This window comes from Aedes aegypti, chromosome 2 (genome assembly GCF_002204515.2).
Source record: "Aedes aegypti strain LVP_AGWG chromosome 2, AaegL5.0 Primary Assembly, whole genome shotgun sequence".
Lineage (NCBI taxonomy): Eukaryota > Metazoa > Arthropoda > Insecta > Diptera > Culicidae > Aedes > Aedes aegypti.
The window spans coordinates 35,201,622-35,345,800 of NC_035108.1; the positions used below are offsets into that span (position 1 = coordinate 35,201,622).

Genomic DNA, 144,179 nt, shown 5'->3' on the forward strand with positions numbered 1-144,179 from the left:
GTCTTTTTAGATTCTGAATCCAGGGAGTCATTCTACATAACATTCTTGAAAAATCTCAGATAGAATTCCTGAGAAATATCTGAAGATCTTGATCCTGAGAAATATGAGAAGATCTTGCAAGAATCGTAATAAGATCTTTTCATGTGGTACCTGGACTGGATTAATTCCTAGAATGATCTGAGAAGCCAAATTTGCAAAAATAAAAAAGAAAATTGCTGAATAGTTTCAAATTATCTGAAGATTTTCGGAAATATGCTTGAAGAAGCCCAATCAGCATCCCTGTAAAAAAAATTAAATCCACTCAAGGCAAATTACTGTATAAATCTTCGGACTATTTTTCAACGAATCTCTGTCTAAGATACTGCTTGGAGATGTTTTCAGTGGAATTCCTGGTTTGGTGCAAATTTTGTATTATTTCCAGAAGTAAAATATAATTTCTGAAAGGGTTTCTAAAATAGCTCTTGAAGGAGTTCTCATAGGTTTCTCAGAACAATTTGTTTGGTTAGTCACAGGTTGCATTTCATCCAGGAGTTCCAGAGAAAATTCTATAAAATGGATATGAAGAATTGTTTTGAGTCATTCAAATTCCGAGATAAGTGTCAATTTATGGAAAAATATCTTTGATGATTACCGAAAAATTCTAAACATTTGAAGATCTTGTGACGATTCCTTAGAAAAAATATAATTTCTTAGGCGTATTTATATACGTTATATATATTTGGAAGTGTCTTTGGAATTGGTTCTTCGAGAAATAATTTTAGAAAATTTTATACATATACTCGGATGAAACCAAGTATAAACTTCTAAAAAAATATGAGAGACAGATAAATATTTTTAGATGTTGCTAAGGACGCGATGAAGAAATTCGAATTAATCCCAAGAATGATTATCGGAATGATTAATGCAGAGAATCTTTGATCAAATCAAAGAATGATATAAAGTGGCAAATAAAAAGGAATTCCAGCAGGAATCCATGGCTAATATTTAAATCATATCGGATTCCTTGACAAATTATTTGAATACCTCCAAGAAAAATTTATTTTAACTCAACTTAAAAGATGCGTCGCAATAATCTTTTGAGTTTCATTTAAGAGTTTTGGAAGATTCCTCTTAAGATCCATTGTGAACTCTTGCTAAAATCTTCAAATGGTGTTTGATAAGATCTTTGGCAGATGTTTGATTTTTAAACGAATCCCAATAGTTATTCAAATAGTTGGTCATATCGCAATTTGACGTAAACATGAATTCTTAAGACCATCTTTAAATATTCAAACAATTCCCCTTTGTAGCAAACCGGACGATATTGTTTGTTTTTCGTCGCATGGAAGGGGGGGAGGCGACAATGTCTTAAGTATAAAAATAAGCTAATAAACGATTCAAGTATAAACATTAGTTAAATAGTGGTCAAAACTAAAATATAGTACATTGAAAAACTTTCTAACCATGAAAATAAAACCCAGATACTGATCTAAACCGAGAAAATTTTTATGTGTTCGGTTTTTACAATCTGTTGGTTCAAAACTGTCATAGTAACTTGACAATAGGGGCGCAATTCCGGTGACATGTTGACTAGTGAATGGGATCATAGGGGCAAAATTTTAATAAGTGATTAAAACTTTTGAGTATATGATTTTTTTTTTTCATATTTAGTGAACCAAATGGGCACAATTTTCATTACATGATATAATTCAATCAGAGTAGTGGGCGAAAAAACTAATTTATTATTCCTCCTGGGAAGTGCCATGAAGATGTCATAGTTTGACCCAAAGGAACGAAATGAAAATTATATGATATTACTCAACAAGAAAGTGGGCGAAAAATATCCAAAATTCCTGGATTATATGGGAGCAATTTTTTTAAATGATAATGACATTTTGAGCAGTCGATGAAAAAACAATAATCACTAAACCATTCTCCATATTATGAAAGAACCGTATTGAGTAGAGGATGAAAAACAATGTAAAATCTATGAATCGTAAGGGCGCAATTTTCTTTATATTATATTATTCTTCAAGGTTATAGGCGGAAAATGTTGCATGAACCTTGACGCGCAACATACACTACATGATTTTTCTCATGTTGAAGATTGACGGAAACATCAAGAGGGTGCTTTTTGCATTACATTATTCCTAAAGGTTGTTCGTGGAAGTTGTACAAATCAATTTTTTCATAGTTGACATAGACTCAAGTGTCATACAAATATTTTGACCCACCCTCTAAGGCGGTAAACAGTCTAATCACCCGAAACATTGATGATCATGATCCAACTGAGATTATTACTCTTCAAGAAGGTAGGCGGTTTTTTTCATTATTCCCTAATCACAAGGGCGCAGTTTTCATTCAATGATTTTACTTTATTCCGAGGCGGGCGGAACAAAATGTCTAACCATTTTCCAGAATTATAGGAGTACAATGTGCATTAGATGATGTTAATCTTTCAAGAATATGGTGAAAGAGATTGCCATAATTTCTGAATCATTGGAGCGTGATTTTCATTCAATGTTCTTTGAGCTTTTTTCTAATAATTCTCAAATCATAGATAAGAACTCAGTTTTCAATACATGGAAGTTTTGCCTACTCATATGAGCATACTTCTCATTACAGTATGTTACTTCTCTAGGTTAGTGCATGAAAAAAATAAACCACAAAAGTAGAAACTATGCAACTTCTGGATGTGATCCTACTATCCTGCTGCGCTACTTTCATCAATTAAATCAAGATTCTTTTGCAAATTCTGTTTTTTACTCTGTGGAGCTGATTACTCAGTGAGTAACTTGGAGTAGGGCGAGTGGTGTCAAAATAAACAGGGGTAGTAAAATGAACACCGTGCCTTTTACGGAGAAAAAACAAATTTCAATAGATTTTTATCACGCACGGACGATTTGGAGCATAAATCGAAGTTCTGGAGGTCAATTGAAGTGAATATATCAACCAAAAATAATATTTTAGAAAACCACGTTTGAAAATTAGTACTGATGTAACTTACATTTACGCTTTTCACAAACAAATAAAAATATATAATTACACTGGAAACACACGATCATATGAAACAAAACATTTTATGATCTCATGACTTTTTGGTCATGAATTCGGCAACGATTGGTTTCTGTGTATCTTGGAAGTGAATCATAAGAACATTAGTAAAGCATTTTCAACTGAACATTGGGTCACTCCATGAGTCCACATCAATCCATAAAGCATAATTTGTTTCGCATGCAAATAAATCAACCAATTTATTCCAATAACCATGAACCGTTGATACGTGCGCTCATGCTGTAAAAGAAATTTATTCCCATTTTTTTCTGTGAATGATTGCCAACCAAATCGGAGCCACCAATTTTGGTCATTGAAGTTGAAAAATATATAGCTAGGTACTTAGCTCCAGTGGCAGTAAATCAGCGCTTTGCAAATAAGTACTTCGCCCTGTGATTTACGGACCAAAAGTGCGATACAATCGGTGATTTCTAGCGCCCCGCTAACGAATCGTTCAATTCTTGGCGAAGTTTGGTATGCCAAAACGGCAGCATCCACTGACTGTGTGCCGCCGTTAGTCGCATGGAAAAGGGCCGTAAATTAAATTTGTGCTCCATTTGGCTAGTTGGGCTATACACTATCACGGTCAACCAATTAATTCAAGGCATTTCGCCTTGTTAACGGACCCAACCAACCAACGGCCGTCCTATGGCAGCGCAATGAATCTCTCTAGGGCCTTACAAATTGTCATCAGCCATCGGCAGCTGCCCGATCTCATTAGATCAGGGTATCCCAACCGGTGGTAAAAGTTGGTGCCAAACACTGTCGAATGCTTTTTCTATGTCTAGAAGAGCAATATCAGTAGAATAGCCTTCAGATTTGTTGGAACGAATCACATTTGTTACACGTAACAGTTGATGAGTTGTCGAATGTCCATGTCGGAATCCGAACTGTTCATTTGCAAAAAAATGAATTATCGTTTATGTGGACCATCATTCTGTTTAAAATGACCTTTTCAAAATGTGTACTGATGGAGGAAACCAAGCTGATCAAACGATAGCTTGAATCTTCTGCATTGATGCATCCAAGCCATTTTTTTTTTTCATTTATCAGGAGAATATTCCAACTGAAAACATTTATTAAATATATCATCCAAGAATAATGAGCTACTACTCTCTAGAAGTTTCTTGATGAGGAAGTAAAGATTCTATCATCGCTAGGGGCTTTCAACTTTTTTTTTCAGTAATAGTTCTTACTTCTTCTAAATCAGTCCCACAAGAATTGTCGAAAAACTTCTGTTGATAGAGAATGCTTTCAAAATTCTGAGTAACTTGATTTTCAATTGGACTTGTGGGTACTTTCAAACTACATGACAAATTTTTGAGCTTTTTCGCAATTTGTTAGTAATGATTCGTTTTTCTCTTTGGATGTTAAAATTGTCTTTCAGAAATTTTTATTCTAAACTTTAAATAACTTCTAAAAGGAATAAGAGCCATAATTCACTTGATAAATTTTATTTACAGCTTCTAAAAGGTTGATAACCACTACATCAGATGGTGGCATTTTGTCGGAGCCCTTACCGACTCGAAGTCATCTCCGCACTCCAGTTCTCCTTTGTGGGGGGAACCGGACGTTAGTTATGTGTTTACCGCTTACTGGAAGCAGTAGCCGTTTGTTGTTGGTTGTCGTTGATAGGGCAAATATTTGCGCTCTTCTGGTCAATATGCACATTACCAGTCGTCCGGCACAGAACAAAAGTCTCACGACGACGATGGAACGGGTTCAGGTTCATGCTTATCGCACAGACAGGGACACACGCAGCAAATTGGCAAATTCTTCTCAAAACAGCACTGACTGTACAGAATAGGGCGTCTCAAAGTTACACTTTGTCAGAAGGGGGCTCAACTTACAAATGATAGCTAAGGATGTTACAAACAAACTTCTGAATGGGAGAACTCTGAAAAATGGTATTCAAGGTTTTTTTTGTTGAAATATTTCCGAGAGAAGGCCAACTTTAATTATTAACCCCTCTACCGGCAGCTTCATATTTTACCACTACAAAAATATTCACGATAACTTTTTTTTGTTTCTCGAAATTTTTGCACCATTTTTACACAAGCCCTCAAAAAACTCTTCTAGTTTAAGAATATGTGTCGATATTGATCCAGGTAACCAGGATCCGGGGATATTCCGAAATTCCTTGGGAGACCGACGGGTAGCCATAACCCACGTTAATATCTCAGGCTACAGAATTTTTATAGTATACGGATATTCACTCCACGGAACGATACATTGATGCGAGTATGTTGTGAAAAAATGAAGTAATTTAGTGCAGTCATTTTTGAGTAATGAGCATTTATGTTTCTGGTACCACCCTGGACAAATAAAGATCTTGAAAACTCTAAAAAACCTTATATCGTAATTTTTTTTTATTTCTCCAAGAATACTGAACCGATTTGCATGATTTTTTTTGGGGTAGCTCCTTATTACTTGATTTTTTTGATAAATTGGTCGGCGTTAAGTCAGAGTGAACCAAGTGACATTTTTCATATTTTGAGAAAATTGGGTTTAAAGTCTAAGGCTCTGTAATTTTTGAACTCGTTTAAAATTTGGTTCAATATTTCTACACGTCTTTGTGTTGCTTTCAAACAATATAATGTGATGTGGTAATCATGAAAAATCATAATCCAAACCTCTGATAGAACGATTTTCTGATGGACTATGTGTACTTGGTCCACTCTGACTGAACTAAAGACCACCGTTCAGTGAGTTGGTTCACTCTGACTAAACAATTTCTAGGAAAATAACAATCATTCAATGCTTGCATGGTAAAACTTGGTGAACATCTCTAAGATAAAACAGATTATAAAGACCCTTCGACACCAGTGTCGTAAATTCTTCAATAATCCATATCGTCAATACCGAAATCAGTGGCATTACGATAGCTTGAAAATTAAGGTTTTGCAGGGTCAGAGTATTAAAAGTCAGAAATATTCAAATATGTGTTCAGTCAGAGTGGACCAAGTGAAAACCCAGACAACCAAAATGTACGTATAACCAAATCACCTTTTGCTTTATGCGATGTTTATATGTGCAAAGTTTCACGCATAAGATGTCGCGAAAAGGCCTTATGCGTACAAAAGTGGAGGCGATTTACGTACATATTTTATATGATGAAACATAACATGCAAAGCGAGTGTGTAGATTTTCTTGCGAATTGGTCTATACTCTTATGCGACTGTATTTATGATAACAAAGTTTATTTGACAGCTGCTACGGATTGATCCGACTTACTTTGTAAAACTATGCGGAACGAAACGAAATGTACATATGAACTCATAAAATAGCGTTTTATGCGAGGAAACTCATCGATCAAACGATTTCACCCACCATTTAGTGCGGGAGTGATGCAGTTTGTACAAATAAATGACTTTCGTCGTATACTGCTATGCGACTTCTGGTTGTCTGGGAATCTTGAGTACCGACCAAAATATGCTGGTCCAATAAGCGGGTTCTAGCACATTCCATACATACACCATAGAACTACCACAAACTTCTATCGGACTCTGAAATTGACTCAAGAAATGCAATAATCAATCAGTTTATTGCTTTTCAACACTTGGTCCACTCTGTCTGCATAGAAATTGTTGCAATTTCTGAACACCCATCGAAATATGGTAAATGGTCAAAAATCAAATTCAAATGCATTGAATTAAGTAGTATTTATAAATTTCTATTGATGGATAAGTAGAAGAATCATTCGATGTCGAGAAATCTGACAAATCTCTTGAAATGTTTTTCATTTTCTCGGACTCCTCAGTGCGCTGATCATTTTCGCTGATATGATAATAAGCACTTGGTCCACTCTAACTGCACACTTTTATCGATTTTTATTGATCATCCAAAGTCAATTTGTTACATACCTCTCACAGTTTACAGGATTCTTTAAATCTGATCAAAGTGAAACGGAGGTAAGGTAATTTCGCATCTAATGAGAGAATAATCCAATTTTTCCAAATGTTGTACTTGGTGGACTTGGTTAACCAAAAACAAAATGGCGTCCAAAACCATTTTACATGGGGAATGTCGGTCCCCCAAGAAACATCGGAATATCTTAAAAACTAGATCATCAATGATTATTATCGACACGGATTCTTAAATTAGAAGAGTTTTTTGATATCTTGTGAAAAAATGGTGTAAAATTATCGAGAAATTTTGATGACATAAATAGTAAAATTCAAAATGAGTTTGTAGTCAACATTCCATAACTCGATATTGAAGGGGCCCTCGAGTTAAGGAGAAATAGAGCTACAGAACACAACACAAGTGCAGATGTGATTCTAGGGACCATTTTGGTAGCCATGAAAACCAACTTCGACTATGGTTCTCTAACTCGATATCGATTCTGAATTTAGGTCCAAACTTCGAAGGGTATATAAATAAATATGGAATGGTGTTTGTATGTTACGAAATGTCTTGAAAACGTGTTATCGGATTTTGAATTTTCTTCCAAATTATGTTCTTAAAGTGTTCGGATGTTATTGTGTATATGTTATGGATATGGAACGGGAAAGCCGAAAAAACGGAAGTAAACGGAACTGTCATTTTATACGGGACGTTTCATGACGTTTTTCAGTAGCCTACTTTATAACAAGAAAAAGTTTGCCACGACCACTAGTTTAAGATTTTTCAGAATCGAAATGATGGGGAAAATGTAAGCAACCTTATTAAAAAACTTTAGAAAATCAATGAAAAATTGAATTAATTGACATAATGTTTCACCTGTTCAGCTTGCGGACAAATGCATGAAAATGCAAAAAATATCAAGTTGTAAAAAAGCTCTGAGGTTATTTCTGTGGAAGTTCTTGTGAAATAAATCTATAACAAAACATAGACTAAAGGTCAAACGACAAACCATCGAATGAACAAAAGGTAGAAGAAAAAAAAAGAAGGGAAAAATGTCGAACATATTTTTTAAGAATGAGGAATTTCCCTCGAAGCAAATCATTTTCGAACATTTGTCTTTTGTCCTTCTGTGTTTCGGCCTTTTGTTCTTTAGATATTTTGTCGTTCATTCATTTTCCCATAAACTTTGTAAAATACCAAGCTGAGGAGCACTATTCTGGTTGGAGCGTGCCGCGAGAATGAAACGGTACTAATTGAACTTAAACACTTCACTTCACTTTTGCAAAAGAAAAAATAAAATATTAAACACCACTAGTAAGGCGAGTAAATACCTTTAAACTCTAATATGTTGCTAACATGTAGGCATTTTTCGTCTGCGACTTGTAACGTGTCACTTTTTTTTTTTTGGTTTTAAAATATAAATAATAAATAAAAGAAATGAATAACGAGATTTTTTTATAGCGCTCGATAAAATAAATTTGCTTGCGTTCGTAAACCACGACAATCCATGTAGCGTACGCTTATGTGGATTGCGTTTGCCATAAGAAAGGGTGAAAGCTTCATGTTATAACAAAGCGCCATATACACATTTTTGGTGGAATACAGGCGTAATTCAGATTTGTCGCCATATCTACCACGCGCCATGCAAAATCAGTTGGCGTGATTTACTATAATAGTTTCTTCTTGTTGGAAAAGTTGAACGATTAGAAGAGGCAGTTTCTTGGCGCAAGAGTTTCTTCAACACGATCATTTCGCTACGAAGTTGGCTGGAAAGCAGAGGTGGACGAGTTAACCCGTATAGGCCTGAGTGAAGGAAAAACAACTAAAATTCTCACCGCTCAGTGAATACCTAACGGATTTCAAAATTTTTTTATCAGCATGTTGGCACATATATCTAGTTAAGAAAAGTAGCCAGAGGATCTCGGGAATGTTCCTCTGGCCGGAGTTAATCCGGTGGGTCACTGGATCAGGTTAGGTGAAAAGGGTCACGAGGAGGAACAAATATATTGGGGAGTTACTTATGCATACCCCATTTTGGTATCATACCAAAATTAGGTATTGATCAGGTGTCAATACCTCAATTTGGTATTATTATGGTATTGAAAAAAAATTAAAACAATTAAAAATACTTCATTGAGGTATTGAACAGCTATTGAGGTCTGCTGGAGGTATTGAACTACTATTGAAAAATTTCACTTTTATATGAAAATCCATCAAGTATTATTGAGGTATTACAATATCATCAGTTTGGTGTTCGTAGAATATGCTTGAGATATTATTTGAGGTATTTTACCTCTTATGCAGGGCTCATTCATACCTAATTCAGGTTGTAAGTATTGGAAATTATCTGGTATGGAATTTCCGGAAACTTGTAAACTTTTTGAGAAACGATTGATTTGGAGAACCATGTTTATTGCATCCGAATGATCCTACAAATGTCCATTGTACGGTCCCGGGACACCTCAAATTTATGATAAAATGGCCAATTTGTATGTAAACATCTGTGCCAAGCTTATGGGAACGTATTTTAGTGAACTACACCTACCCTATGAAGAGTGATTAAATATATTTTAAAATAATTTTGTATGGAAAATATCGTCAAAATATATGTAAAATATTGAATTATTCAAACAGCCCTAACTTGAAAATAAGCAAATTTCTGCAAAAAATTCAATATTTGTAAGATTTAAGGATGATTTTTGATGTGCAATATTCGAAATGGCAGCGACATGACGCGACAAGAATTGTTTTTCATGTTCAAAATCATTCATCAAAATTACTAAAGTTCAATATTCAACAGTAATAAAACTTCAACCAAATATTTTTTGCCATCGTCATGCTTGATAAAAGTGTTGAACTATAAGCTTTCAGATAGTGCATAACTTTAGGGAAATTTTGCATTCCTTAAATATAAATTTTGAATTTTATATCATTGTTACATTTTTAAATTTTTGACTTTAGCCAGTTTGACGTTATGAAAGTCAAATAAATTTAAATTTTAGTTCAATTCCAATTAAGGATCATCATAACATAATATATATTATAAAATTAAAAAAAAAAAACATAAAAATCCCAAAAAAGTTTTTGGTAATTTTGGCCGCTCCTTTATATGGAGCCCGACCATAGTGCAGCCCCTCTAGCACGATGTAGTTGCGCCAACGAACGATAAGCCCGATGACATGAAATATGTATGAGTTCTATGAGAGCCTGGATAAGGCCTACGGAGTGTGCCCAAAACAAGATGTCAAGATAGTCATCGGCGACGCAAATGCGCAGATCGGGAAAGAAGATTTCTTCCGACCCGTCATCGGAACGGAAAGCCTCCATTTCATTACCAATGATAATGGCCTGAGGCTAGTAACCTTCGCTGCTGCTAGAGGGCTGGCAATCAGCAGTACCTACGAAAGAATATCCGCAAACACACCTGGCGACATCCGAGTGGGGATGCCTGCTCTCAAATAGACCACGTGCTGGTTGATGGCGACATTTCTCAGATGTCATGGATGTCAGCACCTTCCGAGGCCCCAATATCGACTCCACGAAGCTGTGACAGGGGCCTTCCTTAGCCGAGTGGTTAGAGTCCGCGGCTACAAAGCAAAGCCATGCTGAAGGTGTCTTGGTTCGAATCCCGGTCGGTCCAGGATCTTTTCGTATTGGAAATTTCCTTGACTTCCCAGGGCATAGAATATCATCGTACCTGCCACTCGATATACGAATGCAAAAATGGCAACTAAGGCAAAGAAAGCTCTCAGTTTATAACTGTGGAAGTGCTCGTAAGAACACTAAGCTGAGTAGCCGGCTCTGTCCTAGTGGGGACGTAGTGCCAAGAAGAAGAAGAAGAAGCTGTGACAACAACGGCGTACTGGTTAACGACGAAGACGAAACGACTGGTTTGATGAAAAGTGCCAGAGAATGACAGACATGAAGAATATCGCCAGAAGCCGTATGCTTGTGGCCGGTACTCGACAAAACAGAGAGCGGTACAGGGCAGTGAGAGCCGAAGAAAACCGAATCCTCCGCAGAGAGGAAAGGCAGCACAAAGAAAGTGTGGTAGCTGAAGCTCAAGAAAGCATGAACCGGAATGATATGCGGAAATTCTATGCAACGGTCAATGGTGCATGTCAATGTCATGTGCAATGATTGAGAAGGGAATTTGCTGTCCGATAAAACGGCGGTGACTGCCAGGTGGAAGGAGCACTTACAGGTATTGTTGAACAGTGAAAATGGAAATGTAGGAACAGAATGGACATTGATGATGAAGATCAAGCTATGGACCCACTGACCATAGGAAAGATTAAAAAGGCTATCAGTGAGCTGAAGAACTATAAGGCTGCTGGGAAGGACGAGATCCCGGTCGAGCTTCTCAAGCACGGAAGTGAGCAGCTTTACCAGTCGATCCACCGAGTACCTCTGAAGGTATGGGAGGACGAAGAATTGCCTACCGGCTGGTTGGATGGCCTCCTACGCCCAATCTTCAAGAAAGAGTACAAACTGGAGTGTGCCAATTACAGAGGAATTACCCTGCTGAGTGTGCCAATTACAGAGGAATTACCCTGCTGAATGCGGCGTACAAAATTCTGTCGCGCATCCTGTTTAACAGACTGAGACCGTTGAGGAGTCTTTCGTCGGCGAATACCAAGCTGGTTTTCGTGAGGGCAGTTCGTCAACGGACAAGATGTTTAGTTTGCGAATGATTCTAGATAAATTCCAGGAGTATAACTTGCAGACTCACCATCTGTTTATTGATTTCAAAGCGGCGTACGACACAGTGAAAAGAAATGAGCTTTGGCAGAGAAACGGAAACAAAATTCTCCTTGTATAAAACATTGATTCTTCCGGTGGCTCTCTACGGCTACGAAGCGTGGACGTTGAAAGAGGCAGACCGGAAAGCTCAAGGTGTTTTCGAGCGGAGAAAACTCGAAAATGGTGTGTGGCGCAGACGCATGAATTTCGAGTTGTATCAAGTGTACAAAGATGCGAATATTATCAAGCGTGTAAAATACGGCAGACTTCAGTGGGCTGGTCACTTAGTGCGAGTGTTGGAATGAAAGAATTGCGAAAATAATATTCAGCAGGGAACCAAGCGTATGTCGGCGGCTTCGGGGAAGACCACGAATACGCTGGATGTACGCAGTGGAAGAGGAACTGTCGACCCTAAACTTTCAGGGCAACTGGAGAAGTTTCGCCCAAGACCGACGAAGATGGAGCTCTACAATACGCCCGGCAATGGCGTGATGCTACGCTATAGCCATCAAGGTATCAAGGTAGGTAATGTTCAAACTGATGAGCTAATCCATCAACATGAATTCTATTGATAGCTGCTGTCATTTTCATAGAGAATCACCCTTCTTTTGAACATATGTCGTTCTTCCAAATTACACCGGCAAAAAAGTTCTGGCGTGAAGGCTGCTGATATAAATCAACAGAAATGTTGTATTCTCTCAAACAAAGGTTATTCTGTTGAGTCATTTTAACCTGATTGGTCATCACTTCTCTTGGTAATTTTGTAAGGCTTGTGCTGCTTCATCTAACTCCTTCTCCACCTTTAAAGCAAGACATAATTAGGTATCATCTCTTTTTTCTTTCTGTTATGAGGTTCCAACTGCTACAGCCTACTCCTCGGTTCATGAGTACTCCCAAAGTGACTAAATGAGTTTGGCTAATTGAAATAGGAACTTTATGTCTTGAAAAGTAAAATAATTTTCCAACACATAAAGATTCTCGACGAGCAAGTTTGGGTCCTGTGACCTTTAGCTGCGGTATTGTTGAGTAATTGCGCGTTAATCGCTACTAATATTTGGGCTTCTTTCTAAAATAAAACTATCGAATGTAAACCATTTAGTACTGACATAGGGTAAATTATGTATTTTGGACAGGCTAAGGATATGTCTGGAAACGGCGATTGATTAACTGCATTATATACTAATATTGTATTACCTAATGTTACCTACATGCTTAATGTCCCATTGTACTTTGAGTTCCTGGGGAGCAAAAGCTTACAAACTGTAGTATTAGCTTCCAAAATAGCGTTTTTTGGCGACCTGTCTGTTATACATTTCGGACACCAAATATACATTTTGGACACCCTCATGTGAATATAATTTGGACAGGGGCGTTATCTCAATATCCATGCAATGGTTTCTTAAAAAAGACGATCATATCATAAAATTTAAGGAGTTTACATGTGACTTATGCATTTTTTCGCTTATCGAATGTGTATATTAGTGATAATCAATAATTTCATGTAATGCAAGCAAATATCATCAGATCCACGAAAAACGCCTGCAAGTATGCATGCATGTAACATTCCAGTGTGTTTCATCAGATGGCTAAATTATATCAACTGAACAAAAACCATAATAAATTTTGGACATCACCTGATTTATGCCTTACATACTCATGTTAAGATTTTAGATGAACTTATCTTCAATTTTAGACATATTTTATCATGTTACCACTTTTAAAGTTTTTATGAATGCCAATTCTGAGCGCTATTATTGCATTTAATGTATGTTCATGAAATGTACATCCTCTTGCATTCGTAGGTTTCACAGATGTTCTGTTGATACAATTTACAATTTCGATATTTATGAAGCCAATTTGTAATTGTTATGGGAATGGTCATCATTAATAAGCAGCATAATGTATTAATAATGCAATACATGATTTCCCGTACATATATTCCTCACCATCTAATTGAAAATGAGCATACAACGACTAGCCTGTCCAAATTATATGCATGTCCAAGTTATATACGTTACCCTACTCACCGCAAGAAAACCGCATGGGTTTATTTTTGGTGCTCTTCGGGAAATGGGTTTCCGGAAAATGGCATTCAGGAAATGTTTCCCAGGAAATATCATAGAATCGTTCTTTTTGATATCATTTGCTTCTTATAAGATGAACCAGCTTAGGGCTTTTGTTTTTTTTTACTAGGGGGAAATCTGCAAACAGATCCCCTGAGATCCCCAACGACGAACCGCTAAAACCAGCCTATGCACTGTGCTTGAGCATTTCTTTTAGAATTTCCTTGACTTCATTTCCTTGACTTCATCCATTCCTCAACTATGGACCAATGCACGAGTTCACTAATTTGACGTTTGAGCGGTGCCGAATTCACTCGTTGCCATGATCACGTAAATAACACGGCACCGCTCAAAAGTCAGATAGTGAACTCGTGCATCGGTCCATGGAAATAGAGTGCAGCAGCCAACTTTACTTCCTCCATCGATTCACCATAGACCACTAGGGTAATATCGTCGGCGAAGCCAACAATCTTAACACCCGTCGGAAGGGGCAGCCTCAGTAGCCTAGGGCTGATAATCTCAATAATACAGAAAGATAAAAAAAAATATTCTTCTATTTGACATGACATTCCAACTGAGAGAGCCCACTTATCTGCTTAATGTTTATATGAGCAGTGGTAAACTGAAAGGATTCTTAACCAATTGACAATGAAACACCATGTCCTGGAAAGTAGAAGAATTTTCCAAGCCAAAAAAAATCCTCGACTAATAGTATATAAGTACTCTTTTTAATAAGTGTTATTATTTTATTAGTTCTGACATCTACACCGCAAAAAAAAAACTAAATCTGCGTATGTTTATTTTTGATGCATTTCAAGAAATGTCATAGTATCGTCCAATAGTTTCGAAAATATAAATTGAAGAACGTAACCTAAACCATGGGTGTCTGTCAAATTTGCTATCACGGGGGGTAATCCGACTGGCATGAAAAATGAGTTTTGTATTTTTCATGTTCATTAACATTTGACCAAAGTTTGGTTGAAATCGGGAATCATGGATTTCACGTGCTGTGGACACTTGGTATGGAATGATCTCTACATATGCAAAACTAGAAAGACAAACAGCAAATGTTTTTTCTCAGGCTAATGGATATCACAAACTTTCGCAAAACAAGAAATATTCTTTTGATATAAGTCACATAAATCGACCTTTTTCCAAAAATCTCTGCAAAGCAACCTACAAATGTTATTTTTCAGCGTTCTCCCCTACAAAATTTGTTTTGTAACAGTCTTGTTTAAACATTTGGAGATAGAGTGTTGCCTGACAAAGATCAATTTTGGGCCACCCTAGTACACAATCGTGTCTTAGAGTTCAAGTTCAGCATTTTAGGAAAGTCGATAGTGCAAATGCTGAGAAAATGAACAAAAGAGTACACAACTGGACGTCTAGGGACTTTCAATGGACACACTTGGAAGTTTTTGTGCGAAGGCGACGACGACGACGACGATAGGGACTCATTGCAGTTTTTTACGCCTCGGTGGGTTCAAGTGTGTTTATATTTTCCTATTGCTAGATGGGCCCCAGAGAATGGAACTTCTCTAGTGACTCGAACTATTTCATGGGAGAGAAATAAAAGGACAAATTGAGACAACTGTGGCTTCTCATGACAACGTTTTGGATCTTTTTTGTAGTGGCTTCATTTCATGCTTCTTTTTGGGCAGACAATCTTTATAAAAGGCAGTGTATTTTTCAGGCTAGCATCATCAGTTCACTTGGAGCAATCTGATTGTTTTTGTGCATAGAATATAAAGATGACGAAAATATATATTTTTGTGTATATTGTAATATTATAAATGATTGGTAGTGGTAACTGTATTTTAAGACTGTAAAAAATATATGTTATATACAGCAAAAAAAACCTTAAATTTACATGGCACGTAAACTTCTATGACAATCATGTTAAACGAGTTATAACTGAATACCGTTTTGATTCATATTACGGACAGCTTCAAATTCCGGACACTCTACTTTGTATGGGAAACATTTCAATTTTTGCCGTTCAAAAATTCTCACTTTCAAGGCTCGTTTTAATGAGCATTTTCCATAGATATCTATTAAAATGTATGATGCCCAACTTCCTTAGGCATCTATCTAGTGGTTCAACGATTTCATTTGATGATTTTACTTTTCTATTTATGATTTGTTTGACCTGTCCGGAATTCAAATCAAAGTTTCCGGAATATGAGGCAAAAGTAAGGAAGCGTCCGGAATAAGAATCATGTAAAGTCCACACATTTCTATTTATTTAAAATTATTCATGTTTCGGAATCGAAATCTTCACTCACCATTCGAAAGTAAAGGGCTTTGAAGGTTCGATAACGTGGAGGAATCATACGGAGTGATTTATTTTACATGCTTTTTTGTGAGTTATACTTCACCGAGGCCTCAAGTATCCGTAATATGAATCAAAATGGTATTTAACGATAAATAATGTAAACTGTTTCATCGCACTCGAAAATGCTTGCATTTTTGAGTGAAATTGAAACATTTCATGATTTTACATCCAACATTCGCCAATATTGCATGTTTTTTTGCATCTTTAAAGTGAAATTGCAAACAAGAATGCTTGGTTTACGCGATTCTGCGCTTAATATTCTGCCAAAAATAATGCACATGGATGGATCGAAGGCTCGTCATTCCATGTGCATTATTTATGATTGAACTTTCAGCGGGAAAATCTTGTAAAGCGAGCCGTTTTGCATGCAACATTCTTTGAGAGAAGACGTTTCGCGTCAAATATTAAGGAAATGGTAACAATCTTGGATATGTTAGATGTGTTTATAGGTTTTATCATTGAATGATACAAGAGAAACGGCTTTGTATGATTGAAACTAAAATAACGTTACGTGTAAATCTAAGATTTTTTTGGTGTGCACATAAAATTATGAAGGAGACAATCTGATATGTTCTAGGTCAACTGAACGGTTTCGGAATTCAGAACATAAGATCTGGTAAGATAAATAAACAAAGAGAATATATTGAAAACTTGACAGTAAAAACCTAAAAAAGACTTTAAAAAGTTTTGAATAAAGCCTACAAAACTACCTGAGAAATAACTCAAGGAAAAAACAAAGGACTCGAGTGTAGGGATTGAGAGGGGTACTAGAGAAATTTCAAACAAGGAGAAGAACATATTGTTTCAGTAACAATGTTGTTCGCGCCAACGCGAAGTTTCCGAGTTGTGAGTCCTTCCCACCCCTGTCCCATCTAACCTCGAGCCATCGCGAGTAGTTCGGACTCTCATCCCAACCACTAACAACCACCCCAAATAACACACACACACACATACCACGTCGTTAGTTTTGCCTTGCACCCCATCCATTCGAGCGACATGATCGAACATGTCCCTGCACGCAGTCAAGCCGACCAACCATCCATCCCAGTTATGTATTGCGAGTATCGCACTACCACCACCACAACCGACATCAGTGAGCATTGCAGCATCCAGTAGTACATAAGACAGTTGAAATTTCCACCGAAGCTATTCCACTGTGCATGCAATGAATCCTTCTACCTGTAGCCTACTTAAGGAGCTTGCATGCACAGAATTTCATTCAGTATTTCAACCTTTGTACTATTCACTTCGTAAAGAAATACAGTAGTTAAGTTAAAGTTAACAAACCGCTTTTCCCTCCACCAGTGGAAACCAAACAGCCTTTTCCAAGGCTAGAGTTGTTGAGAGCCCCCTACAGTAGGGTTACCAGACGTACTCTTTTTAGAGTACATGTACTCTTTTTTGCCTTTAAAATTTCTGTACTATTCTTTTTTGCTAAAAGGGGTCCAGTGTACTCTTTTCCAAATATTGATCGACAATTGTTAATTTGTCAAAGAAACCAGATAAACCTCCACAGATTTTTGATAAATACTGGCTAAACCGAGTTGGTAAGAAGAGCTCAAAAATTAGTAGAAAGAATTGATGCTCAAATTTATCTCACAAATACAGAAATAAGTGACCTAATGATAATACTATTAATAAACAATTAACATACTATTGATTTTAAGTTAAACATTTTTCAAGTGATTTTGAATTTGAAATCGAAGCCGATTTGTAACAGTTTTAGTTTAAGCACTTTTTTTTTTTTAAATGTAGTTTTCGCGAAACATTCATCGAAAAAAACCGGGGAAATAGTGGGGCTTAATTCTCGAAAACACGAAAGCCAATCAAGCTCAAAAGCAAATCTATCTTTCATAACGGTTTAACGAGTCCTTAGTAAAACTTTAATTACAGACTTATCAAAGATGGTTAGAAGGAAAAAGATAACCGACTCTCGTCTTTTTAAGGCGACATGAAAAGCGCCGCTCTGGTGAGTCAAAAGCCAACTAATACGTAACGTTCTCCTAGCGTCCACCAGATGACTAAGTGTTCGTTTATGACATTCACGCTAAAAAAAGTTACACAGCTAACACGGGGTTGTTCGATATTGTCAATCAGCTCTGAATGCCATAAAATGTTAGGAAAAGAAGAAATCAGTACAGGAGCCATATTTTTAGCATGTGTAATTATAACACAAATTTTGTGTTGGTTCATAAGAGCTCGATTTTGTGTAATTCTGTGTGACTTTTAATTTGTACGATGATTTAAATGTAGCCGAAAGTAATATTTACGCGCTTTTCACTCAACAGATGGCAGTAGTGTTACTTGGATAGTGTGTCGCCGGTAAAATATATGGCAAAGTAAAGAGTCGTTCATCTTTTTCCTTTTAACCATCTTTGGACTTATGCTTGAGCTCCTGCTAAACACATTAAAAAGTTTTTCTGAGCAAACGTTATTTGAAAGACAAAATTATTACAAAAACTCGAACAACTTTTTGTATTATATGCGTTTTATTATAAATGATAACAAAATGATTAAAGGAATCGATTCACTCAGAGTCAATATTTAATAATAGTAAGTAAGCATATTATAGAATCGGAGAATTGAATCAAAGTTAACCTTTTAGGAATAGAGTGGATTAAATATAGGTAATGTGGCAGTGATTAGGATTATGAATTGTTTGCATTAGTTAAGAGAAGATAAGTCGTCCTTTCCATTCTTTTCTTTTCGAAATTTATGTATTGGTTGTCATTAGGTTTAATGAAACCAACGACCTTAGAATTTAAAAACAATGGCCATACATGAATATAAGGACAATCTAAAATTGCATTTTTAATTTTTAAGGGCAGGCGAAGTGTACTCTTTTGTACTCTTTTACAAAGTTGAAAAAATGTACTCTTTCCGGTGAGAGCAAATATGGTAACCCTACCCTACAGTCGTGCTATCGGTCCTGTGCCTTGTTGCACCAATCATCAGGTTAGCGGACGATCAACAGATCGTCCGTTCATGCTCACCAGAGCAAAAACCCCGTTGCACGCCGCAACAAATGTGAAACAAAGAAAACGGGAAGAGACGTCAATCATGTAAAATATTTTGAGCGATGAAGTTGCAAAAGAGGAATGAGGAATGAGGAATGAAGAATGAAGTATATGGAATGAGGAATGAGGAATAAGGAATGAGGAATGAGGAATGAGGAATGAGGAATGAGGAATGAGGAAGGAGGGATGAGGAATGAGGAATGAGGAATGAGGAATGAGGAAGGAGGAATGAGGAATGAGGAATGAGGAATGAGGAATGAGGAATGAGGAATGAGGAATGAGGAATGAGGAATGAGGAATGAGGAATGAGGAATGAGGAATGAGGAATGAGGAATGAGGAATGAGGAATGAGGAAGGAGGAAGGAGGAATGAGGAATGAGGAATGAGGAAGGAGGAATGAGGAATGAGGAATGAGGAATGAGGAATGAGGAAGGAGGAATGAGGAATGAGGAATGAGGAATGAGGAATGAGGAATGAGGAATGAGGAATGAGGAATGAGGAATGAGGAATGAGGAATGAGGAATGAGGAATGAGGAATGAGGAATGAGGAATGAGGAATGAGGAATGAGGAATGAGGAATGAGGAATGAGGAATGAGGAAAGAAGAAAGAGGAAAGAGGAATGAGGAAAGAGGAATGAGGAATGAGGAATGAGGAATGAGGAATGAGGAATGAGGAATGAGGAAAGAGGAATGAGGAATGAGGAATGAGGAATGAGGAATGAGGAATGAGAAATAATGAATGAGGAAAGAGGAATAAGGAATGAGAAATGAGGAATAAGGAATGATGATGATAACATTGACTATAGTTGATTAGAAGGCTTTGGATTAAAATGAATTAAAATTATAATATTGAAAAGAGTAAGAAAAGACCGATGAAAAGATGGGAGAGAACTAGAACAGGTGTAGAATAAGAATTTTAAGGAGGAGCTAAAAAACATTGAACAAATTCGAAAGAGCCTAAGACAGACCTTGAGAATGAAGATCAGATGTGAGGCAACATGCCAAGATAGAGAAAACCTTAGCAACAATTTTTGAACAAAATCTTAAAAAGAATAGTTAAGGACACGAGGACATCCAAAAAGTACAGAGGTCAAAAAGAAAGTTGAAAAGTTCGTAAAGAACTCTCGAAAATCCTTCAGGGGTCACATATGACCTCATAGGCTTGAAAGGGTTAACTAAACAATAGCTTCCCGATTCAAAAGTATCATAAAAACTACATATCGCGGTCGGAATCATTGAGTTCATAATTGAAACGTAATATTTCTCGATTTCCTTTAACCCATCCAATTGCACAAGTGCACATCCTGAATCGTATAAAAACTACGGCTCCAATGATACTCTATCCCCGGATACCAATCATGCTCCCATTCATCCAACAAGTCATTCTTTCATTCATTCATTTATTCCACCGGTCATGTCGTTTCTTCCTCCTGCTCCAACTTCCTGACAGCCCATCGGAAACCAACTATAACTCAAACCAAACGATTATCATCCTTCGACCCCGGTAGCGATGAAGCAACAAAGAGCGGACTCATAAAAATTGATGAATGCTGACCATTTCACCGGTATCAATGGTATCGCAATCGTGATCCTTAAAGGACCGTACAATGGGGTATCTGCAGATAACATTGAGAGTACGAGACCCACAACTTACTGAACCAAATAATTTCTGAAAGACAGTATATTTAAAGTTTTACTGGAATATTAAATAATGATGAGATTTTAGCAGTTTTGAAGCAATCATAATCAGTTTGTTCTAAGATTATTATTTGATGTAGTTTTAGAGAGTTCGTCACTTTTCCTTGCCAGCCGTGTTATAGTAAAACTTGAAGTTGAATCAAACTCTCTTAGCGAAATTATCTCAAAACCAAAAAATATAGATATATTTAAAATGAATCTTTATGCAATATTTTATCTGCGATGACTAAGTTACCAGCACTTGTTTTAAAAATATTTAGTAAAATTGTAGATTCTTACTTATTTTATTTTATTTAACATTATGCTGAAATTTTCAGCATAAGAAACTATCAATGTTACCCTATTTAACAGTCCACCACCATCCCTTCACTGGAAAATAAAAGACGTGACACAATAAAAACCCACATCTTCCGCATGTTGAACTTTTGCCAAGAACATACCGACTTTCTTCGGATACTACGTGTCATTCACTCAAAGTCATATCCCTTTTTACACATGATATGGTGGCGCCTTGTACTTTGGTAGCAGATAGAAGGTCCGGTCCAGTCAGGTCCGATCACTTCCGCTCTGCACTTACAGCCATTGAAAACGGGAGGGAAAAAAAACTCCAAAAAGGCGATAAACGATTCGACAGTAACCAAGGACGATTGATAGTAATGTCGTGTCGGAGAGGTTTTGTCAGTTTGATGTATCAGGCGATAAAAAAGATTATGATAAAATCGTTTTAGCTATTGTCCTGGCCAGATGAAGATGTAGAGGATAAACTGGCTGTTATGTGGATGGAGTCACCTAAAATGTTATTTTTTTATTTGATAGAACGATTATTTTGGAAAAATCAAGATAGGATTCTGGAAAGGGCATGACAGAAAACTTTGATGTAATCTGGAGAGAAGCTGGAACATGGGTTGGAACTATGAAAAGGGCCTGTGAATGTATTCAAAATAAAGAAGTTGAACAAGAACCATTGAAGGCTTATTGAAAAGTATGGAAAGAATCTGGAAAAGACCTGGATTGATATCTTGAAAAATACTTGGGAAGCATCTGAGAATTGTTATTGGTCATTTGGAATCATGAGAAAGAACCAGAAGAGTAATCTGAGTAAACATTTGAAAGAAAATAAGACCAAATGTACCTTAGCAGTGATAAGCAAAAGTATGAAAAAATGAACTGCGAAGGACCCGAACAGGGACTCAGAAAAAAAGATGAAAAAATGATCGTTTGCTCGTTTGTTAAAAACCATGAAGAAGGACCAAAAAAGTAATTTAAATAAAAAAACGATGAAATTTTACAAAAAAGTTTATAAAAAATCTAGTAAATCTGAATAAGTAATTGACAAATGGCTTTTATGAAAACATGAGATATGACAGAGCAAACGTTTAAAAGCATCTACGAAAAATGATAACCCAAAGCAACAAGAAAAACTAGGCCTGAGAAAAATGAAGATAAACCTTCAAAAGAGCGCAAAAAAGTTGATAAATTTGTAAAAAAAGCAACGGAGCCAACCTGAGAAAAATTTATAAAAGGCATTTGAGAAGTTTATAAAAAAACATATGAAATGATTGACAGTTTGTAAATAATCAATTATGCTTTTTGGCTACGCAGTCTTAATTTTTACAACGGCTTATTTATTTGCCCGACGTTTCGACACGGGAATTGTGTCTTCCTCAGGGGGTAAATATTGTTGTCGTTTGTAGTCTTATGTTTTGTTTAACTTTAACTGTCAAAAAACAAAAACATAAGACTACAAACGACAACAATATTTACCCCCTGAGGAAGACACAATTCCCGTGTCGAAACGTCGGGCAAATAAATAAGCCGTTGTAAAAATTAGGACTGCGTAGCCAAAAAAGCATAATTGATTACAACCATACAGTCGATTCCCTACCAGTTTGTAAATAATATGTAAAAATACCTATAACAAATATCAGAATAAGGATCTTAATAATCTGAGCAAAGACCTAAGAAAGGACTTGAGATATGACCTGTAAGTAGCATACATACTACCCGCATCACCTAGTATTGCAACATTCCAGATGAATATTGCAGTACCCCCCAATTTGAAAACTATTATATTTCTGATGTAAAATCTCGGGATCCTTACATTCTACAAGGTTGCAAAGTTGTTCAGAAGCTTTATGGCGTTCATAAGATGAAATTTCTTATGCGAATTTTTTTGCCGCTACGTCGCGCTAGTTTGTATATAATTTTGTCATGTTATAGCAGGCTCTAGCTTATGATCCCGACCACCTAGAAAGTTCGTGTCTTCAGTAAAGTTGTTCAGAAACTTGAGAGCAATTTGAGGCAGAACTGTTTAGTTGGAAATTTCGCCGCTGCGTAGCTCTACCCAGGTAACCATAAGCCGTATATCGGGCCCTTTCAGCCATATACGGCTAATATATTGCTATTTAACGGCTTATTGGCATTATATCAGCCGTAAATTAACATTTTGGCCCAATATACGGCCTATTGGTTACCTGGGTAGTGTGCATGTAAATATGGTCATGTTTTAAAAGGCTCTAGCTCATGATCCTGACCACGTAGAAAGTTCATGTCTTCAGCAAAATTGTTCAGAAGCTTGAAATCCATTTGTTGACGCATAGTATGAAAACGATAAGTTCAGATTTGTTAAAAACATACTGTTATGATATCTTATGCACAATGGCGATGCACTCATGTACTCAGTATTACACAGCACACTTGGCGCCAAATTGTATGGGCGAACAATTACCAAAATTGTGCAACAACATCACCAAAGAAACTCCAGGGAGGCGTGACCCCCATTTGAGGCAGAACTGTTTAGTTAGAAATGTTGCTGTTTCATGGCTCTAGTGGGCATGTTAATATGGTCATGTTTAAGAACGCTCTAGCTAATGATCCTGGCCACCTAGGAGGTTCGTGCCTTCAACAAAGTTGTTTAGAAGCTCTAAAGCAGTTTGAAGCAGCTCTGTTTGGTAAGAAATTTTGCCGCTACGTCGCACCAGTATGCACGTAAATTTGAACATATTCTAGAATGCTGGCTACCCAGAAAGTTCTCGTCTTTAGCAAAGATGTAAAGAAGCGTTGTTTGGTACAAGTCTTCAGCAAAACTTTTCTGAACTACTTTGTTGAAGACACGAACGTTTTAGGTGACCAGGATCATGAGCTAGAGCTTTGTTACGTTTTGTTTTGATTTGTTACCATTTGTAAGTTAGTATATGAGATGTTAACAAGAAAACCATCAAGAAAGCAAATGCCGAACGCACTACGCAAGCCAACATCATTTTGCTCCGTGTATCAATGACCAATTAAACCACGCTCCAACAAAAAGGCCTTTAGCCAAGCGGTACAACTGTAAGCGGCAGAGCACAATCATCCGGATTGGTCTCGTCATCGTAATTCGTAGCAAGAATCAGGTTCTAGAATATTACCAAATTTACATGCACAATAGCGCCACATCACTTCAAATTCCTCTCATGCTTCTGAACAACTTTGTTGAAGACAAGAACTTTATAGGTGGTCAGGATCATGAGCTAGAACCTGCTAGAATATGACAAAATATCATGGACACTAGCGCCACGTAGCGCCACAAATTGCTAACTAAACTGTGCTGCCTCAAATTGCTTTCAAGCTTCTGAACAACTTTTTTGAAGACAAGATTTTTTTTTGGTGGTTAGGATCATAAGGTAGGACGTCTGCTAGAATATGACCTAACCAAACAACGCTGCCTCAAATTCTACTCAAGCTTCTGAACAACTTTACTGAAGACATGAACCTTATAGGTGGCCAGGATCATGCGCTGGAGCCTTCTAAAACATAACCATATCTACATGCACACTAGTGCGACGTAGCGGCAAAATTGCTAGCTCAACAGTGCTACCTCAAATTGCTTTCTGGCTTGTAAACAACTTTGCTAAAGACACGAACTTTCTAGGTGGTCAGGATCATGAGCTAGAGCCTTCTAGAATATGATCAAATTTAAATGCATTGTTAATGGAGTTACAATCAGGCGCAACGGTCAATTGTAAAAAGACAAACAAAAAAAGGAAGTTGACATCATGAAAAAAACCATGCCAATTGACCTAAAAAAATCTGGAACTAACATGAAAAAAGAGCTTTGGTTCGTATAGAATAAGTGACATATCTGAGAAAGGATTCATATTCCTGAAAACATCGGAGAAATGATTTAATCACCAATTACCAATATATCAAAATGAAGCGCACGAGGAAGTATCTTGAAAAATAATTTGAGGTTGAACCTGTGATAGCCCATGAATAAAGTCCTTCAGAAAAAGTAAAATAAAAAAACTTACGCTACTACCTGAGAGATTCAAAACAAATTAAGCAATGGCTTGGGAGAAGATTAAACAAGACTCAGAAAAATGAAACATAAGAATTGACATAACAGAGGACCAAAAAATGGTACAGAGAAAGGACTTAGGAAATTATTAAAAAAATACTCAACAAAGGTTAGAAAAAAAAACTACAAATCTACCAGAGAAAGGGTTTAGGGAACAAATACGAAATAATTTGAAAAGGATTTGACAAAGAAACTAATAGAAAACATTGAAAACAGAAAGAACCTAAGAAGATACTAAAAAGGGAGCCAGAAAAAGAACCTAGACAGAAAAAAATAAGTGTAATGATTTGGAACAAGAACTTGAGAAAGGATCTGATTGAAACAAATCTGAAGACTGGCAAACTTGGGAAAAATACTTAAAAAGAAACTGGGAAGAGATCTAAAGAAGATTGAGCTCAGAAAATCCTCTTTATAGAAAACTTAAAAAATCTGAGAAAGTACTATAAATAATCTGAACAAAATATGTAGAAATATTTTAGAAGAATCTACGAAAAGACTCGGAAGAGGACTCTAAAAATACTTGAGAAATGACAAACAAAAAATCAGAAATATCGTTGGTCGTTTGGAAACAACATGAGAAAGGAACCTGAGTAAGAATAAAGAGAACCAGCTGAAAAAGACCGAAAGCCATTTGAAAGGAACTTGCAAACGGATCGATGAACAGAGACCTTAGTATCTAGGCAACGATCTAAGTGAATACTTTTGAGAAAACCAGAAAAAAATGCGTAAAAGCATTAGTAATGACCTGAAAATCTGGAACGTACCTGAAAATAGACCTTCAGATGGATTTGTTGTTGGGGCCTTCCTTAGAAGTGTGGTTAGAGTCCACGGCTACAAAGCAAAGCCATGCTGAAGGTGTCTGAGTTCGATTTCCGGTTGGTCCAGGATCTTTTCGTAATTGAAATTTCCTTGACTTCCCTGGACATAGAGTATCTTCGTTCCTGCCACACGATATACGAATGCGAAAATGGCAACTTTGGCAAAGAAAGCTCTCAGTTAATAACTGTGGAAGTGCTCATAAGAACACTAATCTGAGGAGCAGGCTCTGTCCCAGTGGGGACGTTAATGCCAAGAAGAAGAAGATGGATTTGTTGTTGAAATTAGTGACAAAGCTCTTAAAAAGGATCTGGGAAAGGATCTGTAAAGACACGCCAGAGGAGAAATCAAGAGAGGACCTGAAAAAGTCCTTGAGAAACAGGGTACCGTAAAATGGGGTGTTAAGGGATGAAAAAAAATTCTACCCAAATTTCGAGCAACTTCAAGTATGTCAAAAATTGAACAAAATACAGTCCTACCATTCTCCCGGCGTGTATATCAAAAGCCAATTACAATGAAGATGATCCTATGGCAGATTTCTGAGATAATCATAAAAATGTGTGATTTTTGACGAAAATGCAAAATGGGGTGTTAAGGAATTTGAGCTTTGTAAATAAAACTATATTTTGCCAACAGCAATAAAAATATTATTTTGGTCAATATCGATGATGTGTTCAATCTAAAGATGACATTACTTCAAAATAATTCAAGTTGGAACTCCTGTAAACGTAACCGTTTTATTTTACCTGCTAAATCTCTCATACATATTGATTCTTTTTTCAACCAAGCTATAAGTGCATCGCACAATTGTCTTGAAAGGATTTGTATACTTATATGCAGTATTCGTATCCTAGAATAGTGCAGAGCAACCTTGTCATGACTTGTAAAAAGAAGGATAATTTCAACAATCTTTCAGTTTGAATTGAGTAAGTGTCCAATTTGCCTTTTAAATAAAGCACCACACCAAATAACGGATTTGCATGTAACACCCAAAGGCATAATCGAAAAAAATCCTAACGAAAAGTTTCAATATAAAGCGGAAATCGCAAACACTATACTACAATGGGGGGAGGGACGTTTCGCATAAAGACGTTTCGCATAAGGACGTTTCGCATAATTTTATGGGTGGACGTTTGGCATGAAGGAAATTATATGCCTTCTTTAAAATGCTACCTGTTCTTATATGAAACTGCTTTATGCGAAACGTCCATTATGCCAAACGTCCATATGCGAAACGTCCTTATGCGAAACGTTTTTATGCGAAATGTGTCACCCCCACTACAATATACTCAATGCTCGACAACACTTAACACATGACCACGAAGCCTTAAAAGTTTTCCAAAAAGAGATCGGAAATAACCTTATATTATTATTGATTATCTAGGACGTAGGTAGTGCTTAGAAGAATCAATAGCTCCAAAATCATCTCATATAAGATAACCATTCCTATTTTCAAACTTTTCACCAATGCGATGGAACGGCTTTTGAAAATACTATCATGAAAACCCCATATTCACATTAATCAGTTTTTATCTTTCAGTCTATTACGCTCAAAACGGATTGTAAGTTTTCATCCGACGATTCGGACATGAAAACTTAAAATCCGTCTTTGAGCATTTGAGTTTTTGACTGAAAGCTATAATCTAGAACAAAATTAACACAGTCGTATCCCCAATTCAGTTTTAATCAACATTTTCCTAACAATTTTACCAAATTTTGAGATAAGTTTTTTTCTGGTGATATTCAGTGGCTTACGAAATAGATCCCTTAGCTTTCCATGCAGGTTAACTTCACGGAACAACCCAAAGCTATATTGAAATACATAATGGCATAAATCAAATGAGTTTAGTAACTTAGAAAAGTTAGAGTGGATAATCCCTCAACACCCCACTTATTTTCAAAACGAGACTTTTTTCATAAAACTTTCTAAAACTCGAAACCCAGATATAATTTTAAGAAGTTTTCGGCTGCACTATGTTCTTAATCAAATTTCCTTTTTTTCTACGTAACTCGCGATTTTTTTGTCAAATTTATTTCATGGTTTTGTAGATGAATGTATTTAGCCCATAAAATTCAAACAAAAATGTTTTGACAAATTTTCAATATCTAGCAACCACAATACTTCATATTAATAGATAGCTCCTATTACATAATGCAGCTCACAATCCTCCGAACAAATCGAGCTTTTCAGATGACTTATATATTGACTTTCCACGTTTCTGTGATTTGTCGGACTTGATTGAGAAGTTCAATCCCTTAAAACCCCACAAGTCCTTAACACCCCATTTTACGGTATTTAATTTGGAAAGAACCTAAATAAATGGTGAATGACCAAACAAAATACCTTACAAAGGTCTGACACAAAAACTTGGAAAAGTTATAACAAGAAACAAAAACAAAAATGGGAAAGCCTGGTGAAAGTAGCTTAATAAGAATCTGAGAAAGAATTTGAGAAATGTTTTGAAAAAGACAAAGCCTGTAAAAAGAGCATGAGAAAGGACTAGAGAAAGAATCTTAGAAAAAAACATTGACTCTTCAAGAACCAAAGAAGCATGAACAGGGAAAGGACTCCATACCTCAGAAAGGAAGAGATCTGAGAGAACCTGTCGATCACTGAAGAGACCTGAGGAAGGATTTGAATAAAGTACCTAAAAGCGATCTTTAAGAGAACTTGAACAGGGATCTAGAAAGCTAGAAAGGAACTGAAAGAAGAAGAGAAGAGTGTGAGGAAGGTCCGAAAATGATTTGACATGGACCTAATGACATGAGAAGACGGCCTTACAGTTGAGGTCGAAATACGCGTATCTGTCAAAGGATACAAACTCTAGTGGAATTAAATGGTATAGTACTAAATTCGGTTTTTTCATCTACTTATGAGTAAAAGGTTATGGAAAAACCATGAAACTAATGTTGGAAAACAAAGCAGGTCGTTAAAAAAGATCCTGCTCAAGCCCTTACGAAAGTTGAATAAAGAGACCCTGCGAAAGACCTGAGAAAAAAATCATTAAAAATTTTGCGAAGAGCCTGAGAAAAGCTTTGCAAGTTATCGTTTTGAATAAAATTGCAAATTACAAATTACAAACAAAAAAAAACGACATGGAAAAAGTCTCAATAAATGACTTGAAAAAGGACACAAAAAAAACGTTGAAGACCTGCAAACGAACCTGTGGTAGACTTGAGAAAAGATCTGTGGAAAATATGCAATCCAAATTGGGATTAAAGCCAAAGCCAAGCTAAAATGAAAATGGCAATGGAATGGCAATAGAATGGCAATGAGATGGCAATGGAATGGCAATGGAAAGGCAATGGAATGACAATGGAAAGGCAATGGAATGGCAATGGAAAAGCAATCTAATGACAATGAAATGGCATTGAAATGGCAATTGAATGGCAATGGAATGGCAATTTTGTTGGTCTATTTAGTAGGTCTATTTAGTATTGGCAAAAGGATGGTAAAAGAATGGCTACGCAATGGCAATTGAATTTCAATGGAAATTGCAGGTTGTAGACTTAGGAAAAGATCAAAAGTAAAAATTAACAATAAAATTAAAATCAAAGCCAAGCCAAAATGAAAATGGCAATGGAATAGTAATGGAATGGCAATGAAATGGCAATGAAATGGCAATGAACTGGCAATGGAATGGTAATGAAGTGGCAATGGAATGGCAATGGAAGAGCAATGGAATGACAATAGAATGGCAATGGAATGGCAGTGGAATGGCAATGAACTGGCAATGGACTGGCAATGGAATGGCAGTTGAATGGCAATGGAATGGCAATGGAATGGCATTGGAATGGCAATAGAATGGCAATGAACTGGCAATGGACTGGCAATGGACTGGCAATGGACTGGCAATAGAATGACAATGAACTGGCAATGAACTGGCAATGGACTGGCAATGGACTGGCAATGGCAATTTAATGGCAAAAGGATAGTAATTTAATTTCAATGAAATGGCAATCTTGATGGTCTATTTAGTATTGAAAATGTTAATATTATGAATTGATTAATCATTATTGAATAACATCAATAAAAATTATTAAACAAGTTAATCGCAAAAATTTCTCATTTGAAAACAGATTAAGTACATAAGCAAACGCTTTCTTGGTCACATCTCAAGTCTCTTCCCACTCATTTTTGCATCTGCCGAGCACCGCCCACTACCCACAACATAATAATTAAGTTAATTGCTGCCATCTCCTGATTAACCCCCGGAGGGAAACAAACCGAGCCCTGCAGGAAATAAATCCGGAAAAAAGAATGTTGATAGCTTTCCGTTCATCCATCCGAGCCAATGCTGTCCTGTCGTCCTTTGGTGTCATCATCGCCTTCGGTTTGTCCTTTCGACCTCTTACCGGTATGAATTTGTCTCGAGACATCCTCTTTTGCTTCCTTGTGTTTGTCATCCGTGGAAAGTGTAGGGTAATCGGATTAATTGTTACCTTGCATTCCTAGGTTGTTTCCTTCATTCACTTCCACGAATTCAACTGGCCAATGTGGCATATAAAAGCACCTACCCTACCAGAACCGATGATGAAATTTTACGGCTCTTCGATAGTGTAACCGACGACCGACTAATATACAGCTCTATAATGTATCCTGCTGTGCCATGGCATGCCATCATCTTTCGCCTCAGCGTAGAGAAACTGATACCGAAGGAAAGTTTCTCTAGCCTTGCACCACCCCGCGCTTGTGGACCACCTCGTCGACATTAGGGTGTAGCTAAAAGTATTCAAAAGTTAAAGTTCGTGTAAAGTTGAATTGGAATCACATGAAAAGATTAACCTCAAAGTTTGAGCCAAAAAAAAGATATAGAGGTTTTGCAAGTGATTTGAAGGTACAGTCGCCTCTCCACATCTCGATATCGAAGGGACCATCGAGATAGGGAGAGATCGAGACCTAGAACAAATTTTTAATGAATACTAGATTGAAAAACACTCCGTTACTAGGAAAATCAAAAACAAACAGATGTCATTTCGTCTTCGCAAATTGTTTTGAATCCCGGAAATCTAGTCTAGTAACCTTTGATAATGGGAATATCGACATACGGAGAGAAAATCGGGAACGATAATCACATCGAGATAGGGAGATATCGAGATAAGGAGGATATCGAGATATGGAGAATGAATATGTATGCAGAATGAAGGGACCGGGAAAATCATCGACATAGGGAGAGATATCGAGATGTAGAACATAGATATGTGGAGAGTCGACTGTAATTTTAAAGTCATGACGTACCTCCAGTGAAGTTTTTGTAACTTCGTTGTTTTTTCAACGAATTTGGATTCTTCTATTCCTTTACGAAATTAAAACTTTGTGAAGCAACTAGTTTGTCTAAAACTTGAACTAGTACAAGTTAGAAGCAGTTTTTTTTTATTTAACTAAAATTATTGAATTAATTTTACCATAACTCATGATTATTCAACCAATAGCAAATCTATTTACATATGAGTCATTTATATTTCCACTAAAATTTGATTTGGTCAATTCATTATTATCAATGGGCTAAATAAATGGAAGCCAATAAAAAAAGGTTTTTTATATTTTTCAACCAAACTTTGTGGTTTCTCTTTTTATGCTATTTGAATTCAGAAGGAAGGTTCTAAGAAGTTTTGAAACATGAGCCGCACCCTAGTCGACATTGGGAGAACCCTGCTCTGAGACAATGGGACAATAATCGTAAAAAATGAATTTGTTGCTCCCAGTGGCATATCCGTCTCGCGTACCCTGCTGAGAATCGATTCCCAACGCTGCATGGCCTATTAGCACTTTGACTCAGTGGTTCCGTTACAGAATGTGTTGGAATAACAGAACAGTATATCATAATTGAAACAAAGATTTAGATTTTCTTAATTACAACAAAATAAGTTGTAACAGTCGGGAATTATTGATTATAACAAAGTTTGTAACGAATAAGATATGTAATTTCAATTGATAAGTTTTATCGCGTGAATTTCTAATTTATATAAGTAGTTCTTATATAACTCTATGATATAATAAGACAATGTTTTCAGACCAATATTTTGTAAAATGTCTTAATATAACAATCATAAATAAAAATGACATTTTTTTTTATTAAAAAAAAGCTATTTTTACTATTATGCACTTACATATGTTCGGGTACGCTCGAGTGCCTACATCTAATGCATTGGATTTCGTCTAACAGCGGACGGTGGAGAAATTTCCAGACACGATAAAAAACGTTCTAGGCTTTTATCCACATTTCTCGCAACATTGATAAAAGCATAAAAACAGCTCTTGCTTATCGCCGAAAGAACTGTTTGGAATCGGAAATCCAGTTGATTAATGGTAAGAGCCAACCTGTCGCCAAGGGCACTAAACCAAAAAAAAAACTAGATAGAGAAAAGCCAAATGACACTACCCCAAATCTCACTCCAGAAACTTTCAATACTACATAGATGTATATAAATCGCGGAGTGACTAGTTGCTAGCAGACACGGAGCAGTCTGCAGAAACCCCCAGATTGTCACATTCCCCACTGGTCTGGCATTTTCAATTCATATACGGTGGGATCAAACGGTGACAACGCATTGCAGCTGTTCTGAAGTAGATGACGATGTGGTAATCTTCTGGTCACGCATTCCTGATTCAATCTCAACTGACTGACTCACTTCGGCAGACTTTGAGGCAGGTTTGAAACGAGGAGCTTAGCCAGCCCCAAGTCGAAGGTTTATTTCTCTATGCTTGAAATTAGATACAGTGACAGTTTCTAAAAAAAGTTTTTCCTCTGCCATTTATAAGTTTTTTTCGGATTTGAATATTTATGACTGTCTGCATTCAATATGCTTATCCATGCCACTAGTTGATAAATATTGTCAAAATAAATTGCTTATGCATTCTGCCGACAAACAACTTTTTATGGGACTTATACTGCCCATAAACGCATCATAACTGTCCCATGTTAATAGGATTTTCATCAAATATGGGACATACATGCGTTTATAGGCAGTATAATATGGAAACGTTGACAGAGCACATCACAAACAAATTTGAAGGGTTTATTGAATAAGGGGGGAAAACATTCCATTATTTAGCTATTAATTTTTTAAGAGTAGTATTTTGCCCAAGGCGAAAAAAATCTATCATTGAAATATGGTTGATTTGTTTATGTTTTTTAGGCGCCCTAATTTTTTTTGGCATTTCACCAAAACTAGAATAAGGTACCGTGGGGCAAGTGGGTAATGGAATTCGCATAGTTGAGATTCTTCCAATTCTAGAGACTTTAAATTGAAACAAATGAGGTTGTGTATATTTTTTAGCTTGACTCCCACCATATATAAGCAGCATGCTGAAATTGATTTTTATGAAAAATTGAAGAAAAAAATACAGAAAAAGTTTTTGAAAAATGTCTCTTTACTTTTCACTTGCCCCAAAAGTGGGGCAAGTGAAAAGTTTACCGTTTTGAACAATAAATTCAAAAACAAACAGTTATATTCAGGATTTCTATTAACTTTACATTTGTTAAGGCTTCCTAATGAACAATAACATGAATAACTTGTAAACAAAGAAAATGTTATTCTTTTCATTTGAATTTTCTTCTGTTCAGTTATGTTAGTTGAAATGATTCGACAACATTATAACTGCAACATTTCCAATGTTAGTTCTTACATTATAGGACAGCAATTGCATTTCTGCTCTGTAGAATTTCCACCGCTCGTTATTTGTTTTTGAGATAGTCGGATATGACGTCGGATAACTCTTCGGGAGAAATCAAACGGAATCCTTCAATAACGTATTTAGAATCTTTTTTATGTGGATAGACCTATACCCCATTTTTATGTTTTGAACTAGCTTTACATAGACATTCCATGAGATTTCCGTGTATTCTCTGATATTGCAACCTTTCTGTCAACGTCTTCCTTCTAATTGGCTGCCCGAAGTATACATAGTAATATTGTAATGTTTGGCAACATCTTTTAGAGAAGTTCCATGATTTCTAATAGCTTTCAACGCTTGAGTATAGTGTTTCTTGAATTATCAGCACGTTATGTTTTTCTATGATAATTGCGAACCATGTTTACTTATGGCTACTTAAAGAGAAAACATAAATTCAATCTCTAATGATAAACTTTTCACTTGCCCCACCTGTTAAGAAAATTGACGGTGTTTAAATTTAGTTATTTTTAGGTCTACGTCGAATTAATTCTAAAACTTTTTTTATTGCAGTTTGAAACTGTCACAGAGGACAACTAAGAAGTGGTGCAGGAAATTATTTTCCGTACCTTTTTTCCACTGAAAATATTAAAATAAGATTGTACGCCGCCAATTTGTTACGGAGTAACAGTTGACAGGTTAACAATTCTTCGCTCTATTATGCAATAATGGCTGAAAAATCTCAGAAATCTCTTGCCTATCGTAATGTTCTCAATGGCCTCAAAGGTTTACGCATGAGTTCAAAACGTTAATTCACATATTCAGTAAAATATATCAATTGTTTTCACTTACCCCATTTACCCACTTGCCCCGCGGTACCTTACAAAAATGATTTGTTGCTATTTCGTTGCTTACTAGCCTACTTTTCATCGATAAAATGAGCAACATAATGGCCTACTTTTCCTAACAAATGAAACACAACTGAAAAATGCTACTTTTCAGCACTGTTTTGGGTGCTGGAAAGTAAAACTTTTCAGTACTGGTTTAAGAATCGCCAATTAAATATCTGAATGGCTTTTACAGCCATTTTTCGAATTTCTTTGTATTTTTCGATGAATAGCTACTTGCTCTACGTAACTCTGGTGAGGGTGCTTGGGCTGCACCGGATTAACTGCTGCACCTCTAGCATCGCCAGCTTTTCCGGGAATCGAACCCTCACCCCATGACACGATGCGCTTAAATGTCTGACGACAATAACCACACGGCCACGAAGCCCACAAGTATGGCTGAACGGTGGTAAATTCGGCGTGACACGCGACTCTGGAAGTGGAGCCATCCTGGGGTTTGTCGGGCGACACTTCTGCACCTTACACCAGACGCAGGCCTTCCCAATTTTCTTCCTCTCCATTCTCAAGTTCGTAATGCTGAAACGCTGCCAGATCTCGTTTACGGCACTTTCTACGTTCCCGTGGGCTACTCGCTGGTGGTAGTACTCTAGCAGCTTCTTCGTCACAGGATGGTAGAATTATCGGGAAGTGCAGCCCGAATGGTAACCCTCGCGCAGCGCTGCCTTCCATCCGCAACACTCCATCGTCGTCCAGGAATGGACGCAGGATGTACAAGCTGCTGGACTTCTCCAGCTGGCGACGTTGCTGTGTTGGAAGCTGTTGATTCTTTTTCAGTGTCCTAATCTCGTCTTTGAAGTACTCGGATTGAGCCGACCTCCAAAGAAACGCCTCCGCTTTTCGGTACTCCGCACGCTTAAATGGTAGAGTAAGGTGGGGCAAAAGTTCGACCTTAGTGGTATAATCAAAGTTTCCAGGAAAACAATCGCAGTTAAAACAAAACAAATACCATACAAGGAACCTTCAACATATTGGCTATAAATTTGCTAAACAAACTTGTGTCAAAATATTTACCCATTTTTAGTTATAACAGTTTCAAAATTGATTGTCTTATTCGAACTTTTGCCCCACCGGTGGGGCAAGAGTTCGAATCTAGTGTGGGGCAAAAGTTCGCTGGCTAAAACACAAAATATCGATCCTTTTATGACAGGCATACTTTACACCAGCCGTAAACTTAAGTTTGACGAAAAATACACACTAAATTTTCATCGAAAAATTGCCCAAAACCGGGTTAATTGTAATATACTCAAAAATAGCAGTTTTTCGCAAAACTAAGTGGAAATGTAAAATTTTGGTAACAATTTTCACACGATCAGACAAATTTAACTAAATTTGAAGATAATATGTGGATTTTAGGCCATTTGAAATTTTTTCCGTGAGTTTATACATGGGTCGAACTTTTGCCCCGCTGATTCGAACTTTTGCCCCACTATGGGCCAAAAATTGTTTTCAAGCATTTATGCAAAAACTAATACACCTCAAAGCAACCTTATGATAGGCCTAGAAACGCCCTTATATAAAATATTGAAAAAGATTTTATCTTCAATTGGTTCAATGCAACGAAAGTTTGACCAAAAATTACAATATTCACGTCGAAAAACAACAAATAGCCATAACTTATCCAAATCTCAATCGATTTTTATGATATTTGGATTGAAAGTCTCTTACTTAAATAGCATTCGACCCACCATGACATTTATACGATTTGTTTTGAATTGAGTTAGAAATTTCAAAAAGAAACTCTTACCCCACTCGAACTTTTGCCCCACTTTACTCTACCGTAAAATCGGGTGTAATTGATCAGAAGGGTGAAATTGATCATCGTATCACACGATTTTATTTATTCGTAATAGAGCACAAATATCAATGTAAGCTGCAGTTAATGAACGTTGCTTGTCGTAACTATTGTCGAATTGTGTGTTGTGAAGTTTTTTGCGTTGAAGAATGTTAATTAATATGAAAATAATGTAAAATTTCAAAATCATGCACGGTGCAGTATTGACAAACACTTATAAACTTATATTTCTAAGCAAGGATTTGAACATAGTATAAACCTGAAAATGTGTGAGGATGCTTGAGATATATCCCCAAACCCGATTTCATCACCAAAACTCGTTCCAATTAGCTCAAATGGTTGAAATTAATGAATTTCTGTTAGATATCATTGAATTCCTTAGGAAATTGCATACATTTAGGCGTTTTCCGCGTAATTCATGAAATTTAACTATTCGTTATTTATATAAATATTGCATTGCTAAAAATTTAACAAGCATATTCGGATTCAGGGAGCTCAAATTTATCATGTAGAGTTGTTTTGAAAACTAACAATAATGACATTGACAAGTGATCAATTTCACCCCGAAATGAGATTCCCTGATTTTTGATTTTAGAGATATTTGTTAATACTAAAATGACATTTGTTAGAAAATTTCGGTATATGAGTCGATGAGGCACACCTTTGTACTTGTTTTCCTACATTTAGTTGTTTAACTTTGTTAACATTATAGAAAACAGACTATAAAAACCGTGAAAAATGATCAATTTCACCCGAAATTACGGTACTACAGTTGAGCGAACATACTTATTCACCACCTCCTTCACTCTCGCCTTTCGCTCACTTGGTCAACGCATCCGTCACGTTGCACTTTGCTGGCACCACTCTACAAGTCTCGTAATCCTGTGGATCTCGCCGATCCTGAACTCCACGTACTGCTTGCATCGACGGTGGTCCAAGTGGATCTTGGCCTTGAAGGAAAGAACGTCGACGACATAATTGGTCAGTTGTGCTCCAAGGACTGCTGCCTGCAGCTCTAATCGGGGGATTGATAGGTGATCTAGCGGGGCCATCTTTGACTTCGACATAACGAGGGAACATAACGACCCGTTTGTCGTCTCGATGCGGACGTTTGCTGCTGCTCCGTATGCAAGCCGGGACATCGACGAAAACGTGAAGCTGAAAGCTGCTGTAGTCTGGGAATCTTCTGATCCAGTTGTTCCACTTCTCTACGTAATCTTCATCAATCGGCTGGTCCCACTCGCAATCGCATCGCCACAGGTCTTGGATCAGCATCTTGCCGTGAAACGTGGAGACGGACAGTAGGCCAAGCGGGTCGAAAAAGCTCATAACGATTCCTTTTGTCCAAAGTCTTCAGATCGTCTCTCAACTGAGTGGATAATGAAAACTCGTCACTCGCTGGGCTCCACACGATCCCCGATACGCGCTCGGTGCCGAACTCCTTGTATTCGCTGAACCGGACGCACTGATCCACTTCCCGTTCTTCCAGCTTTACTAGGAACTCTTCGGAGTTGGAGATCCAGTTGCGGAGCTCGAAGCCGCCTTTGACGTGGACGTGCCAAGCTTCCTTCGCTCGCTTTACTGCTTGGTCGATCGTATCTGCACTATCGAAGTAGTCGTTGACGTAGTGGTTCTCGACGATCGCCTTCGCCGCATCCGAAAACTGGCCGACAAATTCCTTTGCATTAAAATTCTTCACTATTGTTGTGCGGAGCATAGCGAACTCGTGGATTCGAACGTCGCCACGTCCATCACGTACATCTCCAGCTTTTCTGAAGGTTCGTTCCGGAATAAGAATCTCTGCGCTCGCTTGTCTGCTTCTCAGATCCGCAACTGGTGGTACATCTCCTTGATATCTGCACCGAATCCAACCGCTCGCTCTCTACACTAGTAGATTACTGCCGGAAGGGCAGTTAGCATATCCGAACCCTTCAACAGCTTGGAGTTCAGCGACACGCCTTTTACTTCTGCTCTGGCGTCCCACACCAGGTGGAACTTCTTCTTCCTCGGATTATAGATGATGCTCAGCGGCACATACCACACCTTGCTGGAGTCGAACGTCATCAGTTCCGACGGTGTTGCTTTGTGTGCGTACCCTTTGATCAAATACTCGGCAATCATCGAGCGGACTTTGGCGTAGAGATCAGGACCCTTCCTCAGACGGTTCTCCATGCACTTCAGACGCTTGACCACCATCGGGTAGCTATCGAGGAACTCCGGGTCCCGTCCTTCCAAAGCATTCTCGTTTCGAATCGAGCGCCGATCCGCTTCGTCGTCTTCTTCAAAATCTCTTTCGCTCTTCTGTCCTCTTCCGGCTCGGGAACCAAAGCGACGGAAATGCCTGACTTCTCCAGCTCTGACTCCTCTCCTGACTCTTTCTACATTTTCACCACCGATCGGTACATACACCGTCCATCCAAGCTTGAACCTGATCGCTATAGGCTCTTCAGGGCGGCCTATCCGCGACTCAAGTGCTGCCGACAGGTGCACATCGCGCAGCCCGATCAGTATTTGCGGTGCAGCTTGCTGCAAGACAACGATCGGTAGTCCTCGGAGGTGTGCGAACTGCTTAACCACTTTTGAAACGTCGAATGTGTGATGCGGCAGCTTCAAGCTATCGACGATGTGCGCACCCTTGATCAGGATGCGTTGTTCCGATTCTCTGGCGGAGATGAGGAGGCTCACATGCTCCACCATGCTCATTCAGGCACAATTGGTACAGCCTCAACTTGCGTACCGCTTCCCAACGATCACAGGCTGGAACCGTTTGACCTTCTCGCAGTTGCGGTGGTCCACTTTGCCGCAAATCCTGCACGGCATCCTCTGCTTTACCAGTGGACTCGAACTTTGGTTATCGGCCGCACCGTGTGTGCGCATATAGTCTTCGTTCGCTTCGGGATTTTCCCTTCTTCAACGGTAGCTCAGCAAAACATGACGCTTCGTCGTATGACGCTACTTCACTTGCATCCTTCACGATGCTCGAGAGGAAATTAGATAAGGACTGTTCATTTAAGAAAGTGGACACGTGTTTTTCACAGTAAACTGTTTATTTTCGAACAAATTCATGAGTTTACCTAAAATACATGGAAATCAACGTAATTTCGATCAAATTCACATAAATTTGAACATTTATTGAGCATTGCTGGAGAATGCTCTTACTTTTTTTTTTGATACCTCCCATAAAATTCTGCACAACTTTTTTCGGAACTTTTCGAACTGCTTTTTGAACTGCTGACCACATTTTATTGAAAAAATCGATGGAGCTTGCTTCTCTTCCATTCTTCTTAAGATGCCGTTTGATTATTGCCCAATATGTTTCAATGAGGCGTAGTTCTGAGCAATTTGATCGATTCGATCATTTTTCTACAAATTCGACTTATTCCTTCTTGAGCATCTCCAAAGTAGCTGAAGCATAGTGAGCCGATGCTAGGTCTGGCAAAAACAATGGAGGCATGGTATGCTTTCAGTAGATGGGCAGAAGCCATTTTTTAATGCATTCAGTTCTGTGATTTTCGCCGTTGATTGAACCCGTCGTGAAATATGTAGTACTTTCATACCGCAGGAGCAAATTGCTTGCCATACCAAATCATTTTTTCCAAATTTTTCTATTGGGATGTATCGTACGTCGTCAGGAATATCTGTTTTGGCCACAGCGTTGAAAAAATTCAATATGGACACTTCGCGATTTAAGCCAAATCTCGGAACGGCAGTTTTTCTGCACACCATTTGTGCAGAAAAAAAATGAGAGTCGCCATGTCAATTCGACCCATCGTTTAGAATTTATAATTTTTTTATGTCAACTTTTGTCTGCTATCAAAATAAACACTTGAGATCACACTGAAACAAAATTTTATTTGTTTTTATAGAATGTTTACACCAAAATGCTAATATTTAGGTGTCCACTTTCTTAAATGAACAGTCCTTAGTGTCCTCAGGGTCACCAGTTTGCTCTTCCTTCTGTACCGCACCCATTCAAGCTGTGTTCCAACGGGCAGCTTCTCGGTCAACTCCTGGATTAGCATCGGGTTCAACAAATGTGTAGTTAGCCCGGTAGCTTCCAGATAATCGGAAAGCTGCTGAACTAATACACCAAAACTAATGAAACTCGCCAGTCGATCTGCTTTTGGTGGCGCTGCATTGCGGACTTTTGATAGCAGCATGTTTAGCAAACTTTAGCTTTGTCGGGCGTTTCGATAATTTTCGAGACTGATTTCGGCAGGAGCAGCCTACTCTACGTTTCCAGCGCCTCTCCCTTCAGGCACTTTTGTAGTCACACCAGGTTATCCACGTCGGAAAAGCCAAACACCTTCGTCGACGTCTCGTAGTTACTGATGAATATTGGCCACTCCTCCAGGTTGCCGGAAAACGTAGGGAACTTCTTCGACAGGAACTTCCTCGATAATGAACACATCGATATTCATCCGCTTCTCTGCGTTTCCGACGTGACCTCTTTCTACCTTCTTCTACGGAGCTTTCCTCTTCCTCCCGTCAAGACCTTCTTCATCGTAGCTTTTATATTCTCCGGATGACTCTTCTTCTTCTGAACTCTCCGCACTTTCCGATTAGCAACCTTCTACCAGCTTTTGAATCTTCTTACCGGGGTTCTTCTTTCCCTTCTTGGGGATTTCCGGATGTCCAAAGGACGTTTCATTCGCATCGCGACTGATCGGGGAACTTTTCGGCAGACTTGATAGACATCCAACTCCGACTTCTTCGCGAGCTTCTGGACGACTTTCGGCGTCCAATGTTTGCGGTAGGTCTCTATAGGATCACTTGGACTCACTTTTGCCGGATCTGCTTTTCCAGGCTGTATAATTTCCCGATATACGTATCTCGAGCATTTTTCTTGGCTTCATCGTCTTCAGCAACTGCTTCTTCTAACCCGTCGCTTCGTTCTTTCCAACTCCTTTTCACTTCACTCCGCTTCAGCTTCAGTTACTTCAGCATTCTCTCCGTTTCTCGCATTTCACCAAGCTTTTTCTGATGAGCCTGCTCTTCGGCGATCTTCCTCTCCATTTGCGACCTTTCGAACTCCAGTTCCATCTCCCGTTTTTCCTTTTCAGCTCTTCGGGCATTTCGTTCAGCTCCTGTTGCATCTCTACATTTCTCAGAAACAATATACAATATTTCGCAATACCTTCAAATACTCCGAACATCGATCAAGTGTTGGTTATTACAATTCAAATAACTTCTCCACAGCTAAATCAAACTAAATTATTCGCGAACACTAATCTGGTTTCGATTCGCTACTGTTTTGTTAAACCTTTTCTAAACTGACCATTTTGGTTTTCTCCTTCTCCGTAGTTATGTTTTTCTACTTGTCTCCCCCTGCGTCATTGACAGCTATGCTGCGCCTACAAACCAAATTTTTATTGCTGTAAATCAGCTAATTTTTGCTGATTTTTTTGTGCTGTAAATTCAGAACTGATCAGCACTGCAAATTCTCATCCAAATGACAGCTGGGTTACTGACCATTCAGCAAAGCGAATTTTAATTTGCTGATTAATCAGCATTTCCAGCAATTTCAGATCGCCAGCACCCGGTAGATGAAACATTTTAGGTAATATTTGTAAAAGATGTCATAGAAAACAATATAAAATGCGAATGCGTCGTATGTGATAAACATTTATTTAAAAATAAACGCAATTTTCTAGGCTCTGGGGGAAAATGGACACCGTCTACCGTAACGGTAATGTTGCCACCTAGAAATAATCATTTTGATATTTATTGAACCATCAATATCATAGTGAACATTTAGTACTTACCAAATACGATATTACGAAAAATATACATAAATATATGAATGTTCGGGTAAACATTTGTTTTAACTTCATGTTGATATTGTAAATGAAACGAGTGGGAGATTTTTTTTCTTTTTTTTTTAATTTTTCGGGTGACAGATAAAACAGTTTGTTGATACGAGTTCAGCAATAATGTTTGCTGGTTTACAGCAAAATTTCAAATGGATTTCTGGTTATCATCATGTGTCATATAAATTACTGAAAATCAGCAAAGCTGATGGTGATAACAAGTATCCAGCAAGTTAGATTGCTGAATTCCAGTAAGCAATTTCAGAAATGCTGTATATCAGTAAAATAGTGTATTGCTGGATTGGTTTCAGCAAACGATTAATTGAAAATTTGGTGTGTAGGGACTACGCAGCCAGATACGCCGTCGTCGCAGGGTTGTGAGCAGCGGTGCGAACACTTATGAAGGATATCACAGCCTACCTGATTGAAAAGTTTTGAGCCTGCACTACGCATGGATGTCCACGTGAGCTCTTTTGAAATATATGTGTGATCCTTGAAACACTAGTAAGATAGGAAGATTCTTTAGCATTTATCCAACTCGGAAAGTCTTTTTTTATAAGGATCGACTCTGCTGAAAAAAATATCATTTTGCTTCTTGTTGCATATGTTACTATGTCAATGTTGTTTTGTTTTAAATAACACGATTTTTTTCAAGGTCGGAAGGCCTTTTTTAAAGTTATATTTTGGCCATGAAAATGAAATTTTGAACAGTGTTCTTCGAAATTGTTTTCAAACTCAAGCATTTTGCTCAGTTTTGATCTTCCGTACAAATGTTCTTCCAGACAATATTCTTATAACAATCGTCATTTCGGGTGAAATTGATCACTTCTTAGGCAGCGTCCATTTAGTACGTAACGCTAGAATTTAAATTTGTTGACCTCCTCCCCCCTTCGAAATACTTTTTGCATGAGTTACTATTCTGTTGGTTCTTCTCTTTAGGATGCTAACTATTTCAGCACTTCCTCACTGTCCCTCTGGCGTATGTGCCATTTCTGAAACAACAACTATTAATTATTTATTGAATTAATAAAGCCCTTTGAACTCATGCAATGGCACTGCCCTCCAAATAATCCTGCTGAAAACATGCCATCCGAAAATCACAACCTTCGGTATTCAATCACGAGGAACGGTGGACGATGTCACGCGAATTCTTGTATGGTGCAATAGTTTCCCTATCAACAAACAGGGCTCAAGCTCGTATATTTTTGCTCACTTCTTCACGTGCGTTCCTAATTGAATAAAATAACTCGCATAATGCCGGTGCCATAGCGTGCGTGGTCATAATGCCTAAGCAGCTTTCGTGGCTCATAAATGAAAACTTTTCGGTTTTAGGACGATACAGTTCAACCAACATGGTATTGCTCGTTTTTGTGAAAATTGGCTCTTATGGAAATTCCATATGTACAGATTCAGTATAAGCAAAGCTGTAAAAGGCTTATTCTATTATCCATATTACTTAGAGATCGGGACTAAATTTCAGAAAAAAAAGTAGATACATTGAAATGGACAGTGGAGGAGCTAGTGCAACAAGCGTTTTGGTGACTTTATTTGACATGAAGAATATTCATAATATTTTTTATGGCGAAGATGTATTGAAGCCACACATCAAATAACCACGAGCACATTTCTAGACATCCAAACAGTTTCCGAGTTCAAATTATGGTTAGTTGAAGCTGCAAAATTCCCATAGATCAAAATGATTATGAAATACCATTTTATGAGTTAGTTGGTTTTAAAATATTCCATCGGTGAAATTTTGATTCCTTCCACTTTTTGGCTATTTTTTCATGTACAGACAATGAAAATCAATGAAAATCGCGTTTACAAAATGTATGGGAAAAATTTCACCGATATAATATTTTGTAAACTTCCGATTGTTAAATCATAGACCAAATACTGATATATAGCGGAAAAAATCCGAGGCACATTCGATCTTTATAATCTGCTGGTTTAAACATAGCGTGCAACACATTTTTGTGCACATTACTAAAAATTTTAGTCTAAAATCCAACAAAACCGTATACTATTCTCAACGTCAAAATACATTTAGCTACCACACGCAACTCTCGCAGGACTGCAAAAATCGAGAATGAAAGTACTTAGTTTCGATGCGAACGTCGCAATATTACAACAAGAGCCAGAATTACGTATAGGGTTCTTAATTGCACGCAAGCTCCATTGGCACGAATGCCTTCAGCATAGAATGAATAATTATATAATAATCCAACAAATCATTAACAATAAGCAGAGGTGTTAAGTGAATAATTTGCTACCTCATTTTCCAGCAACTAACGAGCTCAACCTTTTTTCACAACTACGTTTATATTAGGATGGATGGAGGTCATGGACTTTGGCCCAGAGACGCATTTTGAACACTCATGTTCTGCGAGCGTTCTAAAATGATCCTTCGATTGCTCTCGTGTTCATGTTCAGCTTCTTGAACACACACACGATGACTAGATTGATCATGGAGTTGTGATCTCCAAAAATTTTGACGAGCGCGAAATTAGGTTTATCGGCCTTAGAGTTCCACCATGCCATTTACCAAGCGTTTTATGCAGCACGGATTTGATGTTTGGGTTACGACCAGTGGCAACTTAAAACTAGGATAAATGATCCGAAATCTCACAATGAAGAGAAAATAATTTCAGAACGCTCAAGTACTTATTTGCCCATAAACTGAGCTTGTGTCATTTGAAGAAACACTGTCAAAAATCGAATGGCAGTCATAGGATGAGCACCGGTGTGGATGAATCGTAGTTTAATTAAAAAGTGAGATGAACATCAATTTCTTTAAAAGGACAAATCAACATTCTTAAACACTATCATTATTTGTATCGCAGCAAATGACGAATAAAATTCTTAGTGAGCACCAAAAAACCGCAATTTTCATATATGTATAACATACGTTTTATTCATAAAATGATTAAAATTTGTCCGTAAGAGATTATAAAACGATTATTGGGGAAGTGGTGGTAAAATGAACAGGGGTGGTAAAATGAACACCGTGCCTTTTACCGAGAAAAATCAAATTTCAATGAATTTTTATCAGGCACGGACGATTTAATCCTTTGGGGCCGGCGCGGTCATATATGACCGCAGTTCAAAAAAGGCTTTAAAAAAAGAATCAATGAACAAATGTATAAACTGTCATCGGCAAAGTTGTCCCAAATATACTCTTTTATCAGAGAAAAATATGAAGTATATGCCTTTATGACCTAATTGACAACCTAGAACATCCTGAACATCCTGAAGTTTGGAAAATTGAACTATAAGTACATACGAAGCGTGAAATGCTGTTTGTGAAAATAAATGATGTTCAGGCTAGATAATACAGAATTACTCTCTTAACGAAAACACTATTTCACTTGCTTTGCTATGTCCTGGGATGTTCTAGGACGTCCAAACTGTCCTGAAGCACACTCTTTGAAATCTACAACCGTAACAGTAATTGTTTGGGTTAAAAACAATAACATTACAAATTCAAATAGAATCTACCAACCTCTGAGACTCTCAAGAGCTATTTCAAGGAACGTTTGGGATATTCCAGGCCCTCCAAATTACCCTGGAGTTCAGAACTTCAGGTCTACACTTGTTTCAGTAGTTATTCTCGCTAAACTGAGTGAAATTATATAATCTACAATGTTTACTGAACCCTGTCACGGATCAAAAGGCTACTTCAAGAAACGTTTGAGGTATTTCAGGCCCTCCAAATTACCCTGGAAATCTGAATTTCATGTCTACATTTATTCCAGTAGTATTTCTTGCTAAACTGGGTGAAGTTATATAATCTACCATGTTCACTGAACTTTCGCACGTATCAAAAGGATGTTTTAAAGAGCGTTTGGAGTATTCCGGGCCCTCCAAATTACCCTGGAGTTCAGAACTTCAGGGCTACACTTATTCCAGAAATTTATCTCGCTAAACTGAGTGAATTTATAAAATCTTTCCTGTTCACTAAACCTTCTCATGCATCAATAGGCTGTTTCAAGGAACGTTTGGGATATTATAGGTGCTCCAAATTACCCTGGAGTTCAGAACTTCAGGTCTACACTTATTCCAGTATGTTTTCTTGCTAAACTGAGTACAGATATATGACATACCAAGTTTACTGAACCTTGTCACGGATCAATAGGCTAATTCAAGGAACGTTTGGGGTATTCTAGGTCCTCCAAATTACCCTAGTGTTCGTAACTTCAGGTTTACATTTGTTTCAGTAGTTTATCTCAGTTTAGAGTGAAGTTATATAATCTGACATGCTCACTAAACCATCTCATGGATCAATGAGCTCTTTCAAGGAACGTTTGGGATATTCCAGGCCCTCCAAATTACTCTGGAGTTCAGAACTTCAGGTCTGCACTTGTTCAAGTAATTTATCTCGCTAAACTGAGTGGAGTTATAAAATCTAACATGTTCACTGAATTTTCTCATGGATCAATTAGCTGTTTCATGGAACGTTTGGGGTATTCCGAGCCACCCAGATTACCCCGGAGTTCAGAAATTCAGATCTACAATTGTTCTAGTAATTTTTCTTACTAAACGATGAAGTTATTTAATGTTCACTGAGCTTTCTCACGAATCAAAAAGATATTTCAAGAAACGTTTGGAGTATTCCAGGCCCTCCAAATTACCCTGGAGTTCAGAACTACAGGTCTTCCCTTGTTCCAGTAATTTTTCTTTCTAAACTGAGTGAAGTTATATAATCTACTATGTTGACTGAACCTTCTCATGGATCAATATGCTGTTTCAAGGAACGATTGAGGTATTTCAGATCCTTCAAAATTTCTCCAGGACTTCAGAACTTCAGGTCTACTATTTTTCCAGTAATATATCCTTCTAAACTGAGTGAAGTTATATAATCTACCATGTTCACTGAACCTTCTCACAGACCAATTGGCTATTTCAAGGAACGTTGGTGATATTCCAGGCCCTCCAATTCACCCTGGAGTTCAGAACTTCAGGTCTACCCTTGTTTCAGTAACTTTTCTCGCTAAAATGATCAAAGTTTTCACTTTGGGCCGGCACGGTCATTTATGACCGCAGTCGGAAAATGGCTGTATAAAAAGAACCAATGCATAAAATTTACTGTCTTCCGAAAAGTCCTTGCAAATAAACTTCCCTGTCAGGGAAAAAAATTTGGTGTATGCCTTAATGTCGGCTATGAGATTCTGCTCAACCTGTGAATCAACCGTTTTTTGCATGTAAACCCATACTTTCATGGACAACGAAACATATGTGAAGGCCAACTTCAAACAGATCCCCGGCAACCTGTTTTTCACGGCCAAGGATAAGTTCAGCGTTCCGGAGCATGTCCGCACTCAGAAGAGGTCCAAATTTGCGAAGAAATTTCTAGTTTGGCAAGCCATCTGCACGTGCGGGAAGCGGAGTGCACCTTTCGTGCACGATGAACGGACAAGTGTACATGAAAGAGTGCCTCCAGAAGCGGCTACTCCCTCTCCTGAAGGCTCACAACGTCCCAACAATCTTCTAGCCGGATTTGGCCTCATGCCACTACTCCAAGGACGTGCTGAAGTGGTATGCGGATAATAAGGTCAATTTCGTGCCGAAAATGTTCAACCCTTCCAACACTCCGGAGCTCCACTCCATCGAGAAGTACTGGGCGATTATGAAGCAGCACCTTCTTACACACTTAAATTATTTTGCCGACCTCAGCAAACGGATTGCCGAGAATCCAACCGCTGAGATTTCGGTAAAAAAATTGCCGAACCTCGGTAAACTTTTTACCGAAATATCGTTAAAATTTTACCGAATCTCGGCAAACCACATTTTTTACCGAGATTTCGGCAAACGTTACCGAGATTCGGTAATGGTTTATCGAAATCTCGGTAAAAGTTTTGCCGAGGTTCAGCAAATATTTTACCGAGATTCGGCTGTTGGATTCTCGGCGATCCGTTTTACCGAAGTCGATTTTGGAAATTAAGTGTGTAAACGACCTAAGGTAGTGAAGACAGTCGAGGAACTGAAGAAAGTATTGGTTCACATGCAAAAAACGGTTAATTCACAGGTTGTGCAGAATCTCATGGCCGGGGTTAAGGCCAAGGTGCGGGCATTTCCGTATGGACTGTTAATAAAATACGAGTAAAATGGTAAAATGAAGTTTAATAGTAATTTCTCAATCCCTGAAAATTTGATGGCAATCGGATGAAAACTCGAATTTTGCGAATCAATTTTGTGTGTGGCAATTTCATCGTGGACACCCTTTATCTTCGTGCCTGCCACACTGTGGAAGTACTCAAAGAACACTAAGCTGAGGAGCAGGCTTTGTCCCAGTGGGGACGTTACGGCAAGAAGAAGAAGAAGAAGAATAATCTACCAGGTTCACTGAACTTTCTGTGTGATCAAATGGTATTGCTAAATACTTTTGAGATACTCAGGGTCATCCGCCTGCAGCAGTCCCTGAAATCTACAGTCGTAGGCTAGTCCGTAACAGCAGTTGTTTTCGCTTACATAACTAATCGAAATCTGTGAACCTGGGGGTCGGCTCTGGTTGCATGGTTTGCTGCTAGGGTTTGATTAACATCAATAAAGAGGAGTAAATATCAATAGAATGATTCGTTTATAAGGATTCAAATTCATCGTTAAACGCATGTACCATGAGCTTCTCAAGAGTGTTACGTCTCTTTGTCTATGACAGTACAGTAGTGACGCCTCTACACGGATAGTTGTGTTGCACGATTGCAAAAAAGAAGTAGAGCTCGAGATTTGTATGACGATTACCGGATCTTTTCGTAAAGGAAAGAGTCTTGACTTCCTTGGGCACAGAGTATGGGCGCATGCCTGCCACACGATATATCCATGCAAAAAGGTCATTAGCTGAGAAAGATCTCAGGTAATAAATGTGGAAGTGCTAAACTAACACTAAGCTGAGAAGCCAGCTTCCTCCCAGTGGGAACGATATGCCAAGAAAAAAGAAGAAGATTCGTCGACAAACACATATATTCAAAACGTGTTTATACTCGTTTACGCATTTAGACTCTACTGACGTTTTCACAAATTGTTCTCAAACAAAAGGTGAAAAGCAGGGGGGTTGAAAATAGTATATTTTTACGTGACATAATTTATGGATGCTTCCCAATAGATGTCGCTAATTATGACTGGAAACTTTGTCGAATACACCATGTTTCGGAAGTGCTTCGTTTCGTGGTTATTAATTTATAACCACTAAATCCTGACTCTCATCGCGTTGTAGATCTTATGTACTGAACATCCCGACAAGTTAGATAATCTAGAACATTCGAAATGACCTGATAATATTTGCTGAACACTCGGAAGGTTCAGAATATACACGCTAAGAAAATATTATACTAGATGGCTTAACTACCATTCTAAAACCATATTCGGCCTATTCACTCATTGCTATGCATTTTAGCGTATTAATCTTGGCTAGTATAAAAGGGTTTTATATTGGTAAACGATTAATCAGATATTATGCATTTAATGCTTAAAATCCTAAAATCCTGTGCTATGAATAAAATAAGCCATTTTTCTTTTATTAAAGTAAACAAAGACCAGAAAAATGGAAGAATGTGAATTTTTGTTTGTATTTATTTCTAGTTTTTTCTGTTTTGTTCCCTATGTCTGCTGCCAGTCTGATCCTGTTCTGCTTTGATCAGAATCCATTTCCAGCATATTTGCCGCAAATCCGTCTTGCTCGCGATGACCGGAATGAATGGAGTCTCCCGGATAATGAACTGGAATAGTGACAAAATGATAGCAAAATTCCGAAATAAATATGATAAACGAACTTACCTCCATTCACCGCTTCATGAGGCAGATTTTTTGTGGAAAAATGTCCTTTAAAGATGCTGTTTCTGATGCGAGCCGAACCGGGAAAATCGCGGAAAGGCCGGCATTGTGGCGGCGAAGGATGATCTATTTCTGACACTTTTTATACACATTTCTGTTTTTCTTTCCAACGAGTTTCACTTGAGTCATAGCCAAATAAACTCGGATTAGCATGACACTTGGAGTAATGTTATTTTAATTGCGGTAAATGCTGAAGAACATTTTGTGATGTTGATACTGACCTAAACAAAATGGTATATTATTCTGAATAAGTCTCAAGAGTAGCGTGATTCACTACATAAGCATGGTGAAAAATAATTCGCGGATAAGCATGATGAGATATAAAATATAATAACTCGGTGAATATTTTTTAAGATTCCCAAAGCATAAAAGAGCATTATATTGAACAAATATTATATCGTACACTAACTAGTATTTTCGTTCTTCTCCGTGTACGGTAGATTACAGTTCATCACCTTGTATGATGAACAATGTTGTTATTACAAGCATAGACTTCAAGTTATGAACTCAAGAGCAGTTTGGAAGACCTAGCACCTCCAAAAAAAAAAATTGTCATCATTTCTTGTTATGTTTAGCATTTTGAGCACCAAAACTATTGAAAGGCGTTCAAAAAACTGTATAATAGTTCTTGGAAAAAATCAGGCCCCAAAGGGTTAAAGCACAATTTGGTGTGTTCGGATTGATACGGAGGTCAATTGAAGTGAAAATTTCAACGAAAACTAAGAATTTAGAAAATCGCGTTTGAAAATTAGAACTGACGTAACTTTTTGCTCGGAGGTCTAGAGGTTTTTCAGTGAGGCAAATATCGTTATGATATGATGCCAATTCTAATATTTTTAAATTTCTTTTTGAATGGGTTACAATCCTTAAAGGATATATTTTCGGATATGCAATGAAAATTTTCAAAAATATTTGTTTCGCTCACGTTTTTTACATGATGTTCATTTTACCACCAACAGATGTTCATTTTACCCACATAGTGCAGGTAAAATGAACATTTGGATCGTTTTTTGCTAACGATAAAAATATGTGAAAATTTAGCTATTTTAGTCTGAATTAGTGTCGCTGCTTTAGATTACATCCTTACCTTTGATGTTGTGCGATAGAACTACAGAAATTCCTCGTTTTTCTATTACAAACAAGATGATATCCTTAAGGTGTTCATTTTACCACCCCTTCCCCTATGTTGCGCCTTGACAGACTGCACTGACTTCAAAACTGCGCATGACATCCCGAAACATTCAGGCTCATACGTCTCAACCATCGCTATTGTTCAACCAGTGATATCGTAAAATATCATTGTCGATCAGGAGGGTTCAGCAATGCGCTTAAAATCATTTAATTAGACATACTCAAAATGTCTCGCAATATTTGGCACTGCATAAAAACATTGAGTTAAATTTTCATAGTTCCTACAAGCTGAAACAGTTCTTCACTTTTCATTAATTGAAACAAATTTGACAAACAGTATTCATCTATTATCCATAATGACACATTCTCCACTGACAGCAACGCGATTCGAATCACTAAAGCGTAATAACGGCTCCATAATTGACACCCTGTTAGACTCAATGGTCCGTACAATGACCACAGCATTAAAAATGTATCGAACCCCGCCATACAAAGCCCCGTCACTATCCGAGGACAATCAATAGACCGCAATCGACTTTAATAAATTATAACTTCCTGGGCAAGCATCGCCACCCCCGTAATGTCGTGAAACGAGCGGCGCTACATACAAAAGCCCAACAAAATACCCATCATGACCATCCGGGGGCTGGAAAAAAAATAATAACAACACTTTACATGATAGAAGCTGTCGTGCACGGTGTCATATCGTCGTAACACGCTCTCCTCCGCGCCATTGATAAAAAGCATTATTTCGCTGACCTGGTGAGTCCTTTGGAAAAAGGCTGGAAAAGCATTGCTGCAGCGTTTCTCACGGCAGGTGAATTGAGGCTCGCCGGTTTAGTGAATGGGACCAAACTTTTACGATTAACAAGATCTTCTTCTTCATGTCATTGTATTCCAAATGCCAAATTTAGAAAAAAAAAATGACACAACCACGGTAAATTTTGGAAAAAACAGTTTCTAACCAAAAACGGGCAAACTTAGACACAGTCTACGATTACCAGGATAACCTTACTAGCTCGCTGCGTCCAACGCCTTCTTGTACCAATCGGATCCATAGTGAACTCCGTCTTTGCAGGGTTACTGTCCGGAATTCTTGTAACATGCCCTGCCCATCGTATCCTTCCAGCTCAGCTTTGGGTACTGGGTTCGCCGTGGAGTTGGGCGAGCACGTGGGACCAACTGGATCGGGTCATCCTTCGCCGCCACACATCTTTTTCCTGCACACCACCAAAGCATCGGACGTTCGAAGTCTCTAAGTGCTTGCAAGTCATCCTCGAGCATCGACCACGTTTCATGGCTGTAGAGGACTACCGGCCGTATGAGCGTTTTGTACATGGTATATTTGGTGCGGGCGTGAATTTTTAACCGCAGTTTCTTGTGGAAGCCATAGAACGCCCGACTTCCACTGATAATGCGCCTCCATATTTCACGGCTAACTTAATTGTCAGCCGTCAGCAAGGTAGAAAAACTCGTCAACGACCTCGAACGAATCGCGATCGGCCCCACCAGCTAGCATGTACTTTGTCTTGGTCGCATTCACCACCAGTCCAACTTTTGCTGCTTTGCGTTTCAAGTGGATGTACAGTAGACAGATGCAAATTTTGAAATTTTTGCTCCCCTATGCTTGAACGGTGTCAATTATGATAAAAATCATTCTCCCAAAATTTGAAGTGATTTGGAAGAAATTTGATTGTGCACACGTCATTTGAAGTTTATATGGAAATTACTATGAAAAAGGCAAAGCTTTTGTATTCAGTCCTCTAACTGCTTGAAATATCAATCTATGGAAAAGTGAAAAAACTTTTCTCATGTGAAATCTTCGCTTTGCCAAAGACCACATTTTGATGGGACGTAAGGATAATTAACTATTCTTGATAACAAAGTCTAAAACCATGCTGAGATGATCATTCACTTACTTTCAGAGCAACACTGTTTTTTTGCTGTAGAACATAGTAGCCTGGATTACTTTGATCTATTGTACCGTTTTGACTCATATTCCGAACACTTAAGGTCAACAGTGACTTCAAATGCATCTGAATGACACAAATTAGCTGATATTTGTGAAAATCAATTTTTCCGCAAAGTCTAACTGTTAATTGTTGGGTGAGTCGATAAAATTGTTTATTTAAACTTGTTTAGTATTGTTTTTAAGTAAAAGTATGGAACAACTTTTTGATTCAAATGCCGAACACTGTGTTATTTTTGTCTCATATTCCGAACACCTTGATTCAAATTCCGAACAGCACGCATAAATCGTATTCCAATGAATAATTTCGCAAATAAATTTATCTGAGCATGTACTACTGGTCTCAAACAAGAGCATCATGGCTACTCCCGCGGTATAAAATATATTGGAGACGTTTAAATTGAATCGCAATCGACTGCCATTTCCTTGTAATTTGTTGACATATTTCAGCGAAACATTTCAACCAAATCGCCATACAAAAACCGAGTGTTCGGAATATGAGTCTGTTCGGAATTTGAGACAAAACGGTACCCACCAGGAGCCCCACTGTTGCGTGCCGGGCAGGTGGTTCAGCATGAAAAATGGATACCCAGTTTATGATTATGAATAGCAATTTATCCTGACGTCCAACCAAAATGTGGTCTTCGGAAAAGTTGTAGCTGATAGAATTTCACATGAGAAGATTGTGTTCACTTTTCCATAAAACATTATGACGGAGATATAGAGGGCTGCACATAAAAGGATGGTGTTTTCCATAGTAATCTCCATATTAACTTCAAATGGCCTGTGCACAGTTGAATTTCTTCCGATTCATTTTAAACATTGGGAGTATGCTATTTACCATAATATACCTAAGTCGTTTAAGCATAGGGGAGCTAAAATTTCAAAATTTGCATCACTCTATTGTACAGGTCTGCCACCAATTCAAATGTTCGGCCGACAATGTCCATATCATCCGCGAAGCAAACAAATTGACTGGATCTGGTAAAACTAGGGCAATATTGAACAATAGGCACAAAAGTCCATCACCTTGTCGTAGTTCTGGGTTATTATTTTATTTAGTTGATGTTACATCAATTAATTTGATAAAACCTCGTTAACGATGTTACGCCAATTTACTCGGTCCATGGCTGTGTCTCTCCAACTTCGATTTTGGCCCACGTTCTCCAGATCTTGTTGCACCTGATCAAGCCACCTCGCTCGCTGTGCTCCTCGCCTTCTTGTGCCAACCGGATTTGACGCGAACACCATCTTTGCAGGATTGTTGTCCGGTAGTCTTGCAACATGCCCAGCGCACCCTTCCGGCTTTCGCAGCCTTCTGGATACTGGGTTCGCCGTAGAGCCTAGCGAGCTCGTGGTTTATTCTCCGCCGCCACACACCGTTTTCCTGTACTCCGCCAAAGATCGTCCTAAGCACCCTTCGTTCGAACACTCCAAGTGCTTGCAGGTCCTCTTCTGGGTTCTGGGTTCGTAGTTCTGGGTTGTTCGCTTGAAATCTTTGTTACCTGGTTTTACGACATTTTTGGAGGATTTGCCGTACTGTAAAGATCTTGTCAATTATCGACCAGCAGTCAACGATACCGGCTTAACTCTCCACGACAGTGATGGAAAGTGGCGATTATTTCTGCTGAACCAGAACATAAATAAAACCATACGCTCCCGATCGTCAGAACGCTGGTTCAGTCACATCTGTCGTGCTCCCGAGTAGCCGGAGCTAAAGTAATTCGTGATCGTGTTCGGAGCTGTTCAGAGTAATATTGTGCTTTTGGGAAAAAAGCTGCTTCCCTACCGAAATTTATGATTTCCAAAGGTTTTTGACTACAAACTAGTAGTTTACTGTCGATTTGATGTTTATATAATAAATGTGTCTGTCAAAACCACATAAATCACATCTTGCTCGGTTACTCGCGAGTAAACGTCCCCGAGCTTGATACTACTTCTTTTGACATGCTCTCCCGAGCAGACGGGTGCGAAATTACTCACACCTCGACAGTTCGCGAGACTGTGATGTTTGTTATGCGTTGGTATACACTCGTGAATTGCTTCGTGATGCGAACTTTTCCAGCACTGCTCCACGATCTTGTTTGCTACAGGTAACAGACGACGGAAGATGATCCTTGATAACACTTTGAAGGCCACATTTAGAATGGTGATCGCTCAGAAGTTCTCACAATCTTATTTGTTGCCCACGGTGTCTTTTTCATGTAACTTTATAACAAAAAAATCGGCATATCTCAAATTTGGACCAATGAAAGGCAAGACCTTCCTCTTTCATTTGCTGCTAAAATGAAAATAATCCATCTAGTGCAATTTTTTTTTTTTTTTGAAATTTTGTTGTTTGTAATATCATTTTAAATGCACTGTTGAAACGGATTTGGATGAAAATGTTGCAAAAATCTAGTGTCAATATCTTGTAGATTATATTCTAGACAGCTCTAGACCTAAAAATTTATATTTTTGAGTTGCCTCTCTTTTGCTTTTATCCATTGTTGAAATTTGCATTGCATTTAAAACTAAGTATGTCAAACAACCTGTTTTCAATTTTTATTTGTAACTCAAGAGCAATATTTATCTTTCTGACTTGGTTTAGGAACAAGCGATCGAAAGACAAAAGGTCGAAAGGACAATAAGTCGAAAGACAGAAGAAAGACAAGACAAATGGTTAAAATGCAAAAATTCCAAAGGACCAAAGGTTGAAAGTGATTTGCATTATGAGAAATCAAATCATTTTTGAAAAAAGATTTTTGACATTTTATCCTCTCTTTGTTCCTCTTCGATCTTTTGCCCTTTCGACCTTTTGTCATACATTCTAGAAAATTGACAAGTTCACAATTTGTGTCAGTGACAGACGCAATATAATATTTCATAAATCCAATATTCCAACTCAATTGCAATAGCAATGCAATGTTTACACTATTGACCATGTGTTTGATGTGAGAATTGACAGAACATTGCTTTTGTTTGCGATGGTAAAACAAACAGAATTGCTGGCAAATATTCTCAGATTAGCAGCCAGTCTAGGGCTGAAAATCTCTTAAACAAAGATAAGAATATTAATAATAATGCTGACGAATATACACTTCCTTTTTAAATTGACGGACTGTTGATGCTAATCTTCCACCAGAAGACGATCGAGTTGGCGCTATAATTGAATTAGAAGAGTCACAGGGATTCAAAATCATGAAGTTTGAGCCGTCGCATGCCTAGTTTTGGTGCCCAAAAGGACCAAAATAACCATCAATTCATTATTTTTGCAAAATACATTCAAACATAATAAATCGTTATGAGTTCGATACAAGTAATTTCATTGAATTGTCCAGATTGGCTTTCTTCCAGCAAAATGTGCTTTATCATTCAGTGTGTACTTTTTCTCACCATCTTAATTCTGCCTGTATGCAAGTGGGCGGGGCAAATTTGTTTGTCTATTCTGAGAGCACGGAGCAGCAGAAAACGTTGCCTGTACATGGCGTAACGCGCAAAGCAAGGCACGTGTCAAGCGTTAAAGCCGAGAATTGAACGAAGGAGAATGATGGGAAAGAATCAGATCGTTCTTTTTCCGGGTACCTTTTTGTCTGATCCAGCACGATCGAATGAACCGACTCTCGCCAACAAAGAGCCACGGATCATTCGCTCTTTTGGGTGATCCGGATCTTTTGAACGGCTCTGATTCTTTTTGCCCATCTCTACCGTGTATCCAAATTCGCGATGACGAAGGCAATTACCACAGTTGACCCTATGCGTGAAGCTCCGATTTCTTTACATGGCAAAGCATAGGAAGTCAATTTTCAAATGATTCTAAAAAATTCAAAACATAATTTAATTAAATTCTCTTATGTGTACGGGGTTAGACTTATGATAAGCTATAGAATCCGCAGAATATTGAGGAAAATATATAAAAATCAAAATAATATGTCTATAATGCAGCCCATCTAAATGTTATCAACATGTATTGAAAATATTTTAAATAGCTATTGTAGTTAATTTTATATAAGCATTTGAAATTTCACTTCCTATAACTATGCCGGGTAAAATTTCCGACGCTTCAGGCATCGAGTAAACTTTTTCCAGATGGCAGGATGGATCGGATTAACCACCGGATTGTGGATACATTTGGACGTGTCTTTCAATCCCCTGCATAAATCTGTTAAAATGTCTCAATTGGTCAAAAAAAATTTCCACGCCTTTTAAGGGTAAAGGAGGAAGTGTCTTTAGCGGAGGAGTATATTAAACTAACTAATCATTGCCATCTACAAAGAAAGGGTAACAATTTGGATTGCAGTAACTTCCGCACAATCTAACTGCCGAGCATAGCATAAAAGATACTCTCTCAGATTATATAGAAGTTTGCAAGAGTTCTTGGTGATAAGTGGGGTAATTCTTCCAAAAGCACTCGTCAGCAAATTCTCGGGAAGAAAAGCGTTTGTGAGTTCTAATGATCAAAAAAGGGGGAAGTGCATTGTAAACCTTGTAGAAAGTCTCGGTTTTCCCAGTTTCCAAAAATGATCCTGACAAGGAAAAAAATGAGTCGTATTCAACAATTTATTTTCTAATCTTTTATTTCTTTAGTGCTCTAGTTTGAAGAAGTAAGGACTAGGGTTCTGATGCATGGACAATATCGGTGTCATTTCTTGACTTTACTAAGGGATCCGATTTTGACTGATAAAGGGGCGTGCCTGTGGCGAGTGCAGTCACCACACTCTTTGAAAGGAATAAACCATTCAATTAGAATCCTTTCCTGATGAAGTTAGGAATTACAACTGTAAGGAAACCGGATACTTTAACACTTCTCGATAGTGGCAAAGTAACATGTAAACAATGGACACTACAATAGGCAGGGCTGGTAGCCAAAATGGGCACCGAAAAAAGTTATTTTAGTGACCAGATTTGAGAAATAAGTGACTAAAAAGTGAATAAAAATGACTTGAAAATCAAGTCATAATCAATTTTATTTCAATTCTAGTATACTGTTTTACGATCAATATCAAATATGATAGGGAATATTCCTTATGATGTTCTGCAGGTAGTATGTCTAGTTGAGTACCATATTTGGACATTTTTATTGTGCTTCCAAAATTGCAAGCTATTGCCTACATTTGTTTTAAACTTCATTGTTAATATTTTCGTACATAATCCTTTTTTAGCAGATTTTCAAACTTTGCAAAATTTTGTGTCTTTTGTATTACCAAAGTATGTTATTTTGTAAATTTTAATAAGAATTTGGAAAATTTGTAAAATTAGAATTTTTGTCATTTCACATTTCCATTTAAACTCCAGCTCTTCTACCTTGTAAAATCAATATTTTTATGCATTAATCAATATTTCAAATAAAATATGATGACAGAAAATCGAATTTGAATGTAATACTGCTTAAAACCGCGTCCTTCAAACGACGACTAAGGAAGAACAAATGGTTGATATAAGCCTGGATGACAATGAAATTGACAATGAAAGTTTAATGGGAGGTACGTGTGGTCGAATTTACATTCTAAGACTTCCTCGTGAAATTAGGACAAGTATCGGCTCGTTTTGCCGTAAATTTCTTATTACTCCAAAGACCTCTTCATGGGTCTGTTATGTGATTTTTACGAACTTTTTATGCAATTCTTCTACACGCAGAGAAAACAATTTTAATATCAAATATATTCTGTATCATTACAACAATATAACTGTATTATTTGCCGGCTTATAATTGCCTTTTATTCTTTCAATAACAACTCCTAATTTATTTCAAAAATAAAAATTGTTGAATTTGACAGCTGCGTTAAACGGGGTACAACAAAATATTTTTTTGTTTCAACTATTTTTCTTTTGAAACAATAAATTTTTGCATTGAAATAAAACCTTCCATTTTTTAAATTAAATTACACTGTTTTTTGATGTGACAATGTTCTTGTTTGAAATAAAAACACTGTTTTGTTGGTCCCAGTCCCTTTATTATTATTTATTTAGTAATTAAACAATAAACAACGAAAACGAAACGTCTACTTTACTTTTATTTAGGAAAGTAAAAGTATTGGAACATGCACCAAAATCCATTTAACTGGAGAATGTTCTTGTTTGTCCGCTTCGCGACAAAGTGACGGAATGACATAATCGGCTCGTGTAAGAGTTGACTGCAATACTGGAGAATGCATTAGTGGAATTAAAATTTTAGAAAAGATGGTTAATACTCACTTGAAATAATTCTGATTCTGGTTTTCATTACTCCAAAACTGATACAAAAATCTATGACCTGAACTTCTCGCACGAACATTTTAACAACGCCATGTGCTTCAATTTAATATAATGTATCGGAAACATTCGCTTTTTCACCGGTTCTACTAAGCACCAAAATGGCGAGACAGTTTTTATGCTACGTGCATAATTATTAGAATCAATAATGATGTAAATTGAAACAAATAAACTTTCATTTGACGTAAAGTTTTTCTTTTGTTGTTTCAAAAACAAATCTTGTTAAAAATGTACCCAGTAAATCCAACAATACTGTTGCTTTATTCTGATAAAAATGATTGCATTATTTGTATTACAACAAATTGAACAAGTTTATTGAGAACAACAAAGTTATTTATTGTTTTGAATAGCTGGTATTTCTCTGCGTGTAAGAATCGTTTAGATACTTTCATGAATTCAATCTGTTTTCATTTTTATACAATTATATCAAAATTTGTTACAAATAACAAATTTTGTTCAATTTTTGTTAGAAGCACTTGGTGATGGAGGAATTATAACACAATTAAAACAAAATCAGTTATAATAACAAAAGCTATTTCAAATTTGCTTCATTTTAAAATTGAATTCTTCCACAATTTGTTTAAAAAAATATAGTAAAGAAAATAACCTATTTTGTTATAATTCAGTAATGAAAAAAAACAAAATTAGTTATATTTTGTTTGATTTAAAACATGATGTGTAATATTATTGCTTAAATTATAACAGATTTTGTATCAATTTTGTTCAGTGTGGAAGGAATTGTATTATAATTTTTTGTTATTTTAACTACTAACCCGCCACAATTATAACATATTTTGTTCGAAAAAATGCGTTAACTGAGTTACAAAATCTGTTACAACCCATTTGCAATCTACTAGTCGGGTTGTCTTCAGGGAAATGTCAAGAAAAAAATTGATATTTATTTGTGAAAAATTTTGAAAAATCCGCGAAGAATTTCTAAAAAAATCCTAGTGTAATTTCTAATGAAACTTGTGTGAGTAATAATGATGAATACCTACGATGATCTCTGAAAGATATTCTTGAAGAATATATTTCTTGATAAATTGTTATGATAATAAAAAATGCTGAAGAAATTTCTAGAGGAATCTAATGATGAATCTCAGATGCCATTAATCAAGGCAGATGCATACCAGCGAAGTAACGTAATTTATTGTATTGGTTGTCAACAATGTGATGCCAAAATCGTTGGTATGACAACCAATAAATTACAAACACGTATATACGGTCATAAATCTGATGTAAACCTCCTGGACAAAGTAATGCAATTAGAAAACACTTCAGACAGGTTACACAAACTGAGCAATCTGAACCACTGTAATTATAATGACCATAGATTTGACCTCCAAAATGCAAAAATTTTAGATAGTAGTTTAAGAGCTAGTAGACTTCCGATATTAGAGATATGCCACATAATGCCAACACAAACTGTAAACAACCGGACAGATGTAGATGGGTTGCATATATGCTACACAGGAATAATGCATACATTGAAAATATTATCACACAAAAACAGACACTGTAGAGATAGAATTGACACTAACACAAACCAAACAGAAGAATTACAAAATGACCTAGACGAATGAACAAAGTTTAAAGACGACTGAAGAGTGAAAGCTAGATAGTGACTATTACCGTGGTGCATCAATACCCGGACGCTTAAGTCGACACAAATGTTCAAATGCTAATATCAAGGTGTTGTTTTAGAAAACCTTCAATGTAATTTTGTTTCAAACCATGTTTCACTCAAGATTTTTACGCTACTGATGAACTTTTTGGTAAAAATCATGATTTCAACATGAAAATCATTCAAATACTTGAGCATGTCTTGTCTATAAATCCGGACAACTGATGCAAACGGTGTCTTTAAATCCGGACACTTATGAATCAAAATCCGGACATCTGTGTATTAGCACATAATATTTGTTTGATTTTAATGAAAATCATATCAATACACAATAAAATAAAGATATTTGAAAAGCTTGATGTCAGCGTTTGCCTTATAATGTCAAAAAGAATAGCACGTTTGTAATATCAGTGGTTTGATTACCTGAGCCGAGGAGCGTGTGGCTTGAACTGCTATCGGTGCGGTCGAACTGTTATTATGAAAGTTTAACACTATTTATTTCACATCGAGTTAAATTTTGAATACTCACAAAGCTTCCAATAGTTATTTTTCAAGTTTTCTCTTAATTTTTCTTGCACAAAACTCACTTACACTAATTAAACCAGGGTCTTTTAGAAGATGTCCGGATTTTAAAACACTGGTTCGTAATCCCGGACAGTCTCTAGAAGCACCGATAAATATGTATTTCCGACTTATTCACCAACAGTGAAGTCGCCAAACTTTTGAAATATTTTTTCTTTAACACTTATGGTTAAAACTTGTATAAAATATAGTTCACAAAATGTTCCTTCAATCAAACGTTGTTCGCGTTATCATCGATCGTTAAACTTGAGTTGGAGTCAAACCACGGCGAAATGACGTTCAACACGAACAAATTATTAGTTTTTATTAATTATTCGACGATGGTTACTAGATTAAAAATAAATGTAAAGTTATAAGCATTACTAAAAATTAACGGAGTGAATAAAAACCAAACATATTGCCATTGATTTTAACTCTAATTGACTAATATAACCAGAGTGTCCGGATATTGGTACCGTCCGGATTTTGATTCACCACGGTATACAGTGAATTGTGGGCGAAAGCTTAGACAAGTGGAGGCGTATAGATGATAGTACTAAAATACCAAACTGTAAGTTCATATTCAGACACAAACCAGACCAAATGATATTTTAAAGACAGTAATTTTCATAGGACATCCCATCTTTTATATTACGACAACAGCACAGGCTAAATATTTTTGGACAGTCGCGAATAATTCTTTGTAAGTTTTCGTTAGATGTTAATTTTTTTTTTTTCTCTTCAAATGATGTAAATGTTCAATGTATTGTCTTTCGTCCAAATAAAATAGATCCCTGAAGAAGATCCAAATTAAGATCGAAACGTTGGAGCCAAGAAAATAAATTCGTGAGCCCTTTATAAGACTGCAAGCCAGAATCGAATTCTTTGAAAGCAAAAACCCAGTCGAATATCATTAGATTAAACTTGCTTAACTAGCTTGAGCAATTCCGCAGAGTAATTGTGGATGAATTTTTGAGAGAATCCTCATAAAAATGCCAGGATTAAATATAAAAAGACGTAGGAATTATTGTAGGGTTTCTTGTAAAAATGTCGATTTTTTTTTAACTCTGCAATAAACCTTTGGGGAAGAACTTCTGTGAGACCTGCGGGAAGAATCCTAGAAGTAATGCTTGGAGAAATCTGTGAAAGAATCAGTGGAAAGACATCTGGAGGAAATACTGAGATTTTTTCTTCAGAGTAATCTCTGTGCAAATTACTGGAAGTAGTAGTGTAGGAATGCTCTAAAATGTTTAGTACCAAATTCAGAAGAAATTCCTCTAAGCTTCTATTTAAAAACTGGTGTCGTTCCTGGTGGAGTTCTTGAAATTATTCCAGAAGGAATTTCTGGATAAATAGTTACGTAATAGTCTCTGAAGGTTTCTCTGGAGCCTCTAGAATGTTGCACCAGAATTCACTGCAAGCAGATTTACTATCTCTTTCCGACGACTTCAATCGACAGTTTCTTTATGAAAAAGCGTTTTTATAAAAAGTAATTCAATAAACAATGTTTCAAAGAGTCTACTTTTTCAAAACCAGTTTGAAATTTTTTGGTTGTCTTGCAACAGTAAATTGATTGATTACCAATAGTTTTATAATTCAAAAAGTTAGTTGACTTTGGAAAGCATAGAATCATAATCTAATAGTATTCCTCTGGTTCGGTTTGCTTCAAGTTCGTCAAAAATTAATGGGCCCTTGAGCTACCATGGGAAAGACAAGGTTAAGGCAAAAAAGTGGCTGTAGATACCATATTGATTATAATATCTTTGGAGACCTTAACTAAAAATAAACACTATTTAGAGATATGCATTGAACTAGTATCTAAGCCTTAAAAAAGATCTGCTTTCCTGAAAATATACTATTTTTCGTACCTGTTGTAAGCTTTAATCTTTTCCTATAAAATAATTTATTTCATATGGAACTGGGAATCGTACTTGCCTTTTCCATTTTTGCAATTCTAAGTCCTACTTCCTTATTCAAACAAGTCTAATTCTGAATAATAAAAATAACTAATAACTAATTGACTGAATATCTCAAGTAGTGCTGTAATAGCGGCGCAGCCGAAAGTTTTTTTTATTGAACAAATTTTGTTTACAAAAAGGACATATTCTGCCATAATAATTACTGGTTCGAAGTAATTTCCCTACATATAGCTGGAATCCGTTGATAATTCCAGGTTGAATAAAATTCTCTGATAATTCCAGGTTTTACCATGTAGTAGACACCCTGCTAACTTAAAACTTAGCTTATATTAAAAAGGCCGATTCATAATGTTCCCCGGAAAATTTAACTCAAAATAGTGGAAAAAAGTGACTTTTTGACGAAAAAAGTGACTTTAGTTGAAATGGCTTCAAAAAAGTGACTTTAAAGTGACTGGCCTCAAAAAAGTGACCAAGTCACTAAAAAGTGACTCGCTACCAGCTTTGACAATAGGGAGTGCAATTACTTTTTTTTACAGTTTAATGATTGTGAGCCATCCTAGTGGCCTTTCTTTTTTCAAAAGACTATGTTTATAAATTGTTGACTATTAGATTGCACAGTCACTCTCCCTTACTCGATATTCCATATCTCGATATCGAATTGGAGAACCTTAGTAAAAGTTGACGATTCACAATTGACATTTGCTACAACCAGACCGAAAACAAATAACCTGTGTAGTTTTGTACGTCTGGTTCGTGTTGGATGAAGTATTAAAAATATTAATTTTGCCAATGGTATGTAATGGATCTGAAACTAGATGTTTAAGTTAAAATTATAACATTAAAGCAAAAGGGAAACTTCAACTAAATCATATTTATTATTAAATATAGCGAAAAATATTGATGAAGTCTGAAAATCAGATATGCGACAACTGCTAATTGAAATTGTTTCTGCTTATGAGCGTGATGTTCGAAACAACTTAAGTTTAGTCTTTAGTCAATAAAATAGGTTTATAGTTTAAATGGTCACCAAAGATTTATTTTATGGAGAATCATTGTCAATATATATATATATATATATATATATATATATATATATATATATATATATATATATATATATATATATATATATATATATATATATATATATATATATATATATATATATATATATATATATATATATATATATATATATATATATATATATATATATATATATATATATATATATATATATATATATATATATATATATATATATATATATATAATCACTTATGATGTGAAAGAAATAGTGCACTTTGAAATTGTATCAGAAAATATTAGACACGGTGTATACGGAAATAATTATAACATAGTTGGGAAATTGAAGGACCAAAGCAAAACTGGCAAGTGTGAGGATGTGTTTAATGAAAATCCATAAAATATCCATAGTTCGATATAAAAAAACATGTTCCGCAACTTCCAAAAGCTTTGGAAACCCCGCAATCATTAAATCCACTGACCGACTGTAACACTTTCCACCCAACCAAACATGCAAGCAGTGGGAAACTCACGGTTTGTTTGTACATGCGCTCTGGCTCTGAGCTCTCCCTGCCGGAGAGGAAGCTGGGACCACTCACTGGAAGGCATGTCCTCGCCGTCGCAGATCCTGTTGAACAACCGACAAACTGACAAGCTTCGAGCTCCCAATCAACGAGCCAACTCTCGAAGTATCGAACAGGACTTTCCCAAAGACGGTTGTGTATTTTCTCGACTCTACAAAGCACAAGGATTATTTTTAGTGATTGTTAAGTGGTCGTTTTCCACCCAAAATAGAGCTGTTTTCCGTGAATTGTGAGAGAAACGTGTTGGTGCTAGATGTCTGTCAGTTTTGATGGGAGATTTTATTGGGCAGATATTGAAGAGTTCAACGAAACAATCCTCACCGAGAATATTCCTTTATTTAACGGAGGAAAAGCGGATACCAAAGAACTAGAGGAACGGAGGAGGGGTTTGACAAATTGGAAAACCAGCGGAAAGGATGTGAGTGCGTGTTTGCTTTACTGAGAGAGCGACGACGACGACAACATCGGCAAGGATTTAATTAGAAAAGTCAATGGTTATAGTCGTTCTGAGGCTCCTCTGGGGAACAGTGATGATGTTGCCTGCGAAGGATACGGTTCATCTACCAGAAGAAGCTCCTCCAAACTGGATGTCTACAGTTTTCGACAACACTTGTTCTCCTGTGTAGTGAACATAAGATGTAGTTCAATGGTGGAGATGCTGCTTGCGGGAATCATGTGATACTGTACAAACATAAGAAGATAAATAGCTTTTTGGGGGCAGTGGATTGCCCTATTTCTCCTACTAGTTGTTGCTCCGACGATCCTTATCTGTGAGTCACAAATAAGATTTCCTCTCGTGCTGTTTGGGCTTCTTGACTACAGTAGACAATCCGACAACCATCTGTGGAATACGCTTTAGTGTTAGTGAATTATGTGCAAATATTGTGAGCTGAAAGCAAAGCAAGTGATGTAATCTAAATAAGCGACAAACTAGCAATATCTACATTCGTAAATCTCGCCGTTAAGTGTAAGCAAGTCGAGAAATATAAAATGGCCTTACAGAAAAAGTTGTCCAATAACGAATTCGAGTTGATCTCGATTAATAAAATGAACAACAATAACAACGGTAGTGCTCCAAACAACGCCACTATGAACAACGACCCCAATGGGAACGGTATTACAGGTATAATCAGCAACGGTGGTAACAACAGCAACAACGGAAACAGCAATAGCAACAGCGGCGCCAAGATGCAGCCCAAGAAGATTCAGTTCAGTACTCCAGAGTTCAGCATTACGCCTATTGAGACGCTGCCCGGGAGCGCTGCACGACCACCGCCAAGTCGAAGAAGGTAAGAAGGAGTTTTTAAATTAATTTGTTTTACAAACAAAGAATTAGTTTAGAATCTTAGAAGTTTCTAAGATTCTTCTATTAAAAGTGGAGCACCATTTACAAAAAATACAGTAACAACTAATTTTGTATAAATGCCCGTTTATTTTGTTCACCAAGAAAGCTCTTTAGAAAACAATTAAAATAATTGTTAAGTGTAGATCTCTTTCAGATTTCATTTCACCACAAGCCTTGATTCAAAAGCTGTACGAGGTTAAAATTGTATAAGCAATATGGAATAACCTGGAATATACAAAATTTGAGCGTAAATTTGATGTTAATCCATAATACTATCACGAAGAACTCCGTCAATTTTCAATCTTTTGCGATTTTATAAAATAATAAATAAATAAATAAATACTTGGTTAGGAATTTGTATAAAAGTACTGTTTGCCAAACACACAAATTCTAATAAATTCAAGCATGTTTCAAAACCAAAAGGCTAGTTCAATTGCCAATAACACACCCTGATATTTTCATGCAGTTTTAAAATTCTGCTAAGAAATTTATTAGGCATAGTTATCATCTTTGTAGCATCTACTTGCGTAAAAAAAACCTAGAATAATGGAAGCAGAAGTAGAGTCAGTGCCGGATTTTGGCTTCGGGGGGCCCGGGTCAGATCTCTTGACGAGGGCCCTTGCTACATAATGAGCTGGAAACGCTAAGCATAGGAAATATTGGTATTATAAAAAAAATCCAGAACAATTAAAAAAACTGTAATATTACTTGAATTTGAAAATCTTTGTGAATGTTGCGCAAAATAAATCAACTGTATCAAATACTTCAAAAGTCGTACATAACAGATTATGGAATTTTGATTGAATCGTTCTCATTGAAGTCCGAAATTTAAAATGTTCCAGTGGAAATCGAGACTTGGATAACAATAGCAATATTAATACATTAATATTTTTTTCTATTTTGATGCAGATATTTCCATTCAATAAACTTGAACGACAGTCATCATTGAAGCAATGAGCAAATCGATTAACTATTTTATTGCGAAGAAACTTATTGATCTCCTACTAAACTTGACTTTCGTAGCGGTAAAGAAACAAACGATTATCTAGCGTTATTTTAATCAAAAATGTAGTCTTTGCAGACAAGGAGTACTTGTGTTCAGCGAATATGAACGGTCAACAAACAACTTCCAGAATAAGCTATATGAGTCTTTCTAAAGTCTCAATCCTCAGAAAATAGTTTGGAAAAACTATGCACGCTTAGACAACTTGCATACTATAGCTTTTGTAAATAGCCCTCGAGGAAATCTTGCCAAGACCATCGTAAAAATTATTTTGTTTATTTATTCAGTAAATTATGGAGAATGGAAAATATAATTTAAAACTATGTAGATTTAGGTCCACATTTTGTTGAATTCTCAGCTTTTAGTAGAAATTGCGAATTTGGGTCAAAATTACAGTCAATACTAAGCTCATAGGAAAAATTGCACTACACCCGATTCTGTTTTTGCACGGATTTTTTTTACACGGCCGTGCAAAAAAAGTTTCCATACATTTTTTTCCGTCAAAACCTTATTTTTGTATGAAACGTCGAGAATTGGTGTTACTTTTTTTGCACGGTTTTTGAAATTTTGAACTGAAAACTTTTTTTGCACGGTACGCATCCCCCGTGCAAAAACAGAATCGGGTGTATTTAGACACAACAATGTAAATATTAATACAAAATTATAAAAAATTGGCACAAATGGAAAAAGAACAGTAGAATATAGAATTATCGAATTTCCGAAAGAATTTCAGATGTGTTTGATAGAATAGTAGTTTTAATATCCTAATAGTAAAGTCAAGAAAATGAATGAATTATCGAGTATCTTCGTCTTGTCAAGATCATTCAAGAACATAGAGCACTGTTATTTTGATGGTTTCTTTCCAGAAAGCTATGGTAGTTTGCTGTATGTTGAACCGAGAAAGTTTTAAAGTGTTTGATATATGCTTTATGATTTTCATTAGCGAATAGAAGGATTTTCATTGAAACTGAAAAATTCAGATAAAATCGTATGGAATTTAGTACTAACTATAAAATAACTCTCATATCATAATATCTTTGTTTGAAATCTTATCGAATTTGTATTTTAAATTTAAAATCATTAATGGTAAAAGTATTTCATTGAATTGTATTTCAACTATTTCACTTCTCGGGGGGCCCCCTTGATCGGGGGGCCCGGGGAATTTGCCCCCTTGGCACCCCCCAAATCCGGGCCTGAGTAGAACAGAATGGAATTCTACTCTAAATCTATTGTTCAAGCCTAAATTTATTGAAAAAAAAAACCTGAAGTTCGTAGACACAAAAGTCAATTTGAACAAATTGAGATCTAAAATTATGAAGAATAAAGGAATCGGTCTGGTGGGTTCGGTGGCCACAAAACGGCTAACAATTCTGCATCGCCGTCAGCCATGCTGAAAACAATGACCTCACGACCGGCGGAATCTAAGAGAGCCGAAGGAGATGTAGAGTTGTGAAGGAGAATGTGGCCTAAATTTAATGCCTCAATTTATTGTTAAATCCTAAATTAATTCTGAAAACCTAGTTTTTTTAATTGGATCAATTAGTGAAATGTGAATGGAATCTGTGTATCAGAAATAAAAGGAGATTAAGCTAACTTATCTAATTTGAAGGTAACTCCATGGAAGTAGCTAGAAGGGATGGGGCTCCAGTGACAATAAACATATCAAAATAAAAATTAAATACAGAAGGTAATCTCCTGTCTCCATCGAGAAAGCACTCATATTAGTAAAATTTTTGGGGCCATGCACAACTTCTTCCAATTTCTTTGAGCCCTTCAACAAATTTGGCAACTTTTAAAAATACAACCAGGTATCTTCATTAAAAAAACATCATGACAAACAAATGCTATACCATGATGTTAAAATAAATTATCAGCATGCTATTGTATGCTACTCATAAGATGATGTTAAAAGGCAACATAAAAAAAAGCATAAATTTTTATGAATACAAACTTCCCAACAACAAACTGAACTATTCATTAAAGAAATAAATAAAAATAAACGTTGTAGAACTCAATGAACTATTGATCGAACTATGTATTCTGTTATATAATCTTCAGTCTCAAAAAATAAAATAGCTCATCGATAACTAAATGTTTTATTATAGCATCTTTTCATTCCCAGTCAACACAGAACCGTATACGACAGCATATATAAGTATAAAAGTGGAGACGATACGTCCGTCATGAGGCTGCTTGCAAAATGTACGTTATCGCCTTCTCTTTTGTATTGTTATAGGGTAGAAGCACCGGTTTTGGTCGTACGCCAGTTGTAGCCATAGTGGATTATACACCGTTTTACATAGCCAATCAGCATGAAACCTTTTGTGTTCAGTAGATCACTTTCACATGATAGAGCTACATCCATTTACACGTCCAAATTGATTCAAAACATAAGAAAAACAATTCATTTTCCTTATAATTTTAACTCCCATACACCTAATTTGGCCTGGGCACTCCTAAATTGGCCACTCGCATGAGAAATCAATGCGATTGGCCAATTTAGAAACCGAATTAAAATCTCTGGCCGAAACTGGTTCCGTTGACCTATATTGACCAACGGGATTTTCAAAGCGAAAAAAATTGTTTTAGCTCAGTTTTGATATTTTACATACATAATATAGATTGAAAGCTAGCATTTGACATTTTTGAAGTATAAATACGGCTTCCAATTTAATTTTTATTGAAATTTTCTCTTAGGCTGGCCAAAACCGGTACTTTTACCCTAATCTATCATGAACGATCGTGTGACTGGGTAATTTCTAGGGTACGTACCAGTTATGAACATAGTGGTTCTCTATTTTGTCATACGTGATTACTTCAATGTCTTCTAATTTAGAAATTTTGTGTGTGTTGTAGTAGTTAGATTTAAGATAAATCTTGATTTTAAAACATTCAAAAAGATTTAAAATGTGAAAGTTATCAAAATTTCACATATGTCCAAATAGGGAACCACTATGGCCATAACTGGTACACTTTCCCTAATTTCTATCCACAATAATAATTTAGAATCACCGCACAGATAACTCATTCTTGTATTTTTGATCAGCAAAAGTAATGAACACAAAAAATGCCTTTATTTTTCTGTATGGGACTTCACCAACTTCATATTTTCCCACAACATTTTCAAACAGAGCATTATAATTCTTGAATGCGTAGTAAAATATAGATTAAAACAAGAGTTTTGAAAACATTTATCGGTTAGGTAATCCATATGGAACGGCTATAGTTTTGACGAGTACCGGTAATACCGGTAAAATACCAGTACTAGAAAAAATTCTTGCAATAAATATAAAGCAGCCAGCATTGAAAAAAAAAACATACAACTATTCAAAATTTGTTAGAATACACAAGTTTGCTGATGGAATTATCAAGCTCATAATCCATTTTTATGAGTTATATCAATTCCCAAATATGGTCTAATAATAATGGGTAATCCGCATTAATTTTTGAACTCGCGATCTTGGCACATCTTCAATTTTGGTTTAACGTGTAAAACTCATTGAAATCTGTCCATTAACGTTCAACGTTTCGTCATCGTACTCATCGAAACTTCAAAAGCAATTTTTCTGTTCAAAACTAAAAATTATTCGATGAAAATGTGTTCACTGTTTTTTTTTATTTTGAACGAAAAAACTGCTTTTGAAAATTCCGAAATCTATGACAGATCCGAATCTATGACATTTGGTCGAAAGACATTTAGTCGAATGACATTTAGTCGAATGACATTTAGTCGAATGACGTTTGGTCAAAAGTACATTTGGTCGAACGGACATTTCGTCGAATAGACATTTGGTCGAAAATTTGGTCAGAAATTGTAAAATAATGGTGAATGCATTTCGATATAATTTCTGATACGCTCAAGTGGTCTTCTACGAAATTGCAAAATAGTAGCTTACGGAACAAGTAGCAAAATGAAGATTTTTACAGCACGAGTCGTAAATTACGGGATAATTACGACGATTGCTGTTAAAATCGAGTTCTGCAACGAGTTACGTACAACATTTTTTTGCAATTTCGTAGAAGACCCTTGAGAGTATCAGAAATAAAACTGGAATGCATTCACCATCATTTTACAATTTCTCAAAAATGGTTGTGTAATGATGCATTACGCAACTCAAAACAGTTGCGTAATGAGAAAGCGTTGCGTATTGAATCAATACAGCACTGGTTTTAGTTGCATTATGACTATTCCCGCACTGCATACTTCAGTGCAGGAAAGTAGGCCGTTTCTTGACAGATTGGAGTGATGAAAATCAGCCTATTACGAGAAATTGCAAAAAATGTTGTACGTAACTCATTGCAGAACTCTATTTTTACAGCACCCGTCGTTATTATCCTACTCGGCAAGCCTCGTTGGATAAATTTACGACTCGTGCTGTAAAACTCATCATTCTGCAACTTGTTCCGCAAATTACTATTAATAAATCGCAGTGCTTTTTCCACAGTTTTCTAGTTTGGCTCTATTTCCTTATATGTCATGCAATTTCGGTCAACTGCAAGCGATATGATCTTCATTTCATCATTCGTCTTAATGTACGGAGATTAACTAGCCACAGTGCTGAAAAAATATAATTATAATAAGCCTTTATGTAATACGTTCCTCGATCGATCAATCAACGAACACTTGGGAACCATTTACTTTGAAGACAAACGATTTTTTGTACTAAACGATACATCAGTACTGAAAGTACCAGTACTCCGTGTACTTTCAATACCGGTGTTGCCAGTACCAAAACCCTAGATGAAATGTGTTCGATAACTGTGTTCTTGCAACATAGTATTTTTGTAGACTTGAAACTAATATGTGAGCAACATAGCACGTTATAAATATGTTAAAGTGAATCCAGAAAAGTTTATAAACAACACCGACCCTACTTGCACCTCCACAAAAAAGTACCTCAAACAGCTCTGGAACAAGATTTTGATCATTTCTAAGACCCCCTTGAACACTATTACACATCTTCTGAACTCATATTCTGGAGTAAGTAAGGGTCATTATGGGACAGAATTTATGTTAGGCCAGAAATGGTTGAAAGTTCTAACGAGTCGTAAGGGATGCCATACAATTTATGTTACGCTAAGTTGGCATTTTTTAAACTCCCTCCGCTTGTCACGCTTTTTGTATGAGAGCTTAAAAAACGTTGTAAGACTTGACCCCTTGCTTGACCCCCTCCCCTCTTAAAGTGTGACGTAATTTGTGCATGACCCCTAAGGCCGAATGGGTTGTTAGGAGTTTGGTCAAAACCTTGAAGCCCTTAATATCCGATGTGAAATGTATCTAGAAAGAACAGTCTTTGTTTAAAGCAAGGAAAAATAACTGCCATTTGAAACAACTGTAAGTATTTTACAACCTAAATATTCAAATGTTATTTCAGCCTAACAGCCTTTTCGAACTAACATACTTTTCGGACTAATGGCGTTCGGCCTAATGGTCTTTGGCCTAATGTTGTTCGGCCTGAAGGCCTGCTCCCATCGCGTGGCTAGCATGATGTTGCTGAAAAGTTGAGCGTTTATCGATACAGCTATTTGGGACCCAGGAAAAAACTGATCTAATACACAAGCTTATCAACTCACTATACCGTAGTGAACCTATTTTTACCGAGTTGATCTTCTAGTCCGTCCCGTAGAACAGTTAAGATATTACTGCATTGCCAATTTCCTTAACTTTCCTGGTACAAAGTTAAAAACGGTCGATTAACAAGGAATGCTCACAGTCAATAACTGCGAAAGTGCTCCCTGAGCTGTGAAACAGGCCCTGTCCTTGAAAATTCTAATCCCTGCCATCAACTCATAATGTAATGCTTTCGAGGTAATGGCGTTCGAAGTAGTGACCCATTATGGGTAATGGCATTCACTTGGACACTGTTATAATTCTATTAAATTTATTGATTTGGTGTAAGAGAAGAGTTAAAATAGGGCATCATTATGTTGTTTCGGAGGGACGATCGATTAAAAAGCCATTCGAAAGAGAATATAAATAGATTAAAATGAAAGTTGCTGAGTATTCCAGAAAAGTATGTAATCTACCCCGCCATTAAATTCGGAATCTAGAGGGGTACGTCGTGTTTTGGAGAAATTAAGGAAAACTAAATTTTAAACCCCAAGACCCCTTTGCATACTGTTCCATTTCTCCTGAAATTAAAAAACCGTTTCCGGCCATTTGGCCGAACGCCGTTTGGCCGAATGTCGTTTGAAAGAACGCCATTTGACCGAATGCAATTTGGCCGAATGGGTCGTTTAGCCAAATACCGTTTGGCCAAATTACGAACAAACAAATATAAATAAATTGCTTCTACGCTGATGAATAGGGTCCATAAGTGTTGCTCAATACCTGATCAGCTAATTATTTTTTGATTTCTATGATGTGGCCAAACGTCATGTTTGTCGCTATATTAGAGCTCCTAGAGAATAATTAAAACGATCCGTTAATTCAGGACAAAGTTGTGAACTTGCGTCAAGACTCTAAGCTAATGATTGGTTCGTCTCTGGGCTACCATCGGTATGCTAGGGTTTAAAGTGATTTTCATCTGAAAATTTTCCTTCTTTCAAACATAGGCTATTCTTTTGATTTGTACTAGTTCCATAATTATTGGCAATAATTAATCTTATTTTAAATTGAGAAGTCATCGGCAATTCTTTGTAGTTATACTGGTATAATAATGATTTGCATTACACTCGCTTAATTTTTTATAAGAGATTTTTCCTTCTTTTGATCATAGACTGTTCTTTCATATTCGTATATTTTTCGTAGTTTATTGGAATTATGGATTATAACCCCTCATAAAGAGTCTTATTAAAAACATATTTTTAGCGCTAGGGTTAACTCTCACTGTTTTCCGTTGTGGAAAGAAGACGCTTAAGGTGAAGATAAATCGAAGCCAAAACTCAAATTTTCAAGAGCACAAATCTGGAGAACCGAGCATCCGGTTGAGCTAAAAACTTAATCGATTGGTCACCTCCAGCTAGTTACATATCGATTAAGTTTTCAGCTCAATTGGATGTCTGGTTCTCCAGATTTGTGCTCGTGAAAATTTTAGGTTTGGCTTCGATTCATTTTCACCTTAAACTCGTGATTGCCGGAACTATGAATTATTTTACTTAGTACGATTTGAAACATCAAAGCAAGCCGATGCTATACCGGGTACCCCCGTTGGTTTGACCACATTTAATCTGAACACTTTTTAATCTGTACCCCGCTAATTTGCACATCGTTCAGATTAAAAATGGTTCAAACGTCATTTAGCTCATGGAACGGAGTGAAGTGAGATGGAACGCTGTGAAACGGAACGCAGAATCAAAACAAAACAGTGAAAGAGGTAACCAGAAACACGTTTCTAGGGTGACTAGATGTTCAAATTAAAAATGAACCCCGATGGTTTGCATGCGGTATCGTTCAAATTAGCGGGGGTACACGGTAGAAGATCTAATAAGTCGTAAACCGTTTTAGTTATTATTCGCACAGCATTGACAGCATGCCAACTGTAGTTCACTATTGTTTTCAATTTCGGCCAAACGGCATTCGGCCAAATGACCCGGAGTCTTAAAAAAACTGATGTAACAGGAGTCATGATTGGGCATGATGATGTCTGGGAGAGAACTTTGCAGAAGTTAATGATTTCAGCAATCGAAATTGCTGTCTTCTTTTAGCTTCGGGATATTTAGACATTCTTCTTATTTTATCAATGTTTCCAGCTACATAAAAAAATCTGCATTGTTTTATGTTGCATTGAATGGCACTTTTGTAAACTATCTTGAAATCCTAATTAATTATCACTAATAGGCTAAATTTAATAACATTAATCTGTCATGAAATGACCTAGTTTCATGTATCGTAAAACGGGGTAACTTTGATAATGCGGGTAACTTTGAAAGTGCGAGACCCACAACATACTGTACGAAATAACGAAGTTTTTGTCAATCAGTTAAGAAAAACGAATGCAAAAGTAAAGAGTATTAGTATGACACTTCATTTTAAAGCTGTTTTCGTTGGAATCAAGTGCATTTGAGGATTTATATGCAAATATTTGAAAATTACAAGATTTTAGCATTTTTGCAACGCTTACAAACAATCTGTTCTACGATCACTATTTGATAAAATCATAATGAGTTCGTCACTTTTCCATGACAGCTAGTTATAGTAGAACATGAATTCGGTCTCAAATCTCTTAGCAAAAACCATTTTTACAAACTGGGTCCATTTTTGTTATCTAAGTCAGAAATTTCCATATAGCGTTAAACGCCTAGAGGTATGCAACGCCCTATAAATGTTCCGTAATTCATTCAATTTTGTTCGATTATCAAAGTTACCCCAAAACAGAAAACCGACTTTCGATTATATGAAAAATAATATATCCATTCAGAATAAATCTTTTGGCAATCTCTCAAGTGCAATCGATAGCTAGGATGTCAGTACTTGTTTTAAAAATTTAAATTTTAATTCTACGAAACAGTTTGCATAAATATTGAAGTTTTCTTCAAAAAAAACTATCAAAGTTACCCCGTTTTACGGTACTAAAATATGCAATTCCATAAGCCATTGCGCCACTAATTTGAATTGCATAAAGGATTATTATACATAATTTTTTACAAATTTGAAAATAATGTTATACGCATCCTGATGTAATTTGCTTAAGTGGACTTTTACGAAATGTTCGACGCAATTCGTATCAGAACTCGATTTTTGCTGATTTCGTCGTATTTTTATACTTGTGCTGTCATGACTTATGACTTGTGATGTCACATTTATTATACTTCAACTTGTTGCACAAACTACTATTTTCAATCGAATCTTCTTACGACCTCTTCGTAAAACGATCGTGAGAAAGGTTCAGAGAGTATCTAATTATTGGACCCATATATAATATGGGTATATGGTTAATCGAACCGCAAGGTTCTGATAATTAAACTTTATATTTTTCTCAGCATCAAATTCAAAAACAGAAGTGATCTAAAGAAACGTGATTAAAATAACAATGTGGAACCAACTTTTTGGATGATATTGTCTTGTCAAATGATAGAGTATGTTCTCTCTTTTATGCGGACTTAATTTTCAACCATATGGATTTGATTTGTAGAAGTTAGAATCGCTGAAAAGGCTGGCATGGGAGCATCTTCAACTTGGTGCGCCTAATTTCACCAAACCGACGAACACAAATACTATTTCAAAACACAAGCTAATGAGATCATTACCGAAATTAAATTTGCCTCATTTTCTGCTAGATTAGCGACTGCTAAAGAAAAGTTTAACTTTGTTCATACCGTACCAGTTGTGGTTATGCCAAACGAGCTTCGGTTCACGCCGGTGGTAGGGTAACGGTCGTATTTTGGACCCCCTAAGGAAGTGATTTTAGTTTTGTGTCCTAATTAATTAATTGCACAGCGTAACCAAGTCAAAGAACATGTCAAAATGTAGAGAAAAACTTCCTCTACGAGATAAAAATGCCCAAACGGTCATGTAGGATCCAAAAAACGTCGAAGATAATTGAATTGTGAAGCACTGTTTTTCAATATTTTGGACACACCAATACATTTTGGACCCTCACAGTATATATTTTGGACCCCCGGCATTTTTTTACCGTTTGGCGATAAAGTCCATGACACTGGATGCATAATATGCTTGCCTATAGTCTAATCAATCGATCGACAATGGAAACCCGAAGAAATTCTACGCTTTTTGTCCAGAAATGTGAAAAAAGTTTTTGTTTACATTTGAAAAATTTCTAGCGGCTCCAATTTCTGTGTGTAACGTGTTGTAACGGTTGCATGAATGCACCGATTAAATTAAATTGATTTCAGATAAAATAAACACATTTTCATTGTACAAACGGTTGATGCAAGTGCGTAATAGTCCTATCTTTCCAAATGGCATGCAATTTGAGTTGGTCTTTCGATTTGAACTGGGAAATTTACAGGAAAATGGCCAAGGGGGTCCAAAATATATAGGGGTCCAAAATATATTGGTTACCCTATAAACTTATGGAGAGGAATTCCTCCGAACAGGTGCCAACGATAATTGAATTTGCTATAAACTTCCAATTCCTTTGTGGCGCCCCCAAACGACCGTGTACCGAGCCAACCCGTGGAAGCCTTTGCTCTGTACTTTGCGGTAATAATTCACGTTTATGGATGCTCCATGTTGCTGCTGGCGATCGGATTTACACACGCGCCAAACAAGTTGCCCTGTTTAGTCACGTTGAAACGAAGATCATGGTTATGGTTGTGGCGATTTATGGCATCTGCAGGACAATAAACGGAACCCTTCGCATCGGAAAGATTCGATGGCATCGATAAAGGTCGGCTTAAGTTGGCTTCCGATGATGTAGGGTTACCATTTGTACTAGTTTTGAGTACGATTTGAAGCGCCCTGAATCTTTTTAATTTGAACTCCGCTAATTTGCACATCGTTCAAATAAAAAAAAATGGTTCAAACGTCATTTAGCTAATGGAGCACAATAAAGTTGTGAAATAGCCAAAGAGTAAGACCAGAAACACGTTTTTTCGTTGTGTGTAGAGTAACTGGAAGTTCAAATTAAAAATAAACCTCGATGGTTTACATGTGGTATTGTTCAAATTAGTGGGGGTGCACGGTGATTGTGAAAAATCATGACATTTTTGTGGAGAAGAATAAGTTCAATGAAATTAAGTAGTATTGCCTAATTTTCAATTTGAACCAATGGTCACCCTACGACGTTGGGCAAATAGCATAGCCATTCGTTTCTCGCAACTCACCATACCATTTCATCAACAGCAATAAAGCAACGATTGATGGCGATGAGTTATGCGCATCACATGTGGACAACTCATTAATCGAGGTCCTCTTCATAGCACCCTGAGCTTTGCGATGGTCGGGAAGAGAAGTGGGAAAAGGATGATTTCCATTAGTATCTACTAGTTGGGTGATTTCGAACCGAACAATATGAGAAATCATCCATCAGCTGGTTCACTTTTGGTAGACGGACAATTTCCCGATACCAGCTGCTACCATCATCAATCGAGCTGAAAAGGGACGGAGTACGCTATGCCTTGCGTGCTCGGGTCCCATTTGAGATGGTATGGCTTACCTATTTTTCGAAGCCTTATCAGCAATGGGCACACCCTGGAATAAGCCATTTGTTGGTTGATTTTTGGTCAAGTTTGTCAAATTTCTGAAGGTAAGGTTCGCTAAAGGATGGCTAGCAATTTGTATCGACGAATTGGATCTAAACCCTTTTTGTCGCAGGATTACAGGATTACAAACTCAGGACTCGATTGGGATTTGACTTTCATGAAAAACTATTCAAAATCTTCGTTGAAATAATTAATTGAAAAAATACTTTTGAAGAATAAAGCGCAGTAAAGTACATCTAGTAAGTGTCTTAAACTATCCAAAACTAGTGCATTGGCATATACATTATAATTCTCACTGAAACATTTTCATTAGAATCAAATTCAAATACATTCAATAAGCTGTACGGTGCTTAACATCGATATATCCTTATGCAGCAAACATCCATTGGCTGTGTCAAAAGAAAAGGAAATTTCATTATGTCAAAAGCAACAATCAATTATCGTAATTGGTTTTAATGAAAAGACCATCGTCAAACGTTGTGATTGCACTTTCGAACTATTAAAATGGGGAAAACTTCTGCTTCGTTCCCTCGCCAAGTTCACGTGATATCGTATTGAAGTCGTCCACACCGTCATAACTTAGCAATGGTTTCTCCGTGGCGCTAGCAAATTCATGAAATTTATGTATAAACTGGTGATGGAACTTTTCTGCTCCGGACCGAAGGAAGAGCACAAACTTTAAGCGAATCAGCTATGCCAACAACAACAGCCCTATAGTGAGTTTGTTTTTGGATGACACCATTATTGGGCTATTTGAACTAACAAACGTTTAACTTTTGAAACCAAAAATAGGAAAACCTGTGGCAAAATAAGAATATTTTATTTATTATTTCCTTTATTAGTATCAATTCAAACATTATATTGATTGTGGAATTCACGGCTAAGCTGTCTTGAAATGATTAAAACGAGTTTTATTTCAGTCGATTGCTCCACAAAAAACATTATATTGATTTTTCATACCTAGGTGTTCTATGTTTGGCATCATCCTAATTTGATATAACTTGTCTAATAGCTTTTCAATATTTTGTGAACAACATTTGGAGGCATACATTCAATTCAATTTATTTATGTGGTTTTACATCAATTAGCTTGATAAAACATCACCAACAACATTTCGTCAACTCACTCGGTTCATGGCGGCTTCTCCCCATCGTCGACTGCGACCCACGCTCTCCAGGTCCTGGTGCACCTGGTCAATCCACCTAGTTCGTTGCGCCCCACGCCTTCTTGTTCCGACCGGATTCATAGCGAACACCATCTTTACAGGGTTGTTGTCCGGCATCCCGACCAGAACCACATAACAAGATTATAACACATTTCTATCAGCAGCAGTTAAAAATAACAGAAGTTGATACAATTTTGTAATCAAGATGGCTTTGTTCTCAACTTGTTATATTTTTAGTAACACATTTATAACAACATTTGTTATATTTGTGACATCGCATTTATAAGTTTGTTGCAAATAACATCCGATGTCATAAACAGTAACATAGTTTGCAATAATTTTGTTATTTTGTAACATCCTTGCAACACATTCTGTAATAATTTTGATACAATTGTAACAGGGTTTGTTATATTTTAGTTTGATTTGGTGCAAATTTTGTTAGAATTTTTGTTATTTTAACTACTAACGGTACATGTTTTATAACAACTGGTGATATAAAAAAATCATATCAGGTGAACACAGTTTGTTATAATCTTGTTTCTTCCGTCTGGTCGGGATTCTTGCAACATGCCCTTCCATCTTTAGCTACCTTCACGATACACGATGGGTTCGCCGTAGAGTTGAGCGAGCTCGTGGTTTATCCTTCGCCGCCACACGCCGTTCTCCTGTACGTCGCCGAAGATCGTCCTTAGCACTCGGCGTTCGAAAACTCCAAGAGCTTGCAAGTCCTCCTCGAGCACAGTCCACGTCTTATGCCCGTAGAGGACTACCGGTCTTATGAGCGTTTTGTACATCGTGAATTTGGTGCGGGGGTGAATCTTTCTTGACCGCAGTTTCTACTGGAGCCCATAGTAGGCACGACTTCCACTGATGATGCGCCTTCGTATTTTCCGACTAACATTGTTGTCAGCCGTCAACAAGGATCCGAGGGAGACGAACTCGTCCATCACCTCGAAGGTATCCCCGTCTATCGTGACACGCTTCCTAGGCGGGCCCTATCGCGCTCAGTTCCGCCAACCAGCATGTATTTTGTTTTCGACGCATTCACCATTAGCCCGGCTCTTGTTGCTTCGCGTTTCAGGCGGGTGAACAAATCTGCCACCGTTTCAAGTTTTCTCCCAATAATATCCATGTCGTCCGCGAAGCAAACAAATTGTCCGGATCTCGTGAAAATCGTGCCTCGACTGTTAAGTCCGGCTCTCCGCATGACACCTTCAAGCGCAATATTGAACAACAGGCACGAAAGTCCGTCGCCCTGTCGTAGTCCCCGCCGAGACTCGAACGAACTGGAGTGTTCGCCCGAGATCTTCACGCAGTTTTGCACACCGTCCAACGTTGCTCTGATCAATCTTGTGAGCTTCCCGGGAAAGCTGTTCTCGTCCATGATTTTCCATAGCTCTATGCGGTCGATACTATCGTATGCCGCCTTGAAATCGATGAACAAATGGTGCGTAGGGACCTGGTACTCACGGCATTTCTGGAGGATTTGCCGCACGGAAAAGATCTGGTCCGTTGTCGAGCGGCCGTCGATGAAACCTGCTTGATAACTTCCCACGAACTCGTTTGCTATAGGTGATAGACGACGGAAGAGAATCTGGGATAGCACTTTATAGGCGGCGTTTAGGATGGTGATTGCACGATAATTTTCACACTCCAGTTTGTCGCCCTTTTTGTAGATAGGGCATATAACGCCTTGCTTCCACTCCTCCGGTAGTTGTTCCGTTTCCCAGATTCTGACTATCAGCCGATGCAGACAAGCGGCCAACCTGTCCGGGCCCATCTTGATGAGTTCAGCTCCGATACCATCCTTGCCAGCGGCTTTGTTGTTCTTGAGCTGTTGAATGGCATCCTTAACTTCACCCATCGTGGGAGCTGGTTGATTTCCGCTGTCCGCTGTGCTGACGTAGCCATCGCCTTCGCTGTCCTGACCTTCTGTGCCTGTGTTCTCTGCGCCATTCAGGTGTTCATCGTAGTGCTGCTTCCACCTCGCGTCCGTCCGTCAAGATGCTCCCATCCTTATCCCGGCACATCTCAGCTCGCGGCACGAAGCCTTTGCTGGATGTGTTGAGCTTCTGATAGAGCTTTCGCTTTTCTTGAGAACGGTACAGCAACTCCATCTCTTGGTATTCCACCTCTATCAGGCGGCACTTTTTGTCCCGGAATAGGCGGGTTTGCTGTTTCCGGTTCAGTCTGTATCGTTCCACGTTTTTCGCGTACCATGCTGCAGAATTACAGCCCGCGCTGCATTGTTCTCCTCTAAATTCTCCTGGCACTCCTCGTCGAACCAATCGTTTCCTAAGTTCCGTCCACATATCCGACAATGCTTTCGGCAGCGTCGTTAAAGGCTGCTTTGACTGTCCTCCAGCAGTCCTCAAGAGGGACCCTATCGAGCTCGCCCTCATCCGGCAACGCTGCCTCAAGATACTGTGCGTACGCATTGGCGACATCCGATTCTTTCAGCCGCTCGAGATTGTTCCGGGGCGGGCGTCGGTACCGTACTTTATTGATGACGGATAGTTTTGGGCGTAGTTTCACCATCACCAGGTAGTGGTCGGAGTCAATGTTAGCGCCATGATAGGTTCTGACGTCGGCTATGTCGGCGAAGTGCCGTCCATCGATCAAAACGTGGTCGATATGCGATTCTGTCTACTGAGGTGTACCAATACGAGAGGCTGTGCTGGAAGTAGGTGCTACGAATGGCCATGTTCTTGGAGGCGGCAAAATCTATCAGCCATTCTCGTTCGTCAGCCGGTGGGCGCTGAACTTTCCAATTGTCGGTCTGAACTCCTCCTCTTGGCCAACCTGAGCGATCAAATCTCCAATGATGATCTTGACGTCATGGCATTCTTTCGTTGATCGGCCACCACCCGATCACGCGCCTTTTCATATTACCCATCACTATAAAATCCGTTCCCAGCTCACGTGTGTTGCCGCAGCTCTGGTAGATGGTATGATTACCTCTTAACGTTCGCACCATTGATCCCCTCCAACACACCTCCTGCCGAAACCGCTGATTTTCAGTACATCGGAAAGTGTGCGTGTGCTTCCGATGAAGTTAAGAGATTTGCAGTTCCACGTACCGAGTTTCCAATCGCTAGTCCATTTCCGTCACTGTGGTCTTTGCCGATTGTTCCGGTCCGTATTCTCTCGTTGACGTTCCTGTGCTGATTTGTTTTTACGGTTGGCTTGCAGGCCCTGACACCAACCCCCTAGATTTTCGGAGGACCATTCTTCCTAAATGTTCGGAGGACCATAGTGCGCAGTTTAGCTTGGAGTCCTTCTCTGGCACTCGGACGATGATCAGCCGCCCCTAACATGAGGAACAGACGCTGTTGTGAGCCGCTCCTAACACGGAGTACAGACGTTCAAGGTTTACAGCAGCAAAAGCTAACCCCCTCTTCCCTGTCAGCATACGACCAAAGTCCCCACGGGGGGTTGGTTACCCGATCTTCGCTAAGGTTACTCGTACCCCGGCCAGTGGGAGGTAGGGATAGGAGTTGCTGAGCAAGAGGCTAAGACCGCACAAAGGGGTCTATTTTATTCCTGCAGGTACGCGAGGTACCAACGGTACGCCATGCCCAACCATTTACCGTGCACTGAGTAGTAATATGAGTTAAGACGATTGAAGTGAAAATCGCTTAGTAATAGCAAATTGTGAGTTGAAATTTGACATCTGAAAGTGATTTTAACTTGATAGAGATAATAGATAAGAGATCTGAAAACGATATCTAAAATTTACTCCTGGAAAACCATTAGCATATCATATTTAGCTTTTGTAAGATCTAACGAATATCAGCGAGCTATTCATTAGATCTATAAACATCAAATTTTGCTATTGCTATAGCAAATAATTTTCAACTGTTGTACAAAGTACAACAGCGCGACAGCCTGAAGGTTAAACTAATTATCAAGGAACTGTACCATGTAGGCCTTCTTTAGCCGAGTGGTCAGAGTACGGGGATACAGAGCAAAGCCATGCCAATGATGTCTGGGTTCGATTCCCGGTTGGTCCACGATCTTTTCGTAAAGGAAATTTTATTGACTTCCGTGGACATAAAGTATCATCTTACCTGCCACACGATATACGAATGCGAAAATGGAGACTTTGGCAAAAAAGCGCTCAGTTAATAACATTGGAAGTAAAAATTGAAAACTTAGCTGAGAAGCAGGCTTCGTCCCAGTGAGGACGTAATGGTAAGGAGAAGGAAGCTCAAACATTACGTCAAAGGCTTCAAAGCGTCAAAGCGTTACGGGAAAAGGGAGGGCGTCAAAAATTTCCAATTTGAGCGTAACGAAATAAATTGATGCTACCCAAAAGACACCTACGTTTCAATGCTTGTACACTTCAGTGTTAGCAGTCAATCTGATTGTCAAGCTATTTTTAGATATCCAAAACGAAACCTTGTAGGTGGAAGAATGGTATACATCCGTACCAATTTTGCATTACGGGAGATTTCTCCGAAGAGAGAAAACTTTTGCTTCCCACACCGGTACCAGAAGGCTTCCTAGTATCGTTACTTTCAGACTTTTCCGGTTGACCCGGTTGACATCTGATGACTTTCCATCGGAAAACAACACTTGTTACTTGGAATCTTTGGGAAGTTTATTTGATTGGATTCGCAAGAACTTCTTTCTTCCACTTAAATGGGATCGATTGTCACCTACACATCCCACTCTGATTGAATCCTTTCGAGGGTATGAATGAACCAACTTTGCCAAAAACTTCCCCCATCATCATCATCATCATCCTTCCAACCTTCTGTATACATAAACATACATATATCTGATCCTGTGCAAACAATATCGCTCATGAATACAAATGAAGGCAAAACAGAATCAACCATTCGTGCCGGGAGAGAGACACCACAAATGTGACCCAGCCGACCGAGATTGGCATGTGATAGATTTTCAGATTTTCAGTGGGTTATTCAAAAACTATGGCACGTTCAACTTGGGAAGAGTAGTGGATGACGTCACATGGCTTTCAAAACAGGACAAGAAGAAAGGTGATTGGAAATCTCTAAATGTTACGTTACATGGTCAATGAATTACGACCTGTCTATAACCTGTCTATACCGTACCAAAAAAAACCCTAGAATGGAGCCACACGTGTACCGAGTAGGGTAGAAGCACCGCTTTTGGCCATACGCCAGTTGTCGCCATAGTGGATTGTACACCGTATTACATAGCCAATCAGCATGAAACCTTTTATGTGCAGTAGATCACATTCATATGATAGAGCTACATTCATTTACTTGTCTATATTGATTCAAAACATAAGAAAAACAATTAATTTTCCTTATAATTGTAACTCCCATACACCTAATTTGGCCTGGCCACTCTCATGAGAAATTAATGCAATTGGCCAATTTAGGAACCGAAGTTAAATCTCTGGCCGAAACTGGTTCCGTTGGCCTATATTGACCAATGGGATTTTCAAAACGAAAAAATGGTTTTGGCTCAGTTTTGATATTTTACACATATAATATGGATTGAAAGCTTGCATTTGACATATATGTTGTATAAATACGACTTCCCATTCAGTTTTTATTGACATTTTCTCTTAGGCTGGCCAAAACCGGTGCTTTTACCCTAGTTAAGAGACTAAATGCATCCAATGTTAGTCCTATTCTGGCCTCACAACGAGTAGAGTGAAGGTGAAATTTTAATTGAATTTCAATATCAAATTTAATACGTTTTGAGGGTGCTTTTATTTCTTCAAATGTGGCAAATTCATCCTGCATCATTTTCTGTCTCGCTCTCACATTGCACTGTAGGCCAGAAATCAAAATTTCGCGACACAAGTCCAAACGCTTTTTAAATGGATTATATTTGAGATGGCTTTCTTGTTTTTGAGAATATGTGTGATCGTTACCGATGATTTAATTAGATTTATTACAATATTTGATAGCACTTCACGGAGTTAAACTTTGTTCAAACTGAAAAAGATGATGATGAAAATCTATTTTAAGATAGTATGGTTGTACCGTGCACCCCCGCTAATTTGAACGGTACCTCATGCAAACCATCGGGGTTCATTTTTAATTTGAACATCTAGTTCCATGAGCTAAATGACGTTTGAATCGTTTTTAATTTGAACGACGTGCAAATTAGCGGGGTACAAATTAAAAAGTGTTCAGATTAAATGTGGTCAAACCAACGGGGGTACCCGGTATATATATTGTGTGCATTAGATTGAATTCTGTACAAAATAATATAATAACTATGACTATATTGTTTTACTCTCATTTACTTGATTGAAACGCTCCAAATAATTAGGAGTTGTAAAATTTGAACAATGAGTACAAGTACTAGTTTGTGAAAAAACGCTACTACATTATTTTGCATGTATTTTTGATTGTTATTCAATTATTTTATCGCAAAATTCTGATTTCTAGCCCATAGTACATTGACGTCAGTTTTTCGGCATGCCTTTGTAGGTTCGATTTCAATCCAATCATGTGTTTTAGAGTAGGTATCCCAAAGCAGAGCACCGGTTTGGTCAGAATTGGTCGGATCAGACCGACGACTAAAGGTTAATTTGTGGCTGTGCACTATGAACTACTTGATAGGATGTCGCTACGTACCATGGGTTGGCTGAAAGCGACTGTGAAAAAGCTGATACTGGAAGATTAATAGTTGTAGGCGTGTTTTTCGTTCCTAACTGGATTCAGATATCAAGACCAACAATTGAAAAGGCCTTAAGTCCAAAATGTAAACAAATCGGGTTTCTGCTGATTTAAGTGTATAAGAGCCTATTCTTACTGTATCATACAATAGTCATGCAAAAATATGCATGAAAGTTGAAAAAATATCATTTTTCTAAAAGGCCCCATCTCATTTCCCGATAATTAGGATATTAATCGCAAATGCGGCCTTTTCCCAAAAAGGCCCCATTTCTATATTTACTTGAAACCGAGTTGAGGCCTATTAAACAAACATCAAAATTGCAACTAAAATTACGAAAAAATGTTTCAAATTTACTAAGCAGATACAAGTTATACTTCAGCCGCTCCGCTCCATGTATTATTGTACACAGCGATAGTCTCAACAGCGAACATAATCAAATTTTTCGTCGGGTTCCTGTGGAGTGATGTATTTTGTATCATACTACCTAATAATACCTGTGTCAGCCTGTCTGTACTTCACGACTTATTGATAACAACACGATTTCGTTGCAATTACATGAAACATAACGTTCAATTGAAATATTACTTCAATTGAGCAAATATTTCCATATAATTGCTCTACGACACTCTCGCTAAGCACATCCATTATGTTTATCGATGACGATGATTGAATAAATCACATATATAATCGACCGCACGAATCTTCTCTTGCTGTAGGGATCTCCAAGTACTTTACTTCACCACTTAACACTCTTCTACACTTAAAATTTCTTATTTTATCATCAATTTTGAATGAATTTCAAAAGGCCACATCAGAAGATGATGAAAAAACAAGCCACAACTAGAAGGCCTCAACACATTTTAGAGTAAACAAAGGCGTCAACTCACAGGCCTCATCAGCGTCGGCCGGCGTCTATGGGCACAAATGAAAAGGGCTGCATAGCTTTTGGTGAAATAAGAGCCTCATTTCCTTTGACTCGTTTTTTTAGCAGGATTTTTTGCTAAAATGATAGTAAAGAATATTCATAGCTATAAATCAGTTTATCCATCGACTTTCTGGACGATAAAATAACATAAAATGCTTAAATTCATAATTTAAATTTGATTTATTGTTTGACAAAACAAGATTGCATTTTTCTCATTGTTTACTTTTTGGAGATGAGGCCTTTTGAATTGTTAGTCTTGATATGTGTGGCTTTGACAGGGGTGGAATGAATGGACTGTCAGTTTTCCGATATCGTTGAGACCGGTTATTCTCTCGATAAGGGAGACATAGAAAACTATAAATTTCAAATGTCGAAGGTTTTGGGAGGTTGAAACTTGAAACAATTAGTGGTCATTTATATAGAGAAGCCTCTGCGTTGGCAAAACATACCAATGGCAAAGCCGAGAAAGAGGTTTCTTGAAAATACTGTATGAACATATAGATGAATTCCTAGAAAAAAATGTCCAAAAGAACCTAATCTACAGAACCTAATCAGCATTGCTCGCTGAGTCGGAAGAGGATCGAAGAGCGATGGAGCTATTGTCCGATGGCAATCAAGCGACTTTCGTGCCTGGAAAATCGTCTGAGGAAGGATACCGAGCTTTGCGCCAAAGTGCGCACCATGGTAGCCAAAATGTACGTATAACGAAATCATCTGGAGGCTTTTCATGTGCAAAATTTCATTTTATAAGATGTCGCGAAAAGGCCTTCTATGTACAAAAGTGTAGGCGATATACGTGGATATATTATGTGATGATTAATAATTTACAATGCGATTGTATAAATTTTTACCGAACTAACCTGTGATCTTATGCGACTTAACTTATGATAACAAATATTGATTTGACAGCTGCTACGGTTTGATTCGACTTACTTTGTAAAAAATGTACAAATGAACTCAGACAAAAAGCGTTTTATGCGAGGAAACTCATCAATCTGACGATTTTATCCAACGTGTGTTGCGGGTTTGATGTAATTTGTATGAATAAACGAGTTATTAGGTGTTTTTAATGCGACTTCTGGTTGTCTGGGTATCGGATGAAAGCGTACGCACACAAAGCGACCTCGTCGGAGCTGATGGCATGCGACTGCACTAAGGTGCGGTATGTGCCGCTGAACATTATATTCAACCCGAGGAAGAAGAAGTTTCGTCTGATGTGGGACGTCAGAGCTACAAAGCAAAGCCATGCTGAAGGTGTCTGGGTTCGATTCCCGGTCGGTCCAGGATCTTTTCGTAAAGGAAATTTCCTTGACTTCCCTGGGCATAAAGTATAATCGTACCTGCCACACGATATACGAATGCAAAAATGGCAACTTTGGCAAAGAAAGCTCTCAGTTAATAACTGTGGAAGTGCTCATAAGAACACTAAGCTGAGAAGCAGGCTCTGTCCCAGTGAGGATGTTAATGCCAAGAAGAAGAAGAAGAAGAAGAAGGGACGTCAGAGCAGAAGTGGAAGGACTTTCACTGAACTCGAAGTTACTAAAGGGTCCGGATATGCTGACTACTCTGCTGGTCAGTTTCGAGAGCGGGCTGCGGATCCGGAAAGCGGGCTACGGATCCGGAAAGTGGAGGCGTTCCTCTGGAGGTTCCTTCGAAGACGAAATAAGGACATTGACGACGAACCAACAGCTCCCAACACATCAATATCACCAGTTGGAGAAGTCCAGCAGCTTGTACAGCCTAAGTCCATTCCCAGACGATGATGGAGTGTTGCGAATGGAAGGCAGAGCGGCGCAAGGATCGTCGTTACCTTTCGAGCTGCGTTTCCCGATCATTCTTCCGAAGCAACATTCTGTGACGAACAAGCTGCTAGAGTACTACCATCAGTGAGTAGCTCACGGGAACGTGGAAACTGCCGTGAACGAGATCCGCCAGCGGTTCAGCATCGCGAACTTGAGAGCAGAGATGAAGCGTATCGGGAAATTCTGCATCTGGTGCAAAGTGAACAAGTGTCACCCGACGAATCCCAGGATGGCTCGACTTCCGGAGTCGCGTGTCACGCTGAACCTACCACCGTTCAGCCATACTGGCGTGGACTACTGCGGACCGGTGACAGTGGCCGTTGGCCGCAGAAACGCTACATCTGGAACCGGGAGCGGAAGAAGCGTTGACGACCAACCACTTCGTTCGTGGTGTCGATGCAATCGAGGTGGAACAAGGCGTTCCACGAACCAGCTAAAGCGAGGCACTTCGGGATCGCTACAAGCGGTCACAGCATCTAGCGGACCAGGTCTGTGCTCTCTGGGTAGCCGAATATCTGCCGACGATCAACCGAAGGACCAAGTGGCACTCGAAGTCGCCGCCATTAGCCTGTGGTGATCTGGGTGTGCATCGCTGACGAAGCCGTGCGGAAGAGCTGGATCCGTGGCATCGTGACCGAGGTGTACCCAGGAGTGGATGCTCGAATCCGGTAAGCCATGATCAAGACAGCGAAGGGTAAGTTCCGACGGCCGGAGACAAAACTAGCGGTGCTGGAGGTACAGCAGTAAATCCGGTGCGGCCCAGAGCTCTCACCAGAGTTACGGCGGCGGCGGCATGACGACTCCGTTTCTGGCTGCGTACCCCTAGGCAAAGCATAGCTGTCAGTTGAATTTGTTGGGTAAAAAAGAAAGAGGTGGAAGTATGTAAAAAAACATAAAAACAAAAACAAGGCGAAAAATTGAAAACGCCTCAAAACCACCATTGAGAATAGATTGGTTCTGAAAATTTAAAAAAAAAATAAATTGAATTCGTAAGTTGAAGTGGGAATAGTTCACTTATGGTAGAAAGGTTTGAAGATTGAAGATTTTCGAAGTAGATAAAGGTGAGAAAGAATGCAAAATCTTTGAATTTGTGCAATATATAATAACGTAACATTTAGAAATACTGGAAAGCGCCGTAGGCCGCCAAACATGAAAGAGGAGAAAATTACTCTGCAAACTATTAAATACAATTAGAAAAAGCATTTTGAAGAAGATAGTTAAATTAATTATGTATTTGTTGATTGTACCCCATTTGGCATAAAGTCGTTTGGCATGAAGTCGTTTGGCATAATAGTCGTTTGGCAAAATGGCCGTTTGACATAATGCTCGTTTGGCATAATGACCGTTTGGCATAATGATTGACTTAGAATGAATATCGGCATTTTCGAAGTTTTTACCACCGAGCCCAAAGCAAACAAATTTCGTAGGTTCTCAATAAGCGTGGTGGTCGTTCAGAGACATCCAAAGCTATGAATGTCAAATATTGTAGTGAAATTAGAGAGCATTACCAAATAAAACTCGTGACGGGTCTGGTGGAAGATCTTTTCGGAATAATAATTTTCTCCACATCCCAGAACATAGAGTATCGTTGAACTTGTTGCGATACACATATTTGAAAATAGTAAATCTGCAAAGAAAGTTCACAGTTATCAATAAAGGGAACACTTATAGAATATTGCGCTGCATATCAAGCTCTGTCCCAGTTTGGACGTAACACTTGAGAAAATTATTTGGTAAAAGAAGAGAAAAATTATTTGCTAAATATTAAAATCTCTTATCCAAAGATCTATTATTACAGCATAATGCAAAAATAGCATAATGCTAAAATAGAGAAGATTATTTATCGTTTAAAATGTTTAAGGCTCTAATGCAAAAAATCTTCTCACAACATGACTCAAATGAACAAGACGTTTTTGAAAGAAAATATTTGTGGCAAAACTTTTGAACGAATCAATATAAATTTTAATTTTGAAAGTGTACATCAAAAACACTGTCTATTATCGGAAGAAGAGAAAATTTGTGATTGAAATAATATTTTTTATCTCGAAAGAACATCTGGTGTTTGCAAAACAAATATGTTGAATATTGGCAGGTTCTGAAGTAATTATCATCCTAACGGCACGGCATGCAAGAATTGATAAAATAGCAAAAAATAAAAAACCAGGTTAACAATTAGCTTAACTAAATTAAAAAAATAAAACAGTATGAATATAAAGAACAGAATATTTTTTAAAATAAGGCAAAATTTATGATTAAACCAATAGAAGATTGGACGCCAAAAATTATTGCGGCATAATAAAACGAAAAGACATCAGAAATTGCGTTGAGAACAATAGAAGAGATTGTGCAACTTTTCCCCGAGTGTCATTTCTCCGAATGTCATTTCCCAGAATGCCAGTTCCCCGAATGACCCTTTTCCTCGAATTCCCCGAAAAGTGGTGCAGTTTAAATAGAAGGAGGTATTCGCAGGTAACAATTTGAAGCTGCTCAAACGCTTTAATAACTACGTCAAATCAGCCTTTGTTTGAACAAAAGCTGTTCATAGCCTCCTCACACTTTTATTCAGCTTTCAAACATCTAATTCTGGCGATTTTATTCAGCCTGAAACTGAATTGAAGCTATATGGAAGGCTGAATAAAGGTCTAGCATGATCTTATTCAAGTTTCTTTCAATAACTTTATTTCTATTTTTAGAACAGATGGCAACCTTCAAAAGCTTAATAATCGCTCATTCATCCATTATTCAACAATAAATCAAAAAAAAGTTGAAATATTTACAGGTTTATATATTTGGGTTTTATCAATGCCGGTAACCATTTCAAACACAGTAGAGATGTGAGCAGGAATTTAAAGACGAAGATTATTAATAATGATCAAAAGAGAATTGAACTCAGATTCACTGATTTATAGTCACTTACCTTGACAACTACTCCATATAAGACTGTGTGAACATCATTCAGAACAAAAAAAAAACTTGCCGACATGTCTGAATAAGGGCTATGTTAAAGGTTGCATAGAGGCTGGAGAAGCGATATCAGTGCTATGCGAAAACATTTCAATTAGCTGTCAATAGTGTGTTGTGTTTTTTGTTTTAAAATAGAATCCTCGATGATGTTTAATCTGTTTGATTGTGATCAACTAATGTTATGATGGTTATAGTGAAAAATCAATTATTTCTACCGCTGCGTTCAGTTAATGAAAAATATCTCCGTGATCGAGTGTAGAATTTCATCTTGTTGTTACCCAAGCTCATCGATGCCGAATTCAGGTGTTTTTTTTTATCGAGAAAAGAAATGCCTTTGCGCGTTTAAAGTGTATCCGCTTCGTGATGGGTAGATTTGTTGTTCAACAAGTTTAATGAAACGATTTTCAAATAAGCAGGACGTACATACATGAACGACCCAAAATTTGGTTAGTGTATTTTTGTTCCCGTAAGATATGACAATCTTTCGACAGTGGATGTTGATTTGATTAAAGCCTCAAATAACCTTTAATCGGTGTAATTAATACTTGCTGAACAAAAGTGAAAACTGTAGATGGAAAAAAAGTTTGTTCAACTTGATATTCAGCTTTGATTGTACTGCTGAATAAGAGTGTTTAATAAGATTTTCTTCAAATTATTGTTCAGCTGTCACGGTGTTCAGCCTTGTACACCATTGTTCAGCCTTGTTGTAGTGAAACGACTTCTTATCAGTTTCAGAGTTTATTCGGGAATGATGTCTAGTCAGTCAAATGTCAGAGAGTATCCTAAGTCATAGACTACTATGATTGGTGTAGCTTAGTATCTAATTATTACATACATATTTATAACATAACATACTACACTTGTACACCATTGTTCAGCCTTGTACACCATTGTTCAGCGTTGTACACCAATGTTCAGCCAATGTTCAGAAATAACTCTTGCTGTTCAGCTTTCATTGTTACTTGGGTTCTGTCATTCTCGACTATACACATGTTGGCAAAAATGCTGAGGACGGTAAAACTCGAAAGAACCGCCAATTAAACAAAGAAGAGTGCATATCAGATGGCCAGTTCGTTTACCACCCTGAAATGCATAAAGTTACGACAATTATGAGTGCCACAATCTTTTCGAGGAAGTGGGCTATTCGGGGAAGCGGGATATTCGGAGAACTGGCATTCGGGGAAAAGTAGCACAACCCATCGAAGTAACTGCAATAATCGATTTCTCTTTTCTCTGATAACTTTAGCAAATCAATGTTATCGATTGCCACCCTTGTGTCAGTTGGAAACAAAAAAATATCTAAAAAAATATAGCTCCAAAGGACAACATTTGTATAAAAGAAGGTGAAATGTATTTAAATTTACATTCAACAGTTTTTATATCATATTGGCAATAACTTTCCTAATATGCTTTAGTTTATTCAAGAGCATATGATTGTTGAATGAAGTGACATTTTGTATCGATTGACTCCACAACAATCCAGTTGTCGTTAGATGGATTCAATAGAAAAGTAAAAATGAATGTCGTCCTAATAAAATCTTGGTTTCAGACTTATTATGCCAAACGACTATTGTTCCAAACGACCATTATGCCAAACGACTTTATTCCAAATGACCTACCACCGTATTTGTTGTCTTAATTCCGATTAATAAATTCAGTTTCAAGCTGTTGCAAAACTACAATCAGCACTGCTTTGAAAATTGGTTTCTCTAGGGTGGTTCAAAAAGGGACACCCTCGATACAACAGAATTATTGTGATGCCCATAACTGTATTTTGTATTTATCCACAATGATCCTGAGAATATAATGGATCATTAAAATAACCAAAACGGCCGCTATGGAAAGCTTAGATAGCGCCACCGTAGCCTTGTTTGTTTGACAGAACAGCAATGCTGTGACGCCTTTGTTTTGATGCGGTGAGCACTTGCAAAAACTACACTCAGAAACACGGGTAGTCACAGAATGACTAAATTTAAGTAATTTATGACTATTTTCTATCAGCCTCTCTTTCATTCTGCAGGGAATTTTATTCCTGTTAGTCAATTCGCCTGGGTTGAAGCATCGCTAAGCTTCAACCCAGGCGAAATGACATTTAGTGTAGAAATTCACAGCAGAATAAAAGAGAGGCAGATAGAAAATAGTCAATAATGCATTAACTTTAGTAATTCTGTGACTATTTTTATTTCTGAGTGTACATTCAATGACCCATTACAAGAAGATATAACACTGCGTGCACTGTGCACTGTGGATACAAGTAACTGACACTGAAGAAGGTTACAAGTAGTATTGAAAATCCGCGTATCTGTCAAAAGAGAAGAGAGCAATAAGAGCTAAACTAAAAGGTACAATACTCAAATCTGCTTTTTTGATTCTATTTTTTAATGTTTCTGATAAGCTAAATTTCAATAAGGCCTTAAGTTTTCGTTTTGCGAACCAAACAAAGAAAACTCATTTCCTTTTTTTCTTGACACAATGCCTGCTTCTCAGTTTAGTGTTCTATGAGCACTTCCATAGTTATAACTGAAAGCTTTCTTTGCAAAAATTGCCATTTTTGGCAATAAATAATAAAATAAGCTCACCTATTTCGGCAGTTTTTTAGCAACAAATGTTTCTGAAATACCTATCCCATCATTCCTAAAAATAGAGAACTATTCAAATGTTATCAACTTCCAAAATTCCATCCAAAGTTAAAGTTTTCAATTCCAAGAAAATAAAACTTCTATTGGCAGTCTATATAGAATACTTGCATAATAGAGACCAATCAACCAATCCCAACAATATGCATATACGGAAGGTCCATATGAAATCTGAACCTCCATTTCAGTATCCATCTAGCTTAGACGAAACGATTCATTATCGTTTCACTGGGTTTTCATAGTACTAAATTTCAATTATGCATGTGCTCCTTGTATCCCGAGACGAATAAAGTCATTGAATGAAATTCATTAAACCGTCATATACCTTTTTACTGCTGCCAGAAACTAGAAGAGCCTTGTGCATTTGAGCTCAGTTACCAACCAAGCCAACTGCAAGGTGCTCTCGTTTCACCTAAACCAAGGACAGAAATGTTGATTTTAATCACACCCATAAATTTTGCACCTCTGCTCATAACTTTGCAGTGAGATGTATCTACTTTGCAGCTCATCGCCCGTCCGTTCGGTCGTTCGTTCTCGAAAGACGCTCCCCGGGAGGAGTAGCATGAAAATCTTAGAGCTTATGATGCTTCTTCAAGTTTCGTCTTTGAAAAGCATTATCCTTCTGCCGGCATGGGAACTCCGAGGGGGAACTAAAGAAGCCGTCTCGGTAGCTTGCGCAACTTTCTCGGAATAGCGAAGCCTTTGTCGTCCTTTGTTTCGGATCTTCCCCGTCGGCACGCAGCAGACCAACGACGCACAGTGGTCGTACTCCATACGAATGTTGGTCAAAAGTACAAATTTGACACAAACATCGTTCAAAAACCCTTTCAATATACATTATATGATTTCTAGGGTAGTAGGTTATTTGGCATAAAGTCGTTTTGTAAAAACTCTTTGGAAACAATCGATTGGCATAAAGGTCAAGTAATGTTCATTTTGTCGTCATTTTCTTGTGATACGGGAGGAAACCTTGATTCGTTTAATGAAGTTTAAAATCTCCAGCCCAAACCCTCCAAATCTTGAACAACTGACCACGATTGGCGACACCCTTTGCTCCCTCACTTGAATCGAAGAGCTTGGGCTAGAGGCTGCTTCGATTTGATGTTCGGGAAATTTGTCTAAAGCATCGAACTGATTGCTCATTTTATAATATTTATAAGTTTTAAAGCTGATATATTGCAAAAAAATGCAAAAATTCAGTTCGATTTAAACGACGGAAACGTCTGTTTGAACTACGGAATCATTCGTTACGTACTGCGGAAAGCAATAATTTGCAAACCTCATTTTATGTTTTACTTCTGGCCAGCTTTGCGCCACTGTGCGCCGGCGACCGTCTCCAAGGATTCCAAGTCTCATGCTTAGTCAAGAGTCGCAGCATGTAAAGTTGTGAAACCGCAGAAGCTCGATGATGTGCGAAACACCGATTGTAATTTGAGTTAACCAGTCGGAGCGCTTTGGTGGTTGCTACTTTTCCGATGATCCGCAAAGTTGTGACATAGTAATTAAACCGTCATCATAGGGATCTGTTCGCAGCTAATAATGAGAGCTTTCCCTCTAGAGTAATTGCTTTTAACTTCTGAGCTATCGAAGGCTTTGGGATGACTTTGAAATACTTGGCGTAAGGAAGTGATTGCCTCAAGATACAATAAATCTGCCATCCAAATGATTTATCCATGTAGAATTGATTATGCCCCAGTTGAATGTCATTTTTCTACGGGTTTCGCTCTGTTATTGCTACATCTATGGTTATCAGTGTCTACAATAGGGCGTATCTGCATGGTGTTCGCCCACGTAAGCCCATTCCATCAGAACGAAAATACATTCAATCCAGCCGGATTAGGAAATGTAGCCACGCGCGTGATATATCAAATCATAATTTTCCTTCTTCATCGGAAAACTTTCTGCAGCCAGTATACATATATCCTGAAGTATTCAATTGGTCGAATTCCCCTTTTTCCTGTCTATTCCCATTTCCCCGCACCTTAGCCAGAAATAGGTCAAAGTTGCTTGGCACTGATGAAAGATAACATGCAAGGAACCTTCACCCGCATTTCCAAACTGTAGTATACCTAAGCGTATCGGGAACGAGAACCAAGAACCACTGAGAAAATGCGTAGATAGTATACTACTCTTTTACATTTTCAGTCACATTTTATGGCATTCGTATCGCCCTGTTTACCGGATATTGTCGGCATCGTTGTCGTCAATGAACCGTGAGGCCACGGGTTTTCCTCAATAAAGGAAAGTTATACGCATACAACACACTAGCAAGTCATTTTTTTCGAACCAGTATGAAAAACCAACGAAAGAAAATCCGAAAAATGCGGCATCTTTAAAGGTTGGAATCTTAATGGATTTATGAAACCATGCCACTGTCGTGAGGTGGTAGCAAAGAATTTCCGTGGAAATTTTTATTGTTCAAACCTTATGCTTCAAATCGGCTTGCGTAAACAATTTTGCGTCTTTAATTTCTTCGTATAATATGGAAAAAAGGGATTCTTGATCCATGGATGAGGATTCTTTTTTATAAATCAGCGAATAAAATGATCACCTTATATTGAAGTTATAAAAAATTGAGTACAATTACATCAAAATAGAGACTGTTGACGCTATCGTCCAATCAGCTGGTGTTCCTCACGGCTGCATTTTGAAACCAATATTCTAAAATATTTTTACATCTGAAGAACCTGAGTTATCTCACTTTATTTGAAACTTTCAAGTAACCATGTGGTCACGATGAGAAGGGTTCAAATAAATTGGTCAGAGGAAGTTAAGTATCTAGGGCTCATGCTAGATAATAATATAATAAATATAACTTTCAAAAATAACATTGAGCGTATTCAAGCCAAATGTAACAAATATATGAAATTTCTTGATCCACCCATTAACAGAAAATCGTAACTTTGTCTTAAAAACAAGCTTTTGCAGGGTCCTGAGTCCTGATATACCCGCAAAACACAACTTTCATGCACACTAGCAATGCCTGGTAGTAGAATTTAACTTAAGTAGTGTTGCCACCTACGACAAAATGTTGAACCTTCCATGAAAAACTGGATTACAGTTGAAGAGTATTGCTATGTTGCTAAGCATTCTATTTTTCTACTCCACTCAAGTTTTATGGTTTTGATCTCTTCTTTATTCTTCTTAAACAGTGTTGCCAACCACATGAACATTTGTGCCTTGGCCGATTGTATGCCACGCAACATTCCTTTCAAGTTTGGTGAACATTCGGTATCGTTACCTTCAAAATTTATTGATATTTACATATCACACCCCATATAATTATCTCCTTTGATAATAATCGAGCAGTGTTGCCATCTATAACCAAACATGAAAACTTGAGCGGCCATTTTGGAAAGTTCTCAACCCATGCTTTAATTTTGCCGAATATCTCGGATCAGTATTTCCACATCTAGACGTTGCATTTTACAAAAACATAATTCTAACCCTGATTTTTTCAAGACCGATTCTTTTTACGACCCCCGATAACGGTCGTAAACAGAGCTTTGAGTGTACCAGAAAGAAAGCACTGCAGAGGATTCAAAATAAAATTTAAAAAATGATTTTGAAGCTAAAATAATTAATAACTTTAGACAAAAATCGTTGCAAACTTCTATTGCCACGATCTATGCGTTATATATTTAGGTAAAGTTAGGTTAAGTAAAGTGTAAGGTGGTTTTTCTCTCTATAAACAGGTGAAATCAACTCATCTGAAACCAAATTCTGAACAGCTACGGCTAATAAAATGTAATATGTTGTTAACAAAATGTTAATAAATGCTTAATTTAATTTGCCAAATTAGGATGATAGTGTTGCCTATTACACAGAGCACGTTTTTTTTAAAAAAAAAGACACCGACACGTTAATGCTTCCAGTGCACAATGGTCGGAAAAAAAAGAAGTTTGGCCAAAACTAGTTTTATCGCCTTAATCGATGAAATATGTATTCTGAATATGTTATTTGGCGTTTTTATTGTTCCAGAAGGGGTTGTTCACATATTACGTAACTTTTTTTAAAAAGTGTTTTTTAATTAGAAATGCAATCAAACTTGGCTGACAGCACAAATTATGTTTGTATTTTAACGAGTTTGATTAAAATATGTATAAAGAGTGGTTAAATATATTTTATATCAACTTTGTATGAAAAATATCGTCAAAATGTATGAAAATATTACATTATTCAAATAGCTCTAACTTGCAAATCAGCAAATTTCTGCAAAAAATTTAAACGTTTCTTGTAAGATCTAAGGATGCATTTTAAAGTGCAATATTCAAAATGGCGGCGACATGACGCGACAAGAGTTGGTTTTCATGTTCAAAATCATCAAAATTACTAAAGTGTAATATTTAAAAGTAATCAAGCTTCAACCAAATATTTTTTTCCATCCTCATGCTCGATAAAAGTGTTGAACTATAAGCTTTCAGATAGTGTAACTTTGGGAAAATATTGTATTCCTTAAATATGAATTTTATACTTTATTTTATTGTTACCTTTTTTCAATTTTTCGACATCAGTCAGTTTGACGTCATAAAAGTCAAAGAAATTTAAAATCTCAAAAAATTGTTTTGGTAGTTTTGGCCGCTCCTTTATATGGAGCCCGACCATTGTGCAGTGGACGATTTGCCCTTTGAAAGAAGCACCAAACTATACAACGGACTAGCATGCAACCGCCCAGTGGCACAGTCGAAATACATTCCTGACGAAAAGTTTCCCGGACTGAAGCGGGAATCGATCCCACGCTCCTTGACTCGATGCGGCTAAATGCTTGGTAACACTAACCACCCGGTACCCCTGGTAACTCTAATCACTCGGCTAAGGAAGGCCCCGGAATAATACTAATAGAAAAAAATTAAAAAAAAATGAAAAACCGGTAGCTAGAAGGACGCTAAATCTATTGTGTCGACGTCGTCAAGAAGGTCGGAGCGGATGAGGCTGGAGCTAGAAGTGCAGATGAAGAAACTTGAAGCAGAACAAACCCTTATGGAAGAAGAGATGAAGAGGAAGCGGGAGTTGTTGGAGAGGAACTTCAGTTTACTGGAGGAAATTGCCGATCCGAAGTGTACGTTCCTGCGTAACTAGTGATCAGTAAAGATTCAGTGGAAAAGGTGTCATCGTGGTTACAGGACCAAGAGACGGATTCAGACGATTCAAGTTCAACAGTCAATACAAGTGAAGATTCGAGCATTGATGACGAGACAAGCGAAGAAGAATCATCTACTGGCTTGCCGGAAGATGGCAGAGAAGAGAATGAAGAACCATTCAAGCCTTGCAAGCAATTGACGCCAAAAGGTTCCTGACGTCCAAAAACAACATCGGTGGTCCAGAGTAAAGCATGTCCTAGTGGCACTGTTACCGGAACAAATAGCTGCCCGGCATGTTGTTCCACGAGATTCACCGAAATTCAGCGGAAACACGGAGGAGTAGCCGATGCTAGTGTCAACCTATGAGAGCACAACGAGGGTGTGCGGCTGGCTATAGAGGTGAAGAAAATATGATTCGGTTAAGGAACTGCCTGAAAGACGAAGCTCTCAACACTGTCCGTAGTTTTCTCATGCTTCCTTCGACGGTACCAAAGGCAATAAGTGCGTTTCGGTCAGCCTCAAGCTATCATAAATAGTTAAGAACAAAGGTACTCGGGATGTCACCGATTAAAGTAGATGCGATGGACAGGCTGATCGAACATGTGTTGGCTGTGCAGAACTTGTGTAGCACAATAGATGCCTGCAGGAGAAAGGAGTACAAGCGAGGAATTACCTTGCTCAATGAGCTTGTTTTTTAAGCTGCCGCTTTCTCTCAAACTTGATTGGGCGAGGTATCGAAGGAAGTTGAAGTAAAAGTTTGATCGCTTGCAGCAAATGGATCTATTCCGTGGCGCAGGATGCTTGTTTGGGCTGTGACACTCAGTCTACTGAACAGCAAGCTCACAGCAAACCAAAAAACAAAGCATTCTTGAATACACATTCTAACTTCCAAAACAGAAACCTGCGTAGCTGCTTTAGCTGCAACCGCTCAGAGTCGGAGAATGTGGTATTTCGACTCTATCACATCTGCGAGTGTAATCTGCGTTCCGATGAAGGACTGCATGATGCAGTGAAGAAATTCTTCAGCCTCGAAGCTCTATTGGAATATCGAAACCAAAGAAGAACTGCGTATCAAGTGAAAACGAACGTGCTCAAACTAAGCTACAGGCATTGACACGCTTCGATGGTGACCGATATGAAATGGATTATTATGGCGCTATGAGAAGATTCGATTACCGGATAACAAGCCGATGGCATTACAGCGGTTCAGCTGCTTGTCTCTCTATCCCACGACTAGAGCTTACAGCTGCTGTAATCGGAACGAGGTTGATCAACAGCATGATGCCAGAGCTGGTGTTGGCAATATCCAAACGTTTCTTTTGGTCGGACTCTAGAAATGTCCTATGTGGACGACGGAACTAAGTGGCAGCGAAAGCCGGATCATAGTGAACCCAGAAGATGGTTTAAAGCTCCGGAATATCTGTGGCAGTCCCAAGAATTCTGGCCTCCACCGTCGTACATAGATAACACTACAGAGGAAGAACTACGACGCAGTGCTCTCTTCTATGCATCAGGATCACTGATTCCAGTAAGCAACTTTTTTAGCTGGAAACGCCTCTTGCAAGTGACATGCTATGTAAAACGCTTCGTAGATGCAGTCGGACTCCACGGTCTACAGTGGGCCAGTATAAGTGCAACATCAATTCCTCCCCCTTCCCCACATTGGTCTGTATTCTGACGTGGCATGCGCCATTGTTGCCTACAAATAGAAGATCACCAGCACTTATACACTGAGGATGTCTGTTAGTCCCAAGCAGTCATTTGGTTGATTCCTTGTGTGAGTGCAGCTGATCTGGTGATACTGGAGTAGCATCCACGGGCGGCCAATCAAGCTCATGCTCAGATTTCGTGCAATAAACCTAGCAATAAATAACTGTTAAAGAAATTCGAGCTAAAGGTAAAACCTTTGGAATTGCATGAATGCCTTGAGACTCATGAGGACTATAATTTAGACCTCAAAGTGCCAGTGAAGACCGCGAAAATTAAGCTTCGACCAACGGAATAACACTGTTCGACAAAAATTTTTTTTTGGATGGATCAGGGACGCGTTTATATGGGTCTTGAAGTGCAAGAAAAGTATAGAAAGAGGCCGTTTTCAAATGATTTGCAGCACCCCTGGATTATTTTTTGATAAAGCTTGAAAATTTGGCATTTTTAATCACAAAAAGTGTAATAAGCAAAATATCAATAACTTTTTAAATTCAATTATACAACCATTGAATTTGTCAAATCAATATTTTTTAGCACTGGATGACTTCAGGGAAACGTGCACCATTTCAGAAGAATATTGGCATCTATTTTGTATATGAATTTGGAATGTTAACGATCATCAAGCAAGTACGTGAGGATGTGCACCATATAAATACTACTTTTTTCTATTTCACACATCTGGTTCATTATATAATAATTATTATAGGTTCAAGAAGAAACTTGATTGGGATTTGATTCTTTGCTCCATTAGATAAAGCAATGAGCAATGGAATCCAGTAACATTTGATTTCAACAAGGATACGACGACTACGGAAAATGTATGTGTTTGTTATATTTATACGGGATGGTTGGTCTAATAAACTCTTAGCAGTAATACAAAATTAGGTTAGACACTGACATGTAAGTGGTCTTACATGAGCTAGTCGGTTTATCACGAACCGATGGCGAAGTCTATGAAAAATGTGACAATATTGTTATTTGCGATTTCCAAAGATTTTGATACGTACTCATTAAAAATAGATTACCTATCGTGAGGTCCATTTGTTATCAGAATATCCCTAGAAATTACAGACTAACGTAAAATAGCAACCAACAATTCAGTAATCAACAATTTCACCTTTGTTGTGACACCACTCGACAGCCACTCAGGCAGGCATGAGCTCTTTTTGTTTCAGTTTGTGCACAATACTAATCATTTGTGAAAACTGGTTAAGTGGTAACATGCCTGCTTCTTACTTGTAAGATGAAAAAAAAATCTGGTTAAACCATTTCCAAATCTTTTTTTTTTGGTTCTACATTTAACATTTTTTCTGCAATTTTAATCAAACTATCAAATGGAGCGTTAGTTTCTTGTTCAATGGGATGTTTTCTTAAAATGGGTTTAGTTGTATGTATATTGGAAACATAAAGAAGTCGACCATTAAAATTAATTTTAATCTCGTTTCCCATATGAGGCCAAACGTGTCCATTTATGAACCCCCATTCCCATATCCTTTAAATGAGTAAAAATGCTTTTCGATAAAGTGAAGAAACAATTTATGATAAACAATTTTGCGAAACTTAAGTAATGTCTGTTTTTCTTTCTTTAAACAGGAAGACATATAAAATAAGTGTTTTTTTATTCATTTAGATTATATCACAATTTTTTGTGAAATTTATTCTAAATCTGAAAACTGAAAGTTTGATTTAAATTGCCGGAAAATATGTTAAATGTAGAATCAAAAAATAAAAAAATATCGGAAATGGTTTAACCAGAAATTGTTTCATCTTTCAAGTAAGAATCAGGCATGTTACCACTAAATCAGTTTTCACAAATGATCAACATTGTGCACAAACTGAATCATAAAGAGCTCATGCCTGCCTGAGCGGCCTTCGCAAAAAAATGTGACAATGTTGATTACTAAATTATTTGTTGCTATTTTCTGTTATTCTGTAATTTTTGTAGGGATATTCTGATGAAAATTAATCTCACGATAAGTAAACTATTTTTGATGAGAACCTATCGAAATATTTATAAATCGCAAATAACAATGTTATCACATTTTTTACAGACATCGTCTCCTGATAAACCAGCTAAAGCATGTAAGACCACTAACATGTCAGTGTCCAACCTATATCAATTTTGTATTTCTGCTGAGAGTTGATTAGACCAACCAGCCCATATAAATATAACAGACACATACATTTTCCGTAGTCGTCGTATCCTTGTTGAAATCAAATGTTACTGGGTTCCATTGCTCATTGCTTTATCTAATGGAGCAAAGAATCAAATCCTAATCAAGCTTCTTCTTGAACCTATAATAATTATTATATAATGAACCAGATGTGTGAAATTGAAAAAAGTAGTATTTATATGGTGCACATCCTCACGTACTTGCTTGATGATCGTTAACATTCCAAATTCATATACAAAATAGATGCCAATATTCTTCTGAAATGGTGCACGTTTCCCTGAAGTCATCCAGTGCTAAAAAATATTGATTTGGCAAATTCAATGGTTGTATAATTGAATTTAAAAATATATTGATATTTTGCTTATTACGCTTTTTGTGATTAAAAATGCCAAATTTTCAAGCTTTATCAAAAAATAATCCAGGGGTGCTGCAAATCATTTTGAAAACGGCCTATTTCTATACTTTTCTTTCACTTCAAGACCCATATAAACACGTCCCTGATCCATCCAAAAAAAATTTTTTGTCGAACAATGTAATCGTTAATGCGAGAGAGAATTGACTAAACATAAGTTATTATCTTTAAGCTAAACTGTGGATTACATCTTTTTGAACATTGCAGGATACTCAAATTTCATCAAAATAAAGGTTGTTTTGAAATCTCGGAGATTCTGTTTTCTCCCTGCTACTGAAGACCACACACATATAATCAACAGACGCTACTCAGGATCAGTAATATCCTCAATATATAAGTATTAGTGCTCTCATTGCTATAATAAACAATAACGACACCGGCTGTGTTTGAATGCAGGTCAATTTGGGGATGGGAAGGAAACTTCCACAAGAGAAAAATGGGAATTGGGATATTGTGCATTTAGACAAAAATTGTCGGGAGGTCGCTGCCAAACTGGCAACTTTGCTTACTTCCGATACTACTTTCAGTTCAAATCATATCATCCCGCAACACTACACCTAGCAAATCAAAACAAAAACATCGTGCAGGATGACACACTAATCACACTAATGGGTGTGAAAAATCTCCTGTGGAACTTTTGCCTTGCCACTTCATGGAATAGGACTGGTTCACGGTGGTAAATGTCCACTAGCCATTCCCTTATTCCACCACTGAGTTTTTTTTCTTACGGATTCCATTTTATTCGTAGGCATGTTGTCGGCGCACTGTATCGGACTTTACTTCCCTTTTCTGCTAGCCAAAATAAGTTCATCCTCATCATTATAACGTAGCTGCCAAATTCAAATGTCAAAAAACTTCGGAAGTAAGTTCGGAAGTCGGAAGTCTGGACTTCCGAACTTCAATTTAGTGCTGGCGACACAATATTAGAAAGGGTTGCTTATTTGCAGGATTCATCTTGATAGTTATATTTTACTCTTTTTTTATGAAGTCTACAGATATTTAAGCCCCGCGCGAGGTACACAGGTATAAATGACTTTTGATTATTTATCAACCAAATTGGGGGTTTAGGCTGTTGGATGATTCCATGAATTAGTAAAAAGTTGTCTGGTTGAATGTCGGAAATTTCTTGAAAATGCGAATAATGCCGATAGTTTTTGAAATCATCTTGCGGGGTTAGCGAATCTGGCAATGTTTTGGATTTTGTTGGACTTTCATGATCACTAGTAATGCTTACGAATATTGATGGTTCCGACTAACAGTGTTTTGAAATTTATTAATTTTTTTGCTGTAGGTAAAAGGTAAAAGCACCGGTTTTGGCCAGCCTAAGAGAAAATGTCAATACAAGTTAAATGGGAAGCCGTATTGATACTATAAATATGTCAAATGCAAGCTTTCAATCCATATTATATGTGTAAAATAACAAAACTGAGCTAAATCCTTTTTTCCGCTTTTAAAATCCCGTTGGTCAATATAGGCCAACGGAACCAGTTTTGGCCAGAGATTTAACTTCGGTTCCTAAATTGGCCAATTGCATTGATTTCTCATGAGAGTGGCCAAATTGGGAGTGCCCTGGCCAAATAAGGTGTATGGGACTTAAAATTATAAGGAAAATGAATTGTTTTTCTTATGTTTTGAATCAATTTGGACGAGTAAATGAATGTAGCTTTATCATATGAATGTGATCTACTGAACACAAAAGGTTTCATGCTGATTGGCTATGTAAAACGGTGTATAATCCACTATGGCTACAACTGGCGTATGGCCAAATCCGGTGCTTCTACCCTATAGTATGGAAACTTATAATGTTGTTTACACCTGTTATAATAATCAGACCGAATATTGCTTGTAAATCTGGTTAACATTGATCATAATTAACCAGTGTAGGCCTGAATGAAAACAAAAATACTAAAACTCTCACCGCTAAGCGAATCCTTCTTCTTCTTCTTTCTGGCGTTACGTCCCCACTAGGACAGAGCCTGCTTCTCAGCTTAGTGTTCTTATGAGCACTTCCACAGTTATTAACTGAGAGCTTACTATGCCAATGACCATTTTTGTATGTGTATATCGTGTGGCAATTTTCAACCCGAAAGGATCCTCGACCGGTGGGATTCGAACCCACGACCCTCAGCTAGGGGCCCAGATGGCCGTAGCGGTAAACGCGCAGCTATTCAGCATGACCATGCTGAGGGTCGTGGGTTCGAATCCCGCTAGTCGAGGATCTTTTCGTGAGGTAAATTTTCTCGATTCCCAGGGCATAGAGTATCTTCGTACCTGCCACACGATATACACATGCAAAAATGGTCAATCGGCATAGAAAGCTCTCAGTTAATAACTGTGGAAGTGCTCATAAGAACACTAATCTGAGAAGCAGGCTTTGTCCCAGTTGGGACGTTACGCCAGAAAGAAGAAGAACCCTCAGCTTGGACTTGCTGAACAGCTGCGCGTTTACCGCTACGGCTATCTGGGCTCCCCTTATCGGATTCAAATGATTTTTTGTCAGTATACTGGCACACATATCTAGTTTCTAGAAGTGGCTAGGTTAGAGGAAGTCGGAAATATTCCTGTGGCCGGAGTTATTCCGGTGGGTTACTGGGTCAAGTCGGGACATTTTCAATGAGTCATGGGTATTTTCCTGTTTTTAGTATCGTTTGATTCTACTTTAGCTTCTTATCGATTTGTTTAGGCAGTGTTGCTCGCTACCTGTTGATTTTGTCATTGAGGATGACAAGATGACACTTAACGCTTATTTACGAACTTATCTCAAAATTTTATTCGGTCATATTGCAGCAGATTTATAGATATCTAACTTTTAATTTAACTTGAGAAATTTCTGATTAATTTATTCCTTCATTTTTTTATATGTATTAACAAGACTTTCAGATTCGAAAATATAATGGACCTCACAGAATCCATTCATACCATCCAAATGTTGTATACAAAAAATCCATAAATCAATTTCACGCTTCGCTCATCTAAGCATCGAAACTTGTTCGCGTTCCACTGACTGGAAAGAGAAACCTGTCACCGTTTTCCCGACTAACTTGTCAATGTTTCGCAATTTGTCATCCTTCGTCAAACCCTCGCCCACCCAACCGTAGACTATCTATGAAAAATGGATGAACCAGCAAATAAATAAACATAATCATATTATTTTCCCAAGTTCACCAACTTTTCCCATTGCTGCTGACCCAATTTCGTTGTATTTTCACTCCCTCTTGTTTGAACTTGCGATGATCATGTAACGTGAACTCCTCCGAGAGCAGAGGTTGTAAGAAGCACTCCATTCTCCGATAATCATTTCAAATTTTATACACTTTTCCGGAGCGAAACCGCACAGTCGAGCGGTTGGACTGTTCTGCTGCATGGTTAGGGTTATGGGCCCATTCTCGTTCAAACCATGGTAACATTTTCAATTAATATATTCATAGAGAAATTCCAAAATTTCTAAAACACTTTCGATAATTGAGAAAACTTTACACATTGCCTCAAACCGCGATACTCCACCCTACGCACAGCAAATCGAATGGAAACATAATTTTCCAGCTTTCCGATTCTATGCGACTGCAATAACAAATGAAGTTCTCAGCGGGCAATGTACAGTACAGATTTTCCTATTGCACTCTAAACGGAAGTGCTGCTTTCTGCTCGAAAGGCAATCAAAAACTCGTTACATTCACAACATCGACGGGGTTTGGTCAGCATGGGAAGAACTGGGCAGAAATTATCGAGGAAAAGTATATTCGCAGAAGCTAAGCATAAATCTTCGGCTAAGTATTTCTCCGGGTAAATAAAAGTGCATTATAGATAGAAAGAAATGCACACTCGTGTCGAAATGGTGAGTGCCTTTTTTGTATTAGAAGAAAATGTTTTGAAACAGTAGAGTGTTAGAGACATTTGGGCGTTCCGAACAGTATTTTTTACAGCAATCGAAATCTACGAACGTAGCAGAAAACAATTTATTGTTTTCTGTTCATGACTGGCTGGCGCCTGTTTTGTTGATACGATAAGGGAACGAGTGGTTGGTTCAAAATGGCAATGGTTCTTGCAATTTAAACCAACACAAATAATTGTGCACCAAGGACGTATACAGCGAACAGGGAAGGCAATTTCAATTAAAAACTTTGGTCACAGAAAGCACTTGAAATTGTTAATTATTTGTTTTCTCGCTGCACTTGGCAGCTTTTCAAGAGAGAAACAGTTAAGTGGTTTAAATTGTTTTGTGTCATTTGACCTCAAATGTAATGGCAACAGTTTCTAATGTATGTGCAAAATGGGTAAACAAGCCATATCATAATGTTTGTCGCAGATAGGCGACACTCATCTTTCATTCAAAATGTTTGCTTTCGTAAGAGGGTAAACGTATCATAATTATTTTCTCAAGAGTTTCGATTTACTAGAGTAAATTTTGGTAAATTATAAGCTCAGAATTTAAATAATTCCATGAAAAAGCCTCGATGTGTAATTATCTGACACTGAAAAATGAACCGAATCTTTAAATCTATTTGAATTGAAGGAAGGTTCAAATGATACACTGCCATGTTCTTTACGACAAAGTAATAGACTTCCAAAGTTTCCTAGCCTCATTTCACGCCTACTCGAACAGATTTTGGTAGCACAAAAATAATCACTTTGCATAATATATAGATGAAATATAGATCCAAAATTTATCTCGACTATCATTTGATAGGTTCAAACTTTTTTAAACGATTTTTTTATAATAATGTAATAATGATAAATGGAACCCCAATAGTGTTGTATGGATGACTTGTAGATTATTGTCTATATTTTTGAATTAAAAACCTGAAATACATCTAATTTGTGACCTACACTGAAAATACTGATTTTCAAAATTTAAAGTCGTTGTAAAACAAATGTTTTTTTTTGAGGCGAAGTAGGCCGTCATTGAAATGTGTATGTGTCGTTAATGATTGTTGCTAATTCATCTCGCGATTTCGAATCAAAGAAAATTAGTTGGTTTTGCACTGACACAGCTGAAAAAGTATCAGGATACTTTATGCATGTTAGCGCGTACAGTGATACTTTTTCAAGTCAATATAAGCTATCAAGACTGAGTTTTATCACTTTGAAATGCAAGCTGAAAAGTCATCATTGTTGCCAAAACGAATGACGGGCTACTTAGCCTTAATGGTAATTTGTCTCAAGATAGGTGATTATGTTTACTACCAACTGTCCATACATCGCGAGGGGGGGGGGGCACTTTTTCCCCGTTTACGCCCAAGCGTCCTATTTTGAAGACAGGTGCCCCTTACTCCCAGCGTTCTCAATTGACTCACCAGGTGGCGCTACAGCACGATCAAATTTATCTTACACTTGCACATTTGACCCCCTGAAAAACTTTGGAACTCCAACTTTGACAATGCATATCTCTGTTGTGTTCGAAGCGATTTCTTTCAGCAGCAATGGAACCGAGCATCATTCAAGATCATCGTCCATTTTGATATTCTTGAAATAAATGCGTCTACCCAAAGTTTTTTAGCAAACGACACTTCCGAACATTATGGAATGTACATTGAACAATAAAACGAAATTCAAAGCAATAACATATAGTTTTTTCGACATGAATATTATTGTAGAAGTGCAGTGAAACCGTTTTAGCAGAAATAGAGTTTTTTAGTTAAACTCAAAACTTATTTTATAAAAAAATTGATAATAAATAAATACTCGTTATTTGAAACTGTTTGCTTATAAAACAAAATCCGAAGCGATGACACGTAGTACCGATAATAAATCTTCGAGCTGTTTAGTAGAATCAAAGGATACAAACTCTAGTGGAATTAAATGGTATAGTACTAAATTCGGTTTTTTCATCTACTTATGTAGTACCGTTTTGATTCATATTACGGACATCTAAGGACTTAGTGAAGTATGACTCATCCAAAAGCATATAAAACAAATCATTCTGTATGAATCCTTCGCGTTATCAAACCTTCAAAACACTAAACTTTTGAATGATGAGCAGTGTTGTAAGCAATCACGGTAGTCGACACGTTTTCGCTGATATTCGGCAGCGCTTCCCTTAAACATGCACAACATAGGCCAGGGGAAGTGGTTCACCTAGAGTGAATTTATGTCAAAGAAAAAGTAGATTTTGTATGAGAATTGACAGAAAAATGAATGACAAGCGATCAAATGAATGTCGAAAAGAAAAATATCAATTGAATGCCACTGACCACGATAACTTCGCTAGGATACATTACGGTTTTGTTTGTTTCTGTTCTGCTTTCATTGTATGTGTGTCACATTCGACATAACAAGCAAGATCAAACTACTCATATTGTATATGATCCGATGTCTGAATTTAATGAAAAACTTATGATTTATGCAAATGTCATCGAGTAAAACGACATTCAATGGATCGATGCACGAGTTCACTAGTTGACTTTTGAGCGGTACCGTGTTATTTACGTGACCATGGCAACGAGTGAATTCGGCACCGCTCAAACGTCAAATTTGAATTACACATAAAACATTTTTTCCTAAAAATTCACGAGAAACCCTAAATTTTCAACCTTTTTGCCTTATAATCAATATATATAACAATGGCATGATTTTCTTTGGCATTAACTTACTTGTAGAAACTCAGTGACCATCTTTGGGGAAGAAATAGTAAATTATGAAAACACTCAAATCTTATTTTACCAAAAATAAACATTGAAAATACTTATATTCTATATTTGTATGCCCATTAATAGAGTTGAAAAGCAAATAATTATTGTACAAGTTTTGAACTTATTAGTCTATGCATCCAAATTCGAAGCGATCACATTTTTTTTTGTATTTCTTTGCTTATTTGGGGTAAAATGAAAAATTAAGATTACACTTAAAATTTATGTTTCTAAAAATTGATAAAAACCTCATTGTTTTACATTACTTGCTAGTAAATCTAAACTTGGAGCGAAAATATATTCAAGCAGCAGAAATAGATATTTTGGGAAACATTCAAAACTCCTTTCACCTAAAACTACTTAGAACCTTTTTTTAACTATTTGCCTGTAAATCAATATTCATGGTATTAACATATATTTTTGTCGACAGCGCATTGAATGTTGAAGTCTAAAAAACGCGTGTGTTTTATTATATGAAGAACATTTACCAAGAACGAGTAAGTTTGTCGTTTATATACGTCATTAACAGTGCACGGTGCACGGTGTGTTTCGTAGAGCAATTTCAAAACAAAAAAATCGCCATGTCTGCAATTTCGACACAAGCGATGATTGTCTTCTTTCATTTGCAAGCAAAACGAAAATAATTGGTCGTGGGGTCTAGAGCAATATATTTTTTCCCATTACGGACTTCGGGATACTACTTTGAAATTAAATTGGAATTACTTTAAATTTTATATGAAACAATGTTGCTGTGCATGCACATTATGTAAATGTGTAAAATATCAATCCAATTAAATGATTAAAAAAATGGTCACGTGTTCTCATGTCCGTGCATTTACTGTCGTCAGGAATATTGTAGCATCGTTTCAAAAAGGGTGAATTCGATTCCCGCTTCAGACCGGTAAGCTTTTCACAAAAAATGTTTTCCGACTGTGTCGCAATATTCGTTACGTAACTAGTTTCAGTTGCGTAATGACTATTACCACACTGCATAACTCAGTGCAGAAGAGTAGGCCGTTTCATGACAGATTATAGGCTTATTGTGATGAGAAATTGCAAAAAACTACATTTCTATTTTTCTTGTGATTTTGGACTAAACTGGTTTTGATTTTCCTTCCAATAAGCGTTGGCGCTTTTATAAGTTTTTGACATAACATAGCTATTGAAAACATAGTAGGATTTGTGTACCAGTTTTGGACATTATGGTTCACCATACGTGATAATATATTTATTTTAAATTTTTAATCGTTCTGAAAATTTATGTTGTTCGATACTAAATATAAATGTTAACATTCAAAAATATTCAAAATGTGGATGTTTTGTAGAATTTACAAATGGTCGAATAAGGAATCACTATAGTCATAAATAGTGGACTTCCCATAGTCCTGGATATAGCAGACAAAGCAGTTTGATTTCACTAAAATTCATCGTTTTCGGCTCCTTTTTATTGTGATAGGAGAGTATTCTTATTTGCCTAAAATATTAGTTCAAGTTTCGTATGTGTCGGTAATTTTCTTTAATATCTCGTGAAAACATGATGTTTCTGAGTAACTTTTTCGAAGCTTGGATTAATTTATGTTTTGTTGAGGGTAAAATCTAACATACATTTAGTTTCATACAATATTATTAGAATTCCATGCAACCCTAGGAAAAACTATCACAAAACTACACAGGCAAAGTATCACCAACACTATTACACGATCAATTACGAGGTAGATTTTCTATGAATGAAACATATCGATATTTGTTTGAATTCATTTGCACTTTTTCTATCGTAAGTTCAACAAGAAAGTGTGTATTCGTCCTGTTCTTTCAGTTCTCACCACCAACAGAGACAATTGCGCCAACATTGCACTACTATGCAGGAAATTGTATTTATCAAATGAAATATTGAAGCTGTCTTTGGTTCAAACGTGAACTTATTTATTATTCTGAAATCTATGACAAAAGGTCGAAAGGACACAAGGTCGAATGACAAAATGTAGAAAGGAAAAAAGGCCACAAAGGACTAAACAATGGAAAAAATCTTCTTTCAAAGATGAAAAAAAAATCTCACCATTCAAACCTTCTTCTTCTTCTTCTTTCTGGCGTTACGTTCAAAGGGGACAAAGCTTGCTTCTCAGATAGTGTTCTTATGAGCACTTCCACAGTTATTGACTGAGAGCTTTCTTTGCCGATTGACCATTTTTGCATGTGTATATCGTGTGGCAGGTACGAAGATGCCTGGGAATCGAGAAAATTTCCTTTACGAAAAGATCCTCGACCAGCGGGATTCGAACCCACGACCCTCAGAATGGTCATGCTAAATAGCTGCGCGTTTACCGCTACGGCTATCTGGGCCCTAAAAATTCAAATCACATTCGATTATTTGTCATTTCGACCTTTTGCCTTCCTACTTTTTGTATTTTCGATCTCTAGTCTTTCAACCCTTTGCCTCTCAACCAAGCCAGAAAGATTAATATTGCTTTTGAATTGCAAATCAACATTTTAAAAAAGAAGGGTTGTTTGACGTGATTAGTTGCTTAGTTCGTAGAAATTTCAACACTGGGTGAAATCAAAGGTGAGGAGGGTAACAAGGACCCATGCCTGTATTTTTTTTTTTTTTTTTACAGCATAATCTACACGATTGCACAATATTCATCTAAATCCTTTTCAACAGTTCACCTCGCCTAAATTCATTAGTTTACGATGCATTTTAAAAACTATAAAAAAAAAAAATTAAAAAAAAAAGTTGCGCTTGGAATATGCTTTGCGAGTGAGTACGAATATTGGAGCACAAAATCCTAAGGACATTATTTCAATCTCTTTATTGATGTTCGATTTTGGGTGCGTTGTAAGTAATGATTAGAATAATTCAAAAACATAACTTTCTTCAATATTATGTGGTTCTAAATTGTCTATTGAATCAGATACGGTAATTTTTGAGCTTAAAATAATGTTCAAGATTCTTCGTTTGGATGCTCATGATAGGTGAAACCGTTTGAATATGCAACTGTTAATAATGTAGTTTTAACTCTGGAAGTGTTTTAACTGCATCCATTTGCCTCTCGAATAACAACAAAACCATGACAAATAGTCGTTTTAGAACTTCCACAAAGTCAAATATTTTGATTATTTACACCATTTTTAAAAACATTATAACCATTAAAACATCAAGTATTGAAAATATTCAAATAAATGATGTTCTGAGGTCCTTTTATAAAACGTCTTTGTATTTCGATATAATGACCAGATTTGGCGAGATTCCGAACTAAATGCTCACCCATCCGAAGACATTAAACACGTTTTAACACGTTATTGAAAAAAGTTCACGATTTTGAGCAATCGGTCCCACTGTGAGCGGGTCTCTGGCACTTTTCATTGAACAAATCGTTTAAAATCTGTAGTTCAATTCCAATTATACTACCCGCAACATTGTGGTCTCAAATTCGGGGACAGAAAACCACGAGTTGTTGACATAACCAAAAAGGTTGATTCCGCGTGTGCCGTAAAATTACTCCAATTTCTTTACTTTTGCCTTACTTATTTGGTCTTCAATAGGCCAGCTAGCCAGGGTTGTGTTACTAAAAGAAGTAGTGCTTTCTTGGAGCTGGCACAGCATTCCTAACGTGATGAGCACGGTCATAACCATCACCTGCTTCCACCATTATCAAGGTTTTCGGCATATTTAGGTCTGGTTTTTAATTTCAAAGCAAAGAGTCTTTAGTTTCAAACTAAAGTAGCCATCTTCATAAATGTAAAACCATAATATCGATCTTGAACTTGACGGCCATATTAAAACAAGTGGTGTTATATTAAATTGTATTATATTATCGTTCGGATCTAACCGCTACGCAGTCTTTACAATCACAAAACGAGGTTTATTACTCGCCCAGCAAGTAATAAACCACGTTTTATTCTTGTAAAGACTGCTTAGCCGTTAAATCAGAACGATAAAATATAACAGTCAAATTTTGAAAATCAATCTTACTAAGTATTATCTACAATCTTACTATCTAAAGTCTTTAGATCTTCAATCGAATCACAATATACTACGTCAAAACCACTAAGCCTCTCTATCATTAATACTTTTCTCCCCCAGGGAAGAAGCCATCGTAATGGCCAACCTCCGCAAACGAGTTGCCGCCGTGGATCTGAACAAGGCCCCGCGCAGAAATACCACCGCCACCAATCTGGATGACATCAGTTTCAACGACACCGGCCAAACGCAGGACCAGCTGGACAATCGCCCGCTTCTGCCAAAGTCACTCGGCCAGTCCACTCCGGACCGTAAGGATCGCCAGAAAAACGGCACCAGCGACGGAGGGGAAGATTCCCCTAAAGTGAAAGTGGTCATGGATAAGGATTTTATCTTTGAATGTTTGTGTTGGCACAACGAGTATCGGATGCGACACGGAGCACCGGCTCTGACTATCTCGTCTGAACTGTGCGAGTACGCGTCGGCTTGGGCGAACCATTTGGCAAGTACCAATGAGCTGTACTACCAAAGCGGAACCACCTATGGACAGAACATATTCTGCTGTCCGGCGAACTCCCTGCTCACGGATCTTTCGGGTAAGTGTGGATTATTTTAGTGTTGTTTGATAAAATATTGAATTGGGTTTCGGTGAATTAGGTCAAGAAGTGGCAACGTACTGGTACAGCACCAGCAGGAGGTACGACTACTTCAAAGAAAGTCACCTGCTGCACACCAACGTCAACACCGGTCACTTCAGCCAGATGGTGTGGCGGGCTAGCAAGTACTTCGGTGTCAGCAAATCCATCTCCAAAACGGGTAAACTGTTTGTGGTGGCGTATTACTACCCGGCCGGCAACGTAATGGGTGAGTTCCGACAGAATGTCCTGCCGCCCATCGTGGCCACCGATGATCCCCACCTGTCGCGACCACCCTCGAGCAAGGATCTGGAAAATTTGAGTGCTTCCCACTGAGTAAATAAGAAACGGTGTTCCATTATGTAACATATAAGATACTTCCTAAGCCGCAGACTAACCGCATGGATTTCATCGTTTTTAAAAAGGCTTGCCCAACCTCGTGTACAGCCGCATAACAATTCTTAGTTGACGTTCGCGCTTAGACAAAAACCGTTACCGTAACGAACAACGAGCTTCAATCATAATCGCTAGGGCATCAACCATAGAACGATACTCGTAACTATAAAACTCTCGCAACCAAAAATTAAACAGGCCAAATAGTAGAAATAATCAATAGTCGAAACAGCTTCCGCTAATCGTCGTTAACCAAGCTTCTACCAACCACACAGTAACAAAGTCATTCCAGCCGCGGAAAACGTTCGCCCCGCACACTCAACTCAACAACTGCATTTAGGGACCTTACGTCTTTCACTCCATTTAGGGAACCACGCAGTCAATCGTTTTCCGTTCGATCGAAAGTATTTAAATAAACAGAACAGTGCAGGTGAAGCGCAACAAACGATTACGAAAATTTATAGGTGTAGTAGCATAAAGTAAATCATGTTAAAACTCATTAGACTGCTTGCCGTTGTGAAAAATAAAAAAGTTGTTGTAAGTGGAACCGCTGAAGAGCAAGCTTGATTCGGGATAGGTTATCTACATAGGTAAGGTGAAAAATCGACGCATACAATCACCGATGTAAGTATTATGAGAAACGATGGCAGACGGTAGTAGGAACAAACGCTATGAGAAATCTTAAAAGCTGTAACAAGATTGGTTTCTGAATTTTTGCTCCTGAATCTATGTATGTACAGGGAAACAGCTGTGAGCAGTGGAAAAGTCTGGTCACAGCAAGAAATAGAATGTTTTGTGAATTTCAGTAACAAGGAGAAAGTAGAATCACAGTTCTACCTTCAAATCGTAGCCGGAATCTTGAGATTCTAAATTTCAGTTACAATTCTGGAAGTAGGCAGAGTCTTCTACACTACATATCGATGTAGCTATGCCCTCTGCCAGCTTGATGTTCTGATTCCACGACATCCGAGAGTTAATCGTAGTGCTGCACCCACCTTTCAATCACCGCTTATTCATCCGTCTAGATTCCCCCGTTCATAGTCCTACACACTTCGGCTCGTGGCACGAATCCTTTGTGGATTTCTGTCTCCACATCTTTTCGTATCGCTCCAAGTTTCGAAGGATTACCATCTGCAGTATCAATACCCGCGCTGCATTCTTGTTGTCTAAAACCGTTAGTCATCCATCGTCAAACTAATCATTCCATAGATTTCTTTTCTTTGATCCAACGGCTTCCACTGTTCAACCGGTTGAACAATAGTTCTCGAGAGCGACTTCGAAGTTCGAACAACGCTCTCTCCTCTCTCATCCACCATTATAGCATAATGCAGCTCACAGACTAACAGACAGTTTGGCCAACAGTTTTTCCAGGAATCCATGGGTTATACTAGGGATTCCACCAGAATTTCTACCTAGGATTTTGCCAGGAATTTTATCAATAATTCCTCTAGAATTGTATTCACATATTCAACCAGAAATTCCTCCGGGGTAAATCCTTCAGACATACCTACAGGAATTCATTCTGGAAATTTATCCATATATTCTCTACAATTTATTCAAGATTTCCTCCTCTGATTCCTTCAACAATAAATTTAAAAAAAAAATCACAATTGATTTCATCAGTGATATTCCAGAGTAAGGCTACCTCCAAGAACTCCTCCAGAGATTGCAATAACAGTTTCTTGAAGGGTTTCTTCAGAAATTCCTCTAATTGTTAGTTCCAACGATTCTATCCAAGAAATTCTAGGTTCACATCAAAAATTCTCTCAGAAACTTCTCCAAGGATTCCTCAAGAAGTTCATCACCAATAGTTCCCCCAGGGATTTCACCAGGAGTTTTGTCAGTGAAACCTCATAGGATTTCTTCTTAAATTCCACCAGGAGTTCCATCAGAAATTTCTCCAGGAATTTCTTCAGCGATTCTTTCTAGTAATTTGTCTAATTTGTGATTTTTTTCAGTGATTCTTACATTTAAAAAAATCAACCAAAAAATCATCCAAAGATATAATTCAGAATTCCTCCTGGAAAACTCCTTATCCTTATCCTTATCAAATTTTTTCGGGATTCCACCAGGAACTCTTCAAGAAATTCTTGAAGAGATTGCTCAAGGATTACTCCTCCAACTCTACATGACTTCCATAAAAAAAATCTACCAGGTATTTCCACCAGGAATTCCTCCGATCAAAAATCTTCCAGTGATTCTTTTAGTATTTCTCTTGGAATTCCTCCACAGATTCCTTCGGAAAATCCTTCAGCAATTAATTCAAACATTCTGCCAGTAATTACGTCAAGAATTCCTTCACATTTTCTCCAGTAATTCTTCAAAAATTTCTACAGAAATAAATGCAGAGATTAACTCAAGGAATTTTAAGTGATTTTACCTAGAATTTCTCCAAGGACTCATCAAGGAATTAACCCAGGGACTCCACTAAGAATTCCTCCAAGGATTCCACCAGAAAACCTACTATAATTCCACAAGAAATATTGCCTAAGTATTCACCAAAACGTCCTCCACAGGATTCCACCAGGAATTTCTCCGGGGATTCTTCTAGGAAATCTTCAATAAATTCTTTTATGAATTCTTTCAGTGTTCCTTCAAAGATTCTTCCTATTATCCCTGAATAGACCCTACTAGGCATTCTTCCTGAGATTTGTTCATGAATTACTTCAATAATCTAGCAGAAACTCCCCTGAGGATTCCTAAAGGAATTTATCCATCGATTTTGTGTGGTACTGAATGAACATTGTCATAGATCTTGTCTTCCAACCCTGTTATGATACCTGACAATCAAAAGCCTATTGAAAGAACTCCGAGAATGTAGCATCGGATCTGACATCAAACGATCCAGTAGGCATGGCACAACATCGACGCCTCACTCCTATAGTAACGTCAGAATGGAATGAAAGGTTCTTTGTGGGGCTCCCGCTTGCCAACAACGATTCTGAGCTCAACAGATTTCTCTCAATATTTTTGCAGATTTTTTTTCTAAGGAATCCACCAAAAATTACCTTGGAGAATCCTTTAGGGACTTCTTCAAAGATTGTTCTAAAAGAACTTCCAAAGATATATTTGGAATTTCTCCAGGTAATTTTCTAGAAATTTCGCCAGACATTGCTTTTGGTAATTCCTCCAAGGATTTCTCAAGAAATTGCTCCATGGATTTTCTCACAAAATTTCTTAAAAGAAAACCAGGTGTCATTTCAAGCTGAAGGCATTCTGAGTAATGCTTTGTTTAATCCTCTGAGTAAAAATATCAGTGGAATCTCTGAAGGATTTTTTTTATTTTGTGGATTCTTCCCGATACCTAGATCAGAGAAAGGAAAAATGTCTAGTTCAATCCTTCGCGGAATTCGTGGTAGATTTTCTCGTGGAAATATTGATAGTTTTTTCAGAAAAAAAAACTTGTCGACTTTTCGAAATATCAATTTTTTACATGAATTTCTGATTACTCTGAATAAGTTTTCAGATGGGAAAACCAAGTAAAATTTTGAAGTATTTTCTGGTAGAACTTCTGACGGGACTCTTGTGTGAATTCCGGCGAAACTCTGGTGGTACTCCAAATGCTAACCCTGGAAGAACCTCTGATGGAATCCTTACAGGGATCCCCGGAGGATTTATATGTGAATCCTTAGAAGAAATCCTAGCAAAATTTACGTGGGTAAATTTTTGAATTTATTTTTAATTTAAAATTTGAGAAATACCTGGAGGATTCATGTGTGAGATTTTTAGCTGGGTTTCCTTTGAGGAAATCCTGAATTTCTGAAGGAACTCCTGGTAGCATTACTGAAGAAATTCTCGGAAGGATACCTGAAGGAATTCCTGATAGAGCCACTGGATGATATATCGGTGGATTGCCTAATTATTGGTGAAATCCTTATAAAAAAAAATTCTGGAAAAATCCCTGGAGGAATAACTCCTAAGAATCCCTGGAGATATTCTGCTAAAAATCTCTTGAAAAATACTGGGAGGAATTCCTCGAGAGAGTCCGGGATTAATTCCTTAAGGAATTTCGGAAAAATTCAAGAAAATTCAGGAATCTTTTCAGGCAATCCTTATAAGAAATTCTTGCTAAAATCTCTGGAGAAATTCCTGATACGAGAATCCTTGGAGATATTCTGGGAGGAATACTGAGAGGAATCCTTTAAGAAAGCTCAAGATTAATTACTAGAAGAATTTCGGGATGCATCCCTTGTTTGATTCCGGGAGAAATACCTTAAGTATTCCGGGATAAATCCCATAAAGAATTCCAGGGGGACTCTCTTGAAGAAACCCCTGAAAGAAAATTCTGGGTGAATTCCTTAATAAATTCTGAGAGGAATCCGTAATAAATAGCCTGATGGAACGATGAATTCCCAAAAGGGCTTTTAGAATAATTCCTGATAGAATCCCTGCAGAACTTCTGAATGAATCCCAGAAAGTGTTCATGATGAAATCCCATGAGGATTTCATAATGAAATCTTGGAAGTATTCCTAAAAGAATCCTTGAAAAAACTTCTCATGGAATTCCTGCAGCAACTCCGAATGAAATCTATAGAAAAACTATTATTGAAATCTTTAGAAAAACTTCTTATGGAATACATGGAAAATCTTCTGACGAAATCCCTGGAGTAATACCCCCTGAAGGGACTCCTGATGGAACCCCTAAAAGAACTTCTGATGAAATTCCCAGAAAAAATCTCGATGGAATCCCTAGAGGGACTCCTGATGGAACTCCTGATGTAATACTTCGTGGAATTCATGATAGAATCTTTAGAAGTACTCCTGATGAAATTGAAATCTCTAGAGAAACTACTGTAGGAACTCCTAATGGAATTCCTGGAGAAAATATTAATGGAGTTCCTGAAATCCTTACTATAACTTTTGAAAGAACTTCCCTGGAGAAACTTTTGAAGGAATCCCTAGAGAAACGGCTTGCTGTACCGTCCGCACTAGCAGATCACCTGCCACAACAGGTACTTCTTTGCGAATTTGTCCATCTTTCTCTTCCGGAACTTTTCCGGAACCTCCATGCGGGACGTACCGACAAAAAAAAACTCGGGGCCAGGGATTTGTTTGGTGTCCGCCTTGATGTATGTCTCGTCGTCCATGACGAATTATAAAACTCAGTCTTGATAACTATAGTGACTTGAAAAAGTATCACTGTACGCGCTTACATAAATAAAGTATGCTGATTCTTTTCCAGATGTGTCAGTGCAAAACCAACTGATTTTCTTTGATTCGAAATCGTGAGATGCATTAGCAACAATCATCAACGACGCGTACAAATTTCAATGACGGCCTACTTCGCCTTGACAGATGGTGATAAAACTTTGCACACATAAACATTACACTCTAAGTTACTATTATTACCCAAAATTTCATTGATTTTTACCCACGCGATAGAAAGTTACACCCAATACAAAGTGTCGCCTTTTCTCCGAATCCAATCTTTATTGCAATTCTATAACCTTTCTTGTTACCAAGTTTTCTCATTCTGAATATTTCCGTTTGCCGAAACGACTGAAAGTAAGAAACTGGACTTTATAAATAAAAATAAAGTCAGTGTTGAAAATACAATCCAAATTTTAGACAAATTTTAAGACTAAAAACATGTTTTTTACGAAAATGTTGAAAATAACAATAAATCAGAAAAACCGAGCAGAAATTAGTGAAAATAGAAATAAATATTATGTTTGAAACCTAAGAAGAAAACTAACCAAAAAAACCCCAAAAAAGAGTATGGCATCGATATTCTGCCACCAATCCTAAAATTAAAGCAACGACGTCATAACATTGACTCATCTACAAACACGAAACTTTCCATCCTCATATGAAGCTCACGGTTAGTTGATTCATTACCCATCATCGGAAGCGTCGATTCTAGTTTAAAGAATTATTCATCCAGAATCACCCCCTGAAACTCTATCCCCAAAACTATGAGAAAGCAATTGGACACCGTTTTCAAACTCCCTGACCCAAAAATGTAGGTACTCGAGAAATGTTGTGAACGCAAAGAAAAAACTTCACATAATCGAATGAAGACACTAGCTGATAAGGCATTGCGAATCGAAAGGACTAAAACGATTTTTTAGTATTCTTAGAGTATACCGACTGTAAGATAAGTAAACGTGAGCCGAATGTTAGACCAGTTCATAGCTGTAAATTGAGTAATTTAAGGTGAATGACGTGAAGAAAGTAATTAATTGATTGCACCAAATTGAACTAATTAGAAACACAGATAAAAATTGCGATGAAGAATGATAGAGAAAGCGAACGCAAAAGTGAGAAAATTGCAATATTGTGGGCATTTTTACGATAAGGTTATTTGAGTTCCTTCTAGGTAATGGCGTAGAACACGAAGTAGTAATTTATAGAAAAGCATACCCGCCCGGAAAGGCTTTCCGTCGGAAAAAATCTTAGCAGCGTAGTCCATTTTTGGTCCGACTCTAATAACGATTTACGGGGGCAATAAAGAAAGGACCTCAATAACGGTGCCTGCAGACGAGACAAGGAGCGCGACTAATTTGCACCACCAGTAGGATCGAAATGGCACCTAATTATTCTGTTAATGGCGAAGTCTAAAAATAGGATTTCTGACGCATTTAATTGCGTTGTTGGTTTTCTCCTCATTACCATGAATTATTTATTTACGAAGGGAGTCTTAGCCTGTCAAAGCTGAAATTAAAAGCTTCGTGGCACGTGACACTTATTGAGAAATTAATTCAATGTTCGTGGAAAGGAAGTTCAATAATTGGAAAAAAAAAGTTGCTGTAATAACTAGAAAGCTAAACAGATATAACGAATTCATTCTTGGGCAATTCATACTGTCAAATCCAGAGTCGAATCATTGAAAGATTCATACGTTCAATCTTAAACTTCTTTCCAGACTTGAAAGCGGAGGAATTTGTAACGGTTGAGTAATATACCTATCAGGGATTGAATTCTGAGGAAATTGAGAGTATCGCTCTCTTTAGCAATAATGATCCGCTACACATCATGCGAGTCTATTTATCGTCTACTGCTACAGCTCTGATTAAATTGGGGGATAATAGTGTATGATAAAACCCTTCTAAACAGTAGAGTAAAACACCCAATGGGCGATAAAAATTGGTTTCATCATGACTTTCTCTTTGGGGTTCTCCTGCGCTGGTTGCTATTTATCAAGCTTGTTACACCTTGCAAAAGATTTCCGATCATGGACCGATACCGATGCGATGTTTTTCTTCGCTTGCTTTGATCGACGTCAATTCAGAACGAGTTCTGCAATACGCGTTGCAAGAAAAAATAATAATGTTGATGCCAGCTAGCGCACATTTTTTCAAAAAGGAGCCACCAACTAGTTCTAACCCCATACGCTACGGGAAACTTTCTGGAAAGTCTTACATAGGGAAAAAAGGTTTGTGGGATGACTGTGTCGAACCACATGTGTGGAGATCCGTTGCTTAAAAACTCCGAAACACATGACCAATGGCTAGCCGTTATGGGTAGTTGTAATTAAGATTAGTGCGCCCAAAAGAATGTGCTGCATTTCACATATCGTTATGTTGAAAATCAGTAATGTCAATGAATTGAATCATACTGAAAACTGCAATGCTTACTGTGGTTCAAATGCTCTATGCGGAGATTGCTTGCTGCGCGTTATTTCCGCGAAGCAATCCAAATTTTTAAATTTCCCCGCAATACCTATTCCGTTGAGAAATTGCAAAAGAAGTGCTATATTCTTTTAAAAACAAAAATGTAACCCTCCAAGTTAAGAATGTGAAATCCTGATCCTAATCCTAACTGGTATATTATTTCGTTTCCTCGGATGAAAGGATAGCTTATATCATTCAATCATGCGAAAAAAACAGCCAGATCACAAATTGCCTTTCTCCTATTTTTATTATTCATTTGTTCACCAAAATGTGAGAGTTGTGGACGGCGAAGCAAATTACCCTAATTGCACCGTTTTTAAACATCAATTCACTCATTTCAACCAATTAGTCGTTTGAGTTTCACCCCCTTAAAAACAAAACGAATCGGTAATCAGGATCGGGATTTTCCCAACTAGAAAAGTTGAATTGAAACGACATGTGAAAAGCTTTTCATACGTTTCCGCATACATCACACTATTATCCTCGTCGCACATCGTGACGGCAATTCCATTTGTAGCTACAGGTGCATGTTTGTATTACGCTTGGTTTACGTTGGGGAACCAATCGGAACCAACAACTTGAATTCAATTGAACACATTTGAAATCAATCAGTTAATAAGTTCAAAATGATGCTAATTTCATTGATGCAATCATTTTTCATCAACTGTTATGAGTAAGCGGTTGGGAATATGGTGAAGTGGATTTCAACAGTATTGAAAACTGCAATTAATTACCTATTAATTATTAGCTACACATAAACAGGCTATAGAGGCAGGATCCATTTCATTTTAGAATTGTGAGCCTGGTACAGTAAATCGAATTAGTGTTAAGAACGGTTGTGTATCCATCGTACCCATTTTTATTTCGGTCACAATCAGTTTTTATTCGTCTCACAACTAACGGTTCGCTGTGATATAGTGAGTGGTCAAAATACAACACTTCAACGTTATAATAAAATGTTTTACGAGAATATATTAGATCTACGGGCATCCCCCTCCTACAGCATGATGAAATATGTGCAATCCCCTTAAAATTCATTGGAGTTATCAGCCCAAACAAATAAGCATAATTCCTTTTGACCGAACAAACTATGACAATTGCAAACAGAGCAGTGATAACAATATTTCACACCACAATCCAAGTGACCGTTTTCTATAGGCCAATTACGCACATCATGCACACATTGATACCCACAAGATTTTTTTGTCCAGTCTCGACGAAGCAAAACTTTGATTACGTTCTCAATCCTACGCGGTCGTTGGGCAAACTTCCTAAGATTTCGTGATTTAAGCCTGATTTGCTACTGAAAAGGAATCGCTAAAGAAATTTCTCGCCGATTCCTTGCAGAAATTTTCTACAGCGACTCCCATTTGAACTGACAGTTCTTTTCAACTGCATACTGCGATCAGAAAAAAGCGCATTCTTGAACGATTCCTTGCAGAAATTTCCCATGCATCAAGATAGGCCGAGAAATTACTTGTCAGCAGCGAATCAGGCTTAATAGAAGTTTTACGGCCGGTGATTGAAATGAAATTCTCCAGTGAAGATGTACGAAGGTTTTTCAAAGTGTAGAGTAAGGTGGGGCAAAAGTTCGACCTTAGTGGTATAATCAAAATTTCCAGGAAAACAATAGCGGTTAAATCAAAACAAATACCATACAGTGAACCTTCAACATATTGGCAATAATTTTGCTGAACAAACTTGTGTCAAAATATTTACCCATTTATAGTTATAACAGTTTCAAAATTGATTGTCTTATTCGAACTTTTACCCCACCGGTGGGGCAAGAGTTCGAATCTAGTGTGGGGCAAAAGTTCGCTGGCTAAAACACAAAATATCGATCCTTTTATGACAGGCATATTTTACACCAGCCGTAAACTTAAGATTGCCGAAAAATACACACTAAATTTTCATCAAAAAATTGCCCAAAACCGGGTTAATTGTAATATACTCAAAAATAGCACGTTTTCGCAAAACTAAGTGGAAATGTAAAATTTCGGTGACAGTTTTCACACGATCAGACAATTTGAAAAAAATTTGAAGATAATATGTGGATTTTAGGCAATTTGCAAATTTTTCCGTGATTTTATACATGGGTCGAACTTTTGCCCCGCTGATTTGAACTTTTGCCCCACTATGGGCCAAACCTTTTTTTTCAAGCATTTATGCAAAATATAATACACTTCAAAACAACCTTATGATAGGCCTAGAAACGCCCTTACATAAAATATTGAAAAAGATTTTATCTTCAATTGGTTCCATGCAACGAAAGTTTGACCAAAAATTACAATAATCACTTAGCTAGCTTAGCTTATCTTAGCTTAGACTGACTACACATATCAATGGTTGCTATTCCGTGATTGACCGAAGTCAGTGAAAATGCACAAAGAATCAACTAAAAGTTCAGCTGGGATTGGCCATAATCTTCTTCTTGCCTCTATTTATACAAGGTCAATAACGGCGCCGGCCACGTCCTTGCAGTCAGGTGGGATTGGGGGAAGGAATGTTAGTGTGTAACCTTTGCTATTTGGAGACCGTGTTTGCCTCTGCATCTCCACAAAGGTTACTGGGAGGGATGTTTGTTAATGGGGAGGATCGTTGGGTCAAAGGATTCACTTTGATAAGCGATTAGACCATGATAAACAATGATTTGTGAGATATATACATGCTTATACGTAAATATAATTGTTCATATAATTTCTATGTAGAGGAAAATTATGCCGACACTTGAGGTGACGAACCATTCAAAGTTTGTTGAACAAATACCTAAATGAAACATTCCTACAGCTGTCAGTACGAAAGCATGTGTTATTATGTTTTACTCATTTGAAAAGAAACAAAAGACTCAATTGGTTGGGACATCATAGAACACTCTTATTCTTATGCCGACACTTACAGTGGCGAACCATCCAAAGTTTGTTGAATAAAGTGAACCTTTCGCAAGTCTACACTTGTAGTGTCGAACCATTCAAAGTTTTTTTTAATTACAAAAATAAAGGTATATAAGGGGTGTTCTGAAAAAAAAATGTTAAACATAAATAAATCATGAATCAGAGTTTGTGTCGACACTCACAGTGACGAACCATCCATAGTTTGTTGAAACATCATATTTACATCCCACCATTGTAACGATTAAATGTGCAGTCATACATATTTTATAGATTAGAAATAGTAGCATGAAACGAGCTCACTAATTGATACGTTATCCTTGACTGAGCAGCCACAATCCACTTTCAGCTTCACTCGTTTGCTCGGCTAGCACTCAGAAAAAAAGAATAGGCGCGCGACCTGAAAAAAAAACACGGACGACAGCTCGGGCTTTTTTGACGCACTGCCCAGGAGCAAGCGTCAAGGTCGTCGAAAGATCAAAAAGAACGAACCGATCGCGGCACTTTTTAACTTGCTCCAACCGAACTCCCCGATCACGCCACTTTTTCACTTACGAGATCGACGCGCGACATGTTTGATCCTGCCCTCGTCGCTCGCTCCGGCAAAAGCAAGCGTCAAGGTCGAAAGATCAAACAGAACTCATGACCAAAAATTACAATAATCACGTCGAAAAACAACAAATAGCCATAATTTTTCCAAATCTCAATCGATTTTTATGATATTTGGAGTAAAAGTCTCTTACTTGAATAGCATTTGAACCACAATGACATTTATAAGATTTGTTTTGAATTGAGCTAGAAATCTTAAAAAGAAACTCTTACCCCACTCGAACTTTTGCCCCACTTTACACTAACTATGTACCGGATGAAGTAAGTCACACAGAGGAACGGAAAAAAATGAAAAGTTTATGTGATGTGACTCAGTCAGTCGGTAATCAGATTTCACTCGGTACTTTTTCGTCCATGCGATTTCGATGAAAAAGTGCAAAGTGGATAATTGGACTGTTTTTTTTTTCTATCTTTATTGACGAGATTTTTAGCCCTGGTTTAGTTCATCTAGGGACCAACGGCTTTACTTCCCTTCCAAAGGAAGTCGTCAAATGTTTAGAGACTATCTCGGAGATGGGATTCGATCCCAGGTCCTCGGCGTGAGAGGCGTATGTCCTTTTGCAGTACCAGGTACCAAGGGACCAAAAGCAGTACTAGAAGCAGTAACCAATCTGAACCCAAGTGGGACGGACCTGTTTGAACTTATGGTTCGCTTTCATAAAAACTTAATGTCAAACGGCTTTATGCCAAACGGGGTACAATCCTCTGAAATAACTACTGGGCTCTTGAGTAAGGTTTAGAAGATATCCTAGATTATTTGCCAAGAAAATCGATGAAACAAATCAATCGACTCTCAAGATAGTATTCTGTGGGATATTCTAAAGAAATTTCTCAGAAAACATTGGACAGAACCACTATATAAATTTGTGTAGGAATGATCGGAGGAATTATAATGCAGTATAAACTGGTGTGAAAACTTAAATAAAGCTTGAATGGGATTTTAATGACAAAATTTTGACTGCAGGAGTAATATTTGAATGAAATGTAAGATAAATTCCTAGAAAAAAAATTTGTTCGAAGAACCGCTCGAGGAATTGCGAATTGTTAGTAAAATACGTGGATGAATTCTCGAAGAAACCCACAGAGCATAACAGACGGAGAAATTTCTACAGGGTTTCTTGAAAAAAAAAAACAATTCTTAGACTATTTTTTTTTCAAACACTCTGAAATAAACCTTTGTAGACTGCCTCGGTAGAAATTCTGTAGAAACTTTTTGAAGATCTCCCAGAGTAACAACTGGAGAATTCGGTTGAAGGACTTGTGAAAAATATCTAGAGGGAATTGTAGGATAGTTTTGGAAAAGAAGTCTAAGTAATACCTGAGCGTATGATAGGAGGTAGTAGCATTGTAGTTCTCAAGGATTTCTTGGAGCGAATTCTATATAAACTGTTCTATGCATCCTTTGAAAAATCGCTGGTAAAAATTCCGGGACAATCGGTAGAATAGATATAGAATCTCTAGAAGAATTTCTGGAAAGTTCCCTGTAGCACACCTTGAAAGTATTTAGAATAAAATCGTTCTCATAATTCCTGAAGGTTTTCCCTGTGAATAATCTTGCGATAATCTTGAAGAGCCTGTTGAACCCGTTATAGTCTCAAAAGGTTTCTTAAGAGCCGAATAAGTAAAAAAGAGATTTTGGAGACCTTTTTTAAAATAGATACTTTAGAGAGCTTCCATTAAAAATACAGACTTGCATTAAGAGCAAGTCTCTGAAAAGAAACCTACTACCAGTCCTGTCTTGAAAATCATTCATTGGATCAACTTTTGTTACATTCAGATTAAAAAAATATGAATATCATTTACATTTGTATCCCTTTTGACAACAATATATCAAACTCCTTGCCTTTATAACCAGTGCGGTTGTTCTTATTTCCTCATATATTTCTAGATAACAAATGGATGCACAACAAAAAATCTGTGAATTTGTGTATTTTTTTATTATTTGCAGAGAAGTGACCCGTCTAATCGCAAAAGTTTTCAGGAAAAAACTTAAGATGCTTGAAAAATCTTTCATCGCGCAGAAGCTCCATCAAATATTGCGTTGGAATTTCTTGACAATCCTGAAAAAAAAAATCAAAAAAGCGTCATAATCTGCTCTAAATATTTTAATGAATGATGCCATAACATTTCAGTAAGAATTTGATCAAATCATCAAATCAAATCAGAAGTTTTGGGGGTTATGCACAAACTATGTCACCATGTTACTAGGCATGAGCATACCATGGAAAATCTACTCGTACTTAGAAAAAGAATAAGTACGACGTTGATCGAATATATTGAACAGGTGATAAGTAGTTTAATTTATTTTTCAAACTTTCTGCTGATCTTGTTTTTTTTGTAGAATCGTGGGTAGGACAACCCTTTAACTGTCATACCCAGGTGTTTTTGTGCGTAGTACTCATAGAAATAAAAAAAAGTCATCAAATTACTAAAGTTTATGCATTAATGACTATTTTCTATCTGCCTCTCTTTCATTTTGCTGTGAATATTTACACTAACTGTCATTTCGACTGGGTTGAAGCTTAGCGATGCTTCAACCCAGGCGAATTGACAAACAGGAATAAAATTCCCTACAGAATAAAATAGATGCAGATAGAAAACAGTCATTATTTACTAAAATTTAGCAATTCTGTGACTACCCGTGTTTCTGAGTGTACTTGTCCTACCCGTCCTATCTACTTCCCGCGCCACTGCTGATAAAGCATTTCAGACATTTCAGAAGAAAAGAGGTCAGACTTCTTGGCCTAACTCTTTGCTTCTTCACATGACGTTCATCCTTCGTTCGTGATAAACTTTATAAAAATGTTACGCCAGTATCTATGAATATACTACCGAGTAACTAGTGGTGAAAACTACTCTCAAGTAATGTTTTCAAAACATATTTGATAAACTCAAATTTCTTCTGGGGCAGAACAAGATATGTAAATGCGATCTGCTCCTAGAGATGTGAGAAGAGCAAAACTATGAAGTGCCCATTAAATCGATTGAGTAGTTACGATACTACGAGCCGAACCCGGAGATTCATAATTACATGAAAATTGGTTTATTCATAGATGCTAGGTAAGTGCTAGGTAAGTCAGGGGCCCAGATAGCCGTAGCGGTAAACGCGCAGCTATTCAGCATGACCAAGCTGAGGGTCGTGGGTTCGAATCCCACCGGTCGAGGATCTTTTCGGGTTGGAAATTTTCTCGACTTCCAAGGGCATAGAGTATCTTCGTACCTGCCACACGATATACACATGCAAAAATGGTTATTGGCATAGTAAGCTCTCAGTGAATAACTGTGGAAGTGCTCATAAGAACCCCGACTAAGGGTACATAACAAAATTATATCAGCACATGTTATTATGTTATAAGGTTTTTTCGAACATAGGTTGTTACAAACTTGATGCAGGATGTTGTTAAAATAACTAAAATTATGACAAAAAGTGTATGAATAGTAACATAAACATAACAAAATGTGTTTTAATTCTATCAAAAACATATCAAATCAAGTTATAATGTTTGATACAAAGTATCATAATTATAATACTGTTCGATATACGATAATATTGTATATTATTGAGATGCATAACCATCTATTTGTTTTGTTATAAAGTTGTTAAAAATGAACAAAAAATATCTTGAAGGGAAATAAAACAAATTATGTTATATTTTTGTTTTATTATGTTCTTTGGATAACGGAGCCTAACGAAATTATATCAAAATACTTATGATATGCATATCATATTCTGATAAAATTGTATTATATTTTTGTTACAAGCCTCTAGTCGGGACTCTGAGAAGCAGGCTCTGTCCCAGTGGGAACGTAACGCCAGAAAGAAGAAGAAGAAGGTTAATGTTCCAATATTCATCTCAATAGCCAGATGTCCACAAATCTCATCTGTAGCTATTAAAACATTCTCATAACCGCAATAAAGCCTTGAAAAATCCATATAAAATCTAAAATGCTGTTCAATTGTTATATTCATTTTTCTTGAATACGAAAGTGATTTGTTTTATCAGGATTGATAAGCAATCAACTTCAAGTGGATTATTTTTTTTCCATCTTCTGTTTCGGATTTGTGCATCCCACAACAAGCGAACAAGTTCCACTTTTATCGAAATTAAATTTTCCCAAATTGTTCCGACTGTTGCAAATTACTCTTTGCACAGCTTAATCTCTTTATGTTTTCGGAACGGGCCATGGAGCGGAGCCGCCAGGACATATGGAAACAAGCATGAATATTGCAATCAAAACTGTTTAAACGAGTAAACACTTCAAGTTCATCGTTTCGCTTTTTCCACCGGCACAGGCTGTGCTGTGTTTTCGCAATAATAATAATTTTATTGTTTGTTCAGCAGCCTTGCAATGTGGTGGCGGTCGAGGCCCATGTAGAGACTGTAACAAACAGTTGGTGGGACACTGAAAACCTGACACCAATGTGCTTGTTTGCGTAATGAAAATATTTGAGTACCAATTAAAATAAACGCGTTCCGAGTGAAAAATTTTGTTTTGTAGGAAATGAACATTGGAAATTTTCTGAACGATGTAGGCTATCAAGCGGCTTAGGTTTGATAAAGAACAGAACCAATGCAATGTCATATTCACACGCTAACTGCTGAGCAAAGCACTTATTCAGTTTGCTACTATTATCGTACATACAAACTGCATAAGTGTTGAATTGTTGACCTTTAACCATCTGTATGTGCAAAAAATCAAAACAGTACCACTCTTTTTTTCCACTGTTACGTAAAAACTGTACGGCATATTATTTCTATGCCTACAGTCAAATGAACACTAGGACGGTTCAAAATTCAAAAGAGTTTGAAAAGCCAATTTCCCATATCTTTCTCACAATCCTTGGCTTAGAAATAGGGCTCTGTGAAATTTTCAATGTTTTCGGTGGAGATTTGAAGGTAGCCCAAAGACGATATAAGTTTATATGAATATTATTATGGAGAAATTTTGAAAAAAATAAACTGTTTTGTACTGTAGAATAAGTACAAACTTATTTATACCATAGTTAAAACTCATTCTTCCATCTATAATGAAAGAAGTTTGAAGTTTTTTTTCTAATATCATGCGCATTTAGGAAAAAAAAACTCACAAAAATCTACCAACGCATGAAAATAACGATAAAATCGGTTCAATAAAAAAGTTACAACCCTTCAAAGTACTCTGTGGACCAATTGACGCCAGAACACAGACAAAAGGTTAACCAAGCTTCCGGTAGAAAGGCATTCCGCTGAGCATTCTGACACATGCAATATAAGTGTATACATGACTATTAAAATCACACCGATGTCAAGGGAGCTTCAATCCATTTTGCAGACAGGCCCTACAATCAGAACGGTTTTGTGTAAGCACCACGAGTGCAAATTATGGGTCGCTGGACTGAAGTGAACTTCCTACAAACTGTAACATGCTACAAATGCCCATAAGCCCTCTGGAGCCTTCCTTGTTGTGCTTCGGTCGAGGTGGAAAATGGTTCCTTTCTAACCCTTCTGAGTTTGTGTTCCGTAAACGACCCGTTGCGTGCTCATGTTTAGCTTGTAAATTAGCATGTCAAAGTGATGATACTACTACTGGCGATGCTGACGATACTGAAATGAAAGAGGTACCGTAATCAGGAGTCAAGTTGATCACTGGGCGGTTTTGATCAGGTCGATACCAAATAGGTAGCAATTCCTTCCTAGGATGTGGAATGTCTCGTTGGCATCACAATCATTTAATATTTTCTAGTTAGTAGATGTCTAGTGATGATTTTAAAGTTTTTTATTCCAATGAGATTATTTTTTTGTGATTTTTTGAAGGTAATCAATATTATAAACTTATAGTGGTTGAGATGTTGTATAAGCTGAAGCGTAAGCTATTGAACTCATTTGTGAAATCATACAGCATTACAAGCATAGTTTTTTAATAAAAGAATCGTTTATTCTCGTAAAATTTCTGATTATGGGGACCCAAATTTAGTAGAAAAGGTTTTTTTTTTAATTGTTAAATCTGTTTATTTTATACTGTTCAATTTCTCCCCGTGTGTCATTTTTTATATTTAACATTCAAGCATATTTTGTGATATATCTTATGTTATCTCATAAAAATCAATAACGTACACCTATTAAGACCAACGAAGTACTGATTTACCCGAATTTAATTTTACAATATCTAAATTCCTAAGGACGAAAAGTTGTAAAATAATTATCAATTTACTCCCATTTTACGGTACCCATTCGATGCCTACGTGTAATCTAATTATGTTCGGAAAGACCTTCCAGTCCCTATCAATGTCAATTGGGCCGTTGAAAGCACTCCAAACAGGCTGTGTCTTAAAAAGTTCTTCCAACTTTTCCCATTTTCGACGCCTCCGACAACGATTCCACAAACGATGCCGTATCAATGACGTCACAAGTGACGTCAACATTTCCGCACAAGGAGCCGTCTGATCGATGAAGACCCCGCACGCAAAAGTCGTTTACCATCATTAGCATAAATTTCCTCCGTTTTATTCACCTTTTTTTCGGCGCGGAGTTGCCGAACCTTGCTAGAGTTTCCAAAGGGAGTCGGGTTTGAAATATATGAATGTGAGTCTATGGAATACGAAATTAATGGGACGGCAGCAGGTGTTGGTAACGGTCGTAATTTTCCGTTTTGTGAGTTCTTTTTTCGGTATTGGTTTATTTAAGTGCAATAACTTTCGGCAGGGATTTCGGGCGAGAATGTTACGTTGCATGTCGTCGATCATTGAGTTCTCGTGCGGTTGAACACAAAGGAACTGGAGCGTTTTTCTCTCAATTTGAATTTCTAATGCTCACAAAAAAAAGCAATCCATCATCAATCAATGCTTCAATTCATGTGAGGTCACACAGGAGGTTGACGACATTTCATCCATAACACAGCGCAACAAGTTTTATCCTAAGGATTAAAATTCCGCTATTTACTCAAGTTAGGATTTCTGGATCCTCTAGCATTTTTGAAAATATCGTAGCGTGTTTTGAAGATGATAACGACAGAAAAGGAATTATTTATCAAATTCAAGTTAATTTGTATGCAAGTGGATAACTATTTGTTATTTTATACGAACCTTTTGTTTTTAATAAATCATTGAAAACAGTTTTAAATTATCACTTTTAGAGCTATTAAACCTTACTTTCAGCTGAATGAGTAGTTATTGGAAAGCTGGAAGAACTTGAGAGGGAAAAAAATCTCTTGATATGTTCTTATTGCGAATCAAATTTATTTAGGTTTGGACCAATGTCACCCCCTCGAAGTTCTCATATTCAGGAGAACATTTCGAGTCAAATTACGAAAATTGTTTAAAAATCAATAAGGCCGACGACGGTATCTAATTTTATGCTTAATACCGTAAACTGAGGTGATGTTGAACAGTTTTTGAGAAATTCACCCAAATATTTAGAAACCTGTACTGCAAAAAACAAATAATAAATTTTCCTCATAATAACGAAAATAATTTTTGGAAATCAAAAAATTGAATTTTCTAATCTGGAGTAAGGTTGATCAATCACTACGAAAGGTTTCCAAAAATAAAAAAAAAATACTCTACTAACTAAATTTGGAGTCACTAATTCAGAATCAAGTCTCAAAACTCTAACAACATGTTGATTAATCGGTCAAATTTAGAACTGCATTTGATTGATAATAGAAGAAACCACATTTAGCGCCTACATGTAGGTAATTTTCTTTGATAATGGCAATCTGTTCACAAAAAGGACATTTTTTCTGTGGAAATGAATTTTTATCCTCAATACAAATCCGAAAACATCAAAAAATGCGATCAAAAAAAATGGAGCTATGCCCAAAATAGAGTCTTCAATCCTAAATCATGCTCCAAACACTTGCAATGGTTTAAAATTGTTGGATATTGAGAGTTTATGGAATTTATGCTATGAATTTTTGAATTTGGACCACTGTGGGATGCCATTTTGCGTTCATTGAATATATTATAATAAAACTGATCAAATTTTCTAAATAAAATTTATCAACATGTATTGGCATTTCAAAATGGATTGTGTTATAGGGACATTCATATAATGTTATATTATACATTTTAAACAATAAAATAGGCTGTTTAATGTATAAAGATGTGTTTATCATAGTTTTTATTATGGCAAATTGACAAATGCTTCTTGGTTGTCATGGTTAATATGGTGTATAAAAATAACAACCAGCTAATGAAAGCGAATGAATTATAACTATTGCTATCGATATGGTCACTTACTTAGGATGAGTGGTAATGGCACCTTAAACATGTATCATTCTACTATTCAGTAGTACTATACACTTTTCGCATTTCAACTTTTTTTTTTCACAAAATCAAATATTGTATCTTGCGTCTAACGCAAAATGTATTATAAAATGCCAAAAACGAAATATTGAAAGATTTTAACATATTGAAATCTTGTCAAATGAACGGTAAATGATGTCTTTACGGTAATATATGATGAAACCACTTAAAAATTTCCAAATATCATTAGGAGTTCCTAGTGTCTAGCAGAAAACTTTCAATTCTTGCGGGATTCCCTGGATCAGTTTCGCAGAAAACATTTTCCAAGAACTCTCGAAGAAATACTGAGAGATTTCCTGAAAGGTTTGTTGAAGGCATCTGAAAAGAAACTTTGAACCTTGGAAAAAACACTGGTGCGTTCTGTGGATACATTGAAAAGTGAATCGAGAATTTTCTGAAAAACTCGTTAAACTTATGAGTTTTTGGGGAAAAAAAAAATGCAAAGGCCTCTGTCATATTTTTTGGATGAATCCCGGTAAAAGTTCCCACATGTATCCCAAGAAATCCTTATCGAATTTGACGTGAAACTTACCTGTAAAATGTTTGAAATCAATAATCAGAAATTAAGTGTTTGTATAGATTTTCTTATTATCAATTTGACCAAAAAGGAATTTCATCAGGAATTTCAAAGAACTTTCCAAGAGAGTCCGTGGCGGAGTTCTTGAAGATTTTAAGACACGGACACTGTCTTCAGCTATTTAGCTGCACCGACTGTACATTTAACACTAGACAACGGACAAGCATGATCCAGTGACAAAAAATTTCAATGGCTGAAGCGGGAATTGAACCCACACTTAACGATACTGGCGACGCTAACGGCACGGCCACTGAGCCCATTTTTTTCGAAGATGCCTAATATGATTAATTGAAAAAAAAAATCTGTTGGAATAGGTGTCAGAATGCTTGTAGACATTCAAGGAAAATCTATTGAACAGTCCCCATCAATTTTATGAACGATTGCATGCGGAAACTCAAAAATTAGTAGAAGAGCGACTAGAGTAATATAAGAAATAACTTGTAAAGGAGTTCTTGAAGAAATTACTGAAGAAGTGATTTCATAATTGCTGGAGAAATATCTAAAACAATCCTTTAAAGGTTGTGTAGATGAGGTCTATACGGATGCTCAAATTGAAACACGTGTAAGATGTAAATATGCTAATGAATCATTCTTTGCACAAACTCTATGAACAAATCATTCAAAGTTTGTAATTGTCAGTGCAAAAATGCAAATTTTCAATTATTTTGCATAAGAAGAACTGAATTAAAGTACATAAATACCTTACATTACTCGGTATTGTTCTCCTTTTATGGTTGATTGAATAACTTATTCTCACTCTTTTGATAATGGGTAAAGCAAACTAGATAACTTTATTCACAAAGAAAATATTTTATTAGTCCCTTCACCACCAAGAATCATACTCGTAGGATTCGTAATATCTCCGTCGACGCCGATTGGACCCAAACAACCATCCCATCAACCCTCTGGTAGTGGGTTCCTCTGGATTTGAATTATCACTTTCGCCATCACAGCAGCAGCATTGAAGAACACAGACTGGACAAGTACAGTCGCTACCGAATTGGCACTCATCCTGCAAAACGGCCTGGGCAATCAAAACTGGAACCACAGTGAGGGCCAGGAGTGTTGGTACGGTAAATCTCATTGAAAATATAGAATTGGCAAGACGTCTCAGTTCAAGTGGTGTTTAACATAAACTGGAAAATTTGCTGAATCGACTCTTCGTTAATCTTTGATGACTAATGAACACATGTGTGCCTTCTTCTTTTCAATAGTGTAACCCAACTGAGAAACCATAAGCGTTTCTCAATTAATCAGTTGGAGGTCACAACTACAGAGATTTTTTTTTGACAATCGAATGATTTTCGCTTTCGCATATCACTTGACAGATATAAAGATATTATGCTAACAAGAGAATCCTATTAATTGCGATTCAAAAAGATCCTCCTTCCTGGATACGCATCCTGTTTCCTTCAATTTGAGAACCAATGGAGGAAGATCAAAGAATAAAGCGGCACTAAGATAATGGCTTAGAACTTCAGTTTGTCGTTTCAGCTTGGGAAACACTGTATCGAAAATGTTAACTTTGGTTCAACAGCAATGAAAACTAATTTATCATTGCCTGTAAAATTACCAGAACATGTGTTCCGCACATGTGTCAAGTTATGGTTCAGCAACTGGTATGAAATCTCAGCAGAGTTAGTTCTCGTTCGATATCGTCCGTACTGTGAAGCTTCCCGACAGCGAATAAGCTTCAAATTACCATGAAGCTCCCCTCTCACGTTACGGTTCGACTGATCGTGATTGTGATACCAGTTTTATTCACCATAATCAAATCTCACGCTGCTGCACAAGAAGAATGCTCGAGCAGTGGATGCACTTGTCCAGTTTGTATTTCCCAGTGTTGTTGTGGCGATGAGGAATCCTTGCAGCAGCAGGACGAGCAGCTGGAAGAAGACGACATGATGGAAAATGCCCGGACATTGGGATGGCTTTTCGGTTGGGGCAGACCAAGACGTCGGCGGCCAAGGCGTTCGAGGTGGTGGTAGTGATGAGTTATAATATTGTTGAGTAGTATTAGTAAATAAAGGGTTCGATGGAAATTTAAAAATGCTTTGTCAAAAACAAATACTTTGAGGCCAATATATTCGTTCTTAAGGTGCAAGTAAAAATTAAGCAAATGTCAAAAATGAAAAAGCAGTTTTTTCCCTTAATATTAACAAATTGGAAAAAAAACACACAGCCTTTTTATTTGTCGATTTTAACGGCGAAAACTGCTTTTTCACTTATGACATTTGCACCATTTTTACTTGGGCCTTAATTTAATTCCATTTATTTCATATATCTAGGTGTTTGTGTTAGGAAACAGTCCATATTGGGTAAAACTAAATAAACTCAAAGTGGAAATGATCTAAGAACACTTAACCAAGCTTCTTCCCAGTTGAAACGTAATGCAAAGAAGGAGCAGCGTAATGAGGCTTGAAAAACTGACACCGCCGAGAAGCAATTTTGGTTAGGCAGAAATGATTCTGATGTTCCAAAGTTTCAAAACTTTAAAAAATAGACCAATTTTAAGTAAGAACCTTAAGGTATGATAACAAAAAATCTAACGAGAAATTTAAGAAAATTTCATCACTTTAACTATGGTCATCCCGAAATAAGCACACGATGACAGCTCTAGGCAACTAACGAAAGCTAGCACCGACCTGATTGGAATGGAACGCATATGTATGCAAATTAGGTTCAATCTTGATATTGACCTTGTGAGCATGGCTTCTATCCAATCGTAGCCCTAGACTCTAGAGTCTAGACCATTTCAGAATGGATAGGGTGAGGTCATACTATTTTCCATGAATCCCAGAAGGATTTTCAGTTTTGAGTTTGCCTTCCTCCCCATGGAGGAAATCGGTATTTTAATCCCCCAATGTGTTCGGCTCTGAGAAGGGTCGGTTTTCCTCGAAATGAGGATTAGCATAGCAGTTGTGAACATTATCAGCATAATCATCAGTTGGGTTGGGGACTATACATAATAGGGGGATATTATTTCGATAATGTTGAATGGAAATGGGAGAGTATTATTCCAACCGAAACACAAGTTGGGATGAGCCGTGTTTAATTTAATTTTCGAAAAGTGAAAAGTTTTAAGAGTAATATTCTTCGCTGATTGATATTTAATTGATTCCTACAAACGTTTTCACCGCATTCATACAAGGTGAAGCAGGATATCAGAATACAGCCGAAAGCATTTAAGATTTAGATAAAGTATCCTAATGGAGTAGCACACTATCTGTCAAGGTATAATCTCATGCAAAGGTAATTAATCTGAATCTATCTTCGTTTGATGAGGGTCATGCCGGATGGGGCTACTTCTAAATAGCTAATGGGAGATCATCCGACAGGTGAAGCGATTATGTTCATCCCCATTGATGAGTGGATGCTAGTCGTACGATGATTCATTGATTGATTTAAGTTTATCTTCCAAGTTGCAAAATGATTGATAGACAGCTCGTAGGCCACATTCGGTCTTCTCAGACTTGTTAACCACCTTGCCGACTTGAATTTAGTATATTTTAGGACATTGCAGATTTTGTTCTCATTTTATTGTGAAGCACGATCAAAGAAATCGAAGAAAAACATCCCATCTGTATTGGTCCATGTTCGGCAATGTATCATAAGTTGTAACAAACTTGATAAATATCAGCAGCAAAGGAGAACCCCGAAGAGAGAGCGACGAAAAAACAGTTTTTCTCACTTCTTCACCATTGGGGGTAGTTGTTTTATTTTGCTGGCACGATAAACAATCCCCAAACATTCAATAGCAATAGTGTCCCCCAGGTTTGGTCACTATTTTATTTATTTTATTTGTATTTGATTAGCTTCCAATTTGAGGATCTGATACGCATTTTCTCAATTATTATAAATAGGCATAATATTCAATTTTAAAACAGACCTATTTAAGCAAAAATGTAGAGCATTACATACTTATAGAAAAAGGTAATGTTGCAAAACTAAATCAATGCATAGTGGTCCAAAAAATAGTTTTACGCGGAAAGATGCATTTTGAACTTTAGAATGAAACATTAGACGAGAACTGTCTTATACAGAGTTGTTTGTTTTAATTAGGCCATAACGAGGACCAGAGAAAACTGATCTTCTGGCCAGTGTTGATAGAATCACACTCAAATTGCAATCAATACGCTCTCCCGTGAGAGCAAACTCATTAGAGATCCGCTTCGCAAATCTCACGCTTGAGATTTTGATGCAAAATCACTCAATCAACTCAAACCGTAAAAAATGATTTAGTCGCAAAATCCGTCAAAAACTCGTAAAACCAGAATGTTGATGTTTACGTTATTATCGCCATGTGTGAATAAACTGTGGAAATACGAGACAATGAGTCAAAAAGGTGAGTCAACTCATCCATGTTTGACTGCTGAGTTCCGTGATTGACAACTCACGCATGAAAAATCTCAAGTGTAAGTTATGAAAAATTGAGTTTTTCGCAACACTGCTTCTGGCTCCAGAATTTTCAATTCAAATATCTCATCAGAGTACAGTGGGGATTCGCTCATTGGGGGTCCACTACATGGAATGACTTGACGGTTGAATATTCGGTGGTTGGAAACAAAATCAACTAAAAAGCACTCGAATGTCAAGAGAAGATGTCAAACTGACTTTGACGTCTGAGTACCGTTGCATTGAAGTCTCTATATATAGAACAAATGTGTATGCATCTGTGCATTTCGTGACGATTTGCGCTCCACATGTTAGTCCGGAGGATTTTCACCAGCTGTCAGTCGTTCCAACTAACGGAGTCGCTCGTTCCAACTAACGGAGTCGTGTTCCAACCGTTCCAATTAACGAATCCCCGCCATACTTTATGAAACACTTTCTTAAGCTTTGAACAATACGTATTTTGGTGAATAAAGAAACTCGCTATCTCTTTCCGTTTGGGAGTTATAGTTGTAGCAAAAACGCGCCTAATTCGATTATGAATATCTCTGATTGGGGCAAACATATACAGGGTGATTACTATTTCCTGCCAGTAAAATAAGTAATCATAGAAAAAAGATGGTTGTATGAATTTTAATTACCAGTGTATATCCAGTTTTGGACATCTTTAACATTTGTCTTCACTGTACATAGATACCATATTTATTTTTTTACCTTAATATCCAGCCACATTCGTTGTTTTAGAAGCATTACAGTTAACACGAACGTTATTGAGAAGCATATATTTTAACCAAAAAAGACATATTTTTTTCGCTTAAATTTTCCATAATCAGCCTTATGCTATTCCCTAGTAAGTCTGAAAGATTGTGGTAACATACTGTTTTAATCAGGCAACTTTTTCAACGGAGTTTAGTCAAAAATACATATTTGTGGAAAACGTGCGTGCCAGGTGTTATGCCTTTAAAACAACACATATGACTAAAAACTAAGGGAAATGAAAAAAGATTTAATCTTTACTTTGTCAAAACAAACTTTATAGATGTACAAAACAGGATGTACAATGGAAATTAAAAATCATACATACATCTTTTATCTACGATCAGTTACTTTACTGACAGGAATTAATAATCACCCTGTAAAATATCTTTTAACAGCATTCAAAGATTCTTTATCAGAAAAACTTCAATAACTTTGGCACTAAAATATATATCAACAATCTTTTTGCAGAAATTTTTAAAATCTAAATGTTCATGTTTCTTTCTAAAGTTTTATCGGCTCTATCAGTCTTAAGGCAGCTAAAACGACTTTTGCTTCTACTTCTCCGACGTTTCGGCGTATATTTCGCCTTCTTCAAGGGTTTAGAGGCTGCGTTTTGTTGTGTGTATTGGTGTCTTGTCCGACTTGTGACCGTCTAAAATTTCTAATGGCGTCCCATTATGATCTGTGCGTATCATTCTTCGTGGCTCTCACTGTATTACGAAATGTTTCACCGGGATTTTTAAACTAGCTTTCGCCTGCACCTACGCTTTTCGATAAAAGCTCTACGCGATAATCGCCCGCGCACAGTTGCTTTTGCCTTTCCTAGTCACAAGTCGGACAAGACACCAATACACACAACAAAACGCAGCCTCTAAACCCTTGAAGAAGGCGAAATATACGCCGAAACGTCGGAGAAGTAGAAGCAAAAGTCGTTTTAGCTGCCTTAAGACTGATAGAGCCGATAAAACTTTAGAAAGAAATTAGTCATCACAGTCGAAAGCATTCACCAAATAAATGTTCATGGACAACTCTAATTAATTAGCGATTTTGAAGATTTTTATCGCATGCATTTTTTTTTATTATATTGCATTTAGAGTGTTGAAATTAAATTTTAGACTAAAACGGTATTCTACAAAGTCTTTTCTAAAATTTTGGTCTTTTATTCAGTGCTATATAAAACTAGGGTGGTCCACAATATTACATATATAATGTAGTGTAATTTGCTTATTGCGGTACAGCGGGGATTCGCTGGTTGGAACACGACTGCCTTCCATCTAGCGAATCCGATCCGTTAGTTGGAACGACTGACAGCAGGTGAAAATGCTCCACACTAACGCATCTGGAGAGCAAATTTTCATGAAACGCACATATACATACGCATTTGTTCAGACGTCAAAGTAAGTTTGACATTTTCTGTTGACATTTGAGTGCTTTTTAGTTGGAATATTTTCCAACCAGCGAACATCCAACCATCGAGTCATTCCATGTAGCGAACCCCCAACGAGCGAATCCCCACTGTATAAGAATTAAACCTTCTATATTAATCGAAAACTCTATTTTCTATGGATATTATTGATGATGATGAAAGCTTATTCCCAAGCTGTACCAGATAAATGCTTTGAAAATTAAACGATTTAGATCGTTGGAAGAACAGTTTTAATTTATGCATCAAGAAAAGCCTACACACCAAATTTTTATTGCTGGCAACCAGCAAAAAATTGCTGTTTTTTTTGTGCTGTAAGTCCAGCAATCCTTCCAGCAAAATATATTTTGCTGATCGTTCAGCAAACTGGATTATCAGGAAATTGACAGATCTTATGCTGAACTTTCAGCAATGCGCAAACCCGTTTGCTGAATAACCAGTAATTAAATCCCAAACAATATTTGCTGTACAACCAGCAATTCGTGAATTCGGTTTGATAAATCAATAACTATTTGATTCCACATAAAATAACATATTTAATTGCGATACATATTTTAATTATACAAACATTTCAATGGATTACTTTCAGTATTTGGTTTTTCATTACGCTGTGACTTTCCCGTTTGCCACAAAGGCCTCCGTGATGAATCTCTTGTGTCTAATGGGTTTTTATCTTAGAAATGACAAAATCTTCAACTTTTCTGTGAAACCATGTAAGACTAGAATATCAATGCCTGGAAATATACACAAATGTTCCCAATTGTTTGCTGATTTTACATTTTGAAACGATTTTTTATACTTACAAACATCCATTGTTACATGGAGAAGACATCTTTTGAACGAGATGAAAAAAAAACTACGTTTTTGACAGTTGTTTTTCTGATCATTTCAGTTAACTAACAGTTTGCTGATTATGCAGCAAACAATATTTACTTTACTGAATAACCAGTAAAATATAAATTGCTGAAGCCCTTCCAGCATTTCATTTTGCTGGAAGGCAAACTCAAAATTTGGTGTGTATATTTTTAACCAGTCCCTCTATCTACGGACGGGTTTACATAAGCGTGAATTTTTAAGTTTAGAACCAAAACAATTATATGCAGCGGGTATATCAGTTCAGTATGGATGTAGTTACATGATAGATATTCAATTTTGAATAAAAATTCTATATTTTGGAGAAAAAGCATATACCGCAATAATAGGACAATGAAAATAGCTTTTTGCCTATTATTGCGGTATCGGTAAATTACATGCAATTAATTTAATTACATTTTAAATGTAATTGCTGGAAACATTAATTATATTATTAGGATTATATTTTGTGACATAATTTTGTGTCATTCATACATTTATTTAGTCAAACAAAAGATTTCAGTTTACCTTTACCCTGTAGTTGCTCTTATTTACAAATATATTTCAAATAAACACAATGTTTTACCAATAAATCACGTAAACTGATTGAAAATCGGAACACATGCGTTGAAAAACTAAGATACATGATTATCACAAGGAAGCAATCTTTTAAAATTGCATTGGATTGGTGAAAACTAGTGAAAAATATTTTTAAAAGCACCAACATTGTGGTTGTGGTGTCAAAAAATGCATTTCTTATATAGCGACAAGTGGTCTGAGATGGAAGAACCTTGTCTACGACGGAAGAGGAGACGAAATCGGCAGAAAATCATTCGATTCTGTTGGTTTGTTTTCGAATCGTGACATAAAGTAATTAATTAGCTTGAGTTATAGATATGTCCAAAGTCATACAAACTGATAGTACCATGCAGTGTCATTAACATGGAGGGAGCATAATTTTAATGCTATAACACAGGGGTCCAGATAGCCGTAGCGGTAAACGCGCAGCTATTCAGCATGACCATGCTGAGGGTCGTGGGTTCGAATCCCGATGTTCGAGGATCTTTTCGTAAAGGAAATTTTATTCGATTCGCAGGGCATAGAGTATCTTCGTACCTGTCAGATTTATGTTAGTAAAACGTATGTTTGATTCCAAAATTTACTGTTTTACTTCACTATACTCCAGATAAAGGATAGTTTAAACAGTTCAAAATGCACAATATTACAATATTTAGGTTTTGGACACTGAAATACGATTTAAATTTCAACACCGTGCTTAAGTCCTCCATAATAGGACGGATACCCCAATCAATTTTCTTATTTGCCAAAATAA

At 37.3% G+C, this 144,179-nt stretch overlaps 1 protein-coding gene across 1 annotated transcript; it reads left to right on the forward strand.

Annotated features, from left to right (window-relative positions):
• Positions 1 to 64,999: 64,999 nt before the first annotated feature.
• Positions 65,000 to 115,996, forward strand: LOC5565201 (probable pathogenesis-related protein CaO19.6200). Its single transcript, XM_021840495.1, has 3 exons — positions 65,000 to 66,173; positions 114,545 to 115,017; positions 115,079 to 115,996. Exons 1-3 carry the CDS (start codon positions 65,875 to 65,877, stop codon positions 115,390 to 115,392), a joined length of 1,086 nt encoding a protein of 361 aa, XP_021696187.1. The 5' UTR covers positions 65,000 to 65,874; the 3' UTR covers positions 115,393 to 115,996.
• Positions 115,997 to 144,179: the final 28,183 nt, after the last annotated feature.

Coding starts and splice junctions, on each gene's coding strand:
- LOC5565201 (XM_021840495.1), top strand. CDS start 65,875: ATGGCCTTACAGAAAAAGTTGTCCAATAACGAATTCGAGTTGATCTCG. Junction 66,174..114,544: donor CCACCGCCAAGTCGAAGAAG/GTAAGAAGGAGT, acceptor TTTCTCCCCCAG/GGAAGAAGCCATCGTAATGG. Junction 115,018..115,078: donor CCTGCTCACGGATCTTTCGG/GTAAGTGTGGAT, acceptor TCGGTGAATTAG/GTCAAGAAGTGGCAACGTAC.